The 144,179-nt window shown below is 40.1% G+C and overlaps 1 long non-coding RNA gene and 1 pseudogene across 6 annotated transcripts; one reads left to right on the forward strand and one right to left on the reverse strand.

The window, feature by feature from the left end:
- Positions 1–16,498: 16,498 nt before the first annotated feature.
- Positions 16,499–98,970, reverse strand: LOC149119077 (uncharacterized). 6 transcript variants are annotated; one of them, XR_016228802.1, is made up of 3 exons: positions 98,725–98,970; positions 19,989–20,124; positions 16,499–16,936 (listed from the first exon to the last, which is right to left on the reverse strand). It is a non-coding gene; the product is annotated as an uncharacterized LOC149119077 (long non-coding RNA). The 6 variants fall into 6 exon arrangements; XR_016228803.1 differs by lacking the exon at positions 98,725–98,970 and adding an exon at positions 81,117–81,242; XR_016228799.1 differs by lacking the exon at positions 98,725–98,970 and adding an exon at positions 43,783–44,002.
- LOC149119078 (U6 spliceosomal RNA) lies at positions 17,174–17,241 on the forward strand (annotated as a pseudogene).
- Positions 98,971–144,179: the final 45,209 nt, after the last annotated feature.

The following is a 144,179-nucleotide window of genomic DNA, read 5'->3' on the forward strand; positions in this document are numbered from 1 at the left end:
GGCAATTAATATCTGTCACCTCAGCCAAATTGTTCCATTTTATTTTGCAAAACACAAAAACTCACCTTGGTAGTGTTACCTGTAGATTTCTAAGCTTCAAACGCCTATTTGTTGTGTTTTTTTTATTTCATAATGGCTACTCTGCCGAAACTCTTGTTGTATTGCGTCATAATACAAAATTTGGGAAGGAAGAAGGCAAAGCCAACGCAGACCCAGAAAACATTTAGGAAATTGCCACACAACAAACCACAAATCGGCTGAGGCACCCAAAACAATGACAGCAAGCCAAAATTGGAGCAAGCCAACAGCTTTACCCTGTTTGAAAAAGACCATTCCTTCAGTGCCCTGAACTCCTTATTGCAGCCTCAAAACCAAAGCTCACATCAGAAAATTCATTACAAACCATGATAAATAAGGGAAATGTGAAAAAACCAAAGAAATGCAAGAGTCCTTTGTGATATTTGGCAGGATTTAGACACAAGGAAACTGGCGGTTTCCAGATTCATCCCCCCCTTCCACAGACTGACTTTGGAATTCTGATTGAATTCACCTCAAAATCACTCTCACACTCAATATGGAGGGAATTAGAATCTGTCAACTCAGCAGAAGCGTTCCATGTCGTTTTTAAAAACACAGAAACTCATCTTGGTTGTGTTGCCTATAGATTTCTAATCCTGAAAGGGCAATTTGCTGTGTTTTTTTTTTTTTTTCTTTCATAATGGCTACTCTGTCCAAAATCTTGCTTGTATTGCATCAGAATACAAAATTTGGGAATAAGAAGACAAAACCGACTCAGACCCAGAAAACGTTTTGGAAATTGCTACTCAAGAAACCAAAAGTCAGCTGAGGCACCCAAAACAATGACAGCAAGCCAGAAGTGGAGCACGCCAACAGCTGTGCCCTGATTGAAAAATAACCATCCTCTTGTGCCCTGAACAAAATATGCCAGCCTCAAAACCAAAGCTCACATCAGAAAATTCATTACAAACCATGATAAATAAGAAAAAAGAGAAAAAGCCAAAGAAATGCAAGAATCCATAATGATATTGAGTTTTTTTTAGTTGCAAGGAAACCGGCTGTTCCCAGATTTATCCACCACTAAAGCTGACTGCCTGTGGAATTCTGACTGAATTAACCTGACAATCGCAGTGAAACTCAAGAAACCAAATTTCAGCTGAGGCACCCAAAACAAAGACAATAGCCAGAATTGGAGCACACCAACAGCTGTGCCCTGTTTGAAAAAGACCATTCCTCCGGTGCCCTGAACTCTATATTACAGCCTCAGAACCAAAGCTCACATCAGAAAATTCATTACAAACCATGATAAATAAGGGAAATGTGAAAAAGCCAAAGAAATGCAAGAGTCCTTTGTGATATTTGGCAGGATTTAGACACAAAGAAACTGATGTTTCCAGATTCATCCCCCCCTTCCACAGACTGACTCTGGAATTCTGATTGAATTCACCTCAAAATCGTACTCACACTCATTTTGGAGGGAATAAGAATATGTCCCCTCAGTAAAAGCGTTCCATGTCATTTTCCAAAACACAGAAACTCATCTTGGTCGTGTTGCCTGTAGATTTCTAATCCTGAAAGGGCAATGCGCTGTGGTTTTTTTTTTTTTTTTCTTTCATAATGGCTACTCTCCAAAATCTTGCTTGTATTGCATCAGAATACAAAATTTGGGAATAAGAAGGCAAAACCGACTCAGACCCAGAAAACATTTAGGAAATTGCCACTCAAGAAACCACAAATCGGCTGAGGCACCCAAAACAATGACAGCAAGCCAGAAGTGGAGCAAGCCAACAGCTGTGCCCTGATTGAAAAAGACCATTCCTCCGGTGCCCTGAACTCTATATTGCAGCCTCAAAACCAAAGCTCACATCAGAATATTCATTACAAAGCATGATAAATAAGGGAAATGTGAAAAAGCCAAAGAAATGCAAGAGTCCTTTGTGATATTTGGCAGGATTTAGACACAAAGAAACTGGCGGTTTCCAGATTCATCCCCCCTTCCACAGACTGACTTTGGAATTCTGATTGAATTCACCTCAAAATCGCTCTCACACTCCATTTGGAGGGAATTAGAATCTGTCCCCTCAGCAGAAGCATTCCATGTCATTTTCCAAAACACAGAATCTCACCTTGGTTGTGTTGCCTATGGATTTCTAATCCTGAAAGGTCAATTTGCTGTGTTTTTTTTTTTTCTTTCATAATGGCTACACTGTCCAAAAGCTTGCTTGTATTGCATCAGAATACAAAATTTGGGAAGGAAGAAGGCAAAACCAACTCAGACCCCGAAAACATTTAGGAAATTGCCACACAAGAACCCGCAAATCAGCTGAGGCACCCAAAACAATGACAGCAAGCCAGAAGTGGAGCAAGCCAACAGCTGTGCCCTGATTGAAAAAGAACCTTCCTCTTGTGCCCTGAACTCAATATGCCAGACTCAAAACCAAAGCTCACATCAGAAAATCCATTACAAAGCATGATAAATAAGGGAAATGTGAAAAAGCCAAAGAAATCCAAGAGTCCTTTGTGATATTTGGCAGGATTTAGACACAAAGAAACTGGCTTTTTCCAATTCATCCCCCCCCCTTCCACAGACTGACTTTGGAATTCTGATTGAATTCACCTCAAAATCGCTCTCACACTCCATTTGGAGGGAATTAGAATCTGTCCCCTCAGCAGAAGCGTTCCCTGTCATTTTCCAAAACACAGAATCTCATCTTGGTTGTGTTGCCTATGGATTTCTAATCCTTAAAGGTCAATTTGCTGTTTTTTTTTTTTCTTTCATAATGGCTACTCTGTCCAAAATCTTGCTTGTATTGCATCAGAATACAAAATTTGGGAAGGAAGAAGGCAAAACCAACTCAGACCCCGAAAACATTTAGGAAATTGCCACACAAGAAACCGCAAATCAGCTGAGGCACCCAAAACAATGACAGCAAGCCAGAAGTGGAGCAAGCCAACAGCTGTGCCCTGATTGAAAAAGAACCTTCCTCTTGTGCCCTGAAGTCAATATGCCAGCCTCAAAACCAAAGCTCACATCAGAAAATTCATTACAAACCATGATAAATAAGAAAAAAGAGAAAAAGCCAAAGAAATGCAAGAATCCATAATGATATTGGGTTTTTTTTAGTTGCAAGGAAACCGGCAGTTCCCAGATTCATCCACCACTAAAGCTGACTGCCTGTGGAATTCTGACTGAATTGACCTGACAATCCCAGTGAAACTCAAGAAACCAAATTTCAGCTGAGGCACCCAAAACAAAGACAATAGCCAGAATTGGAGCACACCAACAGCTGTGCCCTGTTTGAAAAAGACCATTCCTCCGGTGCCCTGAACTCTATATTGCAGCCTCAAAACCAAAGCTCACATCAGAATATTCATTACAAAGCATGATAAATAAGGGAAATGTGAAAAAGCCAAAGAAATGCAAGAGTCCTTTGTGATATTTGGCAGGATTTAGACACAAAGAAACTGGCGGTTTCCAGATTCATCACCCCCTTCCACAGACTGACTTTGGAATTCTGATTGAATTCACCTCAAAATCACTCTCACACTCCATTTGGAGGGAATTAGAATCTGTCCCCTCAGCAGAAGCGTTCCATGTCATTTTCCAAAACACAGAATCTCACCTTCGTTGTGTTGCCTATGGATTTCAAATCCTGAAAGGTCAATTTGCTGTGTTTTTTTTTTTTCTTTCATAATGGCTACACTGTCCAAAAGCTTGCGTGTATTGCATCAGAATACAAAATTTGGGAATGAAGAAGGCAAAACCAACTCAGACCCCGAAAACATTTAGGAAATTGCCACACAAGAAACCACAAATCAGCTGAGGCACCCAAAACAATGACAGCAAGCCAGAAGTGGAGCAAGCCAACAGCTGTGCCCTGATTGAAAAAGAACCTTCCTCTTGTGCCCTGAACTCAATATGCCAGCCTCAAAACCAAAGCTCACATCAGAAAATTCATTACAAACCATGATAAATAAGAAAAAAGAGAAAAAAGCCAAAAAAATGCAAGAATCCATAATGATATAGGGCTTGATTTAGTCGCTAGGAAACCAGCTGTTCCCGGATTCATCCACCCCTCCAGCTGTCTGCCTGTGGAATTCTGACTGAATTAACCTGAAAATCACAGTGAAACTCAGTTTGGAGGCAATTAATATCTGTCACCTCAGCCAAAGTGTTCCATTTTATTTTCATAAACACAAAAACTCACCTTGGTCATGTTACCTGTAGATTTCTAAGCTTCAAACGCCTATTTGTTGTGTTTTTTATTTCATAATAGGTATTCTGTACAAACTCTTCTTTGCATTGCATCAGAATACAAAATTTGGGAAGGAAGAAGGCAAAGCCAACTCAGACCCTGAAAACATTTGGGAAATTGCCACACAAGAAACCACAAATCGGCTGAGGCACTCAAAACAATGACAGCAAGCCAGAAGTGGAGCAAGCCAACAGCTGTGCCCTGATTGAAAAAGAACCATCCTCTTGTGCCCTGAACTCCATATTGCAGCCTCAAAACCAAAGCTCACATCAGAAAATTCATTACAAACCATGATAAATAAGAAAAAAGAGAAAAATCCAAAGAAATGCAAGAATCCATAATGATATTGGGTTTGATTTAGTTGCAAGGAAACCGGCTGTTCCCAGATTCATCCACCACTAAAGCTGACTGCCTGTGGAATTCTTACTGAATTAACCTGACAATCCCAGTGAAACTCAAGAAACCAAATTTCAGCTGAGGCACCCAAAACAATGACAGCAAGCCAGAATTGGAGCAAGCCAACAGCTGTGCCCTGAATGAAAAAGAACCATCCTCTTGTGCCCTGAACTCAATATGCCAGCCTGAAAACCAAAGCTCACATCAGAAAATTCATTACAAACCATGATAAATAAGGGAAATATGAAAAAGCCAAAGAAATGCAAGAGTCCTTTGTGATACTTGGCAGGATTTAGACACAAAGAAACTGGCTTTTTCCAGATTCATCCCCCCCTTCCACAGATTGACTTTGTAATTCTGATTGAATTCACCTCAAAATCGCTCTCACACTCCATTTGGAGGGAATTAGAATCTGTCCCCTCAGCAGAAGCGTTCCATGTCATTTTCCAAAACACAGAATCTCATCTTGGTTGTGTTGCCTATGGATTTCTAATCCTGAAAGGTCAATTTGCTGTGTTTTTTTTTTTTCTTTCATAATGGCTACTCTGTCCAAAATCTTGCTTGTATTGCATCAGAATACAAAATTTGGGAAGGAAGAAGGCAAAACCAACTCAGACCCCGAAAACATTTAGGAAATTGGCACTCAAGAAACCACAAATCAGCTGAGGCACCCAAAACAATGATAGCAAGCCAGAAGTGGAGCAAGCCAACAGCTGTGCCCTGATTGAAAAAGAACCTTCCTCTTGTGCCCTGAAGTCAATATGCCAGCCTCAAAACCAAAGCTCACATCAGAAAATTCATTACAAACCATGATAAATAAGAAAAATAGAAAAAAAGCCAAAGAAATGCAAGAATCCATAATGATATAGGGCTTGATTTAGTCGCTAGGCAACTGGCTGTTCCCGGATTCATCCACCCCTCCAGCTGACTGCCTGTGGAATTCTGACTGAATTAACCTGAAAATCACAGTGAAACTCAGTTTGGAGGCAATTAATATCTGTCACCTCAGCCAAAGTGTTCCATTTTATTTTCATAAACACAAAAACTCACCTTGGTCATGTTACCTGTAGATTTCTAAGCTTCAAACGCCTATTTGTTGTGTTTTTTATTTCATAATAGGTATTCTGTACAAACTCTTCTTTGCATTGCATCAGAATACAAAATTTGGGAAGGAAGAAGGCAAAGCCAACTCAGACCCCGAAAACATTTGGGAAATTGCCACACAAGAAACCACAAATCGGCTGAGGCACCCAAAACAATGACAGCAAGCCAGAAGTGGAGCAAGCCAACAGCTGTGCCCTGATTGAAAAAGAACCATCCTCTTGTGCCCTGAACTCCATATTGCAGCCTCAAAACCAAAGCTCACATCAGAAAATTCATTACAAACCATGATAAATAAGAAAAAAGAGAAAAATCCAAAGAAATGCAAGAATCCATAATGATATTGGGTTTGATTTAGTTGCAAGGAAACCGGCTGTTCCCAGATTCATCCACCACTAAAGCTGACTGCCTGTGGAATTCTGACTGAATTAACCTGACAATCCCAGTGAAACTCAAGAAACCAAATTTCAGCTGAGGCACCCAAAACAAAGACAATAGCCAGAATTGGAGCACACCAACAGCTGTGCCCTGTTTGAAAAAGACCATTCCTCCGGTGCCCTGAACTCCATATTCCAGCCTCAAAACCAAAGCTCACATCAGAAAATTCATTACAAACCATGATAAATAAGGGAAATGTGAAAAAGCCAAAGAAATGCAAGAGTCCTTTTTGATATTTGGCTGGATGTAGATACAAAGAAACTGGCGGTTTCCAGATTCATCCCCCCCTTCCACAGACTGACTTTGGAATTCTGATTGAATTCACCTCAAAATCGCACTCACACTCCATTTGGAGGGAATTAGAATCTGTCCCCTCAGCAGAAGCGTTCCATGTCATTTTCCAAAACACAGAAACTCATCTTGGTCGTGTTGCCTGTAGATTTCTAATCCTGAAAGGTCAATGCGCTGTGTTTTTTTTTTTTTTCTTTCATAATGGCTACTCTCCAAAATCTTGCTTGTATTGCATCAGAATACAAAATTTGGGAATAAGAAGGCAAAACCGACTCAGACCCAGAAAACATTTAGGAAATTGCCACTCAAGAAACCACAAATCGGCTGAGGCACCCAAAACAATGACAGCAAGCCAGAATTGGAGCAAGCCAACAGCTGCGCCCTGATTGAAAAAGAACCTTCCTCTTGTGCCCTGAACTCAATATGCCAGCCTCAAAACCAAAGCTCACATCAGAAAATTCATTACAAACCATGATAAATAAGAAAAAAGAGAAAAAAGCCAAAGAAATGCAAGAGTCCTTTGTGATTTTTGACTGGATTTAGACACAAAGAAACTGGCTGTTTCCAGATTCATCCCCCCCTTCCACAGACTGACTTTGGAATTCTCATTGAATTCACCTCAAAATCGCTCTCACACTCCATTTGGAGGGAATTAGAATCTGTCACCTCAGCAGAAGCGTTCCCTGTCATTTTCCAAAACACAGAATCTCACGTTGGTTGTGTTGCCTATGGATTTCTAATCCTGAAAGGTCAATTTGCTGTGTTTTTTTTTTTTTTTCTTTCATAATGGCTACTCTGTCCAAAAGCTTGCTTGTATTGCATCAGAAAACAAAATTTGGGAATAAGAAGGCAAAACCAACTCAGACCACGAAAACATTTAGGAAATTGCCACTCAAGAAACCACAAATCAGCTGAGGCACCCAAAACAATGACAGCAAGCCAGAATTGGAGCACACCAACAGCTGTGCCCTGATTGAAAAAGAACCTTCCTCTTGTGCCCTGAACTCAATATGCCAGCCTCAAAACCAAAGCTCACATCAGAAAATTCATTACAAACCATGATAAATAAGGGAAATGTGAAAAAGTCAAAGAAATGCAAGAGTCCTTTTTGATATTTGGCTGGATTTAGACACAAAGAAACTGGCTGTTTCCAGATTCATCCCCCCCTTCCACAGACTGACTCTGGAATTCTGATTGAATTCACCTCAAAATCACACTCACACTCATTTTGGAGGGAATTAGAATCTGTCCCCTCAGCAGAAGGGTTACATGTCATTTTCCAAAACACAGAAACTCATCTTGGTCGTGTTGCCTGTAGATTTCTAATCCTGAAAGGGCAATTCGCAGTGTTTTTTTTTTTTTTTTCTTTCCTAATGGCTACTCTCCAAAATCTTGCTTGTATTGCATCAGAATACAAAATTTGGGAAAAAGAAGGCAAAATCGACTCAGACCCAGAAAACATTTAGGAAATTGCCACTCAAGAAACCACAAATCGGCTGAGGCACCCAAAACAATGACAGCAAGCCAGAAGTGGAGCAAGCCAACAGCTGTGCCCTGATTGAAAAAGAACCTTCCTCTTGTGCCCTGAACTCAATATGCCAGCCTCAAAACCAAAGCTCACATCAGAAAATTCATTACAAACCATGATAAATAAGAAAAAAGAGAAAAAAGCCAAAGAAATGCAAGAGTCCTTTGTCGTATTTGGCAGGATTTAGACACAAAGAAACTGGCTGTTTCCAGATTCATCCCCCCCTTCCACAGACTGACTTTGGAATTCTGATTGAATTCACCTCAAAATTGCTCTCACACTCCATTTGGAGGGAATTAGAATCTGTCACCTCAGCAGAAGCATTCCATGTCATTTTCCAAAACACAGAATCTCATCTTGGTTGTGTTGCCTATGGATTTCTAATCCTTAAAGGTCAATTTGCTGTTTTTTTTTTTTTTCTTTCATAATGGCTACTCTGTCCAAAATCTTGCTTGTATTGCATCAGAATACAAAATTTGGGAAGGAAGAAGGCAAAACCAACTCAGACCCCGAAAACATTTGGGAAATTGCCACACAAGAAACCGCAAATCAGCTGAGGCACCCAAAACAATGACAGCAAGCCTGAAGTGGAGCAAGCCAACAGCTGTGCCCTGATTGAAAAACAACCTTCCTCTTGTGCCCTGAACTCAATATGCCAGCCTCAAAACCAAAGCTCACATTAGAAAATTCATTACAAACCATGATAAATAAGAAAAATAGAAAAAAAGCCAAAGAAATACAAGAATCCATAATGATATAGGGCTTGATTTAGTCGCTAGGCAACCGGCTGTTCCCGGATTCATCCACCCCTCCAGCTGACTGCCTGTGGAATTCTGACTGAATTAACCTGAAAATCACAGTGAAACTCAGTTTGGAGGCAGTTAATATCTGTCACCTCAGCCAAAGTGTTCCATTTTTTTTTCCAAAACACAAAAACTCACCTTGGTCATGTTACCTGTAGATTTCTAAGCTTCAAATGCCTATTTGTTTTGTTTTTTATTTCATAATGGCTACTCTCTACACACTCTTCTTTGCATTGCATCAGAATACAAAATTTGGGAAGGAAGAAGGCAAAGCCAACTCAGACCCTGAAAACATTTGGGAAATTGCCACACAAGAAACCACAAATCGGCTGAGGCACTCAAAACAATGACAGCAAGCCAGAAGTGGAGCAAGCCAACAGCTGTGCCCTGATTGAAAAAGAACCATCCTCTTGTGCCCTGAACTCCATATTGCAGCCTCAAAACCAAAGCTCACATCAGAAAATTCATTACAAACCATGATAAATAAGAAAAAAGTGAAAAAGCCAAAGAAATGCAAGAATCCATAATGATATTGGGTTTGATTTAGTTGCAAGGAAACCGGCTGTTCCCAGATTCATCCACCACTAAAGCTGACTGCCTGTGGAATTCTGACTGAATGAACCTGACAATCGCAGTGAAACTCAAGAAACCAAATTTCAGCTGAGGCACCCAAAACAAAGACAATAGCCAGAATTGGAGCACACCAACAGCTGTGTCCTGTTTGAAAAAGACCATTCCTCAGGTGCCCTGAACTCTATATTGCAGCCTCAAAACCAAAGCTCACATCAGAAAATTCATTACAAACCATGATAAATAAGGGAAATGTGAAAAAGCCAAAGGAATGCAAGAGTCCTTTGTGATATTTGGCTGGATTTAGACACAAAGAAACTGGCTGTTTCCAGATTCATCCCCCTCTTCCACAGACTGACTCTGGAATTCTGATTGAATTCACCTCAAAATCGCACTCACACTCATTTTGGAGGGAATTAGAATCTGTCCCCTCAGCAGAAGCGTTCTATGTCATTTTCCAAAACACAGAAACTCATCTTGGTTGTGTTGCCTGTAGATTTCTAATCCTGAAAGGTCAATGCGCTGTGGTTTTTTTTTTTTTCTTTCATAATGGCTACTCTCCAAAACATGCTTGTATTGCATCAGAATACAAAATTTGGGAATAAGAAGGCAAAACCGACTCAGACCCAGAAAACATTTAGGAAATTGCCACTCAAGAAACCACAAATCGGCTGAGGCACCCAAAACAATGACAGCAAGCCAGAATTGGAGCAAGCCAACAGCTGCGCCCTGATTGAAAAAGAACCTTCCTCTTGTGCCCTGAACTCAATATGCCAGCCTCAAAACCAAAGCTCACATCAGAAAATTCATTACAAACCATGATAAATAAGAAAAATGAGAAAAAAGCCAAAAAAATGCAAGAATCCATAATGATATTGGACTAGATTTAGTCTCAAGAAAACCGAATGTTCCCGCATTCATCCACCCCTCCAGCTGATGCCTGTGGAATTCTGACTGAATTAACCTGAAAATCGTAGTGAAACTCAGTTTGGAGGGAATTAATATCTGTCACCTCAGCCAAAGTGTTCCATTTTATTTTCCAAAACACAAAAACTCACCTTGGTCGTGTTACCTGTAGATTTATATTCTTCAAATGCCTAATTGTAATGTTTTTTATTTCATAATGGCTACTCTGTCCAAACTCTTGTTTGTGTTGCGTCAGAATTACAAAATTTGGGAAGGAAGAAGGGAAAACCAACTCAGACCCAGAAAACATTTAGGAAATTGCCACACAAGAAACCACAAATCGGCTGAGGCACCCAAAACAATGACAGCAAGGCAGAATTGAAGCAGGCCAACAGCTGTGCCCTTTTTGAAAAAGACCATTCCTCCTGTGCACTGAACTCTATATTGCAGCCTCAAAACCAAAGCTCACATCAGAAAATTCATTACAAACCATGAAAAAAAGAAAAAAGAGAAAAAGCCAAAGAAATGCAAGAGTCCTTTGTGATATTGGGCTTGATTTAGTTGCAAGGAAACCAGCTGTTCCCGGATTCATCCACCCCTCCTAGCTGACTGGCTGTGGAATTCTGATTGAATTCACCTGAAAATCGCACTCACTCTCGATTTGGAGGAAATTAATATCTGCCCCTCAGTGGAAGGGTTCTATGTCATTTTCCAAAACCCAAAAACTCATCTTGGTCATGTTGCCTATGATTTCTAATCATGAAAACCCAATATGTTCTGTTTTTCAATTTCCTGATGGATCCTCGTTCTAAACCCTTGTTTGTATTGCATCAGAATACACAATTTGAAAAGGAAAAAGGCAAAACAAACTCAGACCAACAAAGCATTTAGGAAAAAGTCGCTCAAAATGAAAAATTGCCTGAGGCACCCAAAGCAATTACAGAAAGCCAGAATTGGAGAGAAACAACAGCTGTGCCCTAATTGAAAAAGACCATTCCTCTGGTTCCCTGAACTCCTTAAGCCAGCCTCAAAACCACAACCCACATCAGAAAATTTATTACAAACCATGATAAATAAGAAAATGTGAAAAATGCAAAAAAGAAAAAGAAATGCAAGAGTCCTTCGTGATATGGCGCTTGTTTTAGTACAAGGAAACCAGCTGTTTCCGGATTCATCCACCCCTCCCAGCTGACTGACTGTGGAATTCTGATTGTATTCACCTGAAAAGAGAGAACATTTATAAGTATATTGGGACTGTGGAACCTGTCATTTACCAATCACATGTTAGACTGAATCATAGACCAAATATAGGGAAGAAATCCTATGCATGTAAACCTTGTGGGAATTCATTCAGTATTAAATACCCTCCATCACAGCACTCATATTGTGGAAAACCCTCATGTGTGTAATGATTGTGTGGAAACCACTCACCAGAAGTCAGATCTCATTAGACATCAGAGAATTCACACAGGGTTGAAATCTTACAAATCTAATGACTGTGGGAAGTTCTTTGGCCAGAAGAAACACCTCATAAATCATCAGAGAATTCACACAGGTGAGAAACCTTTTGAATGTAATGACTGTGGAAAATCCTTTGGCCAGAAGGCAAACCTCATAAATCATCAGAGAATTCACACAGGTGAGAAACCTTATGAATGCAATTACTATGGAAAATCCTTTGGCCAGAAGGCAAACCTCATAAATCATCAGAGAATTCACAGAGGGGAGAAACCTTATGAATGCAATCATTGTGGAAAAGCCTTTGCTGAGAAATCAAAGCTCACAAAGCATCAGACAATTTGTACTGGGGGAAACCTTATGATTGCAATGACTGTGGAAAAACCTTTGCTGAGAAGTCAAACCTCAGAAAGTATCAGAGCCTTCACACCATGGAGAAAGCTTATAAATGAAATGACTGTGGAAAAGCCTTTGGTCCCATCCTTGCATACCAAGGATAAATCCCACTTGGTCTGGGTGGATGATCTTTCTGATGCATTGTTGGATTCAATTGGCCAGAATTCTGTTGCAGATCTTTGCATGTATGTTCATCAGGGAAATTGGTCTATAATTACTTTCTTTGTTGCACTTTTTTCAAGTTTAGGAATGAAGGTGATGTTGGCTTCATAGAAAGAATTTGGGAGAATCGCCTCTCTCTCAATTGTTTTGAATAACTTGAGAAGAATTGCAGTTAGTGCTTTAAATGTCTGTTAGAATTCAGCAGTGAAGCCTTCCAGTTTTGGGGTTTTCTTGGTAGTGATGGTCTTTATTACTGGTATCATTTCCATCTGGTTATGTGTGTGTTTAGGTTTTCTATATCTTTGTTGCTCAATTTAGGTAGGTTTTATGGATGGAAGGATGGTGGAAAGCCTCTTTGCTGTACTTCATAACTCATAAGATATCAGAGTATCCACACAGGGAATTTTCTACTTGACCTTTTTGTGCAAGTTATATCTCATGAAATATTAGAGAATTCACCAAGGGGAGAAATGCATGAATATAATACATGTGAATAGCCTTTGTGGTGCAAATCAGACCTCATCAAACATAAAAGAATTCTCATGGGGAGCAATTTTATGAATGTAATGACTCAGAGCCTTTTACCATAATTCAGCCCTCATTGTACATCATCAAATTCATATAGGGAAAAACTCCTTTGAAAGTAAAATCCCTTTAATTAGAAGCCATACCTCATAAGACAACAGGGAATTCACGTGGGAGAGAAACCTTATGGGTGTAATGAGTGTTGGAAAGCTCTGCCCAAATCTCTCCTTATATCAGAATGCACAACATATATATCTAATGAATGAAATAAATGTGAGAAAGTCATTTCACATAGGTAATGCCTCATAATCCATCATGGAATTTGAACAAGGGAGAGACCTTAACAATATAATGAATGTGGAAGAGCTTTTCTCCAAAATTCATGTAAGTATTGTGACAAAACCTTTTGCTGGAAATCACATCCTATCCAACAGAGACTCATGTAAAGGAGAAAGCTTATAAATATTATTAGAGTCAGAAGTCAATGGTACATCAGAGAATTGACACAGGTGGTTTCTTAGGCGTATACTGATTGTGCAAAAACATTTTCTTTGTTTCAGGCTTGTATAGACACAGAATTCACAAAAGGTGATAGTCTTTGCATGCTGTAAATACAATAAAACCTTTAGCCAGAAATTAGACATCAACAGACTTCAGAGAATTCATAAGGAACAAAAGTCTATGCAATGAATTTGGAAAATGTATTTCTGTTATAAATCAGTCTTCAATTCCCATGAATAGACTCACAAATGAGAAAACATGCATGCATAGAAAAGTTTTGTACCATAAATTATCTCTAGATGGTAAACTAATATATCACACAAAAGAAATATCATGAGTGTAATGGAATTGGGAAACCCTTTGCTATAAGGCAGATTTCCAGAAAGCTTAGCAAGATTACAGAAAAGTCTCTGAAAATGTAACATGTCTGAAAGATTTGTTGGCATCACAAACTGGAGGATAGCTCAAGTGCATGTGTTTTTGTGCCTGGCATCCAAATTGATATCTCTTTTTCTTTGATGAATTCCTTGTTTATTTATTTAGCAGATTTAGAGACAAAGGATTCCTGTCCATTGATTTACTACTATATGCCCACAATTGCCATGGTAAAGTATGGCAAAAACTGAGTGCTGGGGGCTGTGAATCTGATTCATCACTGATAACATTGAAGACATTGGTTCCTGGTTCTTATGCTGCTATGCATGGAAATGTTTCTCTAATTTCATTTTCAAATAGTTCATTGTTAATATAAAGAAATGCTTCTAATTTTTAAAATTTCATTGAAATAATTTGTGATTAATGTGTCCTAGTCATGCATTATTACAGGGTGTAGTGCAATATTTGCACACATTTATGCAGTAAAAAGTGATCAAGCTAAGCAACTACAGTTTTATTAAGTTTTTAAAGAGTTATTTATTTGAAAGACAGAGTTACAGAGAGAAGTAGCAGCAGAGAGAGAGAGAGGTCTTCCTCTGCCGGTTCACTCCCCAGATGGCCACAATGGCCGGAGCTCTGCCAATCTGATTCCAGGAACCAGGAGCTTCTTCCAGATCTCCCACTTGGGTGCAGGGACCCAAGGACTTGGGCCATCTTCTACTGCTTTCCCAGGCCATAGCAGAGAGTTGGATCAGAAGAGGAGCAGCCAGGACTAGAACTGGTACCCACATGGGATGCTGGTGCTTCAGGCCAGGGTGTTAGCCCACTGTGCCACAATGCTGGCCCCCAAGCAACTACAGTTTCTAATTCTTCTCCATGATTTGAGACTACCAGCTCCTCTCCTTCAGTTCTTTACACAGAACCTAATATGGTTGAATGTAGTCATCTCATTATATTATGGAACACCAGAAGTTCTTTCTGCCTCTTTGATTTTTGATACCTATTATCCAATCCCCCTCTATCCCTAGCTGCTTCCCTTCTCAGCCTCTAGTAATCACAGTTCTGTGTTCAGATCCATTATTTTCTTTCACTTCCACATGCGACAAGGACCAGGTGACATTTGTGTTCCTGCTTCTGTCTTATTTCAATTAATTTAATAATATTTTGTTCTTTTTTTGTATCTAAAAGAGGTTGCCCTGTCCATTGTTTTTCATTGATGGACAGCTAGATTGGTTTCAAATCCTGGCTGCAGTGAACTGTGTTATAGTGGCTGTGTTATGGGAAAATTGCTGTATCTTTGATATGCTCTCCTCCTTTCCTTCTAATAAAATTTCCTTATTCTATATAGCCAAGAGCAAGATAACTCTCACATGGTAGGTCAATTTTTATCTTAGTTTAATTTTTGTTATTTATTTGAAAGAGTTACAATAGAGGTAGAGACACAGAGAGGTCCTCCATTAGCTGGTTCGCTCTACAGATGACTACAAAGGCCAGAGTTATGCCATTATGAAACCTGGAGACGGGAGCTTCCTCTGGGTCTCCCACATGGGTGCATGGGCCCAAGGACTTGGGCCATCTTCTACTGCTATCCCAGGAGATAGCAGAGAGCAGTATTGGAAGAAGAGCAGCTGGAACTAGAACTGGCACCCAAATGGGATGCTGGCCCTTCAGGCCAGGGCTTTAACTCACTGCACAACAGCGCCAGCCCCAATTTTTATCCTTTTTAAGGAATGACCATACTGTTCTGCATAACATCTGTACTAACTTGTGTTTTCACCCACCATATATGATGGTTTTCTTTTCCCATGTGCTCTCTAGCATTTGTTATTTTTTATCAGTTTGGCATAAAAATGATATAGTATTGTTCATGTTTTTGTGTATTTTGAAATCAGTTAATTTGTTTATTAAATCTTTATTATTTGAAAGGTGGATTTAGAGAGAGAGGGAAAGACATAGATAGCTTTCATCTGCTGGCTCACACCCCAGAGAGTTTCAACAGTTGAGCCTGGGGCATGCTGGAGTCAGGAGCTTCATCCAAGTCTCCCACATGAGTGGCAAGGACCTGAGTCCTTCGTCCATCTTCTGCTGGTTTCCCAGGTGTTTAGCAGTGAGCTAAATTGGAAGTGGAGATTCCTAAACTCAAAGTGGAACTCAGATGTTATGCTGGCCTCACAGATTGCAGCTTTCCCCACTTGGCCACAATGCCAGCCCCTCTATCAATTTAATTCCTCAAAAATAGCTCAGTAATGTTGGCATCTATCTCATTTTGTTTTTTCTCTGTTATTATTCAACTTATTGATGTCTTATTTTTGTTCACATTATTCCTCTCAATTGCTCTACCTGAGGTGAGTAGGGCTGCTGTGTTGCTTAAATGAAGTGTATGCTTTAGATTACTCATTTAATGAGTGCATGTCATTCACATAGCACTTCACTGAAGTTCTACTATGTCCCAAATCCTCTTCTAGGCACAGAATTTAGACCACTTTTCTCTTAGGCCCAGATCTTGCCTTTAACATACTACTTGGAATTTAGTAGCTCATGAAATCTGCAGACTGCATAAATGAATGAATATTTTGAGGGCTGTGCTTTTGTGGAGGAACTTCATAGGAGACCGAAGGAATAAAATAAATCAAAAGTATCCACAGTATATAGAATGTATACTATTTTACAAGTCACAGAGAAGAAGAAGAAGAAGGAAAGTAGTAAGACTAGAAAGTTTGTGGCAAGACTAACAGGCGCTGGTCAAGAACTTAATAAGCACATTAGGAAAGCAGTAAGGTTTCTTTTTTTTTTTTTTTTTGAGGAAAAGTTTTTATTTCTAGTGATGAAATTGGCTACAGAACATTATGAAAGTTTAAAAATACAAAGAGAAATTGTCTATAATTAATAGATTCAAAATTTGACAATCAGTGAATATCATTATTAGTCATTACCAACAACAGTTATTGATTTGAAAGGCAGAGTGACAGGAAGAGGGAACCACTGCTTCACTCCCCAGACACTTGCAATAGCCAAAGCTTGACCAAGCCAAAACCAGGAACTGGGAATTCATTCTGGATGTCCCATTTGGGTGCAGGGACCCAAGCACTTCTGCCATCCTCCGTCTCCTCCCAGGGTGCACACTAGCAGAAACTTGCCTCAAAGCAGAGAAGCTACCACTCAAGCCAGGCATTTGTATATGGGATGTGGGTGTGTGGTGGTGATAGCAAGCCCTCATGGATAAAAAAAAACAAAAAAAAAAAAAAACAAAGTTATTTCTATGCCAAGGAAATTACTCTGTAGTCTTTCTCTTATAAACTACGTATTGCTGAACCTAGATAATTTTTCCTTTATTTAACAATGACATGAAAATGTCAGTTGAGTTGGCTTTCCTGAAGACCTTGTTTCTTGAATATTAGTGGCTAGCTGAGATAAATTCTTTTCATCTCTTTCTCGCTTCGGCAGCACATGTGCTCGCTTCGGCAGCACATATACTAAAATTGGAATGATACAGAGAAGATTAGCATGCCCCTGCGCAGTAAGGTTTCTTTACCTCCCTGTAGGCTCTGCTCTCCAGAGGTGAACAGGGTCCTCTAAACCCACTTGCTGCACACACAAACACCTGAGTGTTGTATTCTCCCACAGGTGTTGGAGACTGATATGGTGTTCTGATTTATATTTACATAATGGCTAGTGACATCGGGCATATTCACATGTTTTGACCATGTACATTTCTTCTGAGAAATGTCTATTCAGATCCTTGCCTGTTTCTTCACTGTATTTTTTGGAGTTTTTCCAATTCATGTAAATGTTCTGGAAATCTGTAAACATTCAGAGTTTTAATTTTTCCTGCCATCTGTTCATTGTATCTACACTCTGATGTTTACTTTGTTGTGAAGAAGTATCTTAGTTGGATATACTCAAATGTCTCTGTTTTTATTTTTGTGACTATTGCTATTGGAATCTTACCCAAAAGCTATTGTGTGTTGACAATATTTAGAGTTTCCCTATGTTTACTTGGGTTTGGGTCTTATGATTACATTTTAATTCACTGTGAGTTCACTTTCACATAGTGTAAGAGATGTTGGAGTCTCTTTTCAGGCTTCTACATATGGATAATCAAGTTCCTCTGCACCACTTGTGAAAGAGATTCTTCTTTCTCCAGTTCATTTGAGTTCCTTTGTTAAATATGAGTTGCTGGTAGAAATTTGGGTTTATTTCTATGCTACCAAGTCTTTTCCATTGAACTATGTGTCTGTTATTATATCAGTGCTAACACTTCTTCTTTTTTTTTTGCAGTATATTTATTTGAAAGGCAGAGTTACAGAGAGGTAGAGGCAGAGAGAGAGAGAGGTCTTCCATCCACTGGTTTACTCCCCAAATGGCCACAATGGCCGGAGCTCTGTTGATCTGAATCCAAGTGTCAGGAGCTTCTTCCAGGTCTCTATGCAGGTGCAGGGGCCCAAAGACTTTGGCCATTTTCTACTTTTTTCTCAGGCTATACCAGAGAGGGGTATAAGAAGTGGAGCAGCTGGGAAACATACTGGCACCCATATGAGATGCCGGCACTGCAGACGGTGACTTTACCTGCTTTGTCATAGTGCTGACCCCTGTAATATGTCTTAAAATATGGTGTGATGTCTCCAGCTTTTTTTTTGCTTTATAATATTGCTTTAGATGTTAAGCATCTCTCATGTTTCTATGTGAATTTTAGCATCATTTTTTCTAGCTCTGAGAACATCGTTGGTATGTTGATTGGGATTACATTGAATTTGCAAATTGCTTTTGGTAGTATGGATATTTTGGTATTATTCTTCCCATTCACAAACATAAGTTTTCTGTGAGACTGTCAAAAAGCCTTGACAAAAATTGGACTTTATTACACAAAAATTCATCACTTTTTGGGATCATTTAAATCCATAATTTTGCACTAATATTTGATAAATAATTAAAGACTTTGAGCATTTTAGTAGGAGAAATTAAAATATTTATCAATTTATTCAAATATTGTTTAGATGTGATATTCAAATATTGTTTAGAGCCATTGTCTGTATTCCCTCTAAATTACGATCTTTTTGCTTTTTGCCTGTTAAACTTGTCCCTTGATTCAAGAACCCTTTTTAATGTAATGTAAACTGAAAATGTCATTTCATAAGCTAAAAAAAATGACAAAGAAGGAAAAAGAAGGGAGGGAGGTTGAGTATATAATTATGTTCTCCGAATTTTTTCTATAAAACATATTGAATCATTTAAAAGCTAATTAAAATTAAACTCAAAATTGGACCATTATGACCAATATTTAAAACAAGTGATTAAAAACTGTAGATGTCTTCAATTTTGATTATCATTCTTCTTTAGAATATCTGAAAGAAATCCGGCTTCTCACTTTAAAATATACCAGTGTGTTAGAATTCAGTATTAAATGACTTTGTTTAAAAGTTTTATTTAATCTATTGCTTTAAGTAGTAATACTATGGCCATTGTAAAACAAAATCCTTATCATTTTTCATAAAACAGAAAGGGCCTTTAAAACATCATCACTAAAAATATTAAGAGACCTAAAATATAACATTCTTAAAACCCAAGTGATACCATTCAAAATTTTCAAATATGCAGGGATAGTTCATGTCAAGTAACTAAATAATTGTTAAGTGTATATATGGAATAGCTTCTATAAATTCTTTTGGCAAGGGCTGGCACTGTGGCATAGTGGGTGAGGCTGCCACCTGCAGTGCTGGTATTCCATAGGGGCATCAGTTCAAGACCTGGCTGCTCCACTTCCTATCCAGCTCTCTGCTATGGCCTGGGAAACACTATAAAATGGTGCAAGTCCTTGGGCCCCTGCACCTGCATAGGAGACCAGGAAGAGGCTCCTGGCTCCTGCCTTCCAGTCAGCACAGCTGCAGCCATGGAGGCCAACTGTGGAGTGAACCAGTGAATGGAAGACCATTCTCTCTGCCTGTCCTTCTCTCTCTGTGTAATTCTGACTTTCAAATAATATAAATAAATCTTTAAAATTTTTTTTGGCAAATAGATGAAGCTACTTGTTATACATTTCAAATAAATAGCAAACATACTAGAAAAATATATTGAATAAAATTTAAGCAACTCATAGCTATACACAGAAATTTCTCACCATAACAACATAGCAACCACTAAATTTCCAAATTCAATTTTCCACAACTTAGAATCTTTAACTCCAGAAGGAGTACAAAATTGACAGAACAGTGGCCTATGTATCAGGATACCTAATGCTAATACAGAATTATCCCTGCCACAACTTACCTATGTGACCTTGAACAATTCACTTTACTTCTCTGGGCTTGGCATTTAGCATCCTCATGTGATAAAGGAGGCTTGGATAAGATCAGTTGTACTCTATCTTGAGACTTCAATGATCTCTCAGTTTCCAAACAGGCACCTTAAGGGAAAGTAAACCTTTAGATCAAAGCTTACATTTTTAAATATAAATATATTTTAAACTGTTTCTACAACTAGTACAAAACAACACATTCAAATGTGTACCATGCCACTTTTCAATATTTGGGAATAATTAATGCATCATTTTAGAGCATTGTCTTGAGGCCAGTGCTGTGGTGTAGCTAGTAAAGCCACTGCATGCAGTGGGGGCATCCCACATGGAGGCCGGTTCAAGTCCAGGCTGCTCCATTTTCCATTCAGCTGTCTGCTATAGCCTGGGAGAGCAGTAGGAAGTTGGCCCAAGTCCTTGGGCCCCTGAATCTGCATGGGAGACCCTGAAGAGGTCCTGGCTCCTGGTTTCAGATTGGCATATCTCTGACCTTTTAGGCCATCTGGGGAGTGAACCAGCAGATGGAGGACCTCTCTCTCTCTCTCTCTTCCTCTTGTTCACTATCTGTGTAACTCTGACTTCCAAATAAATAAATAAATAAATCTTTTAAAAAATCAAAAGAATATTGTCTGGCACACAGTGAACCACTAAGTACAAGATATTATTAGTAATATTAGATTGAAATATTGAAATAAACTAGGCAATAAGCCTTAAGATGCAAATTAATACCAAGAAATATAATCTCAAATTTCTGTGTTCAACAAGGTAGTCTCTTTTCACTACTAACTTTATACTAAATAAGATATTTTGATATTTTGTTAAGAGTAAATTTATCGGGGGCCAGCGCCGTGGCTCACTTGGTTAATTCTCCACCTGTGGTGCTGGTATCCCTTATGGGCAAAGTGTTCTAGTCCTGGTTGCTCCTCTTTCAGTCCAGCTTTCTGCTATGGCCCGGGAAGGCAGTAGAGGATGGCCCAAGTGCTTGGGCCCTGCACCCGGATGGGAGACCAGGAGAAAGCACCTGACTCCTGGCTTTGGATGGGCACAGCTCCAACTGTGGCAGCCATCTGGGGACTGAACCAATGGAAGGAAGACCTTTCTGATTTCTCACTGTATATAACTCTACCTGTCAAATAAAAAAAAATTATTAGTTTTTCATAAAAACTGCAGTATTGAAAAAGTTCTAAAATCCCTCTAATTCTAAATGTCTGTGACTGCTAACTCATTAGCACATATTGCATTCTTTACATCTGGGTAATCATGACAATTCACTTTTAAATGATTAACAGATCTGCTGTTATATATAAATACATGCTTTTCCGAAAATCATACAATAAGCAGGCTACATACTTTACTTCAAGTAGAACTGCCATATCCAGTCCTACAATTGTAAATAAGACAGTTTCAATTGTTCAGCATTATCAATTATAAATTCCAATCGTGTAGCAATACTCATAAGAATTTAGGGGGCCGATGCTGTGGAGTAGCAAGTAGAGCTGTGGCTTGCAGTGCTGACATTCCAATTGGGTGCCAGTTCAAGTCCTGGCTACTCAAATTACTATCCATCTTTTTAGGCAAGTAAGACTTACTATCCAGCAGTAGAGGATGGCCCAGGCCCTTGGGCTCCTGCACCTGCATAGGAGACCCAAAAGAAGCTGCTGGCTCCTGGCTTTGGATTGGCAGAGCTCCAGCCATTGTGGCCAAATGGGGAGTGAACCAGCGGTTGGAAGACTGCTCTCTCTCTCTCTCTCTCCTTCTCTGTGTAACTCTGATTTTCAAGTAAAATAAATGAATCTTTTTTTAAAAAGGATGAAATAAAAAGGAAGATGAAGATTACAAAATTGTTTAATTTTTTTAATAAATATAAATTTCCAAAGTACAGCTTTTGGATTACAGTGGCTTCCCCTCCCCCAAAACATCCCTCCCACCCATAATCCTCCTATTTCCTGCTTCCTCTCCCATCCCAGAAGATTACAAAATTGTATGAAGGACATTTGTACAGTAAACAAATATACTGATTTCCAATGCAATATTTGAATACTTGAAGCAGGAAGGCTAAGTACTTCTTTGCCAAAATAACATGTTTTCTCCAGTGTAAAACCCATTTGCCATCCCAATACACAAAGGGATTTGGGGCAAGAAGGAAAAAAGAAGTCCACACATGCAGAAATTTTAAGCAAAACAAAATAGAGAATGTATTTAGTTTCATGTAAATCACATGAGAATTAATAGTATTCTACCAATTTGCAACAAATATTTTTAACTTTAATGAATGAATGAACTTTCAGTTACATAGCAGGAAACTTCTACCCTCTCCCATAAAACTGAAAGAGAAACTTTTTAAAAGTAAAAACTGATGAAAGAATTCTGCAATACATGTTAATGTTAAGTAGCCCAGCAGAGTTTATTTAGAAATACAAACACACACACAGAAAATAAATACATTAAAATCTTACTGAATAGTCCAGTAATAGTTCAGGATCCAATATGTGTGCAAAAGATTCTGGATTTCCCAGTCACTTTGTATAGGAAATGATGTGCTTTGCTATGTAGCATGTAACTTTAGATTCCTGAACACCTCCACTTTGCTTCTTACCCTGAGTCCCAGCAAATACAGGAACACAGCTGTTGAGTCATTCATTTTCTGGATTTGGGAATATCAAAGAATTAATGAGTATAGAAAGTTGTACAGCAAAGACCAAGAATATCCAAGGGAGGTCAGGAAAATCAATTGAACAAGTCAAAATACTATGAATGTATACTGAATGCTCTGTTTTTAATATGTCTTACTTACCTAAAAAGACATGAGGGCTATTGCTCTCTCTCTTAATACAACTAAGGAGAAGATATCACCAATGCTCAAGAAAAATGAATACACAGCAGAGCTAATACAAAATCCCCAAATTCCAAAATAGAAAAACTGGATATGCACTCCTTACACACACCCTGAAGTGGCAATGAAGTAGAACAAATCTAAAATTAGAAAAAAATCTTTTTTTAAAGATTTATTTATTTATTTGAAAGTCAGAGTTGCACAGAGAGAGGCAGAGAAGAGAGAGGGGTCTTCCATCCACTGGTTCTCTCCCCAGTTGGCTGCAATGGCCAGAGTTGTGCCAATCCAAAGCCAGGAGCAAGGAGCTTCTTCCAGGTCTCCCACATGGGTGCAGGGGCCCAGGACTTGGGCCATCTTCTACTGCTTTCCCAGGCTATAGCAGAGATCTGGATCCATATGAGCTGCCAGCACTGCAAGTGGTGGCTCTACCCACTATGCCACACCGCTGGCCCCGAAAATTCTTGTCAAATTAAGAACATTTAACCTTTGTTTTAGAGTGCATTATTAAAATATCTAAACTGGGGGAATACATAATTTCTTTCTTTAGAAATCAGAAGAGAAAAAGAACACTTCAAGCCTACTGTGACACCACACAGAAGGAATGGAGAATCATGATCCCAATTAGCCTAGGGACAGAATAAAAGGGAGGGAAATAGGAACAACAGAATTAAGATGAATAAGCTTTGACAGCTGAGGGAATCTGAATGTAAAGAAAAGGCATGCAGTTAACTGAAACAATAGAGATAATTCTGAGAGGAAAAAACATTGTTAAGTCATATTAATGGGGCCAGAGCTGTGACTTAGTAAAGTAAAAAAAAAAAATCTAAAATTTGTTTTTAAATTATATAATTAAAAAAGATAAAAAAGATGTTCAATCTTAAGTCTCTACAGCATAAGATATACATCAATTTTCCCAGGTTCTATTTGCATTTATTAACAAAGTTTCATGGGTGTAATCACTAAAGTGGCTCCAATAAGTCTTTTTATAAAAATTATTTTTTATTTTGACAGGCAGAGTGGACAGTGAGAGAGACAGAGAGAAAGGTCTTCCTTTTTCTGTTGGTTTACCCCCTAGTGACCGCTGCCGCCAGTGTGCTGCAGCTGGCACATGGCACTGATCCAAAGCCAGGAGCCAAGTGCTTCCTCCTGGTCTCCCATGCAGGTACGGGGCCCAAGCACTTTGGCCATCCTCCATTGCACTCCTGGGCCATAGCAGAGAGCTGGACTGGAAGTGGAGCAACTGGGACAGAATCTGGCTCTCCCAGCAGGACTAGAACTTGGTGTGCCTGCACCGCAGGTGGAGGATTAGCTTATTGAGCCATGGAGCCTGCCTCCAATAAGTCTTAACCTGGGATGCAACTAAATTTAACAAGGATACTCAATAGGAATTTTAGAAGAATTCCAAAATATGTATCAGAATAAAAATAAATACTTTACTTGGTACATCTCATTTTAACTATACTATTGTCTAAATTTCCAAATGTCAGATGTACTAAAAAAATCCCCAAAGCAGCAGAGTTGGTCCGACATGATGAGGAATAAAATAAAGAAAATGAGAATTCGCAGATCCCAGATTAAAATAACCAAGAAGGCCCAATAAAAGAAAACTCAATGTCTTCATACACTAACATTTATTACCTCAGATTTATTTAACAAAAAGGTGATTATTCCAGCTACATCCTATTAGGTAGCCCAATTTTACCTGCTAAATCCATTTAAAAAAAGCACCTCATGATATATTACTAAAATCATATTGCTATATGCCATCCACCATGTCCACTGTACCTTATACCTAATGTTAACAGATCTGATGAAAATCAGTAGATAAATGATGTGTCTTAACCACGTGTGGGAAATGTCTTTTGTTCAACGTTTTTCCAAAAACCCCTCAGTCTCAGTTTGCCTTCACCTTGAAAAGACACTTCTGAGGTTTACTAATCAGTCCAGCTTCTTCGGGCCTCCCTCCAATGCAAGGGGCTAAAATCCATCAAAATAAACTCTAGGCACTGTCCTTGTGCTCCCAGTGACTTTTTCACTCTAGGGGCTCACAAACCTTCTAAATTCTTTAGATCACCTGTGATGTCCATTAGTTCTCAAAGACTATGATGCAAGTAATTTCCCCTCTTGGAACCTTGTTATTAACTGTGCTGTATGAGAAATGAAGTCTCCTACACACCTTGTGCTTATGATTCTCCAAACCATGTTGCCTGCTAGGACTTTGGCCATGAATATAGGACAGCAATACCTGAACATGATTACTGAGATCTCCTTAATAAAGGATAGACTGGGGCCAGCACTGTGGTGCAGTGGTGTAATCCTTTACCTGCAATGCTGGCACCCCATATGAGCACCAGTTCTAGTCCCCATTTCTCCTTTTCCCATCCAGCTCTCTGCAATAGCCTGGGAAAGCAGTAGAAGCTGTTCCAAGTGCTTTGGTCCCTGCCAAAATATGGGAGACCTGGAAGCTCCTAGCTCAGATTGGCCCAGCTGCAGACTTTGCAGTCATTAGGGGAGTAAATGAGCATATGGAAGACCTTTCTGTGTCTCTTCTTCTCACTCTCTGTAAGTAAACCTGTCAACTACATAAATAAATTCCTTATATATATATTTACATTTATTTATATATTTATGTATATAAATATATTCATATATAAAATATATTATAATTTATCATACAATATATTATATAATATATAATTATAAACAGATAATATTATATAATTTATTATATGTATTTTATATATATATATATATATATTATTGAGATGACTTCAATAGCCAGAGTGTGGCCAGGTTGAAACCAGGAGCTTTTCCTCTGATGTGTGTCCCAGGAACCCAGGTACTTGGAGCATCTTTCACTGCTTTTTCAATCCATTGGTAAGGAGCTGGATCAGAAATAATTATTTATATATAAATAACAAATTCATATATAATATATACAATTATATATTTATAATAATTATATGCAATTCTATATTATGTATAGAAATATATAGTATAATATATAATATATATTATAATATAAATATATATATATGATGGACCAAAATATGGTATTCTCCATTTGGCAGAAGGGACAGGCTCCAATATCTACTGTCTATGTCAGTATGTCAGCATAATGCAGGAGGTAACCCCTCTACCAAATAAGAAAATCTATTTCAGTTCAGCTGGACATCATTCTGCTGACTGTTGACCTTATTACTGTTAGTCTGGATGCTTTCATTGGTTGCAATCCAGAGACCCAATTTTCCCATAGATATAAACATCAGCAAACATGAAAATTTGGTAAGAAAAGCTTAAACTGAGAGTTATGATTAATAACTATTTTTTTTAATTTTTATTTAATGCATATAAATTTCCAAAGTACGACTTATGGATTACAATGGCTTCCCCCCCATACCGTCCCTCCCACCCACAACCCTCCCCTTTCCCACTCCCTCTCCCCTTCCATTCACATCAAGATTCATTTTTGATTATCTTAATATACAGAAGATCAGCTTAGTATACATCAAGTATGGATTTCAACAGTTTGCTCCCACACAGAAACATAAAGTGAAAAATAATAGATGATTTTTTTTTAAATGATGATGAAATCAGAGCAGACCTATTGTCATGTTTAATCCCAGTGAGAGTCAAGTTGGGAATTGATAATTTCTTTTTTTTTTTTTAACAGAGGATCAGTTTAGTATGCATTAAGTAAGGATTTCAACAGTTTGCACCCCCATAGAAACACAAAGTGAAATATATTGTTTGAGTACTCGTTATAGCATTAAATCTCAATGTACAGCACATTAAGGATAGAGACCCTACATGAGGAGTAAGTGCACAGTGACTCCTGTTGTTGACTTTACCAATTGACACTCCTGTCTATGGCATCAGTAATCTCCCTATGCTCCAGTCATGAGTTTCCAAGGCTATGGAAGCCCTCTGAGTTCTCCGACTCTTATCTTGTTTAGACAAGGTCGTAGATAACCCTACGGTTCGACCCAGCCATCCCACTCCTTGGAATTTACCCAAAGGAATTTAAATTGGCAAACAAAAAAGAGGTCTGCACCCTAATGTTTATTGCAGCACAATTCACAATAGCTAAGACCTGGAACCAACCTAAATGCCCATCAACGATAGACTGGATAAAGAAATTATGGGATATGTACTCTTTAGAATACTATACCGCAGTAAGAAACAACGAAATCCAGTCATTTGCAACAAAATGGAGGAATCTGGAACACATCATGCTGAGTGAAATAAGCCAGTCCCAAAGGGACAAATACCATATGTTCTCCCTGATCAGTGACAACTGACTGAACACCAAGAGGGAAACCTGTTGGAGTGAGGTGGACACTATGGGAAATGGTGGCTTGATCAGCATAGCCCTGACTGTTAATGAACAACTTAATACATTATCCCTCTTAGTAGTTTTTTTTATCTGTTCTACTTAATATGACTGGTTTAGATCTGTAATTGATGCACAGTTATTCTTAAGTGTTGAAAATTAACTGAAATGTGATCCCTGTTGAACATGGTGGTGGGAATGGGAGAGGGAAGAGATGTATAATTTGGGACATGCTCAGGCTGACTTGCCCCAAGTGGTGGAGTTGGAAGCATACCAGGGGATTCCAATTCAATCCCATTGAGGTGGCATGTACCAATGCCATCTCACTGTTCCAGGTGATCAGTTTCAGTTCACAGTTGGTCATGGTGGAGGGACTGGGAGTCAAAGGGAGCACATAGACAAGTCTAGTACCTGCTAACGCTAACCGATGGAGTAAATAAAGGGGAGAGTGATCCAACATGGGAAGTGAGATACTCAGCAGACTCATAGAATGGCAGATGTCCTAAATAGCACTCTGGCCTCAGAATCAGCCCTAAAGGCATTTGGAGCTGGCTGAAAAGCTCATGAGAGTATTTCAGGCATGGAAAGCCAAGACACTCTGGCAAAAGATCTCTGCGAGTGAGATCCCAGTGGAAAGAACAGGTCATCAAAGAAGGAGGTACCTTTCTCTGAAGGGAGGAGAGAACCTCCACTTTGACTATGACCTTGTCTAAACAAGATTAATAACTATTTTAACAAAATTTCTCAGAACCCATCTAATCCAAACCTTGGACAATTGGAAGACATTGTACTTGGCCCACCCATAATCAAAATGGATTCTAAATCCTTCAACTGCAAGGAGAGTATCATAGACATTAATGCTCCAAACAGATCCAGTTCTCTGCTAATGTGTCTGGAAAAGCAGCACAGGGTGACTCAAATATTGGGGCTCCAGCACCCTTGTGAGAGACCTGGAAGAAGCCCCTGGCTCCTGATATCAGTCTGGCCTAGCCTCAGTCATTGCAGCCATTTGAGGAGTGAACAAACCAGGAGGAAGATCAATCTCTCCCATTCTCTCCATCTAGTGCTGCCTTTCAAATTCATAAAAGGATCTTTAAGAAAATAGATCACTTCAATAAATTTGCCATTGCTCAGTCATGATGACTTTTACTACCTTCAGTTCTTTTTCAAAAGATTTATTTATTGGAAAGGCAGATAGAGGAGCTGGTGGTTGTGGTGCAGTGGACAAAGCTGCTATCTGTTACATTGGCATCCTGTATGTGCACCAGTTTAAGTACCAGCTATTCCATTTCTGATCCAGCTCCTTACCAATGGACTGAAAAAGCAGGGAAAGATGGCCCAAGTGCCTGGGATGCTGCCACGCACATTGCAGGAAAAGCTCCTTGCTGCCATGCACATCGGAGGGAAAGCTCCTGGCTTCAACCTGGCCACACTCTGGCTATTAAAGTCATCTCAAAAATGAATTAGGTGGTGGAAGATTTCTGTCTCTCCCTCTCTCTGTAACTCTTTCAAGTAAGTAATTAAATATTTTAACATGATAAAAAAGGCAGAGACACACAGAGACAAAGAGAGAAGGAAAGAGAAGCAGAGAGATCTCCCATCTGCTGGTTTACTTTCTATATGGCTACAACTGTGCAAGACCAGGTTCTCAAGTCCCCATTGAGGTTACAGTTCTCCAATTTGACGACAGGAATGAAAGAATTTGAGCTATTATACATTGCTTCCCAGGGATATTAACATGAAGCTGATTAGGAAGTGTAGTACCCAAAACTCAGATTAGCACTGCAATATAGGCTGTGGGCATCTGTTGTGACTGCTAACAAATTGGAAATCCTAGAGTAAAAATCAACATATTCCTGGACATACACAATATACCAAAATTGAGTCATGAAGACACATAGAAAAGCTAAACAAATCAAAAACCAAGACAGAGATTGGATGAGTAATAAAGACCCTCCCAACAAGCAAAAGTCCAGGATCAGACAGCCTCACTATTGAATTCTACAGGACTTTTAAAGAACTAATGCTTCTCAAACTATTCAACACAATTGAAAGAGAGACAATCCTCTCAAACTCCTTCTATTAATCCTGCATCACCTTAATTCTTCAACTAGAAAAAGATACAGTGGAGAGAGAGTACTATAGAAAAATATCCCTGATGGGGGCCAGTGCCATAGCACACTGGGTTGATCCTCCACCCGTGGAGACGGCATCCCATATGGGTGCCAGTTCTGGTCCCGGTTGCTGCTATTCCAGTCCAGCTTTCTGCACTGGACTGGGAGGGCAGTGGAGGATGGCCCAAGTGCCTGGGTCCCTGCACCCGCATGGGTGACCAGGGAGATGCTCCTGACTCTGGCTTCCGATTGGACCAGCACTACCTGTTGGGCCATATGGAGCATAAACAAGCAGATAAAATACTTCTGTCTCTCTGCCTCTGCCTCTCCATCTCTGTAACTCAATCTTTCAAATAAATAATTCTTTTGAAAAGGTCAACAAACAATAAAGGCTGGTGGAGAGGGAGAGAAAAAGGTACCCTAATCCACTGTTGGTGGGAATGAAGCTAGTGCAACCATTATGGAAGGCAGTATCAAAGTTCCTCAGAAATCTGAAAACAAACATACCATGTGATCCTGCCATCTGACTACTGGGAATTTATCTGCATGAAATGAAATAGAATATGCACAGGCATGAGTTATCTGTACCCTCATGTTTATTACAGCTCAATTCACAATAGCTAACATGAAATCAACCCAGATGTCCATCAACTGGTGACTGGAACAAAAATATGAGCTATATATACAGTGTAAAATACTATTCAACCATAATTGAGAATGAAATCCCATCTTCTGTAACTAAATGGATGAACTGGAAACAAGTATGCTTCATGAAAGAAGCCAGTCCCCAAAAGACAAATACCATATGTTTTCTCTGACTGGTGGTAATTAATATATAGACAACAAAAAGCAGCATATGAGTTAAATTGACATTTTGAGATTTGAGTATTGTTCATAGCACTTTTCTGTACTCTTTGATAGAGTACACAACATATACTCATTGATATTTCTGCTACTACTTGCTGAATTCTTTATTTTGTAGAGGGTTAAAGCTTGTGATTCTAAAATAAAATCAAAGCATGCAGCTGTCAAAATTAAAAGAAAATAAAACAAGAAGGAGGGAGTTGGAAATATGAGAACAAGGGAAGATAGGATAGGATGTTATCAGTTTGCTCTTCAATCTGTATATATAAATTACATGAAATTTGTTCACTTAATATGCATTTAAAAATATAAACTTAACACTGGAAGAAAAAGACCTGAGATCAGTGTTTTCTGGATTACCACTAATAAAATTTAGTCTTCATTTATGTCTGACCATATTTAATTTCTTATTTATTTATTTTATAAGAAAATTAACATCACCATTCCTAACAAGTCCATCCTGCTTCATCCATATCTATCAGTTCCCACTATGCTAATAATTTCTCATGAACTTAAATCCATATCATCTTAAAAAGATGCAATGTGGGGCTGGCGCTGTGGCATAGCAGATAAAGTTGTTGCCTGCAGTGTTGGCAAGCCATATGGGTGCCAGTTCAAGTCGCGGCTGCTCCACTTCTGAACCAGCTCTCTGCTATGTCCTGGGAAAGCATTAGAAGGTGGCCCAAGTCCTTGGGGCCTTGCACACATGTGAAAGACCCTGAAGAAGCTCCTGGCTTCAGATTGACACAGACCAGTCATTGCGGCCAACTGGGAGTAAACCAGCTGATGGAAGACCTCTCTGTCTCTGTCTGTCTGTCTCTCTCTCTCTACCTCTTCTCTATTTGTGCAACTCTTTCAAATAAATAAATTAATATTTAAGAAAAAAGCCTGATTCATGTTATTATTTATGTGTTTTAGAGGCTTTGCAGATGTTGATTACATGTGCCATGAAAACCCATTAAAATGCAAATCCTATAAGAGGCAACTCCATGTGCACTAAACTGGTAAAATCCAGTGCATGTGTTGAGAAAAACACACTAGCAATACATTTCAAAAAGCTGTGAAATATTATAAGTGGCTGTCAAAAGCTAAAAATCTGACAATGACTCATTATGTCATTTATTTATATATAATGCTGAGAAAATCAGAAGTATTTGTTAAAACTTCTGCTAAAATGCACTAGATTTATAATTTTTAAATGCATCTTTCCTAGATGTAATGCAGTCCTGTACTACTTTAGAGTATCAGAAATTTAAAATGTTGGACTGGTGCTGTGGTGGAGCAGGTTAACACCCTGGTCTGAAGCGCCAGCATCCCATATGGGGGCCGGTTCAATACTCAGCTGCTCCACTTCTGATCCTGCTCTCTGCTATGGCCTGGCAAAGTAGTAGAAGGTGGCCCAAGTCCTTGGGCCCCTGTACCCATCTGGGAGACCGGGAACTAGCTCCTGGCTCCTGGCTTCAGATCAGCACAGCTCTGGCAGTTGCAATCAATTAGGGAGTGAACACCAGATGGAAGACCTCTCTCTTTCTCTCTGTCTATCCTCTCTGTCTGTAACTCGACTTGTACATAAATAAATAAATCTTTAAAACAATTAAGAAATTTAACATGTGAAAGGTTTTTAAAAATGTATTTCTTTATTGTGAGGCAGAGTTACAGATATAGAGAGGAAGAGATAGAGAGGTCTTCTATCAACTGGTTCACCCCTAAATGGCCAGAATGGCTGGAGCTGGGCCGATCTGAAGCCAGGTGCCAGAAGCCAGGAGTCAGCAGCTTCCTCCAGGTCTCTCACATGGGTGCAGGGGCCCAAGAACTCAGGGCATATTGCACTGCTTTCCTAGGCCATTAGTAAAGAGCTGGATTGGAAGTGCAGGAGCAGGGACTCAAACTGGTGCCCATGTGGGATGCTGGTGCTGCAGGTGGATGCTTAATCTACTATGCCACAGAGTGGGCCCAGTGAATGGTTTTAGGAAGACATCTTTCATGTAGACTAGGCTGCAATATTGCAAGGTAAGGTTTAGCTTTTATTCCCACACATCAGTATTCATCTTTTAGCAACTATAAATACTGAATATCATACATATAGACATAAATATAGGTAACTGCAGATTTTGTTGTCATTCTTTCTAATTCTCTTTTTAATGTCTGCTAATAGGTCATCTTATGGATTATTATATTGATGTTACCCATACACAACCATCAGGCATTTCCACTGTTGAATGTGTTTATGAGTACAGGTAGATTTGTGTGTACATGAATGCACATTTGATGGAGATAGCACTGACAGTAATACTGTGAGAAATCCTAACGCTGATTCCAAACTTTCTGTCCTCCGCAGAGATGGCTGTCATTGAAGTAGACCACAGGGCCCCTTTTGCTGTTATGGACTGAAATGTGCCTCCCTAAAACTCTAACACGGAAGTGCTAACCAGCAACATGACTCTACCTGAAGAAAGTGCTTTTAAGCAGATCAAATGGTAGATGTGTCTGTCACATCGGAGAAAGGCTTCTGGAAAAATCGAGCCTATTTAAGCACCTTGATCTGATATTTTCAAGCTCTACAACTCTGAGAAGTAAAATTCCATGATTTAAATCATATTCTCTGTGGTATTTTCTTAGCAAATTAATATATCCTCATTTCTGCCAGCATTTTCTATTGTCATCCAGAAGGTCCTAGTGATTAGCAGAGAAATATAGAAACTAAAAACTGTGATTTTAGATTATCAAGTATCTACTAACACAAAAAGATCCCAGAAGCCACCTACTACCATCGTCCAGGACCCAGAAAAAAAACAGGAAGGAGTCAAGTTGCAGGGCAGTAGAAAAAAGTGAATAATGAAAGATCACAGCAGAAGTAAATAAGGAAGTGTTTGGTGCTGTGGTGTAGTGGATTAAAGCCTTGACCTGCTGTGCATGCATCCCATATGTTGCTGCTAGGAGACCAGGTGCTCCACTTCCAATCCAGCTCCCTACTAATGCACCTGGGAAATTGGTGGAAGATGGACCGTGTTCTACGGTGCTGGCACCCACATGAGAGACTTGGAAGAAGCATCTGGCCTTTCCAATAAATAAATAAATCTTAAAAATATAGAAACAGTGTTAGCACTGTTGGAAAACAGACTCATAGTTCAGTGTAAAAGTATAGGCAGCTGAAATAAACCGACTTTTCTACAGGCAACTCCTATTTAACAAAGGAAAGAAAACAAACAGGAGAAAGAAGAACCCCTTTAGCATATGGTTTAAAGGAAAGTGATTATCCATATGTAGAAGCCTGAAAATATACCCAAAACCTCATACACTATGTAAAAGCAACTCAAGGTGAATTAAAAGTCTAAATATAAAACCAGAAACTAAGTAAACATATGAGAAACTATAAAACATAAGCATAGATAACAGTTTTGGGTAAGATTCCAAAAGCACAAGTAACAAAAATAAAATATAGAAATTTGAGCATATCATATTAAGATACATCTTCACAACAAAGTAATCAACAGAGTGAACATACAATGGACAGAATGGCAGGAAACATTGAAAACTCTGATTATGACAAAAGATTGATAGCCAGAACATACATATATAGAACTGGGAAAATCTCCAAATAAGAAGCAAAATGTACAGCTAAGAAATGGGCAAGGATCAAAACAGATGTTTCTCAGAAGAAGAAATCTCAATGGTCAAGACATAGATGAACATGCCCAATATCACTAGCCATTAGGGAAATGTAAATCAAAACCAATAGCAGACTCCATCTGTGGGAGAAGACAATGCTTGGGTTTTCATTTGTGCAACAAGTGGGTTTAGAGGACCCTGTTCACCATAAGAGGGCAGAGTCTACATGGAAGTAAGGAAACCTTAATGTTTTCCTAATGGGCTTGTTAAATTCTTGACCAGTGCCTATTACCTTTGCCGCAAACTTTCCAGTCTCACTACTTTCCTGCTTCTTCATCTTCGCTGTGGCTTGCAAAAACAGTGTACCTTCTATATACGGAGGATACTTTTGTTTTGTTTTATTCCTCCTATCTCATGATGTTCCTCTAAGAAATCACAACCCTCCAAGTATTCATTAATTTATGCAGTCTGCAGTTTTCATGGGCTACTACATGGCAAAGTACTAGGTTAAAGGAAAGGTATAGGTCAGGAACTGAGCAAAGTTCACAATGATGAAGCCATTGGGGAAATGAACCTGATGGAAGACCTCTCTCTCTCTCTCTTGCCTCTCCTTCTCTCTCTGTGTAACTCTGATTTTCAAATAAATAAATAAATCTTTAAAAACTAACAAAATATACTAAAAACCTGGTGGCAACACCTTTCTATCAGAACATGTGAAGCACTCAAACACAGTTTGTCCCAGAAAGTCAACCATAAGGGCATATCGTCTACTGCACTTGTGGACATCTCTGAGGGAGGTAAGGGGCACTTATTTCTTCCCCTCTTCTTTCTTACCACTCTCACAGTTATAACTTCTATCGATGCTTCCAAAGACCAGTCTCTATGAAATTGTAGAACTAATATCCTCCCATGTCAAAAGTGTCATGGGTTTAAACACAGAACCCAAAATAAGATAAGTAACTGGCCTTCTTAATTACACAGTGTGGAATGTAAGATTCTCAGTGGAGCACTGGGTAATATAAAGTGCTGGGCAGAGAAAAACTGTTACTTATCTGTATTTATGATGCTGTAATTCTCCTCTTTATGCAAACTCAGATTAAAAGAGCTCCCGTTAGTGGGCAGCACTGTTGCATAGTGGGTAAAGCTACTGCTGCCTTGTCAGCATCCTATATGGGTGCCGGTTGGGATCCTGGCTGCTGCACTTCCCATCCAGCTCTCTGCTGTGGACTGGGAAAACAGTAGAAGTTGGCCCAAACCCCTCATCTCCTGCACCCACCTATGAGACCTGGACAAAGTTCTGCCTTTCAAATAAATAAATAATTATTTAAAAAAACAGCTTCATCTCAGAAGGAGCTCCTGGCTACTGGCTCCAAATTGGCATACCTCCAGCTATTGCTGCCAATTGGGGAATGAACCATCGGATGGAAGACCTCTCTCTCTTTCTCTCTCTCTCTCTCTCCTCTCTGTGTAACTCTTTCAAATGAATAAATAAATCTTTAAAAAAGTAGCTCCAGTTATTGACAACACAGTAGACTTGCATTAATTTTGGTTCCCTTCTCACTTTGCAAAGGGATCAGTGGCAGGTCAAAACAGTTGACAGCCTTGCTAACAGGAGAAGAGATAGCTGAAGACAGAAAATGAAAAGCAGCCAAATACATCATCAAAGAAAGAGAAGTGGACCCCATCCAACACAAACCTTTAAAAGTGGATGCTCACAATTAATGAGTGAAACAGCTGCCCACTGAAATCTTGTCTAGGGAGGGAAGATGTCCTAAGTTCTGCTTTTGTAAACTCCAGTCATAAATCTGTCCTAATAAATCTGTCCCTGGCATCTCTTTTACAAACATACTGGACCCACTGACCATTGGAAATGTGGTTCTAATCATGTAGGCTGCCATTTAAACCCACCAATGCTGTAACAGCTAAGAAACTTGAATTTGATGCTCAATTCTCAGGAAATCATTCCAGCTGAGCCTAGGGCCATTAATAGAAACTCCTTGGATCCTCCACTGTCTCTGTGCCTGTTTGAAAGAAGGGAGATTTCCCACCCCATGTTTCTGGAACAGCTTCAAATTCCACATTGGAAAAATTTGATAATTAATACTTGAGAGGGATCAACACACAAAGCAGCTATTCACGCTTCACACTGCTCCCCACCAGGAAGATGAGGTGCAGGATGAGAGCAGTGGGGCAGATCCTAGACAGATCCTCCTGCCCACCCCTCTGCTGCCCCAGGCTCCCTCCTGAGGGCCATCCAGCCCCACCCTGCAGGAACCAGCCCAGGAAACATCAAGAGACCAGGCCAGACTGCATTCTGAGACCACCCACAGTGGGAACCCGGCTTATTTAACTGTGGAGATCAGGAGTCTTTCTGCCTTCCTTCCCTGTGAGTGCAGGTTCCCAGAACACTGCCCCCTCTCTCCTGTAACCACTAAATAAAGCACATTAGGGACAGTTTAGGTGAGGTACTGCAGGAGAGAGTCCGGGCACTTTGAGCCTGGGAAATAGAGGTGGGAGACAGAGCAGCCCGGGTCCCAGCCCTGACCTCGGGAGAAGCTGCCAGGATCGCTGGCACACTTCTCCCACATGTGTCTCCGCCCCTTCCTGCATGCCAAACCTGCAGCAGAAAGTCCCTGGAGCAGGTACCCTTTCTTCCAGATACACGGGGAGTGAAATTGGGAGTGTGGAGAAGAGAGTCCCTGGCATGTGGGACCCACAGTTGGTGGATGAAGAGGGAAGAAGCAGCAGGAGGCAGGCTCAGGGTGAGCACTCGGAAACTGCCTGGGATCGCACGTGCAGAGCAGGAGTTGCAGTAAATGCCAGAGAAGGAGCAGCATAGCCCCCAGGGTTGACACTGATCAAGGAATGAACTCCCCTGGTCCAACTCTGAGCCCCAGGGACTGGCAGTGGCAGGTGCATGCCCACAGGTATTTGGAAAGCAGAATACCTCGGAGCTACTGGGAACTCTGGGAAATGGAGTCCAGGCTGCAGCATCCCTAGAGACACCAGCTGTTCCTCCAAAAAGCTGCAGTCAGGGGTGGGTGCCCACAACCAGAGGGCATTTGCTTTTGTTAAGTCCCTCCTTCCTTTCCTTCCCACACCAAAATCTCAGGGATCAGTTGCTGTTCCTTTCCTGCATCAAATCTGAAAGAGTGACACTCACTTCTGCTAACTGACCCCAAATCCTGGCTCCCTCATAACCTCTGTCTCTTCCAGAAAAAATCTTATTTACTACTTTGGCCCTAGAAATCATAAATGACTATGATAGAATGTAACTTTTAACAGAGGTGTAGAAGGCATGGTTTAATATCCAGTTTTGAGAATACAATTTTCATTTGTGTTTTATTGATGTTTATACTTCTTTTAAGATTCATTTTTTTATTTAGAAGTCAGAGTAACAGAGAAGGAGAGGCACAGAGAGAGAGAGAGAGAGAGAGAGAGGTGTTTTCCATCTCCTGCTTCACTCCTCAATTGGCAGCAGCAGCACAGCGCTGACCCCTTATAGTTCTTTACAAATCATTTTACACTGTCTTTTTATTCATCTAGTAAAGAGACAGAAGAATGGACACAGAGCTAACTCTATCCAAAATCTTGCTTGTATTGCATCAGAATACAAAATTTGGGAAGGAAGAAGGCAAAACTGACTCAGACCCAGAAAACATGTAGGAAATTGCCACTCAAGAAACCAAAAGTCAGCTGAGGCACCCAAAACAATGACAGCAAGCCAGAATTGGAGCAAGCCAACAGCTGTGCCCTGAGTGAAAAAGACCATTCCTCTTGTGCCCTGAACTCAATATTGCCGGCTCAAAACAAAAGCTCACATCAGAAAATTCATTACAAACCATGATACATAAGAAAAAAGAGAAAAAAGCCAAAGAAATGCAAAAATCCATAATGATATTGGGCTTGATTTAGTCGCAGGGAAACCGGCCGTTCCCGGATTCATTCACCCCTCCAGCTGACTGCTTGTGGAATTCTGACTGAATTAACCTGAAAATCACAGTGAAACTCAGTTTGGAGGCAATTAATATCTGTCACCTCAGCCAAAGTGTTCCATTTGATTTTCCAAAACACAAAAACTCACCTTGGTCATGTTGCCTGTAAATTTCTAAGCTTCAAACGCCTATTTGTTTTGTGTTTTATTTTATAATGGCTACTCTGCCCACAGTCTTGTTTGTATGGCGTCAGAATACAACATTTGGGAAGGAAGAAGGCAAAACAAACTCAGACCCAGAAAACACTTAGGAAATTGCCGCTCAAGAAACCACAAATCGGCTGAGGCACTCAAAACTACGACAGCAAGAGGCACCCAAAACATTTAGGAAATTGCCGCTCAAGAAGCCAAAAGTCACTGAGGCACCCAAAACAATGACAGCAAGCCAGAATTGGAGCAAGCCAACAGCTTTACCCTTTTTGAAAAAGAACCTTCCTCTTGTGCCCTGAACTCCATATTGCAGCCTCAAAACCAAAGCTCACATCAGAAAATTCATTACAAACCATGATAAATTAGAGAAAAGAGAAAAAAGCCAAAGAAATACAAGAAACCATAATGATATTGGGCTTGATTTAGTCGCAAGGAAACAGGCTGTTTCCGGATTCATCCACCCCTCCAGCTGATGGCCTGTGGATTTCTGACTGAATTAACCTGAAAATCGCAGGGAAACTCAGTTTGGAGGCAATTAATATCTGTCACCTCAGCCAAAGTGTTCCATTTGATTTTCCAAAACACAAAACCTCACCTTGGTCGTGTTACCTGTAGATTTCTAAGCTTCAAACGCCTTTTTGTTGTGTTTTTTATTTCCTAATGGCTACTCTGCTGAAACTCTTGTTTGTATTGCGTCAGAATACAAATTTGGGAAGGAAGAAGGCAAAACCAACTCAGACCCAGAAAACATTTAGGAAATTGCTGCTCAAGAAACCACAAATCGGCTGAGGCACCCAAAACAATGACAGCAAGCCAGAATTGCAGCAGGCCAACAGCTGTGCCCTGTTTGAAAAAGACCATTCCTCCGGTGCTCTGAACTGCATATTGCCACCATAAAACCAAAGCTCACATCAGAAAATTCATTACAAACCATGATAAATAAGAAAAATGAGAAAAAAGCCAAAGAAATGCAAGAATCCATAATGACATTTGGCCTTATTAGTCACAAGGAAACCGGCTGTTGCTGGATTCATCCTCTGCTCCAGCTCACTGCCTGTGGAATTCTGACTGAATTAACCTGAAAATCGCAGTGAAACTCAGTTTGGAGGCAATTAATATCTGTCACCTCAGCCAAAGTGTTCCATTTGATTTTCCAAAACACAAAAACTCACCTTGGTCGTGTTACCTGTAGATTTTGAAGGTTTAAACGCCTATTTGTTGTGTTTTTTATTTCATAGTGGCTACTCTGCTGAAACTCTTGTTTGTATGGCATCAGAATACAAAATTTGGGAAGGAAGAAGGCAAAACCAACTCAGACCCAGAAACATTTAGGAAATTGCCGCTCAGAATACACAAATCGGCTGAGGCACCCAAAACAATGACAGCAAGCCAGAATTGGAGCAGGCCAACTTCTGTGCCCTGTTTGAAAAAGAGCCTTCCTCTTGCACCCTGAACTCCATATTGCAGCCTCAAAACCAAAGCTCACATCAGAAAATTCATTACAAACCATGATAAATAAGAAAAAGGAGAAAAAAGCCAAAGAAATGCAAGAATCCATAATGATATTGGGCTTGATTCAGTCACAAGGAAACCGGCTGTTCCTGGATTCATCCACCCGTCCAGCTGACTGCCTGTGGAATTCTGACTGAATTAACTTGAAAATCACAGTGAAACTCAGTTTGGAGGCAATTAATATCTGTCACCTCAGCCAAAGTGTTCCATTTGATTTTCCAAAACACAAAAACTCACCTTGGTCATGTTGCCTGTAAATTTCTAAGCTTCAAACACCTATTAGCTGTCTTTTTTAATTCATAATGGCTACTCTGTCCAAACTCTTGTTTGTATTGCGTCAGAATACAACATTTAGGAAGGAAGAAGGCAAAACAAACTCAGACCCAGAAAACATTTAGGAAATTGCCGCTCAAGAAACCACAAATCGGCTGAGGCACTCAAAACTACGACAGCAAGAGGCACCCAAAACATTTAGGAAATTGCCGCTCAAGAAGCCAAAAGTCACTGAGGCTCCCAAAACAATGACAGCAAGCCAGAATTGGAGCAAGCCAACAGCTTTACCCTTTTTGAAAAAGAACCTTCCTCTTGTGCCCTGAACTCCATATTGCAGCCTCAAAACCAAAGCTCACATCAGAAAATTCATTACAAACCATGATAAATTAGAGAAAAGAGAAAAAAGCCAAAGAAATACAAGAAACCATAATGATATTGGGCTTGATTTAGTCGCAAGGAAACCGGCTGTTTCCGGATTCATCCACCCCTCCAGCTGACGGCCTGTGGATTTCTGACTGAATTAACCTGAAAATCACAGGGAAACTCAGTTTGGAGGCAATTAATATCTGTCACCTCAGCCAAAGTGTTCCATTTGATTTTCCAAAACACAAAACCTCACCTTGGTCGTGTTACCTGTAGATTTCTAAGCTTCAAATGCTTATTTGTTTTGTGTTTTATTTCATAATGGCTACTCTGCCCACAGTCTTGTTTGTATGGCGTCAGAATACAAAATTTGGGAAGGTAGAAGGGAAAAGCAACTCAGACCCAGAAAACATTTAGGAAATTGCTGCTCAAGAAACCACAAATCGGCTGAGGCACCCAAAACAATGACAGCAAGCCAGAATTGAAGCAGGCCAACAGCTGTGCCCTGTTTGAAAAAGACCATTCCTCCGGTGCCCTGAAGTCCATATTGCAGCCTCAAAACCAAAGCTCACATCGGAAAATTCATTACAAACCATGATAAATAAGAAAAAGGAGAAAATAGCCAAAGAAATGGAAGAATCAATAATGAAATCAGAGTTGATATAGTCGCAAGGAAACCGGCTGTTCCCGGATTCATCCACTGCTCCAGCTGACTGCCTGTGGAATTCTGGCTGAATTTACCTGAAAATCGCAGTGAAACTCAGTTTGGAGGCAATTAATATCTGTCACTTCAGCCAAACTGTTCCATTTCATTTTCTAAAACACAAAAACTCACCTTGGTCGTGTTACCTGTAGATTTCTAAGCTTCAAACGCCTATTAGTTGTGTTTTTTATTTCATAATGGCTGCTCTGCCCAAACTCTTGTTTGTTTGGCGTCAGAATACAAAATTTCGGAAGGAATAAGGCAAAACCAACTCAGACCCAGAAAACATTTAGGAAATTGCCGCTCAAGAAGCCAAAATTCAGCTGAGCCACCCAAAGCAATGACAGCAAGCCAGAATTAGAGCAAGCCAACAGCTGTGCCCTGTTTGAAAAAGAACCTTCCTCTTCTGCCCTGAACTCAATATGCCAGCCTCAGAACCAAAGCTCACATCAGAAAATTCATTACAAACCATGATAAATAAGAAAAAGGAGAAAAAACCAAAAGAAAAGCAAGAATCCATAATGATATTGGGCTTGATTCAGTCGCAAGGAAACCGGCTGTTCCCGGAATCATCCACCCCTCCAGCTGACTGCCTGTGTAATTCTGACTGAATTAACCTGAAAATCGCAGTGAAACTCAGTTTGGAGGCAATTAATACATATCACCTCAGCCAAAGTGTTCCATTTGATTTTCCAAAACACAAAAACTCACCTTGGTCGTGTTACCTGTAGATTTCTAAGCTTCAAATGCCTATTTGTTGTGTTTTTTATTTCATAATGGCTACTATGCCCACAGTCTTGTTTGTATGGCGTCAGAATAGAAAATTTGGGAAGGAAGAAGGCAAAACCAACTCAGACCCAGAAAACATTTTGGAAATTGCCGCTCACAAACCACATATCGGCTGAGGCACCCAAAACAATGACAGCAAGCCAGATTTGGAGCAGGCCAACAGCTGTGCCCTGTTTGAAAAAGACCATTCCCCCGGTGCCCTGAACTCCATATTGCCACCATAAAACCAAAGCTCACATCAGAAAATTCGTTACAAACCATGATAAATAAGAAAAATGAGAAAAAAGCCAGAGAAATGCAAGAATCCATAATGACATTTGGCCTTATTAGTCACAAGGAAACCGGCTGTTGCTGGATTCATCCTCTGCTCCAGCTCACTGCCTGTGGAATTCTGACTGAATTAACCTGAAAATCGCAGTGAAACTCAGTTTGGAGGCAATTACTATCTGTCACCTCAGCCAAAGTGTTCCATTTCATTTTCCAAAACACAAAAACTCACCTTGGTCGTGTTACCTGTAGATATCTAAACTTCAAATGCCTATTTGTTGTGTTTTTTATTTCATCATGGCTATTCTACCGAAACTCTTGTTTGTATGGCGTCAGAATACAAAATTTGGGAAGGAAGAAGGGAAAAACAACTCAGACCCAGAAAACATTTCGCAAATTGCCACTCAAGAAACTACAAATCAGCTGAGGATCCCAAACAATGAAAGCAAGCCAGAATTGAGGCAGGCCAATAGCTGTGCCCTGTTTGAAACAGAACATTCCTCTTGCTCCCTGAACTCCATTTTGCAGCCTCAAAACCAAAGCTCATATCAGAAAATTCATTACAAACCATGATAAATAAGAAAAAGGAGAAAAAAGCCAAAGAAATGCAAGAATCCGTAATGTTATTGGGCTTGATTTAGTCACATGGAAGCCGGCTGTTCGTGGATTCATTCACCCCTCCAGTTGACTGCCTGTGGAATTCTGACTGAATTCACCTGAAAATTGCAGTGAAACTCAGTTTGGAGCCAATTACTATCTGTCACCTCAGCCAAAGTGTTCCATTTGATTTTGCAAAACACAAAAACTCACTTTGGTCAAGTTACCTGTAGATTTTGTAGGTTTAAACGCCTATTTCTTGTGTTTTTTTATTTCATAATGGCTAATCTGCCCAAACTCTTGTTTGTGTGCCATCAGAATACATAATTTGGGAAGGAAGAAGGCAAAACCAACTCAGACCCCGAAAACATTTAGGAAATTGCCGCTCAAGAAACCAAAAATCAGCTGAGGCACCCAAAACAATGACAGCAAGCCAGAATTGAAGCAGGCCAACAGCTGTGCCCTGTTTGAAAAAGACCATTCCTCTGGTGCCCTGAACTCCATATTGCAGCCTCAAAACCAAAGCTCACATCATAAAATTCATTACAATCCATGATAAATAGGAAATCAGAGAAAAAAGCCAAAGAAATGCAAGAATCCATAATGACATTTAGCCTGAATAATCACAAGGAAACCGGCTGTTCCCGGATTCATCCACACCTCCAGCTGACAGCCTGTGGAATTCTGACTGAATTAACCTGAAAATTGCAGTGAAACTCAGTTTGGAGGCAATTACTATCTGTCACCTCAGCCAAAGTGTTCCATTTGATTTTCCAAAACACAAAAACCCACTTTGGTCATGTAACTGGTAGATTTTGAAGGTTTAAACGCCTATTTGTTGTGTTTTTTATTTCATAGTGGCTACTCTGCTGAAACTCTTGTTTCTATGGCATTAGAATACATAATTTGGGAAGGAAGAAGGCAAAACCAACTCAGACCCAGAAAACATTTAGGAAATTGCCACTCAAGAAACCAAAAGTTAGCTGAGGCACCCAAAACAATGATAGCAAGCCAGAATTGGAGCAAGCCAACAGCTGTACCCTGATTGAAAAAGAAACTTTCTCTTGTGCCCTGAACTCCATATTGCAGCCTCAAAACCAAAGCTCACATCAGAAAATTCATTACAAACCATAAAAAATAAGACAAATGAGAAAAAAGACAAGGAAATGCAAGAATCCATAATATTGGGTTTGATTCAGTCGCAAGGAAACCGGCTGTTCCCGGATTCATCCGCCCCTCCAGCTGACTGCCTGTGGATTTCTAACTGAATTAACCTGAACATCACAGTGAAACTCCGTTTGGAGGCAATTACTATCTGTCACCTCAGCCAAAGTGTTCCATTTTATTTTCCAAAACACAAAAACTCACCTTGGTCATGTTACCTGTAGATTTCTAAGCTTCAAACGCCTATTTGTTGTGTTTTTTATTTCATAATGGCTATTCTGCCCAAACTCTTGTTTGTATGGCAGCAGAAAAGAAAATTTGGATACGAAGACGGTAAAACCAACTCAGACCCAGAAAACATTTAAAAAATTGCCACTCAAGAAACCAAAATAGGCTGAGGCACCCAAAACAATGAAGGCAAGCCAGAATTGGAGCAAGCCACAGCTGTACCCTGTTTAAAATGACCATACTTCCAGTGCCGTGAACTCCATACTGCAGCCTCAAAACCAAAGCTCACAACAGAAAATTCATTACAAACCATGATAAATAAGAAAACATAGAAAAAAGCCAAAGAAATGCAAGAATTCATAATGATATTGGGCTTGATTCAGTCGCAAGGAAACCGGCTATTCCCAGATTCATCCACCCCTCCAGCTGACTGCCTGTGCAATTCTGACTGAATTAACCTGATATTCGCAGTGAAACTCAGTTTGGAGGCAATTAATATCTGTCACCTCAGCCAAAGTGTTCCATTTGATTTTCCAAAACACAAAAACTCCCCTTGGTCATGTTACCTGTAGATTTATAAGCTTCAAAATCCTATTTGCTGTGTTTTTTATGTCATAATGGCTACTCTCCCCAAACTCTTGTTTGTAGAAATCAGAATACAAAATTTGGGAAGGTAGAAGTCAAAACCAACTCAGACGCAGAACACATGTAGGAAATTGCAGCTCAGGAAACCACAAATCGGCTGAGGCTCAAAACAATGACAGCAAGCCAGAATTGGAGCAGGCCAACAGCTTTGCCCTGTTTAAAAGGTCCATTCCCCCGGTGCCCTGAACTCCATATTGCAGCCTCAAAACCAAAGCTGACATCAGAAAATTCATTACAACCCATGATAAATAAGAAAAAGGAGAAAAAAGCCAAAGAAATGCAAGAATCAATAATGATATTGGGCTTGATTTAGTTGTAAGGAAACTGGCTGTTCCCGGATCCATCCACCCCTCCAGCTGACTGCCTGTGGAATTCTGACTGAATTCACCTGAATATCGCAGTGAAACTCAGTTTGGAGGCAATTAATATCTGTCACCTCAGCCAAAGTGTTCCATTTTTTTTTCCAAAACACAAAAACTCACCTTGGTAATGTTACCTGTAGATTTCTAAGCTTCAAATGCCTATTTGTTGTGGTTTTTATTTCATAATTGCTACTCTGTCCAAACTCTTGTTTGTGTTGCCTCAGAATACAAAATTAGGGAAGGAAGAAGGAAAAACCAACTCAGATGCACAAAACATTTAGGAAATTGCCGCTCAAGAAACCACAAATTAGCTGAGGTATCGAAAACAATGACAGCAAGCCAGAATTGGAGCAAGACAACAGCTGTGCCCTGATTGAAATAGAACCTTCCTCTTGTGCCATGAACTCCATATTGCAGCCTCAAAACCAAAGCTCACATCAGAAAATTCATTACAAACCATAAAAAATAAGAAAAATGATAAAAAAGCCAAAGAAATGGAAGAATCCATAATGATATTGGGCTTGATTTAGTCGCAAGGAAACCGGCTGTTCCCAGATACATCCACCCCTCCAGCTGACAGCCTGTGGAATTCTGAGTGAATTAACCGGAGAAACACAGTGAAACTCAGTTTGGAGGCAATTAATATCTGTCACCTCAGCCAAAGTGTTCCATTTGATTTTCCAAAACACAAAACCTCACCTTGGTCGTGTTACCTGTAGATTTCAAAGCTTCAAATGCCTATTTGTTGTGTTTTTATTTCATAATGGCTACTCTGCTGAAACTCTTGTTTGTATGGCATCAGAATACAACATTTGGGAAGGAAGAAGGCAAACCCAATTCAGACCCAGAAAACATTTAGGAAATTGCCGCTCAAGAAACTAAAAGTCAGCTGAGGCACCCAAAACAATGACAGCAAGCCAGAATTGGAGCAGGCCAACAGCTGTGCCCTGTTTGAAAAAGACCATTCCTCTGTTACCCTGAACTCCATATTGCAGCCTCAAAACCAAAGCTCACATCAGAAAATTCATTACAAACCATGATAAATAATGGAAATGTGAAAAAGCCAAAGAAATGCAAGAGTCCTTTGTGATACTTGGCGGGATTAGACAAAAGGAACCTGGCTGTTTCCAGATTCATCCCCCCATCCACAGACTGACTTTGGACTTCTGATTGAATTCACCTCAAAATCCCACTCACATTCAATTTGGATGAATTAGTATCTCTCCCCTCAGCAGAAGGATTCCATATCATTTTCCAAACCACAGAAACTCATCTTGGTCATGTTGCCTGTAGATTTCTAATCCTGAAAGGCCAATTTGCTGTGTTTTTTGTTTTCTTTCATAATGGCTACTCTGTCCATAATCTTGCTTGTATTGCATGAGAATACACAATTTGGGTATGAAGAAGGGAAAACCAACTCAGACCCAGAAAATATTCAGCAAACTGACCCTCAAGAAACCAAAAGTCAGCTGAGGCACCCAACAATGACAGCAAGCCAGAATTGGAGCAAGCCAACAACTGAGCCCCAATTGAAAAAGAACCATTCTCTTGTGCCATGAACTCCATATTGCAGCCTCAAAACCAAAGCTCACATCAGAAAAGTCATTACAAACCATGATAAATAAGGGAAATGTGAAAAAGCCAAAGAAATGCAAGAGTCCTTTGTGATATTTGGCTGCATTTAGACACAAGGAAACTGGCTGTTTCAGGATTCATCCCACCCTTAAACAGACTGACTTTGGAATTCTGATTGAATTCACCTCAAAATTGCACTCACACTCAATTTGGAGGAAATTAGTATCTGTCCCCTCGGCAGAAGGAGTCCAAGTCATTTTCCAAAACACAGAAACTCATCTTGATTGTGTTGCCTGTACAGTTCTAAACATGAAAGGCCAATTTGCTTTGTTTTTTTTTTTTTCTTTCATAATGGCTACTCTGTCAAAATCTTGCTTGTATTGCATCAGAATACAAAATTTGGGAATAAGAATGCAAAACTAACTCAGACCCAGAAAACATTTAGGATATTGCCACTCAAGAATCCACAAATCAGCTGAGGCACCCAAAACAATGACAGCAAGCCAGAATTGGAGCAGGCCAACAGCTGTGCCCTGATTGAAAAACAACCTTCCTCTGGTGCCCTGAACTGAATATGCCAGCTTAAAACCAAAGCTCACATCAGAAAACTCATTACAAACCATGATACATAAGAAAAATGAGAAAAAAGCCAAAGAAACGCAAGAATCCATAATGATATTGGGCTTGATTTAGTCAAAAGGAAACCGGCTATTCCCAGATTCATCCACCCCTCCAGCTGACTGCCTGTGGAATTCTGACTGAATTATCCGGAAAATCGCAGGGAAACTCAGTTTGGAGGCAATTAATATCTGTCACCTCAGCCAAAGTGTCCCATTTTATTTTCCAAAACACAAAAACTCACCTTGGTCGTATTACCTGTGGATTTCTAAGCTTCAAACGCCTATTTATTGTGTTTTTTTTTTTTTATGGCAAAATGGCAAGCCTGTCCAAACTCTTGTTTGTATTGGGTCAGAATACAAAATTTTGGAAGGAAGAAGGCAAAACCAACTCAGACCCTGAAAACATTTAGGACATTGTGGCTCAAGAAACCACAAATTGGCTGGGGCACCCAAAACAATGACAGCAAGCCAGAATTGGAGCAAGCCAACATCTGTACCCTGTTTGAAAAAGACCATTCCTCCGGTGCCCTGAACGCCATATTGCCGCCTCAAAACCAAAGCTCACATCAGAAAATTTATTACAAACCATGAGAAATAAGAAAAAGGAGAAAAAAGCCAGAGAAATGCAAGAATCCATAATGATATTGGGCTTGATTTAGTCGCAAGGAAACCAGCTGTTCCCGGATTCATCCACCCCTCCAGCTGACTGCCTGTGGAATTCTGACTGAATTAACCTGAAAATCGCAGGGAAACATAGTTTGGAGGCAATTAATATCTGTCACCTCAGCCAAAGTGTTCCATTTGATTTTCCAAAACACAAAACTTCACCTTGGTCGTGTTACCTGTAGATTTCTAAGCTTCAAACGCCTTTTTGTTGTGTTTTTTATTTCCTAATGGCTACTCTGCTGAAACTCTTGTTTGTATTGCGTCAGAATACAAATTTGGGAAGGAAGAAGGCAAAACCAACTCAGACCCAGAAAACATTTAGGAAATTGCTGCTCAAGCAACAAAGGGCCGCTGAGGAACCCAAAACTTTGAAAGCAAGCCAGAATTGGAGCAAGCCAACAGCTGTGCCCTGATTGAAAAAGACCATTCCTCCGGTGCCCTGATCTCCATATTGCAGCCTCAAAACCAAAGCTCACATCAGAAAATTCATTACAAATCATGATAAATAAGAAAAATCAGAAAAAATCCAAGGAAATGCAGGAGTTCTTAGTGATATTGGGCTTGATTTATTCCCTTGTTAATGGCTGTTTCCAGATTCTTCTATACCTCCCAGCTGAGTGTCTGTGGTTTCTGACTGAATTAAAATGAAATTCGCTGTGAAACTCGGTTTGGAGGCAATTAGTATCTGTCACCTCAGCAAAAGTGTTCCATGTCTTTTTCCAAAACACAAAATCTCACCTTGGTCGTGTTACCTGTAGCTTTCAAAAGCATATTTGATGTGTTTTTTATTTCATAATGTCTGTTCTGTCCAAAATCTTGCTTGTATTGCGTCAGAATACAAAATTTGGGAAGTAAGAGGACAAAACCATCTGAGACTCAGAAAACGTTTAGGAAATTGCCACTCAAGAAACCTCAAATCGGCGGAGGCACCCAAAACAATGACAGCAAGCCAGAATTGGAGCAAGCCAGCAGCTGTGCCCTGATTGAAAAAGACCATTCCTCCGGTGCCCTGATCTCCATATTGCAGCCTCAAAACCAAAGCTCACATCAGAAAATTCATTACAAACCTTCATACATAAGAAAAATGAGAAAATACCCAAAAATGCAAGAATCCAGAATGATATTGGGCTGGATTTGTTCACAAGGAAACCGGCTGTTCCCGGATTCATCCAACCCTGCAGCTGACTGCCTGTGGAATTCTGACTGAATTAACCAGAAAATCGCAGTGAAACTCAGTTTGGAAGCAATTAATAACTGTCACCTCAGCTAAAGTGTTCCACTTTATTTTCTAAAACACAAAAACTCACCTCGGTCGTGTTACCTGTAGATTTCTAAGCTTCAAACGCCTTTTTGTTGTGTTTTTTGTTTCATAATGGCTACTCTGCCCAAACTCTTGTTTGTATTTGGGCAGAATACAAATATTGGGAAGGAATAAAGCAAAACCAACTCAGACCCAGAAAACATTTAGGAAATTGCCGCTCAAGCAACAAAGGGCCGCTGAGGAACCCAAATCTTTGAAAGCAAGACAGAATTGGAGCAAGCCAACAGCTGTGCCCTGATTGAAAAAGACCATTCCTCCGGTGTCCTGAACTCGATATTGCAACCTCAAAACCAAACCTCAGATCAGAAAATTCATTACAAACCATGATAAAAAAGAAAAATCAGAAAAAATCCAAAGAAATGCAGGAGTTCTTAGTGATATTGGGCTTGATTTATTCAATTGTTAATGGCTGTTTCCAGATTCTTCTACACCTCCCAGCTGAGTGTCTGTGGTTTCTGACTGAATTAAAATAAAATTCGCTGTGAAACTCGGTTTGGAGGCAATTAATATCTGTCACCTCAGCAAAAGTGTTCCATGTCTTTTTACAAAACACAAAATCTCACCTTGGTCGTGTTACCTGTAGGTTTCAAAAGCCTATTTGATGCGTTTTTTATTTCATAATGTCTACTCTGTCCAAAGTCTTGTTTGTATGCCATCAGAAAAGAAAATTTGGGAAGGAAGACGGCAAAACCAACTCAGACCCAGAAAACATTTAGGAAATTGCCACTCAAGAAACCGAAAGTCAGCTGAGGCACCCAAATAAATGGCAGCAAGCCAGAATTGGAGCAGGCCAACAGCTGTGCCCTTATTGAAAAAGACCATTCCTCCGGTGCCCTGAACTCCATATTGCAGACTCAAAACCAAAGATCACATCAGAAAATTCATTACAAACCATGATAAATAAGAAAAATGAGAAAAAAGCCAAAGAAATGCAAGAATCCCTAATTATATTGGGCTTGATTTAGTCGCAAGGAAACCGGCTGTTCCCGGATTCATCCACCCCGCCAGCTGACAGCTTGTGGAATTCTGACAGAATTAACCTGAAAATCGCAGTGAAACTCAATTTGGAGGCAATTAATATCTGTCACCTCAGCCAAAGTGTTCCATTTGATTTTCCAAAACACAAAAGCTCACCTTGGTTGTGTTACCTGTAGATTTCTAAGCTTCAAACGCCTATTTGTTGTGTTTTTTATTTCATAATGGCTACTCTGCCCAAACTTTTGTTTCTATTGCGTCAGATTACAAAATTTGGGAAGGAAGAAGGCAAAACCAACTCAGACCCAGAAAACATTTAGGAAATTGCCGCTCAAGAAACAAACGGCCGCTGAGGAACCCAAAACAATGACAGCAAGCCAGAATTGGAGGAAGCCAACAGCTGTGCCCTGTTTGAAAAAGACCATTCCCCCGGTGGCCTGAACTCCATATTGCAGCCTCAAAACCAAAGCTCACATCAGAAAATTCATTACAAACCATGATAAATAAGAAAAATGAGAAAAAAGCCAAATAAATGCAAGAATCCAGAATGATATTCGGCTTGATTTAGTTGCAAGGAAACCGGCTGTTCCCAGATTCATCCACCCCTCCAGCTGACTGCTTGTGGAATTCTGACTGAATTAACCTGAAAATCGCAGGGAAACTCAGTTTGGAGGCAATTAATATCTGTCACCTCAGCCAAAGTGTTCCATTTGATTTTCCAAAATACAAAAACTCACCTTGGTTGTGTTACCTGTAGATTTCTAAGCTTCAAACGCATATTTGTCGTGTTTTTTATTTCATAATGGCTACTCTGCCCAAACTCTTGTTTGTATTGCGTCAGATTACAAAATTTGGGAAGGAAGAAGGCAAAACCAACTCAGACCCAGAAAACATTTAGGAAATTGCCGCTCAAGAAACAAAGGGCCGCTGAGGAAGCCAAAACCTTGAAAGCAAGACAGAATTGGAGCAAGCCAACAGCTGTGCCCTGATTGAAAAAGACCATTCCTCCGGTGTCCTGAACTCGATATTGCAGCCTCAAAACCAAAGCTCACATCAGAAAATTCATTACAAACCATGATAAATAAGAAAAATCAGAAAAAATCCAAAGAAATGCAGGAGTTCTTAGTGATATTGGGCTTGATTTATTCCCTTGTTAATGGCTGTTTCCAGATTCTTCTATCCCTCCCAGCTGAGTGTCTGTGGTTTCTGACTGAATTAAAATGAAATTCGCTGTGAAACTCGGTTTGGAGGCAATTAATATCTGTCACCTCAGCAAAAGTGTTCCATATCTTTTTCCAAAACACAAAATCTCACCTTGGTCGTGTTACCTGTAGCTTTCAAAAGCCTATTTGATGTGTTTTTTATTTCATAATGTCTATTCTGTCCAAAATCTTGCTTGTATTACGTCAGAATACAAAATTTGGGAAGGAAGAGGACAAAAACAACTGAGACTCAGAAAACGTTTAGGAAATTGCCACTCAAGAAACCTCAAATCGGCGGAGGCACCCAAAACAATGACAGCAAGCCAGAATTGGAGCAAGCCAGCAGCTGTGCCCTGATTGAAAAAGACCATTCCTCCGGTGCCCTGAACTCCATATTGCAGCCTCAAAACCAAAGCTCACATCAGAAAATTCATTACAAACCATGATAAATAAGAAATATCAGAATAAAGCCAAAGAAATGCAAGAATCCATAATGATATTGGGCTTCATTTAGTTGCAAGGAAACCGGCTATTCCCGGATTCATCCACCCCTCCAGCTGACTGCCTGTGGAATTCTGACTGAATTAACCTGAACGGAGGCAGTTAATATCTGTCACCACAGCCAACTTGTTCCATTTGATTTTCCAAAACACAAAATCTCACCTTGGTCGTGTTACCTGTAGCTTCAAAAGCCTATTTATTGTGTTTTTTATTTCCTAATGGCTACTCTGTCCAAACTCTTGTTTGTATTGTGTCAGAATACAAAATTTGGGAAGGAAGAAGGAAAACCAACTCAGACCAAGAAAACATTTAGGATATTGATGCTCAAGAAACTTCAAATCGGCGGAGGCACCCAAAACAATGACAGCAAGCCAGAATTGGAGCAAGCCAACAGCTGTGACCTGATTGAATAAGAACCTTCCTCTTGTGCCCTGAACTCCATATGCCAGCCTCAAAACCAAAGCTCACATCAGAAAATTCATTACAAACCACTAAAATTAAGAAAAATGAGAAAAAGGCCAAAGAAATTCAAGAATTCATAATGATATTGGGCTTGATTTAGTCGCAAGGAAACCGTATATTCCCAGATTCATCCACCTCTCCAGCTGATGCCTGAGGAATATTGACTGAATTAACCTGAACGGAGGCAGTTAATATCTGTCACCACAGCCAAAGTGTTCCATTTCATATTCCAAAACAAAATCTCACCTTGGTCGTGTTACCTGTAGCTTTCAAAAGCCTATTTGATGTGTTTTTTATTTCATAATGGCTATTCTGTCCAAACTCTTGTTTCTGTTGCGTCAGAATACAAAATTTGGGAAGGAAGAGGACAAAACCAACTGAGACTCAGAAAACGTTTAGGAAATTGCCACTCAAGAAACCTCAAATCGGCGGAGGCACCCAAAACAATGACAGCAAGCCAGAATTGGAGCAGGCCAACAGCTGTACCCTGATTGAAAAAGACCATTCCTCCGGTGCCCTGAACTCCATACTGCAGCCTCAAAACCAAAGCTCACATCAGAAAATTCATTACAAACCATGATAAATAAGAAAAATGAGAAAATAGACAAAGAAATGCAAGAATCAAGAATGATATTGGGCTGGATTTAGTTGCAAGGAAACCGGCTGTTCCCGGATTCATCCACCCATCCAGCTGACTGCCTGTGGAATTCTGACTGAATTAACCTGAACGGAGGCAGTTAATATCTGTCACCACAGCCAAAGTGTGCCATTTTATTTTCTAAAACACAAAATCTCACCTTGGTCGTGTTACCTGTATCTTCAAAAGCCTATTTGTTGTGTTTTTTATTTCCTAATGGCTACTCTGTCCAAACTCTTGTTTGTATTGTGTCAGAATACAAAATTTGGGAAGGAAGAAGGAAAACCAACTCAGACCCAGAAAACATTTAGGAAATTGCCACTCAAGAAACCACAAATCGGCTGAGGCACCCAAAACAATGACAGCAAGCCAGAAGTGGAGCAAGCCAACAGCTGTGCCCTGATTGAAAAAGAACCTTCCTCTTGTGCCCTGAACTCAATATGCCAGCCTCAAAACCAAAGCTCACATCAGAAAATTCATTACAAACCATGATAAATAAGAAAAAAGAGAAAAAAGCCAAAGAAATGCAAGAATCCAGAATGATATTGGCCTTGATACTGTCGCAAGGAAACCGGCTGTTCCCAGATTCATCCACCCATCCAGCTGACAGCCTGTGGAATTCTGACTGAATTAACCTGAACGAAGGCAGTTAATATCTGTCACCACAGCCTAAGTGTTCCATTTTATTTTTTCAAAACACAAAATCTCACCTTGGTCGTGTTACCTGTAGCTTAAAACACCTATTTTATGTTTTTTTTTTATTTCATAATGGCTACTCTGTCCAAACTCTTGTTTGTATTGCGTCAGAATACAAAATTTGGGAAGGAAGAGGACAAAACCAACTCAGACACAGAAAACGTTTAGGAAATTGCCATTCAAAAATCCAAATTCAGCTGAGGCACCCAAAACAATGACAGCAAGCCAGAATTGGAGCAGGCCTACAGCTGTGCCCTGTTTGGAAAAGACCATTCCCCCGGTGGCCTGAACTCCATATTGCAGCCTCAAAACCAAAGCTCACATCAGAAAATTCATTACATATCATGATAAATAACAAAAATGAGAAAAAAGGCAAAGAAATGCAAGAATCCAGAATGATATTGGGCTTGATTCAGTTGCAAGGAAACTGGCTGTTCCCGGATTCATCCACCCCTCCATCTAACTGCCTGTGGAATTCTGACTGAATTAACGTGAAAATCACAGTGAAACTCTGTTTGGAGGCAATTAATATCTATCACCTCAGCCAAAGTGTTCCATTTTATTTTCCAAAACACAAAAGCTCACCTTGGTCGTGTTACCTGTAGATTTCTAAGCTACAAATGCCTATTTGTTGTGTTTTTCATTACAAAATGGCTACTCTGTCCAAACTCTTGTTTCTACTGCGACAGAATACAAAATTTGGGAAGGAAAAAGGCAAAACCAACACAGACCCAGAAAACTTTCAGGAAAATGCCACACAAGAAACCAAATTTGGAGGGAATTAGAATCTGTCCCCTCAGCAAAAGGGTTCCATGTCATTTTCGAAAACACAGAAACACATCTTGTTCATATTGCCTACATTTCTCATTCTGAAAGGGCAATTTGATGTGTTTTTTTTTTCTTTCATAATGGCTACTCTGTCCAAATCTTGCTTGTATTGCATCAGAATACAAAATTTGGGAATAAGAAGGCAAAACCGACTCAGACCCAGAAAACATTTAGGAAATTGGCACTCAAGAAACCACAAATCTCCTGAGGCACCCAAACAATGACAGCAAGCCAGAATTGGAGAAGGCCAACAGCTGTGCCCTGATTGAAAAAGAACCTTCCTCTTGTGCCCTGAACTCAATATGCCAGCCTCAAAACCAAAGCTCACACCAGAAAATTCATTACAAACCATGATAAATAAGAAAGATGAGAAAAAAGCCAAAGAAATGCAAGAATCCATAATGATATTGGGCTTGATTTAGTCGCAAGGAAATCGGCTGTTCCCAGATTCATCCACAGCTCCAGCTGACTGCCTGTGGAATTCCGACTGAATTTATCAGAAAATCGCAGTGAAACTAAGTTTGGAGGCAATTAATATCTGTCACCTCAGCCAAAGTGTTCCATTTTATTTTCCAAAACAAAAAAAATCATATTGGCGTGTTACCAGCAGATTTATAATCTGTAAATGTCTATTTGTTGCATTGTGTCAGAATACAAAATTTGGGAAGGAAGAAGGCAAAACCAACTCAGACCCAGAAAACATTTAGGAAATTGCCGCTCAAGAAACCAAAAGTCAGCTGAAACCCCAAAACCAATGACAGCAACCCAGAATTGGAGCAAGCTAACAGCTGTGCCCTGTTTTAAAAAGACCATTCTTCTCGTGCCCTGAACTCCATATTGCCGTCTCAAAACCAAAGCTCACATCAGAATATTCATTACAAACCTTGATAATAAGGGAAATGTGAAAAAGTCAAATAAATGCAAGAGTCCTTTGTGATATTTGGCTGGATTTAGACACAAGGAAACTGGCTGTTTCCAGATTCATCAACCCCTTCCACAGACTGACTTTGGAATTCTGATGGAATTCACCTCAAAATCGCACTCACACTCAATTGGAAGGTAATTAGAATCTGTCCCCTCAGCAGAAGTGTTCCAAGTCATTATCCAAAACACAGAAACTCATCTTGGTCTTGTTCCCTGTAGCTTTTGAATCCTGAAAGGGCTTTTTGCCGTATTTTCTTTTTTTTCATAATAGCTACTCTGTCCAAAATCTTGCTTGTATTGCATCAGAATACAAAATTTGGGAATAACAAGGCAAAACCAACTCAGACCCAGAAAACATTTAGTAAATTACCACTCAAGTAACCACAAATCGGCTGAAGCACCCAAAACAATGACAGCAAGCCAGAATTGGAGCAAGCCAACAGCTGTGCCCTGATTGAAAAAGAACCATCCTCTTGTGCCCTGAACTCAATATGCCAACCACAAAAACAAAGCGCACATCAGAAAATTCATTACAAACCATCATACATAACAAAAATGAGAAAAAAGCCAAAGAAATGCAAGAATCCATAATGATATTGGGATTGATTTAGTTGTAAGGAATCCGGCCATTCCTGGATTCGTCCACCCCTCGAGGTGACTGCCTAGGCAATTCTCACTGAATTAACCTGAAAATCACAGGGAAACTCAGTTTGGAGGAAATTAATATATGTCACCTGAGCCAAAGTGTTCCATTTTATTTTCCAAAACACAAAAACTCACCTTGGTCGTGTTACCTGTAGATTTCTAAGCTTCAAACGCCTATTTGTTGTGTTTTTATTTCATAATGGCTACTCTGTCCAAACTCTTGTTTGTATTGAGTCAGAATAAAAAATTTGGGAATAAGAAGAAAAAACCGTGTCAGACCCAGAAAACATTTAGGAAATTGCCACTCAAGAAACCTCAAATCGGCGGAGGCACCCAAAACAATGACAGCAAGCCAGAATTAGAGCAAGCCAACAGCTGTGCCCTGATTGAAAAAGAACATTTCTCTTGTGCCCGGAAGTTCTTATTGCAGCCTCAAATCCAAAGCTCACATCAAAAATTCATTACCAACCATGATAAATAAGAAAAAAGAGAAAAAAGCCAAAGAAATGCAAGAATCCATAATGATATTGGGCTTGATTTAGTCGTAAGAAATCTGGCTAGTCCTGGATTCATCCACCCCTCCAGGTGACTGCCTGTGCAATTCTCACTGAATTAACCTGAAAATCACAGTGAAACTCAGTTTGGAGGCAATTAATATCTGTCACCTCAGCCAAAGTGTTCCATTTGATTTTCCAAAACACAAAAACTCACCTTGGTCGTGTTACCTGTAGATTTCTAAGCTTCAAACGCCTATGTGTTGTGTTTTTTATTTCATAATGGCTACTCTGTCCAAACTCTAGTTTATATTGCGTCAGAATACAAAATTTGGGAAGGAAGAAGGCAAAACCAACTCCGACCAAGAAAACATTTAGGAAATTGCCGCTCAAGAAACCAAAAGTCAGCTGAGGCACCCAAAACAAGGACAGCAAGCCAGAATTGGAGCAAGCCAACAGCTGTGCCCTGATTGAAAAAGAACCTTCCTCTTGTGCCCTGAACTCCATATTGCAGCCTCAAAACCAAAGCTCACATCAGAAAATTCATTACAAACCATGATAAATAAGAAAAATGAGAAAAAAGCCAAAGAAATGCAGGAGTTCTTAGTGATATTGGGCTTCATGTATTCCCATGTAAACTGCTGTTTCCAGATTCTTCCACACCTCCCAGCTGAGTGAATGTGTATTCTGACTGAATTAACCTGGAAATCGCAGTGAAACTCACTTTGGAGGGAATTAGAAATTGTCCCCTCAGCAGAAGTGTTCCATGACACTTTCTAAAACACAAAAACTCACCTTGGTCGTGTTACCTATCGATTTCTAAGCTTCAAACGCGTAATGTTGTGTTTTTAATTTCATAATGGCTACTCTGTCCAAACTCTTGTTTGTATTGCGTCAGAATAGAAAATTTGGGAAGGAAGAAGGCAAAACCAACTCAGACCCAGAAAACATTCAGAAAATGTGGATCAAAAAACAACAACGCTGAGGCACCCAAAACCTTTAAAGCAAGACAGAATTGTAGCAAACCAATAGCTGTGCCCTGATTGAAAAAGAACCTTCCTCTTGTGCCCTGAACCCAATATGCCAGCATCAAAACCAAAGCTCACATCAGAAAATTCATTACATACCATGATAAAAAGAAAAATGAGAAAATAGCCAAGGAAATGCAAGAATCCATAATGATATTGGGCTTGATTCAGTCACAACGAAACCGGCTATTCCCAGATTCATCCACCCTTCCAGATGACTGCCTGTGGACTTCTGAATGAATTAACCTGAAAATTGCAGTGAAACTCAGTTTGGAGACTATTAATATCTGTCACCTCAGCCAAAGTGTTCCATTTTATTTTCCAAAACACAAAAACTCACCTTAGTCGTGTTACCTGTAGATTTCTAAGCTTCAAACGCCTATTTGTTGTGCTTTTAATTTCATAATGGCTACTCTGTCTAAACTCTTGTTTATATTTCTTCAGAATACAAAATTTGGGAAGGAAGAAGGCAAAACCAACTCAGAACCAGTAAACATTTAGGAAATTGCCACTGAGGAAACGACAAATTGGCTGAGGCACCCAAACCAATGACAGCAAGCGAGAATTGGAGCAAGGCAACAGCTGTGCCCTGATTGAAAAAGACCATTCCTCAGGTTCCCTGAACTCCATATTGCAGCCTCAAAACCAAAGAACACATCAGCAAATTCATTACAAACCATGATAAATAAGAAAAATGAGAAAATAGACAAAGACATGCAAGAATCCATAATGATATTGGGCTGGATTTAGTCGCAAGGAAACCGGCTGTTCCCGGATTCATCCACCCCTCCAGCTGACTGCCTGTGGAATTCTCACTGAATTCACCTGAAAATCACAGTGACACTTAGTTTGGAGGCAATTAATATCTGTCACCTCAGCCAAAGTCTTCCATTTCATTTTCCAAAACACAAAACCTCACCTTGGTTGAGTTACCTGTAGATTTCTAAGCTTCCAACGCCTATTTGTTGTGTTTTTTATTTCATAATGGCTACTCTGCCCAAACTCTTGTTTGTATGGCGTCAGAATACAAAATTTGGGAAGAGGGCAAAACCAACTCAGACCCAGAAAACATTTAGGAAATTGCCGCTCAAGTAACCAAAAGTCAGCCTAGGCACCCAAAACAAGCACAGCAAGCCAGAATTGGAGCAAGCCAACAGCTGTGCCCTGATTGAAAAAGAACCTTCCTCTTGTGCCCTGAACTCAATATGCCAGCCTCAAAACTAAAGCTCACATCAGAAATTACATTACAAACCATGATAAATAAGGGAAATGTGAAAAAGGCAAAGAAATGCAAGAGTCCTTTGTGATATTTGGGTGGATTTAGACAGAAGGAAACTGGCTGTTTAAAGATTCATCCCCCCCTTCCACAGACTGAGTTTGGAATTCTGACTCAATTCACCTCAAAATCGCACTCACACTCAATTTGGAGGGAATTACTATCTGTCCCCTCAGCAGAAGTGTTCCATGTTATTTTCCAAAACACAGAAACTCATCTTGCTCATGTTGCCTGTAGATTTCTAATCCTGAAAGGGTAATTTGGTGTTTTTTTTTCTTTCATAATGGCTACTCTGTCCAAAATCTTGCTTGTATTGCATCAGAATACAAAATTAGGGAATAAGAAGGCAAAACCAACTCAGACCCAGAAAACATTTAGGAAATTACCACTCAAGAATCCACAAATTGGCTGAGGGACACAAAAAAAACGACAGCAAGCCGAATTGGAGCAAGCCAACAGCTGAGCCCTGTTTGAAAAAGACCATTCCTCTGGTGCCCTGAACTCAATATGCCAGCCTCAAAACCAAAGATCACACAAGAAAATTCATTACAAACCATGATGAATAAGAAAAATGAGAAAAAAGCCGAAGAAATGCAAGAATCCATAATGATATTGGGCTTGATTTAGTCTCAAGGAAACCGGCTATTCCCGGATTCATCCAACCCTAAAGCTGACTGCCTGTAGACTTCTGACTAAATTAACCTGAAATTCGCAGTGAAACTCAGTTTGGAGGCAATATATAACTGTCACCTCAGCCAAAGTGTTCCATTTTATTTTCCAAAACACAAAAACTCACCTTGTTCGTGTTACCTGTAGATTTATAAGCTTCAAATACCTATGTGTTGTGTTTCTTATTTCATAATGGCTACTCTGTCCAAACTCTTGTTTGTATTGCGTCAGAATACAAAATTTGGGGAGGAAGAAGGCAAAACCAACTCAGACCCAGAAAACATTTAGGAAATTGCTGCTCAAGAAACCTCAAATCGGCTGGGGCACCTAAACCAATGACAGCAAGCCAGAATTGGAGCAGGCCAACAGCTGTGCCCTGATTGAAAAAGAACCTTCCTCTTGTGCCCTGAGCTCAATATAGCAGATTCAAAACCAAAGCTCACATCAGAAAATTCATTACAAACCATTATAAATCAGAAAAATGAGAAAAAAGCCAAAGAAATGCAGGAGTTCTTAGTAATATTGGGCTTGATTTATTGCCATGTAAACGGCTGTTTCCAGATTCATCCACACCTCCCAGCTGAGTGTCTGTGGTTTCTGAATGAATTAACCTGAAAATCGCAGTGAAACTCGGTTTGGAGGCAATTAATATCTGTCACCTCAGCCAAAGTGTTCCATTTTATTTTCCAAAACTCAAAAACTCACCTTAGTATTCTTACCTGTAGATTTCTAAGCTTCAAATGCCTATTTGTTGTGTTTTTTATTTCATCATTGCTACTCTGTCCAAACTCTTGTTTGTATTGCGTCAGAATACAAAATTTGGGATTAAGAAGGAAAAACCGTGTCAGACCCAGAAAACATTTAGGAAATTTCCACTCAAGAAACCAAAAGTCAGCTGAGGAACCCACAACAATTACAGCAAGCCAGAATTGGAGAAAGCCAACAGCTGTGCCCTGATTGAAAGAGAACCTTCCTCTTGTGCCCTGAACTCAATATGCCAGCCTCAAAAGCAAAGCTCACATCAGAAAATTCATTACAAACCATGATAAATAAGAAAAATGAGAAAAAAGCCAAAGAAATGCAGGAGTTCTCAGGGATATTGGGCTTGAATTATGGCCATGTAAACGGCTGTTTCCAGATTCATCCAAACCTCCCAACTGAGTGTCTTTGGTTTCTGAATGAATTAACAAAAAAATCGCAGTGAAACTCGGTTTTGGAGGCAATTAATATCTGTCATCTCAGCCAGAGTGTTCAATTTTACTTTCGAAAACACAAAAACTTACCTTGCTTGTGTTACCTGTACATATATAAGCTTCAAACGCATATTTGTTGTGTTTTTTATTTCATAATGGCTACTCTGTCCAAACTCTTGTTTGTATTACGTCAGAATAGAAAATTTGGAAAGGAAGAAGGCAAAACCAACTCAGACCCAGAAAACATGTAGGAAATTGCCGCTAAAGAAACCAAAAACAGCTGAGGCACGCAAAACAATGACAGCAAGCCAGAATTGCAACAAGCCAACAGCTGTGTCCTGTTTGAAAAAGACCATTGATCTGGTGCCCTGAACTCAATATGCCAGCCTCAAAACCAAAGCTCACATCAGAAAATTCATTAGAAACCATGATAAATCAGAAAAATGAGAGAAAAGCCAAAGAAATGCACGAGTTCTTAGTGATATTTGGCTGCATTTAGACACAAGGAAACTGGCTGTTTAAAGATTCATCCCCCCCTTCCACTGACTGACTTTGGAATTCTGATTGATTTCACCTCAAAATTGCACTCACACTCAATTTGGAGGGAATTAGAATCTGTCCCCTCAGCAGAAGGGTTCCATGTCATTTTCCAAAACACAGAAACTCATCTTGGTCGAGTTGCCTGTAGATTTCTAATCCTGAAAGGGCAATTTCTGTGTTTTTTTTTTCTTTCATAATGGCTACTCTGTCCAAATCTTGCTTGTATTGCATCAGAATACAAAATATGGGAATAAGAAGGCAAAACCGACTCAGACCCAGAAAACATTAAGGAAATTGCCCCTCAAGAAACCACAAATTGGCTGAGGTTCCCAAAACAATGACAGCAAGCCAGAATTGGAGCAAGCCAACAGCTGTGCCCTGATTGAAAAAGAACCTTCCTCTTGTGCCCTGAACTCAATATGCCAGCCTCAAAACCAAAGCTCACATCAGAAAATTCATTACAAATCATCATAAATAAGATAAAAGAGAAAAAAGCCAAAGAAATGCAAGAATCCCTAATCATAGTGGCTTGAATTAGTTGCAAGGAAACCGGCTGTTCCCGGATTCATCCACCCCTCCAGCTTCCTGCCTGTGGAATTCTGAGTGAATTAACCTGAAAATTGCAGTAAGACTCAGTTTGGAGGCAATAATATCAGTCACCTCAGCCAAAGTGTTCCATTTGATTTTCCAAATCACAAAAACTCACCTTGGTCGTGTTACCCTTAGATTCATAAGCTTCAAACGCTAATTTATTGTTTTTTTTTTTATTTCATGATGGCTACTCTGTCCAAACTCTTGTTTGTATTGCGTCAGAATACAAAATGTGGGAAGGAAAAGGGAAAACCAACTCAGACCCAGAAAACATTTAGGAAATTGCCGCTCAAGAAACCACAAATCGGCTGAGGCACCCAAAACCTTGAAAGCAAGACAGAATTCGAGCAAGCCAACAGCTGTGCCCTGATTGAAAAAGAACCTTCCTCTTGTGCCCTGAACTCAATATGCCAGCCTCAAAACCAAAGCTCACATCAGAAAATTCATTACAAACAATGATAAATAAGAAAAATCAGAAAAAAAGCCAAAGAAATGCAAGAATCCATAATGTTATTGGGCTTGATTTAGTCGCAAGGAAGCCAGCAGTTCCCGGATTCATCCATGCCTAAAGCTGACTGCCTGTGTAATTCTCACAGAATGAACCCGAAAATCGCAGTGAAACTCCGTTTGGAGGCAATTAATATCTGTCACCTCAGCCAAAGTGTTCCATTTGATTTTCCAAAACAAAAAAACTCACTTTGGTCGTGTTACCTGCAGATTTAAAATCTTGAAACGCGTATTTGTTGTGTTGTTTATTTCATAATGGCTACTCTGTACAAACTCTTCTTTGCATTGTATCAGAATACTAAATTGGGGAAGGAAGAAGGCAAAACCAACTCAGAGCCAGAAAACATGTAGGAAATTGCCGCTCAAGAAACCACAAATCGGCTGAGGCACCCAAAACCTTGAAAGCAAGACAGAATTGGAGAAAGCCAACAGCTGTGCCCTGATTGAACAAGACCATTAATCCAGTGCCCAGAACTCCACATTGCAGCCTCAAAACCAAAGCTCCCATCAGAAAATTCATTACAAACCATGATAAATAAGGGAAATCTGAGAAAGCCAAAGAAATTCAAGAGTCCTTTGTGGTATTTGGCTGGATTTAGACACAAAGAAACTGGTTGTTTAAAGATTCATCCCCCCTTCCACAGACAGACTTTGGAATTCTGATTGAATTCACCTCAAAATCGCACTCACACTCAATTTGGAGGGAATTAGAATCTGTCCCCTTAGCAGAAGTGTTCCTTGTCATTTTCCAAAACACAGAAACTCATCTTGGTCGTGTAGCCTGTAGATTTCTAATCCTGAAAGGGCAATTTGCTGTTTTTTTTTTTTTCTTTCATAATGGCTACTCTCCAAAATCTTGCTTGTATTGCATCAGAATACAAAATATGGGAATAAGAAGGCAAAACCGACTCAGACCCAGAAAACATTAAGGAAATTGCCGCTCAAGAATCCACAAATCAGCTGAGGCACCCAAAACAATGACAGCAAGCCAGAATTGGAGCAAGCCAACAGCTGTGCCCTGATTGAAAAAGAACCTTCCTCTTGTGCCCTGAATTCAATATGCCAGCCTCCAAACCAAAGCTCACATCAGAAAATTCATTACAAACCATGATAAATAAGAAAAAAGAGAAAAAAGCCAAAGAAATGCAAGAATCCTTAATGATATTGGGCTTGATTTAGTCGCAAGGAAACCGGCTGTCCCCAGATTCATCCATACCTCCAGATGTCTGCCTGTGGAATTCTGACTGAATTACCCTGAAAATCGCAGTGAAACTCAGTTTGGAGTCAATTAATATCTTTGACCTCAGCCAAAGTGTAACATTTTTTTTTCCAAAACACAAAAACACACCTTGGTCATGTATCCTGTAGATTTTTAAGCTTCAAATGCCCATTTGTTGTGTTTTGTATTTCATAATCGGTACTCTGCCCAAACTCATGTTTGTATGGCGTCAGAATACAAAATTTGGGAAGGAGGAAGGCGAAACCAAATCAGACCAAGAAAACATTTAGGAAATTGCCGCTCAACAAACCAAAATTGAGCTGAGGCACCCAAAACAATGACAGCAAGCCAGAATTGGAGCAAGCCAACAGCTGTGCCCTGTTTGAAAAAGACCATTCCTCCAGTACCCTGAACTCCATATTCCAGCCTCAAAACCAAAGCTCACATCAGAAAATTCATTACAAACCATGATAAATAAGGGAATTGAGAAAAAGCCAAAGAAACGCAAGCCTGTGGAATCCTAACTGAATTAACTGAATTAATCTGAAAATCGCAGTGAAACTCGGTTTTGGAGGCAATTAATATCTGTCACCTCAGCCAGAGGGTTCAATTTTAATTTCGAAAACAAAAAATCATACCTTGGTCTTGTGACCAGTACATATATAAGCTTCAAACGCATATTTGTTGTGTTTTTTATTTCATAATGGCTACTCTGTCCAAACTCTTGTTTGTATTACGCCAGAATACAAAATTTGGGAAGGAAGAAGGCAAAACCTACTCAGAGCCAGAAAACATGTAGGAAATTGCCGCTCAAGAAACCACAAATGGACTGAGGCACCCAAAACCTTGAAAGCAAGCCAGAATTGGAGCAAGCCAACAGCTGTGCCCTGATTGAACTAGACCATTAATCCAGTGCCCTGAACTCCATATTGCAGCCTCAAAACCAAAGCTCACAAAAAAAAATCATTACAAACAATGATAAATAAGGGAAATCTGAGAAAGCCAAAGTAATTCAAGAGTCCTTTGTGGTATTTGGCTGGATTTAGACAGAAGGAAACAGGCTGTTTACGGATTCAACCCCCCTTCCACAGACTGACTTTGGAATTCTGACTCAATTCACCTCAAAATCGCACTCACACTCAATTTGGAGGGAATTAGTATCTGTCCCCTCAGCAGAAGTGTTCCATGTCATTTTCCAAAACACAAAAACTCATCTTTGTCGTGTTGCCTGTAGACTTCTAATCCTGAAAGGGCAATTTACTGTGTTTTTTTTTTTCTTTCATAATGGCTACTCTGTCCAAAATCTTGCTTGTATTGCGTCAGAATACAAAATTTGGGAATAAGAAGGCAAATCCGACTCAGACCCAGAAAACATTTAGGAAACTGCAGAAAAAGAATCCACAAATCAGCTAAGGAATCCAAAACAATGACAGCAAGCAGAACTGGAGCACGCCAACAGCTGTGCCCTGATTGAAAAAGAACCTTCCTCTTGTGCCCTAAACTCAATATGCCAGCCACAAAACCAAAGCTCACATCAGAAAATTCATTTCAAACCATGATAAATAGGAAAAATCAGAAAAAAGCCAAAGAAATGCAAGTTTTCTTAGTGATATTGGGCTTGATTTATTCCTAAGTAAACAGCTGTTTCCAGATTCATCCACAACTCCCAGCTGAGTGAATAGGGATTCTGACTGAATTAACCTCAAAATGGCAGTGAAATTCGGTTTGGAGACAATTAATATCTGTCACCTCAGCCAAAGTGTTCCATTTTATTTTCCAAAACAAAAAAACTCACTTTAGTCATGTTTCCTATAGATTTCAAAGCGTCAAACGCCTATTTGTTGTGTTTTTTATTTCATAATGGCTACTCTGTCCAAAATCTTGCTTGTATTGCATCAACATACAAAATTTGGGAAGGTAGAAGGCAAAGCCAACTCGGACCCAGAAAACATTTAGGAAATTGCCACTCAAGAAACCAAAAGTCAACTGAGGCTCCCAAAACCATGACAGCAAGCCAGAATTGGAGCAGGCAATCAGCTGAGTCCTGATTGAAAAAGGCCATTCTTCCGGTACCCTGAACTCCATATTCCAGCCTCAAAACCAAAGCTCACATCAGGAAATTCATTACAAACCACGATACATAAGAAAAATGAGAAAAAAGCCAAGAAATGCAAGAAACCATAATGATATTGAACTGGATTTAGTTGCAAGGAAACCGGCTGTTCCCGGATTCATCCAACACTCCAGCTGACTGCGTGTGGAATTCTGACTGAATTCAGCTGAAAATCGCAGTGAAACTCAGATTGGAGGCAATTAATATCTGTCACCTCAGCCAAAGTGTTCCATTTGATTTTACAAAACACAAAAAATCACCTTGGTCTTGTTACCTGTAGATTTCCAAGCTTCAAATGCCTATTTGTTGTGTTGTTTATTTCATAATGGCTACTCTGTCCAAACTCTTCTTTGCATTGCATCAGAATACAAAATTTGGGAATAAGAAGGCAAATCCAACTCAGACACAGAAAACATTTATGAAATTGCCACTCAAGAAACCACGAATCTTCTGAGGCATCCAAAACAATGACAGCAAGCCGGAATTGGAGCAAATCAAAAACTGTGCCCTGATTGAAACAGAACCATCCTCTTGTGCCCTGAACTCAATATGCCAGCCTCAAAACCAAAGCTCACATCAGAAAATGCATTACAAACCATTACAAATAAGAAAAATGAGAAAAAAGCCAAAGAAATGCAAGAATCCATAATGATATTGGACTTGATTTAGTCGCAAGGAAACCGGATGTTCCTGCATTCATCCACCCCTACACAGCTGACTGCCTGTGGAATTCTGACTGAATTAACCTGAAAAATGCAGTGAAACTCAGTTTGAAGGCAATTAATATCTGTCACCTCAGCCAAAGTGTTCCATTTGATTTTTCAAAACTCAAAAACTCACCTTGGTCATGATACCTGTAGAATCATAACCTTCAACGCCTATTTGTTGTGTTTTTTATTTCATAATCGGTACTCTGTCTGAACACATGTTTGTATTGTGTCACAATACAAAATTTGGGAAGGAAGAAGGCAAAAACCTCTCAGACACAGAAAACATTTAGCAAATTGCCGCTCAAGAAACCAAAAGTCAGCTAAGGCACCCAAAACAATGACAGCAAGGCAGAATTGGAGCAAGTCAACAGCTGTGCCCTTTTTGAAAAATAACCTTCCTCTTGTGCCCTGAACTCCATATTGCAGCCTCAAAACCAAAGCTCACATCAGAAAATGCATTACAAACCATGATAAATAAGAAAAATGAGAAAAAAGCCAAAGAAATGCTAGAATCCATAATGATATTGGGCTTGATTTAGTCGCAAAGAAATTGGCTGTTCCCAGATTCATCCACCCCTCGAGCTGACGGCCTGTGGAATTCTGACTGAATTAACCTGAATATCGCAGTGAAACTCAGTTTGGAGGCCATTAATATCTGTCACCTCAGCCAAAGTGTTCCATTTTATTTGCCAAAACACAAAACCTCATCTTGTCCTGTTACCTGTAGATTTCTGAGCTTCAAACGCCTATTTGTAGTGTTTTTTATTTCATAATGGCTACTCTGCCCTAACTCTTGTTTGTATTGCGTCAGAATACAAAATTTGGGAAGGAAGAAGGCAAAACCAACTCAGACCCAGAAAACATTTAGGAAATTGCCGCTCAAGAAACCACAAATCGGCTGAGGCACTCAAAACAATGACAGCAAGCCAGAATTGGAGCAGGCCAACAGCTGTGCCCTGTTTGAAAAAGACTATTCCTCCGGTGCCCTGAACTCCATATTGCAGCCTCAAAACCAAAGCTCACATCAGAAAATTCATTACAAACCATGATAAATAAGAAAAATGAGAAAAAAGCCAAAGAAATGCAAGAATCCATAATGATATTGGGCTTGATTGAGTTGCAAGGAAACCGGCTGTTCCCGGATTCATCCACCCCTCCAGCTGACTGCCTGTGGAATTGTGACTGAATTAACCTGAATATCGCAGTGAAACTCCGTTTGGAGGCAGTAAATAACTGTCACCTCAGCCAAAGTGTTCCATTTGATTTTCCAAAACACAAAAACTCACCTTGGTCGTGTTACCTGTAGATTTCTAAGCTTCAAAAGCCTATTTGTTGTGTTTTTTATTTCATAATAGCTACTCTGCCCAAACACTTGTTTGTATTGTGTCAGAATACAACATTTGGGAAGGAAGAAGGCAAAACCAACTCAGACCCAGAAAACATTTTGGAAATTGCCGCTCAAGAACCACTAATCGGCTGAGGCACTCAAAACAATGACAGCAAGCCAGAATTGTAGCAGGCCAATAGCTGTGCCGTGTTTGAAAAAGACCATTGCCCCGGTGCCCTGAACTCTATATTGCAGCCTCAAAACCAAAGCTGACATCAGAAAATGCATTGCAAACCATGATAAATAAGAAAAATGAGAAAAAAGCCAAACAAATGCAAGAATCCATAATGATATTGTCTTTGAGTTAGTCGCAAGGAAACCGGCTGTTCCTGGATTCATCCACCCCTCCAGCGGACTGCCTGTGGAATTCTGACAGAATTACCCTGAAAATCGCAGTGAAACTCAGTTTGGAGGCAATTAATATCTGTCACCTCAGACCATTTTATAATCTAAAACACAAACACTCACCTTGCTCATGTTACCTGTAGATTTCTAAGCTTCAAACGCCTATTTGTTGTATTTTTTATTTCATAATGGCTACTCTGTCCAGAAAACATTTAAAATTTCCGCTCAAGAAACCACAAATCGGCTGAGGTACTTAAAACAATGACAGCAAGGCAGAATTGGAGCATGCCAACAGCTGTGCCCTGTTTGAAAAAGACCATTCCTCCGGTGCCCTGAACTCAATATGCCAGCCTCAAAACCAAAGCTCACATCAGAAAATTCATTACAAACCATGATAAAAATAAGAAAACGGAGAAAAAAGCCAAAAAATGCAAGAATCCATAATGATATTGGGCTTGAGTTAGTCGCAAGGAAACCGGCTGTTCCCGGATTCATCCACCCCTTCAGCGGACTGCCTGTGGAATTCTGACTGAATTAACCTGAATATCGCAGTGAAACTCAGTTTGGAGGCAATTAATATCTCTCAAATCAGCCAAAGTGTTCCATTGTATTTTCCAAAACACAAAAACTCCCCTTGGTCGTGTTACCTGTAGATTTCTAAGCTTAGAACGCCTATTTGTAGTGTTTTTTATTTCATAATGGCCACTCTGCCCAAACTCTTGTTTGTATTGCGTCAGAATACAAAATTTGGGAAGGAAGAAGGCAAAACCAACTCAGACCCAGAAAACATTTAAGAAATTGCCGCTCAAAAAACCACAAATCGGCTGAGGCACTCAAAACAATGACAGCAAGGCAGAATTGGAGCAGGCCAACAGCTGTGCCCTGTTTGAAAAAGACCATTCCTCCGGTGCCCTGAACTCCATATTGCAGACTCAAAACCAAAGCTCACATCAGAAAATTCATTTAAACCATGATAAATAAGAAAGATGAGAAAAAAGCCAAAGAAATGCAAGAATCCATAATGATATTGGGCTTGATTGAGTTGCAAGGAAACCGGCTGTTCCCGGATTCATCAACCCCTCCAGCTGACTGCCTGTGGAATTATGACTGAATTTACCTGAAAAATGCAGTGAAACTCAGTTTGAAGGCAATTAATATCTGTCACCTCAGCCAAAGTGTTCCATTTGATTTTTCAAAACTCAAAAACTCACCTTGGTCATGATACCTGTAGAATCATAACCTTCAACGCCTATTTGTTGTGTTTTTTATTTCATAATCGGTACTCTGTCTGAACACATGTTTGTATTGTGTCACAATACAAAATTTGGGAAGGAAGAAGGCAAAAACCTCTCAGACACAGAAAACATTTAGCAAATTGCCGCTCAAGAAACCAAAAGTCAGCTAAGGCACCCAAAACAATGACAGCAAGGCAGAATTGGAGCAAGTCAACAGCTGTGCCCTTTTTGAAAAATAACCTTCCTCTTGTGCCCTGAACTCCATATTGCAGCCTCAAAACCAAAGCTCACATCAGAAAATGCATTACAAACCATGATAAATAAGAAAAATGAGAAAAAAGCCAAAGAAATGCTAGAATCCATAATGATATTGGGCTTGATTTAGTCGCAAAGAAATTGGCTGTTCCCAGATTCATCCACCCCTCGAGCTGACGGCCTGTGGAATTCTGACTGAATTAACCTGAATATCGCAGTGAAACTCAGTTTGGAGGCCATTAATATCTGTCACCTCAGCCAAAGTGTTCCATTTTATTTGCCAAAACACAAAACCTCATCTTGTCCTGTTACCTGTAGATTTCTGAGCTTCAAACGCCTATTTGTAGTGTTTTTTATTTCATAATGGCTACTCTGCCCTAACTCTTGTTTGTATTGCGTCAGAATACAAAATTTGGGAAGGAAGAAGGCAAAACCAACTCAGACCCAGAAAACATTTAGGAAATTGCCGCTCAAGAAACCACAAATCGGCTGAGGCACTCAAAACAATGACAGCAAGCCAGAATTGGAGCAGGCCAACAGCTGTGCCCTGTTTGAAAAAGACTATTCCTCCGGTGCCCTGAACTCCATATTGCAGCCTCAAAACCAAAGCTCACATCAGAAAATTCATTACAAACCATGATAAATAAGAAAAATGAGAAAAAAGCCAAAGAAATGCAAGAATCCATAATGATATTGGGCTTGGTTCAGTCGCAAGGAAACCGGCTGTTCCCGGATTCATCCACCCCTCCAGCTGACTGCCTGTGGAATTGTGACTGAATTAACCTGAATATCGCAGTGAAACTCCGTTTGGAGGCAGTAAATAACTGTCACCTCAGCCAAAGTGTTCCATTTGATTTTCCAAAACACAAAAACTCACCTTGGTCGTGTTACCTGTAGATTTCTAAGCTTCAAAAGCCTATTTGTTGTGTTTTTTATTTCATAATAGCTACTCTGCCCAAACACTTGTTTGTATTGTGTCAGAATACAACATTTGGGAAGGAAGAAGGCAAAACCAACTCAGACCCAGAAAACATTTTGGAAATTGCCGCTCAAGAACCACTAATCGGCTGAGGCACTCAAAACAATGACAGCAAGCCAGAATTGTAGCAGGCCAATAGCTGTGCCGTGTTTGAAAAAGACCATTGCCCCGGTGCCCTGAACTCTATATTGCAGCCTCAAAACCAAAGCTGACATCAGAAAATGCATTGCAAACCATGATAAATAAGAAAAATGAGAAAAAAGCCAAACAAATGCAAGAATCCATAATGATATTGTCTTTGAGTTAGTCGCAAGGAAACCGGCTGTTCCTGGATTCATCCACCCCTCCAGCGGACTGCCTGTGGAATTCTGACAGAATTACCCTGAAAATCGCAGTGAAACTCAGTTTGGAGGCAATTAATATCTGTCACCTCAGACCATTTTATAATCTAAAACACAAACACTCACCTTGCTCATGTTACCTGTAGATTTCTAAGCTTCAAACGCCTATTTGTTGTATTTTTTATTTCATAATGGCTACTCTGTCCAGAAAACATTTAAAATTTCCGCTCAAGAAACCACAAATCGGCTGAGGTACTTAAAACAATGACAGCAAGGCAGAATTGGAGCATGCCAACAGCTGTGCCCTGTTTGAAAAAGACCATTCCTCCGGTGCCCTGAACTCAATATGCCAGCCTCAAAACCAAAGCTCACATCAGAAAATTCATTACAAACCATGATAAATAAGAAAACGGAGAAAAAAGCCAAAAAATGCAAGAATCCATAATGATATTGGGCTTGAGTTAGTCGCAAGGAAACCGGCTGTTCCCGGATTCATCCACCCCTTCAGCGGACTGCCTGTGGAATTCTGACTGAATTAACCTGAATATCGCAGTGAAACTCAGTTTGGAGGCAATTAATATCTCTCAAATCAGCCAAAGTGTTCCATTGTATTTTCCAAAACACAAAAACTCCCCTTGGTCGTGTTACCTGTAGATTTCTAAGCTTAGAACGCCTATTTGTAGTGTTTTTTATTTCATAATGGCCACTCTGCCCAAACTCTTGTTTGTATTGCGTCAGAATACAAAATTTGGGAAGGAAGAAGGCAAAACCAACTCAGACCCAGAAAACATTTAAGAAATTGCCGCTCAAAAAACCACAAATCGGCTGAGGCACTCAAAACAATGACAGCAAGGCAGAATTGGAGCAGGCCAACAGCTGTGCCCTGTTTGAAAAAGACCATTCCTCCGGTGCCCTGAACTCCATATTGCAGCCTCAAAACCAAAGCTCACATCAGAAAATTCATTTAAACCATGATAAATAAGAAAGATGAGAAAAAAGCCAAAGAAATGCAAGAATCCATAATGATATTGGGCTTGATTGAGTTGCAAGGAAACCGGCTGTTCCCGGATTCATCAACCCCTCCAGCTGACTGCCTGTGGAATTATGACTGAATTTACCTGAAAATCGCAGTGAAACTCACTTTGGAGGCAATTAATATCTGTCACCTCAGCCAAAGTGTTCCATTTGATTTTCCAAAACACAAAAACTCACCTTGGTCGTGTTACCTGTAGATTTCTAAGCTTCAAAAGACTATTTGTTGTGTTTTGTATTTCACACTGGCTACTCGACCCAAACTCTTGTTTGTATGGCGTCAGAATACAAAATTTGGGAAGGAAAATGGCAAAACCAACTCAGACTCAGAAAACATGTAGGAAATTGCAGCTCAAGAAACCAAAAGTCAGCTGAGGCACTCAAAACAATAACAGCAAGCCAGAATTGGAGCAGGCCAAAAGCTGTGCCCTGTTTGAAAAAGACCATTCCTCCAGTGCCCTGAACTCCATATTGCAGCCTCAAAACCAAAGCTCACATCAGGAAATTCATTACAAACCATGAAAAATAAGGAAAATGAGAAAAAAGCGAAAGAATTCCAAGAATGCATAATGATATTGGGCTTGATTTAGTCTCAATTAAACCGGCTGTTCCAGGATTCATCGACCACTGCAGCTGACTGCCTGTGGAATTCTGACTGAATTCAGCTGAAAATCGCAGTGAAACTCAGATTGGAGGCAATTAATATCTGTCACCTCAGCCAAAGTGTTCCATTGTATTTTCCAAAACACAAAAACTCCCCTTGGTCGTGTTACCTGTAGATTTCTAAGCTTAGAACGCCTATTTGTAGTGTTTTTTATTTCATAATGGCCACTCTGCCCAAACTCTTGTTTGTATTGCGTCAGAATACAAAATTTGGGAAGGAAGAAGGCAAAACCAACTCAGACCCAGAAAACATTTAAGAAATTGCCGCTCAAAAAACCACAAATCGGCTGAGGCACTCAAAACAATGACAGCAAGGCAGAATTGGAGCAGGCCAACAGCTGTGCCCTGTTTGAAAAAGACCATTCCTCCGGTGCCCTGAACTCCATATTGCAGACTCAAAACCAAAGCTCACATCAGAAAATTCATTTAAACCATGATAAATAAGAAAGATGAGAAAAAAGCCAAAGAAATGCAAGAATCCATAATGATATTGGGCTTGATTGAGTTGCAAGGAAACCGGCTGTTCCCGGATTCATCAACCCCTCCAGCTGACTGCCTGTGGAATTATGACTGAATTTACCTGAAAAATGCAGTGAAACTCAGTTTGAAGGCAATTAATATCTGTCACCTCAGCCAAAGTGTTCCATTTGATTTTTCAAAACTCAAAAACTCACCTTGGTCATGATACCTGTAGAATCATAACCTTCAACGCCTATTTGTTGTGTTTTTTATTTCATAATCGGTACTCTGTCTGAACACATGTTTGTATTGTGTCACAATACAAAATTTGGGAAGGAAGAAGGCAAAAACCTCTCAGACACAGAAAACATTTAGCAAATTGCCGCTCAAGAAACCAAAAGTCAGCTAAGGCACCCAAAACAATGACAGCAAGGCAGAATTGGAGCAAGTCAACAGCTGTGCCCTTTTTGAAAAATAACCTTCCTCTTGTGCCCTGAACTCCATATTGCAGCCTCAAAACCAAAGCTCACATCAGAAAATGCATTACAAACCATGATAAATAAGAAAAATGAGAAAAAAGCCAAAGAAATGCTAGAATCCATAATGATATTGGGCTTGATTTAGTCACAAAGAAATTGGCTGTTCCCAGATTCATCCACCCCTCGAGCTGACGGCCTGTGGAATTCTGACTGAATTAACCTGAATATCGCAGTGAAACTCAGTTTGGAGGCCATTAATATCTGTCACCTCAGCCAAAGTGTTCCATTTTATTTGCCAAAACACAAAACCTCATCTTGTCCTGTTACCTGTAGATTTCTGAGCTTCAAACGCCTATTTGTAGTGTTTTTTATTTCATAATGGCTACTCTGCCCTAACTCTTGTTTGTATTGCGTCAGAATACAAAATTTGGGAAGGAAGAAGGCAAAACCAACTCAGACCCAGAAAACATTTAGGAAATTGCCGCTCAAGAAACCACAAATCGGCTGAGGCACTCAAAACAATGACAGCAAGCCAGAATTGGAGCAGGCCAACAGCTGTGCCCTGTTTGAAAAAGACTATTCCTCCGGTGCCCTGAACTCCATATTGCAGCCTCAAAACCAAAGCTCACATCAGAAAATTCATTAAAAACCATGATAAATAAGAAAAATGAGAAAAAAGCCAAAGAAATGCAAGAATCCATAATGATATTGGGCTTGGTTCAGTCGCAAGGAAACCGGCTGTTCCCGGATTCATCCACCCCTCCAGCTGACTGCCTGTGGAATTGTGACTGAATTAACCTGAATATCGCAGTGAAACTCCGTTTGGAGGCAGTAAATAACTGTCACCTCAGCCAAAGTGTTCCATTTGATTTTCCAAAACACAAAAACTCACCTTGGTCGTGTTACCTGTAGATTTCTAAGCTTCAAAAGCCTATTTGTTGTGTTTTTTATTTCATAATAGCTACTCTGCCCAAACACTTGTTTGTATTGTGTCAGAATACAACATTTGGGAAGGAAGAAGGCAAAACCAACTCAGACCCAGAAAACATTTTGGAAATTGCCGCTCAAGAACCACTAATCGGCTGAGGCACTCAAAACAATGACAGCAAGCCAGAATTGTAGCAGGCCAATAGCTGTGCCGTGTTTGAAAAAGACCATTGCCCCGGTGCCCTGAACTCTATATTGCAGCCTCAAAACCAAAGCTGACATCAGAAAATGCATTGCAAACCATGATAAATAAGAAAAATGAGAAAAAAGCCAAACAAATGCAAGAATCCATAATGATATTGTCTTTGAGTTAGTCGCAAGGAAACCGGCTGTTCCTGGATTCATCCACCCCTCCAGCGGACTGCCTGTGGAATTCTGACAGAATTACCCTGAAAATCGCAGTGAAACTCAGTTTGGAGGCAATTAATATCTGTCACCTCAGACCATTTTATAATCTAAAACACAAACACTCACCTTGCTCATGTTACCTGTAGATTTCTAAGCTTCAAACGCCTATTTGTTGTATTTTTTATTTCATAATGGCTACTCTGTCCAGAAAACATTTAAAATTTCCGCTCAAGAAACCACAAATCGGCTGAGGTACTTAAAACAATGACAGCAAGGCAGAATTGGAGCATGCCAACAGCTGTGCCCTGTTTGAAAAAGACCATTCCTCCGGTGCCCTGAACTCAATATGCCAGCCTCAAAACCAAAGCTCACATCAGAAAATTCATTACAAACCATGATAAATAAGAAAACGGAGAAAAAAGCCAAAAAATGCAAGAATCCATAATGATATTGGGCTTGAGTTAGTCGCAAGGAAACCGGCTGTTCCCGGATTCATCCACCCCTTCAGCGGACTGCCTGTGGAATTCTGACTGAATTAACCTGAATATCGCAGTGAAACTCAGTTTGGAGGCAATTAATATCTCTCAAATCAGCCAAAGTGTTCCATTGTATTTTCCAAAACACAAAAACTCCCCTTGGTCGTGTTACCTGTAGATTTCTAAGCTTAGAACGCCTATTTGTAGTGTTTTTTATTTCATAATGGCCACTCTGCCCAAACTCTTGTTTGTATTGCGTCAGAATACAAAATTTGGGAAGGAAGAAGGCAAAACCAACTCAGACCCAGAAAACATTTAAGAAATTGCCGCTCAAAAAACCACAAATCGGCTGAGGCACTCAAAACAATGACAGCAAGGCAGAATTGGAGCAGGCCAACAGCTGTGCCCTGTTTGAAAAAGACCATTCCTCCGGTGCCCTGAACTCCATATTGCAGACTCAAAACCAAAGCTCACATCAGAAAATTCATTTAAACCATGATAAATAAGAAAGATGAGAAAAAAGCCAAAGAAATGCAAGAATCCATAATGATATTGGGCTTGATTGAGTTGCAAGGAAACCGGCTGTTCCCGGATTCATCAACCCCTCCAGCTGACTGCCTGTGGAATTATGACTGAATTTACCTGAAAATCGCAGTGAAACTCACTTTGGAGGCAATTAATATCTGTCACCTCAGCCAAAGTGTTCCATTTGATTTTCCAAAACACAAAAACTCACCTTGGTCGTGTTACCTGTAGATTTCTAAGCTTCAAAAGACTATTTGTTGTGTTTTGTATTTCACACTGGCTACTCGCCCCAAACTCTTGTTTGTATGGCGTCAGAATACAAAATTTGGGAAGGAAAATGGCAAAACCAACTCAGACTCAGAAAACATGTAGGAAATTGCAGCTCAAGAAACCAAAAGTCAGCTGAGGCACTCAAAACAATAACAGCAAGCCAGAATTGGAGCAGGCCAAAAGCTGTGCCCTGTTTGAAAAAGACCATTCCTCCAGTGCCCTGAACTCCATATTGCAGCCTCAAAACCAAAGCTCACATCAGGAAATTCATTACAAACCATGAAAAATAAGGAAAATGAGAAAAAAGCGAAAGAATTCCAAGAATGCATAATGATATTGGGCTTGATTTAGTCTCAAGGAAACCGGCTGTTCCAGGATTCATCGACCACTGCAGCTGACTGCCTGTGGAATTCTGACTGAATTCAGCTGAAAATCGCAGTGAAACTCAGATTGGAGGCAATTAATATCTGTCACCTCAGCCAAAGTGTTCCATTTTCTTTTCCAAAACACAAAAACTCCCCTTGGTCGTGTTACCTGTAGATTTCTAAGCTTCAAACGACTATTTGTTGTGTTTTTTATTTCATAATGGCTACTTTAACCAAACTCTTGTTTGTATTGCATCAGAATACAACATTTGGGAAGGAAGAAGGCAAAACCAACTCACAGCCAGAAATCATTTAGGACATTGCCGCTCAAGAAACCAAAAGTCAGCAGAGGTACCCAAAGCAATGACATTAAACCAGATTGGAGCAAGCAAAGAGGTGTGCCCTGATTGAAAAAGAACCATTCTCTTCTGCACTGAAGTCTATATTGCAGCCTCAAAATAAAGCTCACATCAGAAAATTTATTACAAACCATGATAAATAAGAAAAATAAGAAAAAAGCCAAAGAAATGCAAGAATCTATAATGATATTGGGCTTGATTCAATCGCAAGGAAACCGGCTGTTCCCAGATTCATCCACCCCTCCAGCTGACTGCCTGTGGAATTCTGACTGAATTCACCTGAAAATCGCAGTGAAACTCAGTTTGGAGGCAATTAATATCTGTCACCTCAGCCAAAGTGTTCCATTTTATTTTCGAAAACACAAAAACTCACCTTGCTCGTGTTACCTGTCGATTTCTAAGCTTCAAATGACTATTTGTTGTGTTTTTTATTTCATAATGGCTACTCTGCCGAAACTCTTGTTTGTATTGCGTCAGAATACAAAATTTGGGAAGGAAGAAGGTAAAACCAATTCAGGCCCAGAAAACATGTAGTAAATTGCCGCTCAAAAGACCAATAATCGGCTGAGGCACACAAAACAATGACAGCAAGCCAGAATTGGAGCAGGCCAACAGCTGTGCCCTGTTTGAAAAAGACCATTCCTCTGTTACCCTGAACTCCATATTGCAGCCTCAAAACCAAAGCTCACATCAGAAAATTCATTACAAACCATGATAAATAAGGAAAATGAGAAAAAAGCCAAAGAATTCCAAGAATGCATAATGATATAGGGCTTGATTTAGTCTCAAGGAAACCGGCTGTTCCTGGATTCATCGACCACTGCAGCTGACTGCCTGTGGAATTCTGACTGAATTCACCTGAAAATCGCAGTGAAACTCAGTTTGGAAGCAATTAATATCTGTCACCTCAGATATTTTATTATCCAAAACACATAACCTCACCTTGGTCGTGTTACCTGTAGATTTCTAAGCTTCAAACGCCTATTTGTTGTGTTTTTTATTTCATAATGGCTACTCTGCTGAAACTCTTTTTTGTATTGCGTCAGAATACAAAATTTGACAAGGAAGAAGGCAAAAGCAACTCAGACCCAGAAAACATTCAGAAAATTGCCACTCAAGAAACCACAAATAAGCTGAGGCACCCAAAATAAAATGACAGCAAGCCAGAATTGGAGCAGGCCAACAGCTGTGCCATGTTTGAAAAGGACCATTCCTCCGGTGCCCTGAACTCAAAATGCCAGCCTCAAAACCAAAGCTCACATCCGAAAATTTATTACAAACCATGATAAATAAGAAAGATGAGAAAAAAGCCAAAGAAATGCAAGAATCCACAATGATATTGGGCTTGATTTAGTCGCAAGGAAACCATCTTTCCCGGATTCATCCACCCCTCCAGCTGACAGCCTGTGGAATTCTGACAGAATTAACCTGAAAATCGCAGTGAAACTCAGTTTGGAGGCAATTAATATGTGTCACCTCAGCCAAAGTGTTCCATTTGATTTTCCAAAACACAAAATCTCACCTTGGTCGTGTTACCTGTAGATTTCTAAGCTTCAAACTCCTATTTCTTGTGTTTTTTTTTATTTCATAATGGCTCCTCTGTCCAACCTCTTGTTTGTATGGCGTCAGAATACAAAATTTGGGAAGGAAGAAGGCAAAACCAACTCAGACCCAGAAAACATTTAGGAAATTGCCACTCAACACACCAAAAATCAGCTGAGGCACCCAAAACAATGACAGTAAGCCAGAACTGGAGCAAGCAAATGGCTGTGCCCTGTTTGAAAAAGAACCTTCCTCTTGTGCCCTGAACTCCATATTGCAGACTCAAAACCAAAGCTCACATCAGAAAATTTATTACAAACCATGATACATAAGAGAAATGAGAAAAAGCCAAAGAAATGCAAGAATCCATAATGATATTGGGCTTGATTTAGTCTCAAGGAAATCAGCTCTTCCCAGATTCATCCCCCCCTCCAGCTGACTACCTGTGGAATTGTGACTGAATTAACCTGAAAATCACAGTGAAACTCAGTTTGGAAGCAATTAATATCTGTCACCTCAGCCAAAGTGTTCCATTTGATTTTCCAAAACACAAAAACTCACCATGGTCGTGTTACCTGTAGATTTCTAAGCTTCAAAAGCCTATTTGTTGTGGTTTTTATTTCATAATGGCTACTTTAACCAAACTCTTTTTTGTATTGCGTCAGAATACAAAATTTGACAAGGAAGAAGGCAAAACCAACTCAGACCCAGAAAACATGTAGGAAATTGCCGCTCAAGAAACCAAAAGTCAGCTGAGGTACCCAAACCAATTACATTAAACCAGAATTGGAGCAAGCAAAGAGCTGTGCCCTGATTGAAAAAGAACCATCCTCTTCTGCCCTGAACTCCATCTTCCAGACTCAAAACCAAAGCTCACATCAGAAAATTCATTACACACCATGATAAATAAGAAAAATGAGAATAAATCCAAAGAAATGCAAGATTCCATAATGATATTAGGTTTGATTTAGTCGCAAGGAAACCGGTTGTTCCCAGATTCATCCACCCCTCCAGCTGACTGCCTGTGGAATTCTGACTGAATTAACCTGAAAATCACAGTGAAATTCAGTTTGGAGGCAATTAATATCTGTCACCACAGCCAAAGTGTTCCATTTTATATTCCAAAACACAAAAACTCACCTTGGTCATGTTACCAGTAGATGTCTAAGCTTCAAACGCCTATTTGTTGTGTTTTTTATTTCATAATGGCTACTCTGTCTAAACTCTTGTTTGTATTGCGTCAGAAGCAACATTTGAAGGAAGAAGGCAAAACCAACTCAGACCCAGAAAACATTTAGGAACTTGCCGCTCAAGAAAGCAAACTCAGCTGAGGCACCCAAACCAATGACAGTAAGCCAGAATTGGAGCAAGCAAAGGTCTGTGCCCTGATTGAATATGGCCATTCCTCCGGTGCCCTGAACTCCATCTTGCAGACTCAAAACCAAAGCTCACATCAGAAAATTCATTACAAACCATCATAAATAAGAAAAATGAGAAAAAAGCCAAAGAAATGCAAGAATCCATAATGATATTGGGCTTGATTCAGTCGCAAGGAAACCGGCTGTTCCCAGATTCATCCACCCCTCCATCTGGCTACCTGTGGAATTCGACTGAATTAACCTGAACATCGCAGTGAAACTCAGTTTGGAGGCAATTAATATCTGTCACCTCAGTCAAAGTGTTCCATTTGATTTTCCAAAACACAAAAACTCACCTTGGTCGTGTTTTCTGTACATGTATAACCTTGAAATGTTTGTTTGTTGTGTTTTTTATTTCATAATGGCTACTTTGACCAAACTCTTGTTTATATTGCATCAGAATACAAAATTTGGGAAGGAAGAAGGAAAAACCAACTCAGACCCAGAAAACATTTAGGAAAATGCCGCTCAAGAAACCACAAATCGGCTGAGGCACCCAAAACAATGACAGCAAGCCAGAATTGGAGCAAGCCAACACTTATGCCCTGATTGAAAATGCCATTCCTCTTGTGCCCTGAACTCCATATGCCAGCCTAAAAACCAAAGCGCACATCAGAAAATTCATTACAAACCATGATAAATAAGAAAAATAAGAGCCAAAGAAATGCAAGAATCCATAATGATATTGGGCTTGATTTAGTCGCAAGGAAACCGGCTGTTCCCGGATTCATCTACCCCTCCAGGTGACTCCCTGTGGAATTCTGACTGAATTAACCTGAATATCGCAGTGAAACTCAGTTTGGAGGCAATTAATATCTGTCACCTAGCCAAAGTGTTCCATTTGACTTTCCAAAACACAAAAACTCACCTTGGTCGTGTTACCTGTAGATTTCTAAGCTTCAAACGCCTATTGGTTGTGTTTTTCATTCCATAATGGCTACTCTGTCCAAACTCTTGTTTGTATGCCGTCAGAATACAAAATTTGGGAAGGAAGAAGGCAAAACCAACTCAGACCCAGAAAACATTTAGGAAATTTCCACTCAAGAAACCAAAAGTCAGCTGAGGCTCCCAAAATAATGACAGCAAGCCAGAATTGGAGCAAGCCAACAGCTGTGCCCTGATGGAAAAAGGCCATTCCTCCGGTGCCCTGAACTCCATATTGCAGCTTCAAAACCAAAGCTGACATCAGAAAATTCATTACAAACCATGATAAATAAGACAAATGAGAAAAAAGACAAAGAAATGCAAGAATCCATAATGATATTGGGCTGGATTTATTCGCAAGGTTACCGGCTGTTCCCAGTTCATCCACCCCTCCAGCTGACTGCCTGTGGAATTGTGACTGAATTCACCTGAAAATCGCAGTGAAACTCAGTTTGGAGGCAATTTATATCTGTCACCTCAGCCAACGTGTTCCATTTGATTTTCCACAACACAAAACCTCACCTTGGTCATGTTACCTGTAGATTTCTAAGCTTCAAATGCCTATTTGCTGTGTTTTTCATTACAAAATGGCTGCTCTGCCCAAACTCTTGTTTGTATGGCGTCAGAATACAAAATTTGGGAAGGAAGAAGGCAAAACCAACTCAGACCCTGAAAACATGCAGGAAATTGCTGCTCAAGAAACCAAAAGTCAGCTGAGGCACTTAAAACAATGACAGCAAGCCAGAATTCGAGCAGGCCAACAGCTGTGCCCTGTTTGAAAAAGGCCATTCCTCCGGTGCCCTGAACTGCATATTGCAGCCTCAAAACCAAATCTCACATCAGAAAATTCATTACAAACCTTGATAAATAAAAAATGAGAAAAAAGCCAAAGAAATGCAAGAATCCATAATGATATTAGGCTTGTTTTATTCGCATGGAAACCGGCTGTTCCCAGATTCATCCACCCCTCCAGCTGACTGCCTGTGGAATTCTGACTGAATTAACCTGAAAATCGCAGTGAAACTCAGTTTGGTAGCAATTAATATCTGTCACCTCAGCCAAAGCGTTCCATTTTATGTTCCAAAACAAAAAAACTCACCATGGTTGTGCTACCTGTAGATTTCTAAGCTTCAAAATCCTATTTCTTGTGGTTTTTATTTCATAATGGCTACTCTGCCCAAACTCTTGTTTGTATGGCATCAGAAAAGATAATTTGGGAAGGCAGACAGCAAAACCAACTCAGACCCAGAAAACCCATAATGATATTGGGCTGGATTTATTCGCAAGGATACCGGCTGTGCCCAGATTCATCCACCCCTACAGCTGACTGCCTGTGGAATTGTGACTGAATTCACCTGAAGTCAGCCGCGGCACCCAAAACAATGACGGGAAACAAGAATTGGAGCAGGCCAACAGCTGTGCCCTGTTTGAAAAAGACCATTCCTCTTGTGCCCTGAACTCCATATGCCAGCCTCAAAACCAAAGCTCACATCAGAAAATTCATCACAAACCATGATAAATAAGAAAAAGGAGAAAAAAGCCAAAGAAATGCAAGAATCCATAATGATATTCAGCTTGATTTCGTCACAAGGAAACCGGCTGTTCCCGGATTCATCCACCCCTCCAGCGGACTGCCTGTGGAATTCTGACGGAATTCACCTGAAAATCGCAGTGAAACTCAGTTTGGAGGCAATTACTATCTGTAACCTCAGCCAAAGTGTTCCATTTGATTTTCTAAAACACAAAAACTCACCTTGGTCGTATTACCTGTAGATTTCTAAGCTTTAAACGCATATTTGTAGTGTTTTTTATTTCATAATGGCTACTCTGCCGAAACTCTTGTTTGCATGCCATCAGAAAAGAAAATTTGGGAAGGAAGAAGGCAAAACCAACTCAGACCCAGCAAACATTTAGGAAATTGCCGCTCAAGAAACCAAAATTCAGCTGAGGCACCCAAAGAAATGACAGCAAGCCAGATTTGGAGCAGGCCAACAGCTATGCCCTGTTTGAAAAAGAGTATTCCTCCGGTACCCTGAACTCCATATGCCAGCCTCAAAACCAAAGCTCACATCAGAAAATGCATTACAAACCATGATAAATAAGAAAAATGAGAAAAAAGCCAAAGAAATGCAAGAATCCATAATGATATTGGGCTTGATTTAGTCGCAAGGAAACCGGCTGTTCCCAGATTCATCCACCACTCCTGCTGACTGCCTGTGGAATTCTGACTGAATTAACCAGAAAATCGCAGTGAAACTCACTTTGGAGGCAATATATATCTGTGACCTCAGCCAAAGTATTCCATTTGATTTTGCAAAACATAAAAACTCACCTTGGTTATGTTACCTGTAGATTTCTAAGCTTCAAAGGCCTATTTGTAATGTTTTTTAATTCATAATGGCAACTCTGTCCAAACTATTGGTTGTATCGTGTCAGAATACAATATTTGGGAAGGAAGAAGGCAAAACCAACTAAGATCCAGAAAACATTTAGTAAATTGCCACTCAAGAAACCAAAAGACAGCTGAGGCACCCAAAACAATGACAGCAAGCCAGAATTGGAGCATGCCAACAGCTGTGCCCTGATTGAAAAAGAACCTTCCTCTGGTGACCTGAACTCAATATGCCAGCCTCAAAACCAAAGCTCACATGAAAAAATTCATTACAAACCATGATAAATAAGAAAAATGAGAAAAAAGCGAAAGAAATGCAAGAATCCATAATGATATTGGGCTGGATTTAGTCGCCAGGAAACCGGCTATTCCCGGATTCATCCACTGCTCCTGCTGATTGCCTGTGGAATTCTGACTGAATTCACCTGAAAATCGCAGTGAAACTCAGTTTGGAGGCAATTAATATCTGTCTCCTCAGGCAAAGTGTTCCATTTGATTTTCCAAAACACAAAAACTCACCTTGGTCGTGTTACCTGTAGATTTCTAAGCTTCAAACGCCTATTTGCTGTGTTTTTCATTACAAAATGGCTACTCTGCCCAAACTCTTGTTTGTATTGTGGCAGAATACAAAATTTGGGAAGGAAGAAGGCAAAACCAACTCAGACGCAGAAAACATTTAGGATATTGCCGCTCAAGAAACCACAAATCGTCTGAGGCTCCCAAAACAATGACAGCAAGCCAGAATTGGAGCAGGCCAAGAGCTGTGCCCTGTTTGAAAAAGAGCATTCCCAGCCGGCTCCGCGGCTCATTAAGCTAATCCTCCACCTAGCGGCCCCAGCACACCAGGTTCTAGTCCTGGACTGGGTGCGGATTCTGTCCCGGTTGCCCCTCTTCCAGGCCAGCCCTCTGCTGTGGCCAGGGAGTGCAGTGGAGCATGGCCCAAGTGCTGGGGCACTGCACCCCATGGGAGACCAGGAAAAGCACCTGGCTCCTGGTTCCTGCAATCGGATCAGCGCGGTGCGCCCGCCGCAGCACACTGGCCGCGGCGGCCATTGGAGGGTGAACCAACAGCAAAGGAAGAAATTTCTCCCTGTCTCTCTCTCTCACTGTCCACTCTGCCTGTAAAGAAAAAAAAAAAGGAAAAAGACCATTCCCCCGGATCCTGAACTCCATATTGCAGCTTCAAAACCAAAGCTCACCTCAGAAAATTCATTACAAACCATGATAAATAAGAAAAATAAGAAAAAAGCCAAAGAAATGCAAGAATCCATTATGATATTGGGCTTGATTCACTCGAAGGAAACAGGCTGTTCCAGGATTCATCCACCCCTCCAGGTGACTGCCTGTGGTATTCTGACTGAATTAACCTGAAAATCACAGTGAAACTCAGTTTGGAGGCAATTAATATCTGTCACCTCAGCCAAAGTGTTCCATTTTCTTTTCCAAAACACAAAAACTCACCTTGGTCGTGTTACCTGTAGATTTCTAAGCTTCAAATGCCTATTTGTTGTGTTTTTTATTTCATAATACCTACTCTGTCCAAACTCTTGTTTGTATTGCATCAGAATACAAAATTTGGGAAGGAAGAAGGCAAAACCAACACAGACCCAAAAAACATCTAGTAAATTGACACACTAGAATCCACAAATTTGCTGAAGCACTCAAAACATTGACAGCAAGCCAGAATTGGAGGAGGCCAACAGCTGTGCCCTGATTGAAAAGAACCATCCTCTTGTTCCCTGAACCCAATATGCCAGCCTTAAAACCAGAGCTCACATCAGAAAATTTATTACAAACCATGATATATAAGAGAAATGAGAAAAAGCCAAAGAAATGCAAGAATCCATAATGATATTGGGCTTGATTTAGTCTCAAGGAAATCAGCTCTTCCCAGATTCATCCCCCCCTCCAGCTGACTACCTGTGGAATTCTGACTGAATTAACCTGAAAATCACAGTGAAACTCAGTTTGGAAGCAATTAATATCTGTCACCTCAGCCAAAGTGTTCCATTTGATTTTCCAAAACACAAAAACTCACCATGGTCGTGTTACCTGTAGATTTCTAAGCTTCAAAAGCCTATTTGTTGTGGTTTTTATTTCATAATGGCTACTTTAACCAAACTCTTTTTTGTATTGCGTCAGAATACAAAATTTGACAAGGAAGAAGGCAAAACCAACTCAGACCCAGAAAACATTTAGGAAATTGCCGCTCAAGAAACCAAAAGTCAGCTGAGGTACCCAAACCAATTACATTAAACCAGAATTGGAGCAAGCAAAGAGCTGTGCCCTGATTGAAAAAGAACCATCCTCTTCTGCCCTGAACTCCATCTTCCAGACTCAAAACCAAAGCTCACATCAGAAAATTCATTACACACCATGATAAATAAGAAAAATGAGAATAAATCCAAAGAAATGCAAGATTCCATAATGATATTAGGTTTGATTAGGCGCAAGGAAACCGGTTGTTCCCAGATTCATCCACCCCTCCAGCTGACTGCCTGTGGAATTCTGACTGAATTAACCTGAAAATCACAGTGAAACTCAGTTTGGAGGCAATTAATATCTGTCACCTCAGCCAAAGTGTTCCATTTTATATTCCAAAACACAAAAACTCACCTTGGTCATGATACCAGTAGATGTCTAAGCTTCAAACGCCTATTTGTTGTGTTTTTTATTTCATAATGGCTACTCTGTCTAAACTCTTGTTTGTATTGCGTCAGAAGCAACATTTGAAGGAAGAAGGCAAAACCAACTCAGACCCAGAAAACATTTAGGAACTTGCCGCTCAAGAAAGCAAACTCAGCTGAGGCACCCAAACCAATGACAGTAAGCCAGAATTGGAGCAAGCAAAGGTCTGTGCCCTGATTGAATATGGCCATTCCTTCGGTGCCCAGAACTCCATCTTGCAGACTCAAAACCAAAGCTCACATCAGAAAATTCATTACAAACCATCATAAATAAGAAAAATGAGAAAAAAGCCAAAGAATTGCAAGAATCCATAATGATATTGGGCTTGATTCAGTCGCAAGGAAACCGGCTGTTCCCGGATTCATCTACCCCTCCAGGTGACTGCCTGTGGAATTCTGACTGAATTAACCTGAATATCGCAGTGAAACTCAGTTTGGAGGCAATTAATATCTGTCACCTAGCCAAAGTGTTCCATTTGACTTTCCAAAACACAAAAACTCACCTTGGTCGTGTTACCTGTAGATTTCTAAGCTTCAAACGCCTATTGGTTATGTTTTTCATTCCATAATGGCTACTCTGTCCAAACTCTTGTTTGTATGCCGTCAGAATACAAAATTTGGGAAGGAAGAAGGCAAAACCAACTCAGACCCAGAAAACATTTAGGAAATTTCCACTCAAGAAACCAAAAGTCAGCTGAGGCTCCCAAAATAATGACAGCAAGCCAGAATTGGAGCAAGCCAACAGCTGTGCCCTGATGGAAAAAGGCCATTCCTCCGGTGCCCTGAACTCCATATTGCAGCTTCAAAACCAAAGCTGACATCAGAAAATTCATTACAAACCATGATAAATAAGACAAATGAGAAAAAAGACAAAGAAATGCAAGAATCCATAATGATATTGGGCTGGATTTATTCGCAAGGATACCGGCTGTTCCCAGTTCATCCACCCCTCCAGCTGACTGCCTGTGGAATTGTGACTGAATTCACCTGAAAATCGCAGTGAAACTCAGTTTGGAGGCAATTTATATCTGTCACCTCAGCCAACGTGTTCCATTTGATTTTCCACAACACAAAACCTCACCTTGGTCATGTTACCTGTAGATTTCTAAGCTTCAAATGCCTATTTGCTGTGTTTTTCATTACAAAATGGCTGCTCTGCCCAAACTCTTGTTTGTATGGCGTCAGAATACAAAATTTGGGAAGGAAGAAGGCAAAACCAACTCAGACCCTGAAAACATGCAGGAAATTGCTGCTCAAGAAACCAAAAGTCAGCTGAGGCACTTAAAACAATGACAGCAAGCCAGAATTCGAGCAGGCCAACAGCTGTGCCCTGTTTGAAAATGGCCATTCCTCCGGTGCCCTGAACTGCATATTGCAGCCTCAAAACCAAATCTCACATCAGAAAATTCATTACAAACCTTGATAAATAAAAAATGAGAAAAAAGCCAAAGAAATGCAAGAATCCATAATGATATTAGGCTTGTTTTATTCGCATGGAAACCGGCTGTTCCCAGATTCATCCACCCCTCCAGCTGACTGCCTGTGGAATTCTGACTGAATTAACCTGAAAATCACAGTGAAACTCAGTTTGGTAGCAATTAATATCTGTCACCTCAGCCAAAGCGTTCCATTTTATGTTCCAAAACACAAAAACTCACCATGGTCGTGCTACCTGTAGATTTCTAAGCTTCAAACGCCCATGTGTTGTGTTTTTTATTTCATAATGGCTACTCTGCCCAAACTCTTGTTTGTATGGCATCAGAAAAGATAATTTGGGAAGGCAGACAGCAAAACCAACTCAGACCCAGAAAACCCATAATGATATTGGGCTGGATTTATTCGCAAGGATACCGGCTGTGCCCAGATTCATCCACCCCTACAGCTGACTGCCTGTGGAATTGTGACTGAATTCACCTGAAGTCAGCCGCGGCACCCAAAACAATGACGGGAAGCAAGAATTGGAGCAGGCCAACAGCTGTGCCCTGTTTGAAAAAGACCATTCCTCTTGTGCCCTGAACTCCATATGCCAGCCTCAAAACCAAAGCTCACATCAGAAAATTCATCACAAACCATGATAAATAAGAAAAAGGAGAAAAAAGCCAAAGAAATGCAAGAATCCATAATGATATTCAGCTTGATTTCGTCACAAGGAAACCGGCTGTTCCCGGATTCATCCACCCCTCCAGCGGACTGCCTGTGGAATTCTGACGGAATTCACCTGAAAATCGCAGTGAAACTCAGTTTGGAGGCAATTACTATCTGTAACCTCAGCCAAAGTGTTCCATTTGATTTTCTAAAACACAAAAACTCACCTTGGTTGTATTACCTGTAGATTTCTAAGCTTTAAACGCATATTTGTAGTGTTTTTTATTTCATGATGGCTACTCTGCCGAAACTCTTGTTTGCATGCCATCAGAAAAGAAAATTTGGGAAGGAAGAAGGCAAAACCAACTCAGACCCAGCAAACATTTAGGAAATTGCCGCTCAAGAAACCAAAATTCAGCTGAGGCACCCAAAGAAATGACAGCAAGCCAGATTTGGAGCAGGCCAACAGCTATGCCCTGTTTGAAAAAGAGTATTCCTCCGGTACCCTGAACTCCATATGCCAGCCTCAAAACCAAAGCTCACATCAGAAAATTCATTACAAACCATGATAAATAAGTAAAATGAGAAAAAAGCCAAAGAAATGCAAGAATCCATAATGATATTGGGCTTGATTTAGTCGCAAGGAAACCGGCTGTTCCCAGATTCATCCACCACTCCTGCTGACTGCCTGTGGAATTCTGACTGAATTAACCAGAAAATCGCAGTGAAACTCACTTTGGAGGCAATATATATCTGTGACCTCAGCCAAAGTATTCCATTTGATTTTGCAAAACATAAAAACTCACCTTGGTTATGTTACCTGTAGATTTCTAAGCTTCAAAGGCCTATTTGTAATGTTTTTTAATTCATAATGGCAACTCTGTCCAAACTATTGGTTGTATCGTGTCAGAATACAATATTTGGGAAGGAAGAAGGCAAAACCAACTAAGATCCAGAAAACATTTAGTAAATTGCCACTCAAGAAACCAAAAGACAGCTGAGGCACCCAAAACAATGACAGCAAGCCAGAATTGGAGCATGCCAACAGCTGTGCCCTGATTGAAAAAGAACCTTCCTCTGGTGACCTGAACTCAATATGCCAGCCTCAAAACCAAAGCTCACATGAAAAAATTCATTACAAACCATGATAAATAAGAAAAATGAGAAAAAAGCGAAAGAAATGGAAGATTCCATAATGATATTGGGCTGGATTTAGTCGCAAGGAAACCGGCTATTCCCGGATTCATCCACCGCTCCTGCTGATTGCCTGTGGAATTCTAACTGAATTCACCTGAAAATCGCAGTGAAACTCACTTTGGAGGCAATTAATATCTGTCTCCTCAGGCAAAGTGTTCCATTTGATTTTCCAAAACACAAAAACTCACCTTGGTCGTGTTACCTGTAGATTTCTAAGCTTCAAACGCCTATTTGCTGTGTTTTTCATTACAAAATGGCTACTCTGCCCAAACTCTTGTTTGTATTGTGGCAGAATACAAAATTTGGGAAGGAAGAAGGCAAAACCAACTCAGACGCAGAAAACATTTAGGATATTGCCGCTCAAGAAACCACAAATCGTCTGAGGCTCCCAAAACAATGACAGCAAGCCAGAATTGGAGCAGGCCAAGAGCTGTGCCCTGTTTGAAAAAGAGCATTCCCAGCCGGCTCCGCGGCTCATTAAGCTAATCCTCCACCTAGCGGCCCCAGCACACCAGGTTCTAGTCCCGGTCTGGGTGCGGATTCTGTCCCGGTTGCCCCTCTTCCAGGCCAGCCCTCTGCTGTGGCCAGGGAGTGCAGTGGAGCATGGCCCAAGTGCTGGGGCACTGCACCCCATGGGAGACCAGGAAAAGCACCTGGCTCCTGGTTCCTGCAATCGGATCAGCGCGGTGCGCCCGCCGCAGCACACTGGCCGCGGCGGCCATTGGAGGGTGAACCAACGGCAAAGGAAGAAATTTCTCCCTGTCTCTCTCTCTCACTGTCCACTCTGCCTGTCAAGAAAAAAAAAAAAAAGGAAAAAGACCATTCCCCCGGATCCTGAACTCCATATTGCAGCTTCAAAACCAAAGCTCACCTCAGAAAATTCATTACAAACCATGATAAATAAGAAAAATAAGAAAAAGGCCAAAGAAATGCAAGAATCCATTATGATATTGGGCTTGATTCACTCGAAGGAAACAGGCTGTTCCAGGATTCATCCACCCCTGCAGCTGACTGCCTGTGGTATTCTGACTGAATTAACCTGAAAATCACAGTGAAACTCAGTTTGGAGGCAATTAATATCTGTCACCTCAGCCAAAGTGTTCCATTTGATTTTCCAAAACACAAAAACTCACCTTGGTCATGTTACCTGTAGATTTCTAAGCCTCAAACGCCTATTTGTTGTGTTTTTTATTTCATAATACCTACTCTGTCCAAACTCTTGTTTGTATTGCATCAGAATACAAAATTTGGGAAGGAAGAAGGCAAAACCAACACAGACCCAAAAAACATCTAGTAAATTGACACACTAGAATCCACAAATGTGCTGAAGCACTCAAAACATTGACAGCAAGCCAGAATTGGAGGAGGACAACAGCTGTGCCCTGATTGAAAAGAACCATCCTCTTGTTCCCTGAACCCAATATGCCAGCCTTAAAACCAGAGCTCACATCAGAAAATTTATTGCAAACCATGATACATAAGAGAAATGAGAAAAAGCCAAAGAAATGCAAGAATCCATAATGATATTGGGCTTGATTTAGTCGCAAGGAAACCGGCTGTTCCTGGATTCATCCACCGCTGCAGCTGAATGCCTGTGGAATTCTGATGGAATTAACCTGAAAATCGCAGGGAAACTCAGTTTGGAGGCAATTAATATCTGTCACCTCAGCCAAAGTGTTCCATTTTCTTTTCCAAAACACAAAAACTCACCTTGGTCGTGTTACCTGTAGATTTCTGAGCTTCAAACGCCTATTTGTTGCACTTTTTATTTCATAATAGCTACTCTGTCCAAACTCTTGTTTGTATTGCATCAGAATACAAAATTTGGGAAGGAAGAAGGCAAAACCAACTCAGACCCAGAAAATATTTAGGAAATTACTGCTCAAGGAACCAAAAGTAAGCTGAGGCATGCAGAACAATGACAGCAAGACAGAATTGGAGCAAGCCAACAGCTGTGCCCTGATTGAAAAAGAACCATTCTCTTGTACCCTGAAATCCATTTTGCAGCCTCAAAACCAAAGCTCACATCAGAAAATTCATAACAAACCATGATAAATAAGGGAAATGTGAAAAAGCCAAAGAAATGCAAGAGTCCTTTGTGATATTTGGCTGGATTTAGACACAAGGAAACTGGCTGTTTCAGGATTCATCCCACCCTTAAACAGACTGACTTTGGAATTCTGATTGAATTCACCTCAAAATTGCACTCACACTCAATTTGGAGGAAATTAGTATCTGTCCCCTCAGCAGAAGGGGTCCATGTCATTATCCAAAACAAAGAAACTCATCTTGATTGTGTTGCCTGTACAGTTCTAATCCTGAAAGGCCAATTTGCTTTGTTTTTTTTTTTTTCTTTCATAATGGCTACTCCGTAAAAATCTTGCTTGTATTGCATCAGAATACAAAATTTGGGAATAAGAAGGCAAAAGTAACTCAGACCCAGAAAACATTTAGGATATTGCCACTCAAGAATCCACAAATCAGCTGAGGCACCCAAAACAAGACAGCAAGCCAGAATTGGAGCAACCCAACAACTGTGCCCTGATTAAAAACAACCCTCCTCTTGTGCCCTGAACTCAATATGCCAGCTTAAAACCAAAGCTCACATCAGAAAATTCATTACAAACCATGATAAATAAGAAAAATGAGAAAAAGCCAAAGAAATGCAAGAATCCATAATGATATTGGGCTTGATTTAGTCGCAAGGAAATCGGCTCGTCCAAGATTCATCCCCCCCTCCAGCTGACTGCCTGTGGAATTCTGACTGAATTAACCTGAAAATCGCAGTGACAATCAGTTTGGAGGCAATTACTATCTGTCACCTCAGCCAAAGTGTTCCACTTTATTTTCCAAAACACAAAAACTCACTTGGTCTTGTTACCTGTAGATGTATAAGCTTCAAACGCCTATTTGTTGTGTTTTTTATTTCATAATGGCTACTCTGTCAAAACTCTTGTTTGTATTGCCTCAGAATACAAAATTTGGGAAGGAAGAAGGCAAAACCAACTCAGACCCATAAAACATTTAGGAAATTGCCGCTCAAGAAACCAAAATCAGCTGAGGCACCCAAAACAATGACAGCAAGCTAGAATTGGAGCAAGCCAACAGCTGTGCCCTGTTTGAAATAGAACCCTCCTCTTGTGCCCTGAACTCAATATGCCAGCCTCAAAACCAAAGCTCACATCAGAAAATTCATTACAAACCATGATACAAAAGAAAAATGAGAAAAAAGCCAAAGAAATGCAAGAATCCCTAATTATATTGGGCTTGATTTAGTCGCAAGGAAACCGGCTGTTCCCGGATTCATCCACCCCTCCAGCTGACAGCTTGTGGAATTCTGACTGAATTAACCTGAAAATCGCAGTGAAACTCAATTTGGAGGCAATTAATATCTGTCACCTCAGCCAAAGTGTTCCATTTGATTTTCCAAAACACAAAATCTCACCTTGGTCGTGTTACCTGTAGCTTCAAATGCCTATTTGTTGTGTTTTTAATTTCATAATGGCTACTCTGTCCAAACTCTTGTTTGTATTGCGTCAGAATAGAAAATTTGGGAAGGAAGAAGGCAAAACCAACTGATACCCAGAAAACATTTAGGAAATTGCCACTCAAGAAACCACAACTCGGCTGAGGCACCCAAACCAATGACAGCAAGCCAGAATTGGAGCAACCCAACAGCTGTGCCCTGATTGAAAAAGTTCCTTCCTTTTGTGACCTCAACTCAATATGCCAGCCTAAAAACCAAAGCTCACATCAGAAAATTCATTACAAACCATGATAAATAAGAAAAATGAGAAAAAAGCCAAAGAAATGCAAGAATCCATAATGATATTGGACTTCATTTAGTCACAAGGAAACCGGCTATTACCGGATTCATCCACCCATCCAGCTGACTGACTGTGGAATTCTGACTGAATTAAGCTGAATGGAGGCAGTTAATATCTGTCACCACAGCCAAAGTGTTCCATTTTATTTTCCAAAACACAAAATCTCACCTTGGTCATGTTGCCTGTAGATTTCTAAGCTTCAAACGCCTATTTGTTGTGTTTTTTATTTCATAATGGCTACTCTGTCCAAACTCTTGTTTATATTGTGTCAGAATACAAAATTTGGGAAGAAAGCAGGCAAAACCAACTGAGACTCAGAAAACATTTACCGAATTTCCGCTCAAGAAACCAAAAGTCAGCTGAGGCACCGAAAACAATGAAAGCAAGCCAGAACTTGAGCAAGCCAACAGCTGTGCCCTGATTGAAAAAGACCATTAATCCAGTGCCCTGAACTCCATACTGCAGCCTCAAAACCAAAGCTCGCATCAGAAAATTCATTACAAACCATGATAAATAAGAAAAATGAGAAAAAAGCCAAAGAATTGCAAGAATCCATAATGATATTGGGCTTGATTTAGTCATAAGGAAACCGGCTGTTCCCGGATTCATCCACCCCTCCAGCTGACTGCCTGTGGATTTCTGACTGAATTAACCTGAAAATCACAGTGAAACTCTGTTTGGAGGCAATTAATATCTGTCACCTCAGCCAAAGTGTTCCATTGTATTTTCCAAAACACAAAAACTCACCTTGGTCGTGTTACCTGTAGATGTATAAGCTTCAAACGCCTATTTGTTTTGTTGCTTGTTTCATAATGGCTACTGTAAACAAACTCTTGTTTGTATTGCCTCAGAATACAAAATTTGGGAAGGAAGAAGGCAAAACCAACTCAGACCCATAAAACATTTAGGAAATTGCCGCTCAAGAAACCAAAATCAGCTGAGGCACCCAAAACAATGACAGCAAGCCAGAAGTGGAGCAAGCCAACAGCTCTGCCCTGTTTGAAAAAGACCATTCCTCCGGTGCCCTGAACTCCATATTGCAGCCTCAAAAGCAAAGCTCACATCAGAAAATTCATTACAAACCAGGATAAATAAGGGAAATGTGAAAAAAACAAAGAAATGCAAGAGTCCTTTGTGATATTTGGCTGGATTTAGACACAAGGAAACCGGCTGTTCCCGGATTCATCCACCACTCCAGCTGACTGCCTGTGGAATTCTGACTGAATTAACCTGAAAATCGCAGTGAAACTCAGTTTGGAGGCAATTAATATCTGTCACCTCAGCCAAAGTGTTTCATTTGATTTTCCAAAACACAAAACCTCACCTTGGTCATGTTACCTGTAGATTTCTAAGCTTCAAATGCCTATTTGCTGTGTTGTTTATTTCAAAATGGCTACTCTGTCCAAATTCTTGTTTGTTTGGCGTCAGAATACAAAATTTGGGAAGGAAGAAGGCAAAACCAACTGAGATTCAGAAAACATTTAGGAAATTGCCGCTCAAGAAACTGAAGGACACTGAGGCACCCAAAACCTTGAAAGGAAGTCAGAATTGGAGTAAGCCAACAGCTGTTTCCTGATTGAAAAAGGCCATTCCTCCGGTGCCCTGAACTCCATCTTGCAGGTTCAAAACCAAAGCTCACATCAGAAAATTTATTACAAACCATGAAAAATAAGAAAAATCCTAAAAAATCCAAAGAAATTCAGGAGTTCTTAGTGATATTGGGCTTGAATCATTCCCTTGTTAATGGCTGTTTCCAGATTCATCCATACCTCCCAGCTGAGTGTCTGTGGTTTCTGACTGAATTAACATGAAAATCGCAGTGAAACTCGGTTTGGAGGCAATTACTATCTGTCACCTCAGCCAAAGTGTTCCATTTGATTTTCCAAAACACAAAAACTCACCTTGGTCGTGTTACCTGTAGATTTCTAAGCTTCAAATGCATATTTGTTGTGTTGTTTATTTCATAATGGCTACTCTGTCCAAACTCTTGTTTATATTGCGTCAGAATACAAAATTTGGGAAGGAAGAAGGCAAATCCAACTGAGACTCAGAAAACATTTAGGAAATTGCCGCTCAAGAAACCTAAAGTCAGCTGAGGCACCAAAAAAATGACAGCAATCCAGAACTTGAGCAAGCCAACAGCTGTGCCCTGATTGAAAAAGACCATTAATCCAGTGCCTGAACTCCATATTCAAGCCTCAAAACAAAAGCTCACATCAGAAAATTCATTACAGACCATGATAAATAAGAAAAATGAGAAAAAAGCCAAAGAAATGCAAGAATCCATAATGATATTGGGCTTGATTTAGTTGCAAGGAAACCGGCTGTTCCCGGATTCATCCACCCCTCCAGCTGACTGCCTGTGGAATTCTGACTGAATTCACCTGAAAATTGCAGTGAAACTCAGTTTGGAGGCAATTAATATCTGTCACCTCAGCCAAAGTTTCCATTTTATTTTCCAAAACACAAAAACTCACCTTGGTCGTGTTACCTGTAGATTTCTAAGCTTCAAACACCTATTTGTTGTGTTTTTTATTTCATAATGGCTACCGTGCCCAAACTCTTGTTTGTATTGTGGCAGAATACAAAATTTGGGAAGGAAGAAGCCAAAACCAACTCAGACCCATAAAACATTTAGGAAATTGCCGCTCAAGAAACCAAAAGTCAGCTGAGGCACCCAAAACAATGACAGCAAGGCAAAATGGGAGCAAGGCGACAACTGTGCCCTGTTTGAAAAAGACCATTCCTCCTGTGCCCTGAACTCCATATTCCAGCCTCAAAACCAAAGCTCACAGCAGAAAATTCATTACAAACCATGGTAAATAAGGGAAATGTGAAAAAGCCAAAGAAATGCAAGAGTCCTTTGTGAAATTTGGTTGGATTCAGACACAAGGAAACTGGCTGTTCCCAGATTCATACCCCCTTCCACAGACAGACTTTGGAATTCTGATTGAATTCACCTCAAAATCGCACTCAGACTCAATTTGGAGGGAATTAGGATCTGTCCCCTCAGCAGAAGGGTATCATGTCATTTTCCAAAACACAGAAACTCATCTTGGTCGTGTTGCCTGTAGATTTCTAATCCTGAAAGGGCAATTTACTGTGTTTTTTTTTTCTTTCATAATGGCTACTCTGTCCAAAATCTTGCTTGTATTGCGTCAGAATACAAAATTTGGGAATAAGAAGGCAAATCCGATCAGAACCAGAAAACATTTAGGAAACTGCAGAAAAAGAATCCACAAATAAGCTGAGGCACCCAAAACAATGACAGCAAGCAGAATTGGAGCACGCCAACAGCTGTGCCCTGATTGAAAAAGAACCTTCCTCTTGTGCCCTAAACTCAATATGCCAGCCACAAAACCAAAGCTCACATCAAAAAATTCTTTTCAAACCATGATAAATAGGAAAAATCAGAAAAAAGCCAAAGAAATGCAAGTTTTCTTAGTGATATTGGGCTTGATTTATTCCTAAGTAAACAGCTGTTTCCAGATTCATCCACAACTCCCAGCTGAGTGAATAGGGATTCTGACTGAATTCACCTCAAAATGGCAGTGAAATTCGGTTTGGAGACAATTAATATCTGTCACCTCAGCCAAAGTGTTCCATTTTATTTTCCAAAACAAAAAAACTCACTTTGGTCATGTTACCTATAGATTTCCAAGCTTCAAACGCCTATTTGTTGTGTTTTTTATTTCATAATGGCTACTCTGTCCAAAATCTTCCTTGTATTGCATCACATACAAAATTTGGGAAGGTAGAAGGCAAAGCCAACTCAGACTCAGAAAACATTTAGGAAATTGCCACTCAAGAAACCAAAAGTCAGCTGAGGCACCCAAAACCATGACAGCAAGCCAGAATTGGAGGAGGCAATCAGCTGAGTCCTGATTGAAAAAGGCCATTCTTCCGGGACCCTGAACTCCATATTCCAGCCTCAAAACCAAAGCTGACATCAGGAAATTCATTACAAACCATGATACATAAGAAAAATGAGAAAAAAGCCAAGAAATGCAAGAATCCATAATGATATTGAGCTGGATTTAGTCGCAAGGAAACGGCCCGTTCCCGGATTCATCCACCCCTCCAGCTGACTGCCTGTGGAATTCTGACTGAATTAACCTGAAAATCGCAGTGAAACTCAGTTTGGAGGCAATTAATATCTGTCACCTCAGCCAAAGTGTTCCATTTTATTTTCCATAACACAAAAACTCACCTTGGTCGTGTTATCTGTAGATTTCTAAGCTTCAAACACCTATGTGTAGTGTTTTTTATTTCATAATGGCTGCTCTGGCCAAACTCTTGTTTGTATGGCGTCAGAATACAAAATTTGGGAAGGAAGAAGGCAAAACCAACTCAGACCCAGAAAACATTTAGGAAATTGCCGCTCAAGAAATCACAAATCAGCTGAGGCACCCAAAAAAATGTCAGGATGCCAGAATTGGAACACGCCAACAGCTGTGCCCTGATTGAAAAAGAACCTTCCTCTTGTGCCCTGAACTCAATATACCAGCCTCAAAACCAAAGCTCACATCAGAAAATTCATTACAAACCATGATAAATAAGAAAAATCAGAAAAAAGCCAAAGAAATGCAGGAGTTCTTAGTGATATTGGGCTTGATTTATTCTCTTATTCCTGGCTGGTTGCAGATTCATCAACAACTCCCAGCTGAGTGTCTGTGGTTTCTGACTGAATTAACATGAAAATCGCAGTGAAACTCGGTTTGGAGGCAATTAATATCTGTCACCTCAGTCAAAGTGTTCCACTTTATTTTCCAATACACAAAAACTCACCTTGGTCATGCTACCTGCAGATTGCTAAGCTTCAAACGCAATTTGTTGTGTTGTTTATTTCATAATGGCTGCTGTGCCCAAACTCTTGTTTGTATTGTGTCAGAATGCAAAATTTCAAAAGGGAGAAGGCAAAACCAACTCAGACCCAGAAAACTTTTAGGAAATTTTCACTCAAGAAACCAAAAGTCAGCTGAGGCACCCAAAACAATGACAGCAAGCCAGAATTGGAGCACGCCAACAGCTGTGCCCTGATTGAAAAAGAACCTTCCTCTTGTGCCCTGAACTCCATATTGCAGCCTCAAAACCAAAGCTCACATCAGAAAATTCATTACAAACCATGATACATAAGAAAAATGAGAAAAAAGCCAAAGAAATGCAAGAATCCCTAATTATATTGGGCTTGATTTAGTCGCAAGGAAACCGGCTGTTCCCGGATTCAATCGCCCCTCAAGCTGACGGCCTGTGGAATTCTGACGGAATTAACCTGAAAATCGCAGTGAAACTCAGTTTGGAGGCAATTAATATCTGTCACCTCAGCCAAAGTGTTCCATTTGATTTTCCAAAACACAAAAACTCACTTTGGTTGTTTTACCTGTAGATGTCTAAGTTTCAACATCCTATTTGTTGTGTGTTTTATTTCATAATGGCTACTCTGTCCAAACTCTTGTTTGTATTGCATCAGAATACAAAATTTGGGAAGGAAGAACGCAAAACCAACACAGACGCAGAAAACGTTTAGGAAATTGCCGCTCAAGAAGCCAAAAGTCACTGAGGCACCCAAAACAATGACAGCAAGCCAGAAGAGGAGCAAGCCAACAGCTGTGCGCTGATTGAAAAAGAACCTTCCTCTTGTGCCCTGAACTCAATATGCCAGCCTCAAAACCAAAGCTCACATCAGAAAATTCATTACAAACCATGATAAATAAGAAAAAAGAGAAAAAAGCCAAAGAAATGCAAGAATCCATAATGATATAGGGCTTGATTTAGTCGCTAGGAAACGGCTCTTCCCGGATTCATCCACCCCTCCAGCTGACAGCCTGTGGAATTCTGATGAATTAACCTGAAAATCACAGTGAAACTCAGTTTGGAGGCAATTAATATCTGTCACCTCAGCCAAAGTGTTCCATTTTATTTTCATAAACACAAAAACTCACCTTGGTCATGTTACCTGTAGATTTCTAAGCTTCAAACGCCTATTTGTTGTGTTTTTTCTTTCATAATGGCTATTCTGTACAAACTCTTCTTTAAATTGCATCAGAATACAAAATTTGGGAAGGAAGAAGGCAAAGCCAACTCAGACCCTGAAAACATTTGGGAAATTGCCACACAAGAAACCACAAATCGGCTGAGGCACTCAAAACAATGACAGCAAGCCAGAAGTGGAGCAAGCCAACAGCTGTGCCCTGATTGAAAAACAACCTTCCTCTTGTGCCCTGAACTCAATATGCCAGCCTCAAAACCAAAGCTCACATCAGAAAATTCATTACAAACCATGATAAATAAGAAAAAAGAGAAAAAAGCCAAAGAAATGCAAGAATCCATAATGATATTGGGTTTGATTAAGTTGCAAGGAAACCGGCTGTTCCCAGATTCATCCACCACTAAAGCTGACTGCCTGTGGAATTCTGACTGAATTAACCTGACAATCCCAGTGAAACTCAAGAAACCAAATTTCAGCTGAGGCACCCAAAACAAAGACAATAGCCAGAATTGGAGCAAGCCAACAGCTGTGCCCTGTTTGAAAAAGACCATTCCTCAGGTGCCCTGAACTCTATATTGCAGCCTCAAAACCAAAGCTCACATCAGAAAATTCATTACAAACCATGATAAATTAGGGAAATTTGAAAAAGCCAAAGAAATGCAAGAGTCCTTTGTGATATTTGGCTGGATTTAGACACAAAGAAACTGGCTGTTTCCAGATTCATCCCCCCCTTCCACAGACTGACTTTGGAATTCTGATTGAATTCACCTCAAAATCTCACTCACACTCATTTGGGAGGGAATTAGAATCTGTCCCCTCAGCAGAAGCGTTCTATGTCATTTTCCAAAACACAGAAACTCATCTTGGTCGCGTTGCCTGTAGATTTCTAATCCTGAAAGGGCAATGCGCTGTGTTTTTTTTTTTTTCTTTCTTTCATAATGGCTACTCTCCAAAATCTTGCTTGTATTGCATCAGAATACAAAATTTGGGAATAAGAAGGCAAAACCGACTCAGACCCAGAAAACATTTAGGAAATTGGCACTCAAGAAACCACAAATCGGCTGAGGCACCCAAAACAATGACAGCAAGCCAGAAGTGGAGCAAGGCAACAGCTGTGCCCTGATTGAAAAAGAACCTTCCTCTTGTGCCCTGAACTCAATATGCCAGCCTCAAAACCAAAGCTCACATCAGAAAATTCATTACAAACCATGATAAATAAGGGAAATGTGAAAAAGCCAAAGAAATGCAAGAGTCCTTTGTGATATTTGGCAGGATTTAGACACAAAGAAACTGGCTGTTTCCAGATTCATCCCCCCCTTCCACAGACTGACTTTGGAATTCTGATTGAATTCACCTCAAAATCGCTCTCACACTCCATTTGGAGGGAATTACAATCTGTCCCCTCAGCAGAAGCGTTCCATGTCATTTTCCAAAACACAGAATCTCATCTTGGTTGTGTTGCCTATGGATTTCTAATCCTGAAAGGTCAATTTGCTGTGTTTTTTTTTTTTCTTTCATAATGGCTACTCTGTCCAAAATCTTGCTTGTATTGCATCAGAATACAAAATTTGGGAAGGAAGAAGACAAAACCAACTCAGACCCCGAAAACACTTAGGAAATTGCCACACAAGAAACCACAAATCAGCTGAGGCACCCAAAACAATGACAGCAAGCCAGAAGTGGAGCAAGCCAACAGCTGTGCCCTGATTCAAAAAGAACCTTCCTCTTGTGCCCTGAACTCAATATGCCAGCCTCAAAACCAAAGCTCACATCAGAAAATTCATTACAAACCATGATAAATAAGGGAAATGTGAAAAAGCCAAAGAAATGCAAGAGTCCTTTGTGATATTTGGCAGGATTTAGACACAAAGAAACTGGCTGTTTCCAGATTCATCCCCCCCTTCCACAGACTGACTTTGGAATTCTGATTGAATTCACCTCAAAATCGCTCTCACACTCCATTTGGAGGGAATTAGAATCTGTCACCTCAGCAGAAGCGTTCCATGTCATTTTCCAAAACACAGAATCTCATCTTGGTTGTGTTGCCTATGGATTTCTAATCCTGAAAGGTCAATTTGCTGTGTTTTTTTTTTCTTTCATAATGGCTACTCTGTCCAAAATCTTGCTTGTATTGCATCATACAAACTCTTGTTTGTATGGCGTCAGAATACAAAATTTCAGAAGGAAGAAAGCAAAACCAACTCAGACCCAGAAAATATTCAGGAAATTGCCGCTCAAGAAACCAAAAGTTAGCTGAGGCACCCAAAGCAATGACAGCAAGCCAGAATTAGAGCAAGCCAACAGCTGTGCCCTGTTTGAAAAAGAACCTTCCTCTTGTGCCCTGAACTCAATATGCCAGCCTCAGAACCAAAGCTCACATCAGAAAATTCATTACAAACCATGATAAATAAGAAAAAGGAGAAAAAAGAAAAGAAAAGCAAGAATCCATAATGATATTGGGCTTGATTCAGTCGCAAGGAAACCGGCTGTTCCTGGAATCATCCGCCCCTCCAGCTGACTGCCTGTGGAATTCTGACTGAATTAACCTGAAAATCGCAGTGAAACTCACTTTGGAGGCAATTACTATCTGTCACCTCAGCCAAAGTGTTCCATTTGATTTTGCAAAACACAAATCTCACCTTGGTCGTGTTACCTGTAGATTTCTAAGCTTCAAACGCCTATTTGTTGTGTTTTTCTATTTCATAATGGCTACTCTGCCGAAACTCTTGTTTGTATGGCGTCAGAATACAAAATTTGGGTAGGAAGAAGGCAAAACCAACTCAGACCCAGAAAACATTTAGGAAATTGCCGCTCACAAACCACATATCGGCTGAGGCACCCAAAACAATGACAGCAAGCCAGAATTGGAGCAGGCCAACTGCTGTGCCCTGTTTGAAAAAGACCATTCCCCCGGTGCTCTGAACTCCATATTGCAGCCATAAAACCAAAGCTCACATCAGAAAATTCATTACAAACCATGATAAATAGGAAATCAGAGAAAAAAGCCAAAGAAATGCAAGAATCCATAATGACATTTGGCCTTATTAGTCACAAGGAAACCGGCTGTAGCTGGATTCATCCTCTGCTCCAGCTCACTGCCTGTGGAATTCTGACTGAATTAACCTGAAAATCGCAGTGAAACTCAGTTTGGAGGCAATTAATATCTGTCACCTCAGCCAAAGTGTTCCATTTTATTTTCCAAAACACAAAAACTCACCTTGGTCGTGTTACCTGTAGATTTCTAAGCTTCAAATGCCTATTTGTTATGTTTTTTATTTCATAATAGCTACTCTGCCCAAACTCTTGTTTGTATGGCATCAGAATACAAAATTTGGGAAGGAAGAAGGCAAAACCAACTCAGACCCCGAAAACATTTAGGAAATTGCCACACAAGAAACCAGAAATCAGCTGAGGCATCCAAAACAATGACAACAAGCCATAATTGGAGCAAGCCAACAGCGGTACCCTGTTTGAAAAAGAACCTTCCTCTTTTACCCTGAACTCAATATGCCAGCCTCAGAACCAAAGCTCACATCCGAAAATTCATTACAAACCATGATAAATAAGAAAAATGAGAAAAAAGCCAAAGAAATGCAAGAATCTGTAATGTTATCGGGTTTGATATAGTCGCAAGGAAACCGGCTGTTCCCGGATTCATCCACCCATCCAGCTGACTGCCTATGGAATTCTGACTGAATTAACCTCAAAATAGCAGTGAAACTCATATAGGAGACAATTAATATCTGTCACCTCAGCTAAAGTGTTCCATTTTATTTTGCAAAACACAAAAACTCACCTTGGTCGTGTTACCTGTAGATTTCTAAGCTTCAAACGCCTATTTCTTGTGTTTTTTATTTCATACTGGCTATTCTACCCAAACTCTTGTTTGTATGGCGTCAGAATACAAAATTTGGGAAGGAAGAAGGCAAAACCAACTCAGACCCAGAAAACATTTCGCAAATTGCCACTCAAGAAACCACAAATCAGCTGAGGATCCCAAAACAATGAAAGCAAGCCAGAATTGGGGCAGGCCAATAGCTGTGCCCTGTTTGAAACAGAACCTTCCTCTTGCTCCCTGAACTCCATATTGCAGCCTCAAAACCAAAGCTCACATCAGAAAATTCATTACAAACCATGATAAATAAGAAAAAGGAGAAAAAAGCCAAAGAAATGCAAGAATCCATAATGATATAGGGCTTGATTTAGTCGCTAGGAAACCGGCTGTTCCCAGATAAATCCACCCCTCCAGCTGACATCCTGTGGAATTCTGACTGAATTAACCTGAAAATCACAGTGAAACTCAGTTTGGAGGCAATTAATATCTGTCACCTCAGCCAAAGTGTTCCATTTTATTTTCCAAAACACAAAAAATCACCTTGGTCGTGTTACCTGTAGATTTCTAAGCTTCAAATGCCTATTTGTTGTGTTTTTCATTTCATAATGACTACTCTGCCCAAACTCTTGTTTGTTTGGCGTCAGAATACAAAATTTGGGAAGGAAGAAGGCAAAACCAACTCAGACCCAGAAAACATTTAGGAAATTGCCACTCAAGAAACCAAGTCAGCTGAGGCATGCAAAACAATGACAGCAAGCCAGAATTGGAGCAAGCCAACAGCTGTGCCCTGTTTGAAAAAGAACCTTCCTCTTCTGCCCAGAACTCAATATGCCAGCCTCAGAACCAAAGCTCACATCAGAACATTCATTACAAACCATGATAAATAAGAAAAAGGAGAAAAAAGCCAAAGAAAAGCAAGAATCCATAATGATATAGGGCTTGATTTAGTCGCTAGGAAACCGGCTGTTCCAGGAATCATCCACACCTCCAGCTGACTGCCTGTGGAATTCTGACAGAATTATCCTGAAAATCGCAGGGAAACTCAGTTTGGAGGCAATTAATATCTGTCACCTCAGCCAAAGTGTTCCATTTGATTTTGCAAAACACAAATCTCACCTTGGTCGTGTTACCTGTAGATTTCTAAGCTTCAAACCCCTTTTGTTGAGTTTTTCTATTTCATAATGCCTACTCTGCCGAAACTCTTATTTGTATGGCGTCAGCATACAAAATTTGGGAAGGAAGAAGGCAAAACCAACTCAGACCCAGAAAACATTTAGGAAATTGCCACTCACAAACCACATATCGGCTGAGGCACCCAAAACAATGACAGCAAGCCAGAATTGGGGCAGGCCAATAGCTGTGCCCTGTTTGAAACAGAACCTTCCCCTTGCTCCCTGAACTCCATATTGCAGCCTCAAAACCAAAGCTCACATCAGAAAATTCATTACAAACCATGATAAATAGGAAATCAGAGAAAAAAGCCAAAGAAATGCAAGAATCCTTAATGACATTTGGCCTTATTAGTCACAAGGAAACCAGCTGTTCCCGGATTCATCCTCTGCTCCAGCTGACTGCCTGTGGAATTCTGACTGAATTAACCTGAAAATCGCAGGGAAACTCAGTTTGGAGGCAATTACTATCTGTCACCTCAGCCAAAGTGTTCCATTTTATTTTCCAAAACACAAAAACTCACCTTGGTCATGTTACCTGTAGATTTCTAAGCTTCAAACGCCTATTTGTTGTGTTTTTTATTTCATAATGGCTACTCTGCCCAAACTGTTGTTTGTATGGCGTCAGAATACAAAATTTGAGAAGGAAGAGGGCAAAACCAACTCAGACCCCGAAAACATTTAGGAAATTGCTGCTCAGAATCCACAAATCGGCTGAGGCACCCAAAACAATGACAGCAACCCAGAATTGAAGCAGGCCAACAGCTGTGCCCTGTTTGAAAAAGACCATTCCTCTGGTGCCCTGAACTCCATATTGCAGCCTCAAAACCAAAGCTCACATCAGAAAATTCATTACAATCCATGATAAATAAGAAAACATAGAAAAAATCCAAAGAAATGCAAGAATCCATAATGACATTTGGCCTTATTAGTCACAAGGAAACCGGCTGTTCCCGGATTCATCCACCCCTCCAGCTGACAGCCTGTGGAATTCTGACTGAATTAACCTGAAAATCGCAGTGAAACTCAGTTTGGAGGCAATTAATATCTGTCACCTCAGCCAAAGTGTTCCATTTTATTTTCCAAAACACAAAAACTCACCTTGGTCATGTTACCTGTAGATTTCTAAGCTTCAAACGCCTATTTGTTGTGTTTTTTATTTCATAATGGCTACTCTGCCCAAACTCTTGTTTGTTTGGCGTCAGAATACAAAATTTCAGAAGGAAGAAGGCAAAACCAACTCAGACCCAGAAAATATTCAGGAAATTGCCGCTCAAGAAACCAAAAGTTAGCTGAGGCACCCAAAGCAATGACAGCAAGCCAGAATTAGAGCAAGCCAACAGCTGTGCCCTGTTTGAAAAAGAACCTTCCTCTTCTGCCCTGAACTCAATATGCCAGCCTCAGAACCAAAGCTCACATCAGAAAATTCATTACAAACCATGATAAATAAGAAAAAGGAGAAAAAAGAAAAGAAAAGCAAGAATCCATAATGATATAGGGCTTGATTCAGTCGCAAGGAAACCGGCTGTTCCCGGAATCATCCGCCCCTCCAGCTGACTGCCTGTGTAATTCTGACTGAATTAACCTGAAAATCGCACTGAAACTCACTTTGGAGGCAATTACTATCTGTCACCTCAGCCAAAGTGTTCCATTTTATTTTCCAAAACACAAAAACTCACCTTGGTCATGTTACCTGTAGATTTCTAAGCTTCAATGCCTATTTGTTGTGTTTTTTATTTCATAATGGCTATTCTGCCCAAACTCTTGTTTGTATGGCAGCAGAAAAGAAAATTTGGATACGAAGACGGTAAAACCAACTCAGACCCAGAAAACATTTAAAAAATTGCCGCTCAAGAAACCAAAATCAGCTGAGGCAGCCAAAACAATGAAGGCAAGCCAGAATTGGAGCAAGCCACAGCTGTACCCTGTATAAAATGACCATACTTCCAGTGCCGTGAACTCCATACTACAGCCTCAAAACCAAAGCTCACATCAGAAAATTCATTACAAACCATGATAAATAAGAAAACATAGAAAAAAGCCAAAGAAATGCAAGAATTCATAATGATATTGGGCTTGATTCAGTCGCAAGGAAACCGTCTGTTCCCGGATTCATCCACCCCTCCAGCTGACAGCCTGTGCAATTCTGACTGAATTAACCTGAAAATCGCAGTGAAACTCAGTTTGGAGGCAATTAATATCTGTCACCTCAGCCAAAGTGTTCCATTTGATTTTCCAAAACACAAAAACTCCCCTTGGTCATGTTACCTGTAGATTTATAAGCTTCAAAATCCTATTTGCTGTGTTTTTTATGTATAATGGCTACTCTCCCCAAACTCTTGTTTGTAGAAATCAGAATACAAAATTTGGGAAGGTAGAAGGCAAAACCAACTCAGACGCAGAAAACATGTAGGAAATTGCAGCTCAGGAAACCACAAATCGGCTGAGGCTCAAAACAATGACAGCCAGCCAGAATTGGAGCAGGCCAACAGCTTTGCCCTGTTTAAAAGGTCCATTCCCCCGGTGCCCTGAACTCCATACTGCAGCCTCAAAACCAAAGCTGACATCAGAAAATTCATTACAACCCATGATAAATAAGAAAAAGGAGAAAAAAGCCAAAGAAATGCAAGAATCAATAATGATATTGGGCTTGATTTAGTTGCAAGGAAACTGGCTGTTCCCGGATCCATCCACCCCTCCAGCTGACTGCCTGTGGAATTCTGACTGAATTCACCTGAATATCGCAGTGAAACTCAGTTTGGAGGCAATTAATATATGTCACCTCAGCCAAAGTGTTCCATTTTTTTTTCCAAAACACAAAAACTCACCTTGGTAATGTTACCTGTAGATTTCTAAGCTTCAAATGCCTATTTGTTGTGGTTTTTATTTCATAATTGCTACTCTGTCCAAACTCTTGTTTGTGTTGCCTCAGAATACAAAATTAGGGAAGGAAGAAGGAAAAACCAACTCAGATGCACAAAACATTTAGGAAATTGCCGCTCAAGAAACCACAAATTAGCTGAGGTATCGAAAACAATGACAGCAAGCCAGAATTGGAGCAAGACAACAGCTGTGCCCTGATTGAAATAGAACCTTCCTCTTGTGCCATGAACTCCATATTGCAGCCTCAAAACCAAAGCTCACATCAGAAAATTCATTACAAACCATAAAAAATAAGAAAAATGATAAGAAAGCCAAAGAAATGGAAGAATCCATAATGATATTGGGCTTGATTTAGTCGCAAGGAAACTGGCTGTTCCCAGATACATCCACCCCTCCAGCTGACAGCCTGTGGAATTCTGAGTGAATTAACCGGAGAAACACAGTGAAACTCAGTTTGAAGGCAATTAATATCTGTCACCTCAGCCAAAGTGTTCCATTTGATTTTCCAAAACAAAAAACCTCACCTTGGTCGTGTTACCTGTAGATTTCAAAGCTTCAAATGCCTATTTGTTGTGTTTTTATTTCATAATGGCTACTCTCCCCAAACTCTTGTTTCTATGGCATCAGAATACAACATTTGGGAAGGAAGAAGGCAAACCCAATTCAGACCCAGAAAACATTTAGGAAATTTCCGCTCAAGAAACTAAAAGTCAGCTGAGGCACCCAAAACAATGACAGCAAGCCAGAATTGGAGCAGGCCAACAGCTGTGCCCTGTTTGAAAAAGACCATTCCTCCGTTACCCTGAACTCCATATTGCAGCCTCAAAACCAAAGCTCACATCAGAAAATTCATTACAAACCATGATGAATAATGGAAATGTGAAAAAGCCAAAGAAATGCAAGAGTCCTTTGTGATACTTGGCGGGATTAGACAAAAGGAACCTGGCTTTTTCCAGATTCATCCCCCCATCCACAGACTGACTTTGGACTTGTGATTGAATTCACCTCAAAATCCCACTCACATTCAATTTGGATGAATTAGTATCTCTCCCCTCAGCAGAAGGGTTCCATATCATTTTCCAAACCACAGAAACTCATCTTGGTCATGTTGCCTGTAGATTTCTAATCCTGAAAGGCCAATTTGCTGTGTTTTTTGTTTTCTTTCATAATGGCTACTCTGTCGACAATCTTGCTTGTATTGCATGAGAATACACAATTTGGGTATGAAGAAGGGAAAACCAACTCAGACCCAGAAAATATTCAGCAAACTGACCCTCAAGAAACCAAAAGTCAGCTGAGGCACCCAAAAATGACAGCAAGCCAGAATTGGAGCAAGCCAACAACTGTGCCCCAATTGAAAAAGAACCATTCTCTTGTGCCATGAACTCCATATTGCAGCCTCAAAACCAAAGCTCACATCAGAAAATTCATTACAAACCATGATAAATAAGGGAAATGTGAAAAAGCCAAAGAAATGCAAGAGTCCTTTGTGATATTTGGCTGGATTTAGACACAAGGAAACTGGCTGTTTCAGGATTCATCCCACCCTTAAACAGACTGACTTTGGAATTCTGATTGAATTCACCTCAAAATTGCACTCACACTCAATTTGGAGGAAATTAGTATCTGTCCCCTCGGCAGAAGGAGTCCAAGTCATTTTCCAAAACACAGAAACTCATCTTGATTGTATTGTCTGTACAGTTCTAAACATGAAAGGCCAATTTGCTTTGTTTTTTTTTTTTTTTCTTTCATAATGGCTACTCTGTCAAAATCTTGCTTGTATTGCATCAGAATACAAAATTTGGGAATAAGAAGGCAAAACTAACTCAGACCCAGAAAACATTTAGGATATTGCCACTCAAGAATCCACAAATCAGCTGAGGCACCCAAAACGATGACAGCAAGCCAGAATTGGAGCAGGCCAACAGCTGTGCCCTGATTGAAAATCAACCTTCCTCTGGTGCCCTGAACTGAATATGCAAGCTTAAAACCAAAGCTCACATCAGAAAACTCATTACAAACCATGATACATAAGAAAAATGAGAAAAAAGCCAAAGAAACGCAAGAATCCATAATGATATTGGGCTTGATTTAGTCAAAAGGAAACCGGCTATTCCCAGATTCATCCACCCCTCCAGCTGACTGCCTGTGGAATTCTGACGGAATTATCCGGAAAATCGCAGGGAAACTCAGTTTGGAGGCAATTAATATCTGTCACCTCAGCCAAAGTGTCCCATTTTATTTTCCAAAACACAAAAACTCACCTTGGTCGTATTACCTGTGGATTTCTAAGCTTCAAACGCCTATTTATTGTGTTTTTTTTTTTTTTATGGCAAAATGGCAAGTCTGTCCAAACTCTTTTTTGTATTGGGTCAGAATACAAAATTTTGGAAGGAAGAAGGAAAACCAACTCAGATGAACAAAACATTTAGGAAATTGATGCTCAAGAAACCTCAAATCGGCGGAGGCAACCAAAACAATGACAGTAAGCCAGAATTGGAGTAACCCAGCAGCTGTGCCCTGATTGAATAAGAACCTTCCTCTTGTGCCCTGAACTCCATATGCCAGCCTCAAAACCGAAGCTCACATCAGAAAATTCATTACAAACCATGATAAATCAGAAAAATGAGACAAAAGCCAAAGAAATGCAAGAATCCATAATGATGTTGGAATGGATTTAGTTTCAAGGAAACCGGCTGTTCCCAGATTCATCCACCCCTCCAGCTGACTGCCTGTGGAATTCTGACTGAATTAACCGGAAAATTGCAGTGAAACTCAGTTTGGAGGCAATTAATATATGTCACCTCAGCCAAACTGTTCCATTTGATTTTCCAAAACACAAAAACTCACCTTGGTCATGTTACCTCTGGATTTCTAAGCTTCAAAACCTATTTGTTGTGTTTTTTATTTCATAATGGCCACTCTGCCCAAACTCTTGTTTGTATTGCGTCAGAATACAAAATTTGGGAAGGAAGAAGGCAAAACCAACTCAGACCCAGAAAACATTTAGGAAATTGCCGCTCAAGAAACAAAGGGCCGCTGAGGAACCCAAATCTTTGAAAGCAAGACAGAATTGGAGCAAGCCAACAGCTGTGCCCTGATTGAAAAAGACCATTCCTCCGGTGTCCTGAACTCGATATTGCAACCTCAAAACCAAACCTCAGATCAGAAAATTCATTACAAATCATGATAAATAAGAAAAATCAGAAAAAATCCAAGGAAATGCAGGAGTTCTTAGTGATATTGGGCTTGATTTATTCCCTTGTTAATGGCGGTTTCCAGATTCTTCTATACCTCCCAGCTGAGTGTCTGTGGTTTCTGCTGAATTAATATGAAATTCGCTGTGAAACTCGGTTTGGAGGCAATTAGTATCTGTCACCTCAGCAAAAGTGTTCCATGTCTTTTTACAAAACACAAAATCTCACCTTGGTCGTGTTACCTGTAGCTTTCAAAAGCCTATTTGATGTGTTTTTTATTTCATAATGTCTATTCTGTCCAAAATCTTGCTTGTATTGCGTCAGAATACAAAATTTGGGAAGTAAGAGGACAAAACCATCTGAGACTCAGAAAACGTTTAGGAAATTGCCACTCAAGAAACCTCAAATCGGCGGAGGCACCCAAAACAATGACAGCAAGCCAGAATTGGAGCAAGCCAGCAGCTGTGCCCTGATTGAAAAAGACCATTCCTCCGGTGCCCTGATCTCCATATTGCAGCCTCAAAACCAAAGCTCACATCAGAAAATTCATTACAAACCTTCATACATAAGAAAAATGAGAAAATACCCAAAAATGCAAGAATCCAGAATGATATTGGGCTGGATTTGTTCGCAAGGAAACCGGCTGTTCCCGGATTCATCCAACCCTGCAGCTGACTGCCTGTGGAATTCTGACTGAATTAACCGGAAAATCGCAGTGAAACTCAGTTTGGAAGCAATTAATAACTGTCACCTCAGCTAAAGTGTTCCACTTTATTTTCTAAAACACAAAAACTCACCTCGGTCGTGTTACCTGTAGATTTCTAAGCTTCAAACGCCTATTTGTTGTGTTTTTTATTTCATAATGGCTACTCTGTCCAAACTCTTGTTTGTATTTGGGCAGAATACAAATATTGGGAAGGAATAAAGCAAAACCAACTCAGACCCAGAAAACATTTAGGAAATTGCCGCTCAAGAAACAAAGGGCCGCTGAGGAACCCAAATCTTTGAAAGCAAGACAGAATTGGAGCAAGCCAACAGCTGTGCCCTGATTGAAAAAGACCATTCCTCCGGTGTCCTGAACTCGATATTGCAACCTCAAAACCAAACCTCAGATCAGAAAATTCATTACAAACCATGATAAAAAAGAAAAATCAGAAAAAATCCAAAGAAATGCAGGAGTTCTTAGTGATATTGGGCTTGATTTATTCCCTTGTTAATGGCTGTTTCCAGATTCTTCTACACCTCCCAGCTGAGTGTCTGTGGTTTCTGACTGAATTAAAATGAAATTCGCTGTGAAACTCGGTTTGGAGGCAATTAATATCTGTCACCTCAGCAAAAGTGTTCCATATCTTTTTACAAAACACAAAATCTCACCTTGGTCGTGTTACCTGTAGCTTTCAAAAGCCTATTTGATGTGTTTTTTATTTCATAATGTCTACTCTGTCCAAAGTCTTGTTTGTATGCCATCAGAAAAGAAAATTTGGGAAGGAAGACGGCAAAACCAACTCAGACCCAGAAAACATTTAGGAAATTGCCAATCAAGAAACCGAAAGTCAGCTGAGGCACCCAAATAAATGGCAGCAAGCCAGAATTGGAGCAAGCTAACAGCTGTGCCCTGTTTTAAAAAGACCATTCTTCCCGTGTCCTGAACTCCATATTGCCGTCTCAAATCCAAAGCTCACATCAGAATATTCATTACAAACCTTGATAATAAGGGAAATGTGAAAAAGTCAAATAAATGCAAGAGTCCTTTGTGATATTTGGCTGGATTTAGACACAAGGAAACTGGCTGTTTCCAGATTCATCAACCCCTTCCACAGACTGACTTTGGAATTCTGATGGAATTCACCTCAAAATCGCACTCACACTCAATTGGAAGGTAATTAGAATCTGTCCCCTCAGCAGAAGTGTTCCAAGTCATTATCCAAAACACAGAAACTCATCTTGGTCTTGTTCCCTGTAGCTTTTGAATCCTGAAAGGGCTTTTTGCCGTATTTTCTTTTTTTTCATAATAGCTACTCTGTCCAAAATCTTGCTTGTATTGCATCAGAATACAAAATTTGGGAAGGAAGACGGCAAAACCAACTCAGACCCAGAAAACATTTAGTAAATTACCACTCAAGTAACCACAAATCGGCTGAAGCACCCAAAACAATGACAGCAAGCCAGAATTGGAGCAAGCCAACAGCTGTGCCCTGATTGAAAAAGAACCATCCTCTTGTGCCCTGAACTCAATATGCCAACCACAAAAACAAAGCGCACATCAGAAAATTCATTACAAACCATCATACATATCAAAAATGAGAAAAAAGCCAAAGAAATGCAAGAATCCATAATGATATTGGGATTGATTTAGTTGTAAGGAATCCGGCTATTCCTGGATTCGTCCACCCCTCGAGGTGACTGCCTAGGCAATTCTCACTGAATTAACCTGAAAATCACAGGGAAACTCAGTTTGGAGGAAATTAATATATGTCTCCTGAGCCAAAGTATTCCATTTTATTTTCCAAAACACAAAAACTCACCTTGGTCGTGTTACCTGTAGATTTCTAAGCTTCAAACGCCTATTTGTTGTGTTTTTATTTCATAATGGCTACTCTGTCCAAACTCTTGTTTGTATTGAGTCAGAATAAAAAATTTGGGAATAAGAAGAAAAAACCGTGTCAGACCCAGAAAACATTTAGGAAATTGCCACTCAAGAAACCTCAAATCGGCGGAGGCACCCAAAACAATGACAGCAAGCCAGAATTAGAGCAAGCCAACAGCTGTGCCCTGATTGAAAAAGAACATTTCTCTTGTGCCCGGAAGTTCTTATTGCAGCCTCAAATCCAAAGCTCACATCAAAAATTCATTACCAACCATGATAAATAAGAAAAAAGAGAAAAAAGCCAAAGAAATGCAAGAATCCATAATGATATTGGGCTTGATTTAGTCGTAAGAAATCTGGCTAGTCCTGGATTCATCCACCCCTCCAGGTGACTGCCTGTGCAATTCTCACTGAATTAACCTGAAAATCACAGTGAAACTCAGTTTGGAGGCAATTAATATCTGTCACCTCAGCCAAAGTGTTCCATTTGATTTTCCAAAACACAAAAACTCACCTTGGTCGTGTTACCTGTAGATTTCTAAGCTTCAAACGCCTATGTGTTGTGTTTTTTATTTCATAATGGCTACTCTGTCCAAACTCTAGTTTATATTGCGTCAGAATACAAAATTTGGGAAGGAAGAAGGCAAAACCAACTCCGACCAAGAAAACATTTAGGAAATTGCCGCTCAAGAAACCAAAAGTCAGCTGAGGCACCCAAAACAAGGACAGCAAGCCAGAATTGGAGCAAGCCAACAGCTGTGCCCTGATTGAAAAAGAACCTTCCTCTTGTGCCCTGAACTCCATATTGCAGCCTCAAAACCAAAGCTCACATCAGAAAATTCATTACAAACCATGATAAATAAGAAAAATGAGAAAAAAGCCAAAGAAATGCAGGAGTTCTTAGTGATATTGGGCTTCATGTATTCCAATGTAAACTGCTGTTTCCAGATTCTTCCACACCTCCCAGCTGAGTGAATGTGTATTCTGACTGAATTAACCTGGAAATCGCAGTGAAACTCACTTTGGAGGGAATTAGAAATTGTCCCCTCAGCAGAAGTGTTCCATGACACTTTCTAAAACACAAAAACTCACCTTGGTCGTGTTACCTATCGATTTCTAAGCTTCAAACGCGTAATGTTGTGTTTTTAATTTCATAATGGCTACTCTGTCCAAACTCTTGTTTGTATTGCGTCAGAATAGAAAATTTGGGAAGGAAGAAGGCAAAACCAACTCAGACCCAGAAAACATTCAGAAAATGTGGATCAAAAAACAACAACGCTGAGGCACCCAAAACCTTTAAAGCAAGACAGAATTGTAGCAAACCAATAGCTGTGCCCTGATTGAAAAAGAACCTTCCTCTTGTGCCCTGAACCCAATATGCCAGCATCAAAACCAAAGCTCACATCAGAAAATTCATTACATACCATGATAAAAAGAAAAATGAGAAAATAGCCAAGGAAATGCAAGAATCCATAATGATATTGGGCTTGATTCAGTCACAACGAAACCGGCTATTCCCAGATTCATCCACCCTTCCAGATGACTGCCTGTGGACTTCTGAATGAATTAACCTGAAAATTGCAGTGAAACTCAGTTTGGAGACTATTAATATCTGTCACCTCAGCCAAAGTGTTCCATTTTATTTTCCAAAACACAAAAACTCACCTTAGTCGTGTTACCTGTAGATTTCTAAGCTTCAAACGCCTATTAGTTGTGCTTTTAATTTCATAATGGCTACTCTGTCTAAACTCTTGTTTATATTTCTTCAGAATACAAAATTTGGGAAGGAAGAAGGCAAAACCAACTCAGAACCAGTAAACATTTAGGAAATTGCCACTGAGGAAACGACAAATTGGCTGAGGCACCCAAACCAATGACAGCAAGCGAGAATTGGAGCAAGGCAACAGCTGTGCCCTGATTGAAAAAGACCATTCCTCAGGTTCCCTGAACTCCATATTGCAGCCTCAAAACCAAAGAACACATCAGCAAATTCATTACAAACCATGATAAATAAGAAAAATGAGAAAATAGACAAAGACATGCAAGAATCCATAATGATATTGGGCTGGATTTAGTCGCAAGGAAACCGGCTGTTCCCGGATTCATCCACCCCTCCAGCTGACTGCCTGTGGAATTCTCACTGAATTCACCTGAAAATCACAGTGAAACTTAGTTTGGAGGCAATTAATATCTGTCACCTCAGCCAAAGTCTTCCATTTCATTTTCCAAAACACAAAACCTCACCTTGGTTGAGTTACCTGTAGATTTCTAAGCTTCCAATGCCTATTTGTTGTGTTTTTTATTTCATAATGGCTACTCTGTCCAAACTCTTGTTTGTATGGCGTCAGAATACAAAATTTGGGAAGAGGGCAAAACCAACTCAGACCCAGAAAACATTTAGGAAATTGCCGCTCAAGTAACCAAAAGTCAGCTGAGGCACCCAAAACAAGCACAGCAAGCCAGAATTGGAGCAAGCCAACAGCTGTGCCCTGATTGAAAAAGAACCTTCCTCTTGTGCCCTGAACTCAATATGCCAGCCTCAAAACTAAAGCTCACATCAGAAATTTCATTACAAACCATGATAAATAAGGGAAATGTGAAAAAGCCAAAGAAATGCAAGAGTCCTTTGTGATATTTGGGTGGATTTAGACAGAAGGAAACTGGCTGTTTAAAGATTCATCCCCCCCTTCCACAGACTGAGTTTGGAATTCTGACTCAATTCACCTCAAAATCGCGCTCACACTCAATTTGGAGGGAATTACTATCTGTCCCCTCAGCAGAAGTGTTCCATGTTATTTTCCAAAACACAGAAACTCATCTTGCTCATGTTGCCTGTAGATTTCTAATCCTGAAAGGGTAATTTGGTGTTTTTTTTTTTTTCTTTCATAATGGCTACTCTGTCCAAAATCTTGCTTGTATTGCATCAGAATACAAAATTAGGGAATAAGAAGGCAAAACCAACTCAGACCCAGAAAACATTTAGGAAATTACCACTCAAGAATCCACAAATTGGCTGAGGGACACAAAAAAACGACAGCAAGCCAGAATTGGAGCAAGCCAACAGCTGAGCCCTGTTTGAAAAAGACCATTCCTCTGGTGCCCTGAACTCAATATGCCAGCCTCAAAACCAAAGATCACACAAGAAAATTCATTACAAACCATGATGAATAAGAAAAATGAGAAAAAAGCCGAAGAAATGCAAGAATCCATAATGATATTGGGCTTGATTTAGTCTCAAGGAAACCGGTTATTCCCGGATTCATCCAACCCTAAAGCTGACTGCCTGTAGACTTCTGACTAAATTAACCTGAAATTCGCAGTGAAACTCAGTTTGGAGGCAATATATAACTGTCACCTCAGCCAAAGTGTTCCATTTTATTTTCCAAAACACAAAAACTCACCTTGTTCGTGTTACCTGTAGATTTATAAGCTTCAAATGCCTATGTGTTGTGTTTCTTATTTCATAATGGCTACTCTGTCCAAACTCTTGTTTGTATTGCGTCAGAATACAAAATTTGGGGAGGAAGAAGGCAAAACCAACTCAGACCCAGAAAACATTTAGGAAATTGCTGCTCAAGAAACCTCAAATCGGCTGGGGCACCTAAACCAATGACAGCAAGCCAGAATTGGAGCAAGCCAACAGCTGTGCCCTGATTGAAAAAGAACCATTCTCTTGTGCACTGAACTCCATATTGCAGCCTCAAAACCAAAGCTCACATCAGAAAATTAATTATTCTGTCCAAACTCTTGTTTGTATTGAGTCAGAATACAAAATTTGGGAAGGAAGAAGGCAAAACCAACTCAGACCCAGAAAACATTTCGAAAATTGCCTCTCAAGAAACCAAACACCGCTGAGGCACCCAAAAACTTAAAACAAGACAGAATTGGAACAAGCCAACAGCTGTGCCCTGATTGAAAAAGAACCTTCCTCTTGTGCCCTGAACTCAATATGCCAGACTCAAAACCAAAGCTCACATCAGAAAATTCATTACAAAGCATGATAAATAAGAAAAAAGAGAAAAAAGGCAAAGAAATGCAGGAGTTCTTAGTAATATTGGGCTTGATTTATTGCCATGTAAACGGCTGTTTCCAGATTCATCCACACCTCCCAGCTGAATGTCTGTGGTTTCTGACTGAATTCACCTGAAAATCGCAGTGTAACTCGGTTTGGAGGCAATTAATATCTGTCACCTCAGCCAAAGTGTTCCATTTTATCTTCCAAAACTCAAAAACTCACCTTAGTCTTCTTACCTGTAGATTTCAAAACTTCAAATGCCTATTTGTTTTGTTTTTTATTTCATAATGGCTACTCTGCCCAAGCTCTTGTTTGTATTGCGTCAGAATACAAAATTTGGCAAGGAAGTAGGCAAAACCGACTCAGACCCAGAAAACATTTAGGAAATTGCCACTCAAGAATCCAAAAGTCAGCGGAGGAACCTACAACAATGACAGCAAGCCAGAATTGGAGCAAGCCAACAGCTGTGCCCTGATTGAAAAAGAACCTTCCTCTTGTGCCCTGAGCTCAATATAGCAGATTCAAAACCAAAGCTCACATCAGAAAATTCATTACAAACCATTATAAATCAGAAAAATGAGAAAAAAGCCAAAGAAATGCAGGAGTTCTTAGTAATATTGGGCTTGATTTATAGCCATGTAAACGGCTGTTTCCAGATTCATCCACACCTCCCAGCTGAGTGTCTGTGGTTTCTGAATGAATTAACCTGAAAATCGCAGTGAAACTCGGTTTGGAGGCAATTAATATCTGTCACCTCAGCCAAAGTGTTCCATTTTATTTTCCAAAACTCAAAAACTCACCTTAGTATTCTTACCTGTAGATTTCTAAGCTTCAAATGCCTATTTGTTGTGTTTTTTATTTCATCATTGCTACTCTGTCCAAACTCTTGTTTGTATTGCGTCAGAATACAAAATTTGGGATTAAGAAGGAAAAACCGTGTCAGACCCAGAAAACATTTAGGAAATTGCCACTCAAGAAACCAAAAGTCAGCTGAGGAACCCACAACAATTACAGCAAGCCAGAATTGGAGAAAGCCAACAGCTGTGCCCTGATTGAAAGAGAACCTTCCTCTTGTGCCCTGAACTCAATATGCCAGCCTCAAAAGCAAAGCTCACATCAGAAAATTCATTACAAACCATGATAAATAAGAAAAATGAGAAAAAAGCCAAAGAAATGCAGGAGTTCTTAGTAATATTGGGCTTGAATTATGGCCATGTAAACGGCTGTTTCCAGATTCATCCACACCTCCCAACTGAGTGTCTTTGGTTTCTGAATGAATTAACAAAAAAATCGCAGTGAAACTCGGTTTTGGAGGCAATTAATATCTGTCACCTCAGCCAGAGTGTTCAATTTTACTTTCGAAAACACAAAAACTTACCTTGCTCGTGTTACCTGTACATATATAAGCTTCAAACGCATATTTGTTGTGTTTTTTATTTCATAATGGCTACTCTGTCCAAACTCTTGTTTGTATTACGTCAGAATAGAAAATTTGGAAAGGAAGAAGGCAAAACCAACTCAGACCCAGAAAACATGTAGGAAATTGCCGCTAAAGAAACCAAAAACAGCTGAGGCACGCAAAACAATGACAGCAAGCCAGAATTGCAACAAGCCAACAGCTGTGTCCTGTTTGAAAAAGACCATTGATCCGGTGCCCTGAACTCAATATGCCAGCCTCAAAACCAAAGCTCACATCAGAAAATTCATTACAAACCATGATAAATCAGAAAAATGAGACAAAAGCCAAAGAAATGCACGAGTTCTTAGTGATATTTGGCTGGATTTAGACACAAGGAAACTGGCTGTTTAAAGATTCATCCCCCCCTTCCACTAACTGACTTTGGAATTCTGATTGATTTCACCTCAAAATCGCACTCACACTCAATTTGGAGGGAATTAGAATCTGTCCCCTCAGCAGAAGGGTTCCATGTCATTTTCCAAAACACAGAAACTCACCTTGGTCGAGTTGCCTGTAGACTTCTAATCCTGAAAGGGCAATTTACTGTGTTTTTTTCTTCCATAATGGCTACTCTGTCCAAATCTTGCTTATGTTGCATCAGAATACAAAATATGGGAATAAGAAGGCAAAACCGACTCAGACCCAGAAAACATTAAGGAAATTGCCGCTCAAGAATCCACAAATCAGCTGAGGCACCCAAAACAATGACAGCAAGCCAGAATTGGAGCAAGCCAACAGCTGTGCCCTGATTGAAAAAGAACCTTCCTCTTGTGCCCTGAATTCAATATGCCAGCCTCCAAACCAAAGCTCACATCAGAAAATTCATTACAAACCATGATAAATAAGAAAAAAGAGAAAAAAGCCAAAGAAATGCAAGAATCCTTCATGATATTGGGCTTGATTTAGTCGCAAGGAAACCGGCTGTCCCCAGATTCATCCATACCTCCAGCTGTCTGCCTGTGGAATTCTGACTGAATTACCCTGAAAATCGCAGTGAAACTCAGTTTGGAGTCAATTAATATCTGTGACCTCAGCCAAAGTGTAACATTTTTTTTTCCAAAACACAAAAACTCACCTTGGTCATGTATCCTGTAGATTTTTAAGCTTCAAATGCCCATTTGTTGTGTTTTGTATTTCATAATCGGTACTCTGCCCAAACTCATGTTTGCATGGCGTCAGAATACAAAATTTGGGAAGGAGGAAGGCAAAACCAAATCAGACCAAGAAAACATTTATGAAATTGCCGCTCAACAAACCAAAATTGAGCTGAGGCACCCAAAACAATGACAGCAAGCCAGAATTGGAGCAAGCCAACAGCTGTGCCCTGTTTGAAAAAGACCATTCCTCCAGTACCCTGAACTCCATATTCCAGCCTCAAAACCAAAGCTCACATCAGAAAATTCATTACAAACCATGATAAATAAGGGAAATGAGAAAAAACCAAAGAAATGCAAGCCTGTGGAATCCAAACTGAATTAACTGAATTAATCTGAAAATCGCAGTGAAACTCGGTTTTGGAGGCAATTAATATCTGTCACCTCAGCCAGAGTGTTCAATTTTAATTTCGAAAACAAAAAATCATACCTTGGTCTTGTGACCAGTACATATATAAGCTTCAAACGCATATTTGTTGTGTTTTTTATTTCATAATGGCTACTCTGTCCAAACTCTTGTTTGTATTACGCCAGAATACAAAGTTTGGGAAGGAAGAAGGCAAAACCTACTCAGAGCCAGAAAACATGTAGGAAATTGCCGCTCAAGAAACCACAAATGGACTGAGGCACCCAAAACCTTGAAAGCAAGCCAGAATTGGAGCAAGCCAACAGCTGTGCCCTGATTGAACTAGACCATTAATCCAGTGCCCTGAACTCCATATTGCAGCCTCAAAACCAAAGCTCACAAAAAAAAATCATTACAAACAATGATAAATAAGGGAAATCTGAGAAAGCCAAAGTAATTCAAGAGTCCTTTGTGGTATTTGGCTGGATTTAGACAGAAGGAAACAGGCTGTTTCCGGATTCATCCCCCCCTTCCACAGACTGACTTTGGAATTCTGACTCAATTCACCTCAAAATCGCACTCACACTCAATTTGGAGGGAATTAGTATCTGTCCCCTCAGCAGAAGTGTTCCATGTCATTTTCCAAAACACAAAAACTCATCTTTGTCATGTTGCCTGTAGACTTCTAATCCTGAAAGGGCAATTTACTGTGTTTTTTTTTTTTTCTTTCATAATGGCTACTCTGTCCAAAATCTTGCTTGTATTGCGTCAGAATACAAAATTTGGGAATAAGAAGGCAAATCCGACTCAGACCCAGAAAACATTTAGGAAACTGCAGAAAAAGAATCCACAAATCAGCTAAGGAATCCAAAACAATGACAGCAAGCAGAACTGGAGCACGCCAACAGCTGTGCCCTGATTGAAAAAGAACCTTCCTCTTGTGCCCTAAACTCAATATGCCAGCCTCAAAACCAAAGCTCACATCAAAAAATTCATTTCAAACCATGATAAATAGGAAAAATCAGAAAAAAGCCAAAGAAATGCAAGTTTTCTTAGTGATATTGGGCTTGATTTATTCCTAAGTAAACAGCTGTTTCCAGATTCATCCACAACTCCCAGCTGAGTGAATAGGGATTCTGACTGAATTAACCTCAAAATGGCAGTGAAATTCGGTTTGGAGACAATTAATATCTGTCACCTCAGCCAAAGTGTTCCATTTTATTTTCCAAAACAAAAAAACTCACTTTAGTCATGTTTCCTATAGATTTCAAAGCGTCAAACGCCTATTTGTTGTGTTTTTTATTTCATAATGGCTACTCTGTCCAAAATCTTGCTTGTATTGCATCAACATACAAAATTTGGGAAGGTAGAAGGCAAAGCCAACTCGGACCCAGAAAACATTTAGGAAATTGCCACTCAAGAAACCAAAAGTCAACTGAGGCTCCCAAAACCATGACAGCAAGCCAGAATTGGAGCAGGCAATCAGCTGAGTCCTGATTGAAAAAGGCCATTCTTCCGGTACCCTGAACTCCATATTCCAGCCTCAAAACCAAAGCTCACATCAGGAAATTCATTACAAACCACGATACATAAGAAAAATGAGAAAAAAGCCAAGAAATGCAAGAAACCATAATGATATTGAACTGGATTTAGTTGCAAGGAAACCGGCTGTTCCCGGATTCATCCACCCCTCCAGCTGACTGCGTGTGGAATTCTGACTGAATTAACCTGAAAATTGCAGTGAAACTCAGTTTGGAGGCAATTAATATCTGTCACCTCAGCCAAAGTGTTCCATTTTATTTTCCAAAACACAAAAAATCACCTTGGTCTTGTTACCTGTAGATTTCCAAGCTTCAAATGCCTATTTGTTGTGTTGTTTATTTCATAATGGCTACTCTGTCCAAACTCTTCTTTGCATTGCATCAGAATACAAAATTTGGGAATAAGAAGGCAAATCCAACTCAGACACAGAAAACATTTATGAAATTGCCACTCAAGAAACCACGAATCTTCTGAGGCATCCAAAACAATGACAGCAAGCCGGAATTGCAGCAAATCAACAACTGTGCCCTGATTGAAACAGAACCATCCTCTTGTGCCCTGAACTCAATATGCCAGCCTCAAAACCAAAGCTCACATCAGAAAATGCATTACAAACCATTACAAATAAGAAAAATGAGAAAAAAGCCAAAGAAATGCAAGAATCCATAATGATATTGGACTTGATTTAGTCGCAAGGAAACCGGATGTTCCTGCATTCATCCACCCCTACAGCTGACTGCCTGTGGAATTCTGACTGAATTAACCTGAAAAATGCAGTGAAACTCAGTTTGAAGGCAATTAATATCTGTCACCTCAGCCAAAGTGTTCCATTTGATTTTTCAAAACTCAAAAACTCACCTTGGTCATGATACCTGTAGAATCATAACCTTCAAACGCCTATTTGTTGTGTTTTTTATTTCATAATCGGTACTCTGTCTGAACACATGTTTGTATTGCGTCACAATACAAAATTTGGGAAGGAAGAAGGCAAAAACCTCTCAGACACAGAAAACATTTAGGAAATTGCCGCTCAAGAAACCAAAAGTCAGCTAAGGCACCCAAAACAATGACAGCAAGGCAGAATTGGAGCAAGTCAACAGCTGTGCCCTTTTTGAAAAATAACCTTCCTCTTGTGCCCTGAACTCCATATTGCAGCCTCAAAACCAAAGCTCACATCAGAAAATTCATTACAAACCATGATAAATAAGAAAAATGAGAAAAAAGCCAAAGAAATGCTAGAATCCATAATGATATTGGGCTTGATTTAGTCGCAAGGAAACCGGCTGTTCCCAGATTCATCCACCCCTCGAGCTGACTGCCTGTGGAATTCTGACTGAATTAACCTGAATATCGCAGTGAAACTCAGTTTGGAGGCCATTAATATCTGTCACCTCAGCCAAAGTGTTCCATTTTATTTGCCAAAACACAAAACCTCATCTTGTCCTGTTACCTGTAGATTTCTGAGCTTCAAACGCCTATTTGTTGTGTTTTTTATTTCATAATAGCTACTCTGCCCAAACTCTTGTTTGTATTGTGTCAGAATACAACATTTGGGAAGGAAGAAGGCAAAACCAACTCAGACCCAGAAAACATTTTGGAAATGGCCGCTCAAGAACCACTAATCGGCTGAGGCACTCAAAACAATGACAGCAAGCCAGAATTGTAGCAGGCCAATAGCTGTGCCGTGTTTGAAAAAGACCATTGCCCCGGTGCCCTGAACTCTATATTGCAGCCTCAAAACCAAAGCTGACATCAGAAAATGCATTACAAACCATGATAAATAAGAAAAATGAGAAAAAAGCCAAAGAAATGCAAGAATCCATAATGATATTGTCTTTGAGTTAGTCGCAAGGAAACCGGCTGTTCCTGGATTCATCCACCCCTCCAGCGGACTGCCTGTGGAATTCTGACAGAATTAACCTGAAAATCGCAGTGAAACTCAGTTTGGAGGCAATTAATATCTGTCACCTCAGACCATTTTATAATCTAAAACACAAACACTCACCTTGCTCATGTTACCTGTAGATTTCTAAGCTTCAAACGCCTATTTGTTGTATTTTTTATTTCATAATGGCTACTCTGTCCAGAAAACATTTAAAATTTCCGCTCAAGAAACCACAAATCGGCTGAGGTACTTAAAACAATGACAGCAAGACAGAATTGGAGCAGGCCAACAGCTGTGCCCTGTTTGAAAAAGACCATTCCTCCGGTGCCCTGAACTCAATATGCCAGCCTCAAAACCAAAGCTCACATCAGAAAATTCATTACAAACCATGATAAATAAGAAAACGGAGAAAAAAGCCAAAAAATGCAAGAATCCATAATGATATTGGGCTTGATTCACTCGAAGGAAACAGGCTGTTCCAGGATTCATCCACCCCTGCAGCTGACTGCCTGTGGTATTCCGACTGAATTAACCTGAAAATCACAGTGAAACTCAGATTGGAGGCAATTAATATCTGTCACCTCAGCCAAAGTGTTCCATTTTTTTTTCCAAAACACAAAAACTCACCTTGGTCGTGTTACCTGTAGAGTTCTAAGGTTCAAACGACTATTTGTTGTGTTTTTTATTTCATAATGGCTACTTTAACCAAACTCTTGTTTGTATTGCATCAGAATACAACATTTGGGAAGGAAGAAGGCAAAACCAACTCACACCCAGAAATCATTTAGGAAATTGGCGCTCAAGAAACCAAAAGTCAGCAGAGGTACCCAAAGCAATGACATTAAATCAGATTGGAGCAAGCAAAGAGGTGTGCCCTGATTGAAAAAGAACCATTCTCTTCTGCACTGAAGTCTATATTGCAGCCTCAAAATAAAGCTCACATCAGAAAATTCATTACAAACCATGATAAATAAGAAAAATAAGAAAAAAGCCAAAGAAATGCAAGAATCTATAATGATATTGGGCTTGATTCAATCGCAAGGAAACCGGCTATTCCCAGATTCATCCACCCCTCCAGCTGACTGCCTGTGGAATTCTGACTGAATTCACCTGAAAATTGCAGTGAAACTCAATTTGGAGGCAATTAATATCTGTCACCTCAGCCAAAGTGTTCCATTTTATTTTCGAAAACACAAAAACTCACCTTGCTCGTGTTACCTGTCGATTTCTAAGCTTCAAATGACTATTTGTTGTGTTTTTTATTTCATAATGGCTACTCTGCCGAAACTCTTTTTTGTATTGGGTCAGAATACAAAATTTGGGAAGGAAGAAGGTAAAACCAATTCAGGCCCAGAAAACATGTAGTAAATTGTCGCTCAAAAGACCAATAATCGGCTGAGGCACCCAAAAAAATGACAGCAAGCCAGAATTGGAGCAGGCCAGCAGCTGTGCCCTGTTTGAAAAAGACCATTCCTCTGTTACCCTGAACTCAAAATGCCAGCCTCAAAACCAAAGCTCACATCAGAAAATTCATTACAAACCATGATAAATAAGAAAAAACAGAAAAAAGCCAAAGAAATGCAAGAATCCACAATGATATTGGGCTTGATTTAGTCGCAAGGAAACCATCTTTCCCGTATTCATCCACCCCTCCAGCTGACTGCCTGTGGAATTCTGACAGAATTAACCTGAAAATCGCAGTGAAACTCAGTTTGGAGGCAATTAGTATGTGTCACCTCAGCCAAAGTGTTCCATTTGATTTTCCAAAACACAAAATCTCACCTTGGTCGTGTTACCTGTAGATTTCTAAGCTTCAAACTCCTATTTCTTGTGTTTTTTTTTTATTTCATAATGGCTACTCTGTCCAACCTCTTGTTTGTATGGCGTCAGAATACAAAATTTGGGAAGGAAGAAGGCAAAACCAACTCAGACCCAGAAAACATTTAGGAAATTGCCGCTCAAGAAACCAAAGTCAGCTGAGGTACCCAAACCAATTACATTAAACCAGAATTGGAGCAAGCAAAGAGCTGTGCCCTGATTGAAAAAGAACCATCCTCTTCTGCCCTGAACTCCATCTTCCAGACCCAAAACCAAAGCTCACATCAGAAAATTCATTACACACCATGATAAATAAGAAAAATGAGAATAAATCCAAAGAAATGCAAGATTCCATAATGATATTAGGTTTGATTAGGCGCAAGGAAACCGGTTGTTCCCAGATTCATCCACCCCTCCAGCTGACTGCCTGTGGAATTCTGACTGAATTAACCTGAAAATCACAGTGAAACTCAGTTTGGAGGCAATTAATATCTGTCACCACAGCCAAAGTGTTCCATTTTATATTCCAAAACACAAAAACTCACCTTGGTCATGTTACCAGTAGATGTCTAAGCTTCAAATGACTATTTGTTGTGTTTTTTATTTCATAATGGCTACTCTGTCTAAACTCTTGTTTGTATTGCGTCAGAAGCAACATTTGAAGGAAGAAGGCAAAACCAACTCAGACCCAGAAAACATTTAGGAACTTGCCGCTCAAGAAAGCAAACTCAGCTGAGGCACCCAAACCAATGACAGTAAGCCAGAATTGGAGCAAGCAAAGGTCTGTGCCCTGATTGAATATGGCCATTCCTCCGGTGCCCTGAACTCCATCTTGCAGACTCAAAACCAAAGCTCACATCAGAAAATTCATTACAAACCATGATAAATAAGAAAAATGAGAAAAAAGCCAAAGAAATGCAAGAATCCATAATGATATTGGGCTTGATTCAGTCGCAAGGAAACCGGCTGTTCCCAGATTCATCCACCCCTCCATCTGGCTACCTGTGGAATTCGACTGAATTAACCTGAACATCGCAGTGAAACTCAGTTTGGAGGCAATTAATATCTGTCACCTCAGTCAAAGTGTTCCATTTGATTTTCCAAAACACAAAAACTCACCTTGGTCGTGTTTTCTGTACATGTATAACCTTGAAATGCTTGTTTGTTGTGTTTTTTATTTCATAATGGCTACTTTGACCAAACTCTTGTTTATATTGCATCAGAATACAACATTTGGGAAGGAAGAAGGAAAAACCAACTCAGACCCAGAAAACATTTAGGAAAATGCCGCTCAAGAAACCACAAATCGGCTGAGGCACCCAAAACAATGACAGCAAGCCAGAATTGGAGCAAGCCAACACTTATGCCCTGATTGAAAATGCCATTCCTCTTGTGCCCTGAACTCCATACGCCAGCCTAAAAACCAAAGCGCACATCAGAAAATTCATTACAAACCATGATAAATAAGAAAAATAAGAGCCAAAGAAATGCAAGAATCCATAATGATATTGGGCTTGATTTAGTCGCAAGGAAACCGGCTGTTCCCGGATTCATCTACCCCTCCAGGTGACTCCCTGTGGAATTCTGACTGAATTAACCTGAATATCGCAGTGAAACTCAGTTTGGAGGCAATTAATATCTGTCACCTAGCCAAAGTGTTCCATTTGACTTTCCAAAACACAAAAACTCACCTTGGTCGTGTTACCTGTAGATTTCTAAGCTTCAAACGCCTATTGGTTGTGTTTTTCATTCCATAATGGCTACTCTGTCCAAACTCTTGTTTGTATGGCGTCAGAATACAACATTTGGGAAGGAAGAAGGCAAAACCAACTCAGACCCAGAAAACATTTAGGAAATTTCCACTCAAGAAACCAAAAGTCAGCTGAGGCTCCCAAAATAATGACAGCAAGCCAGAATTGGAGCAAGCCAACAGCTGTGCCCTGATGGAAAAAGGCCATTCCTCCGGTGCCCTGAACTCCATATTGCAGCTTCAAAACCAATGCTGACATCAGAAAATTCATTACAAACCATGATAAATAAGACAAATGAGAAAAAAGACAAAGAAATGCAAGAATCCATAATGATATTGGGCTGGATTTATTCGCAAGGATACCGGCTGTTCCCAGTTCATCCACCCCTCCAGCTGACTGCCTGTGGAATTGTGACTGAATTCACCTGAAAATCGCAGTGAAACTCAGTTTGGAGGCAATTTATATCTGTCACCTCAGCCAACGTGTTCCATTTGATTTTCCAAAACACAAAACCTCACCTTGGTCATGTTACCTGTAGATTTCTAAGCTTCAAATGCCTATTTGCTGTGTTTTTCATTACAAAATGGCTGCTCTGCCCAAACTCTTGTTTGTATGGCGTCAGAATACAAAATTTGGGAAGGAAGAAGGCAAAACCAACTCAGACCCTGAAAACATGCAGGAAATTGCTGCTCAAGAAACCAAAAGTCAGCTGAGGCACTTAAAACAATGACAGCAAGCCAGAATTCGAGCAGGCCAACAGCTGTGCCCTGTTTGAAAAAGGATATTCCTCCGGTGCCCTGAACTGCATATTGCAGCCTCAAAACCAAATCTCACATCAGAAAATTCATTACAAACCTTGATAAATAAAAAATGAGAAAAAAGCCAAAGAAATGCAAGAATCCATAATGATATTAGGCTTGTTTTATTCGCATGGAAACCGGCTGTTCCCAGATTCATCCACCCCTCCAGCTGACTGCCTGTGGAATTCTGACTGAATTAACCTGAAAATCGCAGTGAAACTCAGTTTGGTAGCAATTAATATCTGTCACCTCAGCCAAAGCGTTCCATTTTATGTTCCAAAACACAAAAACTCATCATGGTCGTGCTACCTGTAGATTTCTAAGCTTCAAAATCCTATTTCTTGTGGTTTTTATTTCATAATGGCTACTCTGCCCAAACTCTTGTTTGTATGGCATCAGAAAAGATAATTTGGGAAGGCAGACAGCAAAACCAACTCAGACCCAGAAAACCCATAATGATATTGGGCTGGATTTATTCGCAAGGATACCGGCTGTGCCCAGATTCATCCACCCCTACAGCTGACTGCCTGTGGAATTGTGACTGAATTCACCTGAAGTCAGCCGCGGCACCCAAAACAATGACGGGAAGCAAGAATTGGAGCAGGCCAACAGCTGTGCCCTGTTTGAAAAAGACCATTCCTCTTGTGCCCTGAACTCCATATGCCAGCCTCAAAACCAAAGCTCACATCAGAAAATTCATCACAAACCATGATAAATAAGAAAAAGGAGAAAAAAGCCAAAGAAATGCAAGAATCCATAATGATATTCAGCTTGATTTCGTCACAAGGAAACCGGCTGTTCCCGGATTCATCCACCCCTCCAGCGGACTGCCTGTGGAATTCTGACGGAATTCACCTGAAAATCGCAGTGAAACTCAGTTTGGAGGCAATTACTATCTGTAACCTCAGCCAAAGTGTTCCATTTGATTTTCTAAAACACAAAAACTCACCTTGGTCGTGTTATCTGTAGATTTCTAAGCTTTAAACGCATATTTGTAGTGTTTTTTATTTCATAATGGCTACTCTGCCGAAACTCTTGTTTGCATGCCATCAGAAAAGAAAATTTGGGAAGGAAGAAGGCAAAACCAACTCAGACCCAGCAAACATTTAGGAAATTGCCGCTCAAGAAACCAAAATTCAGCTGAGGCACCCAAAGTAATGACAGCAAGCCAGATTTGGAGCAGACCAACAGCTATGCCCTGTTTGAAAAAGAGTATTCCTCCGGTACCCTGAACTCCATATGCCAGCCTCAAAACCAAAGCTCACATCAGAAAATTCATTACAAACCATGATAAATAAGTAAAATGAGAAAAAAGCCAAAGAAATGCAAGAATCCATAATGATATTGGGCTTGATTTAGTCGCAAGGAAACCGGCTGTTCCCAGATTCATCCACCACTCCTGCTGACTGCCTGTGGAATTCTGACTGAATTAACCAGAAAATCACAGTGAAACTCACTTTGGAGGCAATATATATCTGTGACCTCAGCCAAAGTATTCCATTTGATTTTCCAAAACATAAAAACTCACCTTGGTTATGTTACCTGTAGATTTCTAAGCTTCAAAGGCCTATTTGTAATGTTTTTTAATTCATAATGGCAACTCTGTCCAAACTATTGGTTGTATCGTGTCAGAATACAATATTTGGGAAGGAAGAAGGCAAAACCAACTAAGATCCAGAAAACATTTAGTAAATTGCCACTCAAGAAACGAAAAGAGAGCTGAGGCACCCAAAACAATGACAGCAAGCCAGAATTGGAGCATGCCAACAGCTGTGCCCTGATTGAAAAAGAACCTTCCTCTGGTGACCTGAACTCAATATGCCAGCCTCAAAACCAAAGCTCACATGAAAAAATTCATTACAAACCATGATAAATAAGAAAAATGAGAAAAAAGCGAAAGAAATGCAAGAATCCATAATGATATTGGGCTGGATTTAGTCGCCAGGAAACCGGCTATTCCCGGATTCATCCACCGCTCCTGCTGATTGCCTGTGGAATTCTGACTGAATTCACCTGAAAATCGCAGTGAAACTCAGTTTGGAGGCAATTAATATCTGTCTCCTCATGCAAAGTGTTCCATTTGATTTTCCAAAACACAAAAACTCACCTTGGTCGTGTTACCTGTAGATTTCTAAGCTTCAAACGCCTATTTGCTGTGTTTTTCATTACAAAATGGCTACTCTGCCCAAACTCTTGTTTGTATTGTGGCAGAATACAAAATTTGGGAAGGAAGAAGGCAAAACCAACTCAGACGCAGAAAACATTTAGGATATTGCCACTCAAGAAACCACAAATCGTCTGAGGCTCCCAAAACAATGACAGCAAGCCAGAATTGGAGCAGGCCAAGAGCTGTGCCCTGTTTGAAAAAGAGCATTCCCAGCCGGCTCCGCGGCTCATTAAGCTAATCCTCCACCTAGCGGCCCCAGCACACCAGGTTCTAGTCCCGGTCTGGGTGCGGATTCTGTCCCGGTTGCCCCTCTTCCAGGCCAGCCCTCTGCTGTGGCCAGGGAGTGCAGTGGAGGATGGCCCAAGTGCTGGGGCACTGCACCCCATGGGAGACCAGGAAAAGCACCTGGCTCCTGGTTCCTGCAATCGGATCAGCGCGGTGCGCCCGCCGCAGCACACTGGCCGCGGCGGCCATTGGAGGGTGAACCAACGGCAAAGGAAGAAATTTCTCCCTGTCTCTCTCTCTCACTGTCCACTCTGCCTGTCAAGAAAAAAAAAAAAAAAGGAAAAAGACCATTCCCCCGGATCCTGAACTCCATATTGCAGCTTCAAAACCAAAGCTCACCTCAGAAAATTCATTACAAACCATGATAAATAAGAAAAATAAGAAAAAGGCCAAAGAAATGCAAGAATCCATTATGATATTGGGCTTGATTCACTCGAAGGAAACAGGCTGTTCCAGGATTCATCCACCCCTGCAGCTGACTGCCTGTGGTATTCTGACTGAATTAACCTGAAAATCACAGTGAAACTCAGTTTGGAGGAAATTAATATCTGTCACCTCAGCCAAAGTGTTCCATTTGATTTTCCAAAACACAAAAACTCACCTTGGTCGTGTTACCTGTAGATTTCTAAGCTTCAAACGCCTATTTGTTGTGTTTTTTATTTCATAATACCTACTCTGTCCAAACTCTTGTTTGTATTGCATCAGAATACAAAATTTGGGAAGGAAGAAGGCAAAACCAACACAGACCCAAAAAACATCTAGTAAATTGACACACTAGAATCCACAAATTTGCTGAAGCACTCAAAACATTGACAGCAAGCCAGAATTGGAGGAGGACAACAGCTGTGCCCTGATTGAAAAGAAGCATCCTCTTGTTCCCTGAACCCAATATGCCAGCCTTAAAACCAGAGCTCACATCAGAAAATTTATTGCAAACCATGATACATAAGAGAAATGAGAAAAATCCAAAGAAATGCAAGAATCCATAATGATATTGGGCTTGATTTAGTCGCAAGGAAACCGGCTGTTCCTGGATTCATCCACCGCTGCAGCTGAATGCCTGTGGAATTCTGATGGAATTAACCTGAAAATCGCAGGGAAACTCAGTTTGGAGGCAATTAATATCTGTCACCTCAGCCAAAGTGTTCCATTTTCTTTTCCAAAACACAAAAACTCACCTTGGTCGTGTTACCTGTAGATTTCTGAGCTTCAAACGCCTATTTGTTGCACTTTTTATTTCATAATAGCTACTCTGTCCAAACTCTTGTTTGTATTGCATCAGAATACAAAATTTGGGAAGGAAGAAGGCAAAACCAACTCAGACCCAGAAAATATTTAGGAAATTACTGCTCAAGGAACCAAAAGTAAGCTGAGGCATGCAGAACAATGACAGCAAGACAGAATTGGAGCAAGCCAACAGCTGTGCCCTGATTGAAAAAGAACCATTCTCTTGTACCCTGAAATCCATTTTGCAGCCTCAAAACCAAAGCTCACATCAGAAAATTCATAACAAACCATGATAAATAAGGGAAATGTGAAAAAGCCAAAGAAATGCAAGAGTCCTTTGTGATATTTGGCTGGATTTAGACACAAGGAAACTGGCTGTTTCAGGATTCATCCCACCCTTAAAGAGACTGACTTTGGAATTCTGATTGAATTCACCTCAAAATTGCACTCACACTCAATTTGGAGGAAATTAGTATCTGTCCCCTCAGCAGAAGGGGTCCATGTCACTATCCAAAACAAAGAAACTCATCTTGATTGTGTTGCCTGTACAGTTCTAATCCTGAAAGGCCAATTTCCTTTGTTTTTTTTTTCTTTCATAATGGCTACTCTGTCAAAATCTTGCTTGTATTGCATCAGAATACAAAATTTAGGAATAAGAAGGCAAAAGTAACTCAGACCCAGAAAACATTTAGGAAATTGCCACTCAAGAATCCACAAATCAGCTGAGGCACCCAAAACAATGACAGCAAGCCAGAATTGGAGCAACCCAACAGCTGTGCCCTGATTGAAAAACAACCCTCCTCTTGTGCCCTGAACTCAATATGCCAGCTTAAAACCAAAGCTCACATCAGAAAATTCATTACAAACCATGATAAATAAGAAAAATGAGAAAAAGCCAAAGAAATGCAAGAATCCATAATGATATTGGGCTTGATTTAGTCGCAAGGAAATCGGCTCGTCCAAGATTCATCCCCCCCTCCAGCTGACTGCCTGTGGAATTCTGACTGAATTAACCTGAAAATCGCAGTGACAATCAGTTTGGAGGCAATTACTATCTGTCACCTCAGCCAAAGTGCTCCACTTTATTTTCCAAAACACAAAAACTCACTTGGTCTTGTTACCTGTAGATGTATAAGCTTCAAACGCCTATTTGTTGTGTTTTTTATTTCATAATGGCTACTCTGTCAAAACTCTTGTTTGTATTGCCTCAGAATACAAAATTTGGGAAGGAAGAAGGCAAAACCAACTCAGACCCCGAAAACATTTAGGAAATTGCCGCTCAAGAAACCAAAATCAGCTGAGGCACCCAAAACAATGACAGCAAGCTAGAATTGGAGCAAGCCAACAGCTGTGCCCTGTTTGAAATAGAACCATCCTCTTGTGCCCTGAACTCAATATGCCAGCCTCAAAACCAAAGCTCACATCAGAAAATTCATTACAAACCATGATACAAAAGAAAAATGAGAAAAATCCAAAGCAATGCAAGAATCCATAATGATATTGGCCTTGATTTAGTCACAAGGAAACCAGATGTTCCCGGATGCATCCACCCCTCCAGCTGACTGCCTGTGGAATTCCGACTGAATTTACCTGAAAATTGCAGTGAAACTCAGTTTGGAGGCAATTACTATCTGTCACCTCAGCCAAAGTGTTCCATTTGATTTTCCAAAACACAAAATCTCACCTTGGTCGTGTTACCTGTAGCTTCAAATGCCTATTTGTTGTGTTTTTAATTTCATAATGGCTACTCTGTCCAAACTCTTGTTTGTATTGCGTCAGAATAGAAAATTTGGGAAGGAAGAAGGCAAAACCAACTGAGACCCAGAAAACATTTAGGAAATTGCCACTCAAGAAACCACAACTCGGCTGAGGCACCCAAACCAATGACAGCAAGCCAGAATTGGAGCAACCCAACAGCTGTGCCCTGATTGAAAAAGTTCCTTCCTTTTGTGACCTCAACTCAATATGCCAGCCTAAAAACCAAAGCTCACATCAGAAAATTCATTACAAACCATGATAAATAAGAAAAATGAGAAAAAAGCCAAAGAAATGCAAGAATCCATAATGATATTGGACTTTATTTAGTCACAAGGAAACCGGCTATTACCGGATTCATCCACCCATCCAGCTGACTGACTGTGGAATTCTGACTGAATTAAGCTGAATGGAGGCAGTTAATATCTGTCACCACAGCCAAAGTGTTCCATTTTATTTTCCAAAACACAAAATCTCACCTTGGTCATGTTGCCTGTAGATTTCTAAGCTTCAAACGCCTATTTGTTGTGTTTTTTATTTCATAATGGCTACTCTGTCCAAACTCTTGTTTGTATTGTGTCAGAATACAAAATTTGGGAAGAAAGCAGGCAAAACCAACTGAGACTCAGAAAACATTTACCGAATTTCCGCTCAAGAAACCAAAAGTCAGCTGAGGCACCAAAAACAATGAAAGCAAGCCAGAACTTGAGCAAGCCAACAGCTGTGCCCTGATTGAAAAAGACCATTAATCCAGTGCCCTGAACTCCATATTGCAGTCTCAAAACCAAAGATCACATCAGAAAATTCATTACAAACCATGATAAATAAGAAAAATGAGAAAAAAGCCAAAGAATTGCAAGAGTCCATAATGATATTGGGCTTGATTTAGTCATAAGGAAACCGGCTGTTCCCGGATTCATCCACCCCTCCAGCTGACTGCCTGTGGATTTCTGACTGAATTAACCTGAAAATCACAGTGAAACTCAGTTTGGAGGCAATTAATATCTGTCACCTCAGCCAAAGTGTTCCATTGTATTTTCCAAAACACAAAAACTCACCTTGGTCGTGTTACCTGTAGATGTATAAGCTTCAAACGCCTATTTGTTTTGTTGCTTATTTCATAATGGCTACTGTAAACAAACTCTTGTTTGTATTGCATCAGAATACAAAATTTGGGAAGAAAGAAGGCAAAATCAACTCAGACCCAATAATCATTTAGGAAAATGCCGTTCAAGAAACCAAAATCAGCTGAGACACCCAAAACAATGACAGCAAGCCAGAAGTGGAGCAAGCCAACAGCTCTGCCCTGTTTGAAAAAGACCATTCTTCCGGTGCCCTGAACTCCATATTGCCGCCTCAAAAGCAAAGCTCACATCAGAAAATTCATTACAAACCAGGATAAATAAGGGAAATGTGAAAAAAACAAAGAAATGCAAGAGTCCTTTGTGATATTTGGCTGGATTTAGACACAAGGAAACCGGCTGTTCCCGGATTCATCCACCACTCCAGCTGACTGCCTGTGGAATTCTGACTGAATTAACCTGAAAATCGCAGTGAAGCTCAGTTTGGAGGCAATTAGTATCTGTCACCTCAGCGAAAGTGTTTCATTTGATTTTCCAAAACACAAAACCTCACCTTGGTCATGTTACCTGTAGATTTCTAAGCTTCAAATGCCTATTTGCTGTGTTGTTTATTTCAAAATGGCTACTCTGTCCAAATTCTTGTTTGTATTGCGTCAGAATACAAAATTTGGGAAGGAAGAAGGCAAAACCAACTGAGATTCAGAAAACATTTAGGAAATTGCCGCTCAAGAAACTGAAGGACACTGAGGCACCCAAAACCTTGAAAGGAAGACAGAATTGGAGTAAGCCAACAGCTGTTACCTGATTGAAAAAGACCATTCCTCCGGTGCCCTGAACTCCATCTTGCAGGTTCAAAACCAAAGCTCACATCAGAAAATTTATTACAAACCATGAAAAATAAGAAAAATCCTAAAAAATCCAAAGAAATTCAGGAGTTCTTAGTGATATTGGGCTTGAATCATTCCCTTCTTAATGGCTGTTTCCAGATTCATCCATACCTCCCAGCTGAGTGTCTGTGGTTTCTGACTGAATTAACATGAAAATCGCAGTGAAACTCGGTTTGGAGGCAATTACTATCTGTCACCTCAGCCAAAGTGTTCCATTTGATTTTCCAAAACACAAAAACTCACCTTGGTCGTGTTACCTGTAGATTTCTAAGCTTCAAATGCATATTTGTTGTGTTGTTTATTTCATAATGGCTACTCTGTCCAAACTCTTGTTTATATTGCGTCAGAATACAAAATTTGGGAAGGAAGAAGGCAAATCCAACTGAGACTCAGAAAACATTTAGGAAATTGCCGCTCAAGAAACCTAAAGTCAGCTGAGGCACCAAAAAAATGACAGCAATCCAGAACTTGAGCAAGCCAACAGCTGTGCCCTGATTGAAAAAGACCATTAATCCAGTGCCTGAACTCCATATTCAAGCCTCAAAACCAAAGCTCACATCAGAAAATTCATTACAGACCATGATAAATAAGAAAAATGAGAAAAAAGCCAAAGAAATGCAAGAATCCATAATGATATTGGGCTTGATTTAGTTGCAAGGAAACCGGCTGTTCCCGGATTCATCCACCCCTCCAGCTGACTGCCTGTGGAATTCTGACTGAATTCACCTGAAAATTGCAGTGAAACTCAGTTTGGAGGCAATTAATATCTGTCACCTCAGCCAAAGTTTCCATTTTATTTTCCAAAACACAAAAACTCACCTTGGTCGTGTTACCTGTAGATTTCTAAGCTTCAAACACCTATTTGTTGTGTTTTTTATTTCATAATGGCTACCGTGCCCAAACTCTTGTTTGTATTGTGGCAGAATACAAAATTTGGGAAGGAAGAAGCCAAAACCAACTCAGACCCATAAAACATTTAGGAAATTGCCGCTCAAGAAACCAAAAGTCAGCTGAGGCACCCAAAACAATGACAGCAAGGCAAAATGGGAGCAAGGCGACAACTGTGCCCTGTTTGAAAAAGACCATTCCTCCTGTGCCCTGAACTCCATATTCCAGCCTCAAAACCAAAGCTCACAGCAGAAAATTCATTACAAACCATGATAAATAAGGGAAATGTGAAAAAGCCAAAGAAATGCAGGAGTCCTTTGTGAAATTTGGTTGGATTCAGACACAAGGAAACTGGCTGTTCCCAGATTCATACCCCCTTCCACAGACAGACTTTGGAATTCTGATTGAATTCACCTCAAAATCGCACTCACACTCAATTTGGAGGGAATTAGGATCTGTCCCCTCAGCAGAAGGGTATCATGTCATTTTCCAAAACACAGAAACTCATCTTGGTCGAGTTGCCTGTAGATTTCTAATCCTGAAAGGGCAATTTGCTGTGTTATTTTTTCTTTCATAATGGCTACTCTGTCAAAATCTTGCTTGTATTGCATCAGAATACAAAATTTGGGAAGGAAGAAGGTAAAACCGACTCAGACCCAGAAAATATTTAGCAAATTACCGCTCAAGAAACCACAAATCGGCTGAGGCACCCAAAACAATGACAGCAAGCCAGAATTGGAGCAAGCCAACAGCTGTGCCCTGATTGAACAAAACCATTAATCCAGTGCCCTGAACTCCATATTCCAGCCTCAAAACCAAAGCTCACAAAAAATAATCATTACAAAAAATGATAAATAAGGGAAATCTGAGAAAGCCAAAGTAATTCAAGAGTCCTTTGTGGTATTTGGCTGGATTTAGACAGAAGGAAAGAGGCTGTTTCTGGATTCATCCCCCCCTTCCACAGACTGACTTTGGAATTCTGACTCAATTCACCTCAAAATCGCACTCACACTCAATTTGGAGGGAATTAGTATCTGTCCCCTCAGCAGAAGTGTTCCATGTGAATTTCCAAAACACAGAAACTCATCTTGGTCGTGTTGCCTGTAGATTTCTAATCCTGAAAGGGCAATTTACTGTGTTTTTTTTTTCTTTCATAATCGCTACTCTGTCCAAAATCTTGCTTGTATTGCGTCAGAATACAAAATTTGGGAATAAGAAGGCAAATCCGATCAGAACCAGAAAACATTTAGGAAACTGCAGAAAAAGAATCCACAAATCAGCTGAGGCACCCAAAACAATGACAGCAAGCAGAATTGGAGCACGGCAACAGCTGTGCCCTGATTGAAAAAGAACCTTCCTCTTGTGCCCTAAACTCAATATGCCAGCCACAAAACCAAAGCTCACATCAAAAAATTCTTTTCAAACCATGATAAATAGGAAAAATCAGAAAAAAGCCAAAGAAATGCAAGTTTTCTTAGTGATATTGGGCTTGATTTATTCCTAAGTAAACAGCTGTTTCCAGATTCATCCACAACTCCCAGCTGAGTGAATAGGGATTCTGACTGAATTCACCTCAAAATGGCAGTGAAATTCGGTTTGGAGACAATTAATATCTGTCACCTCAGCCAAAGTGTTCCATTTTATTTTCCAAAACAAAAAAACTCACTTTGGTCATGTTACCTATAGATTTCCAAGCTTCAAACGCCTATTTGTTGTGTTTTTTATTTCATAATGGCTACTCTGTCCAAAATCTTCCTTGTATTGCATCACATACAAAATTTGGGAAGGTAGAAGGCAAAGCCAACTCAGACACAGAAAACATTTAGGAAATTGCCACTCAAGAAACCAAAAGTCAGCTGAGGCACCCAAAACCATGACAGCAAGCCAGAATTGGAGGAGGCAATCAGCTGAGTCCTGATTGAAAAAGGCCATTCTTCCGGGACCCTGAACTCCATATTCCAGCCTCAAAACCAAAGCTGACATCAGGAAATTCATTACAAACCACGATACATAAGAAAAATGAGAAAAAAGCCAATAAATGCAAGAATCCATAATGATATTGAGCTGGATTTAGGCGCAAGGAAACCGGCTGTTCCCGGATTCATCCACCCCTCCAGCTGACTACCTGTGGAATTCTGACTGAATTCACCTGAAAATCGCAGTGAAACTCAGATTGGAGGCAATTAATATCTGTCACCTCAGCCAAAGTGTTCCATTTTATTTTCCATAACACAAAAACTCACCTTGGTCGTGTTATCTGTAGATTTCTAAGCTTCAAACACCTATGTGTAGTGTTTTTCATTTCATAATGGCTGCTCTGGCCAAACTCTTGTTTGTATTGTGTCAGAATACAAAATTTGGGAAGGAAGAAGGCAAAACCAACTCAGACCCAGAAAACATTTAGGAAATTGCCGCTCAAGAAATCACAAATCAGCTGAGGCACCCAAAAAAATGTCAGGATGCCAGAATTGGAACATGCCAACAGCTGTGCCCTGATTGAAAAAGAACCTTCCTCTTGTGCCCTGAACTCAATATGCCAGCCTCAAAACCAAAGCTCACATCAGAAAATTCATTACAGACCATGATAAATAAGAAAAATCAGAAAAAATCCAAAGAAATGCAGGAGTTCTTAGTGATATTGGGCTTGATTTATTCTCTTATTGCTGGCTGGTTGCAGATTCATCAACAACTCCCAGCTGAGTGTCTGTGGTTTCTGACTGAATTAACATGAAAATCGCAGTGAAACTCGGTTTGGAGGCAATTACTATCTGTCACCTCAGCCAAAGTGTTCCATTTTATTTTCCAATACACAAAAACTCACCTTGGTCATGCTACCTGCAGATTGCTAAGCTTCAAACGCAATTTGTTGTGTTGTTTATTTCATAATGGCTACTGTGCCCAAACTCTTGTTTGTATTGTGTCAGAATGCAAAATTTCAAAAGGGAGAAGGCAAAACCAACTCAGACCCAGAAAACATTTAGGAAATTTCCACTCAAGAAACCAAAAGTCAGCTGAGGCACCCAAAACAATGACAGCAAGCCAGAATTGGAGCACGCCAACAGCTGTGCCCTGATTGAAAAAGAACCTTCCTCTTGTGCCCTGAACTCAATATGCCAGCCTCAAAACCAAAGCTCACATCAGAAAATTCATTACAAACCATGATACATAAGAAAAATGAGAAAAAAGCCAAAGAAATGCAAGAATCCCTAATTATATTGGGCTTGATTTAGTTGCAAGGAAACCGGCTGTTCCCGGATTCATTCGCCCCTCAAGCTGACGGCCTGTGGAATTCTGACTGAATTAACCTGAAAATCGCAGTGAAACTCAGTTTGGAGGCAATTAATATCTGTCACCTCAGCCAAAGTGTTCCATTTGATTTTCCAAAACAGAAAAACTCACCTTGGTTGTTTTACCTGTAGATGTCTAAGTTTCAACATCCTATTTGTTGTGTTTTTTATTTCATAATGGCTACTCTGTCCAAACTCTTGTTTGTATTGCATCAGAATACAAAATTTCAGAAGGAAGAAGGCAACACCAAATCAGACCCAGAAAACATTTAGGAAATTGCCGCTCAAGAAGCCAAAAGTCACTGAGGCACCCAAAACAATGACAGCAAGCCAGAAGAGGAGCAAGCCAACAGCTGTGCCCTGATTGAAAAAGAACCTTCCTCTTGTGCCCTGAACTCAATATGCCAGCCTCAAAACCAAAGCTCACATCAGAAAATTCATTAAAACCATGATAAATAAGAAAAAAGAGAAAAAAGCCAAAGAAATGCAAGAATCCATAATGATATAGGGCTTGATTTAGTCGCTAGGAAACTGGCTGTTCCTGGATTCATCTACCCCTCTAGCTGACTGCCTGTGGAATTCTGACTGAATTAACCTGAAAATCATAGTGAAACTCAGTTTGGAGGCAATTAATATCTGTCACCTCAGCCAAAGTGTTCCATTTGATTTTCCAAAACACAAAAACTCACCTTGGTAGTGTTACTTGTAGATTTCTAAGCTTCAAACGCCTATTAGTTGTGTTTTTTCTTTCGTAATGGCTACTCTGTCCAAACTCTTCTTTGCATTGCATCAGAATACAAAATTTGGGAAGGAAGAAGGCAAAGCCAACTCAGACCCTGAAAACATTTGGGAAATTGCCACACAAGAAACCACAAATCGGCTGAGGCACTCAAAACAATGACAGCAAGCCAGAAGTGGAGCAAGCCAACAGCTGTGCCCTGATTGAAAAAGAACCATCCTCTTGTGCCCTGAACTCCATATTGCAGCCTCAAAACCAAAGCTCACATCAGAAAATTCATTACAAACCATGATAAATAAGAAAAAAGAGAAAAAAGCCAAAGAAATGCAAGAATCCATAATGATATTGGGTTTGATTTAGTTGCAAGGAAACCTGCTGTTCCCAGATTCATCCACCACTCCTGCTGACTGCCTGTGGAATTCTGACTGAATTAACCTGACAATCGCAGTGAAACTCAAGAAACCAAATTTCAGCTGAGGCACCCAAAACAAAGACAATAGCCAGAATTGGAGCAGGCCAACAGCTGTGCCCTGTTTGAAAAAGACCATTCCTCCTGTGCCCTGAACTCAAAATGCCAGCCTCAAAACCAAAGCTCACATCAGAAAATTCATTACAAACCATGATAAATAAGGGAAATGTGAAAAAGCAAAAGAAATGCAAGAGTCCTTTGTGATATTTGGCAGGATTTAGACACAAAGAAACTGGCTGTTTCCAGATTCATCCCCCCCTTCCACAGACTGACTTTGGAATTCTGATTGAATTCACCTCAAAATCGCTCTCACACTCCATTTGGAGGGAATTAGAATCTGTCCCCTCAGCAGAAGCGTTCCATGTCATTTTCCAAAACACAGAATCTCATCTTGGTTGTGTTGCCTATGGATTTCTAATCCTGAAAGGTCAATTTGCTGTGTTTTTTTTTTCTTTCATACTGGCTACTCTGTCCAAAATCTTGCTTGTATTGCATCAGAATACAAAAATTGGGAAGGAAGAAGGCAAAACCAACTCAGACCCAGAAAACATTTAGGAAATTGCCACACAAGAAACCACAAATCAGCTGAGGCACCCAAAACAATGACAGCAAGCCAGAAGTGGAGCAAGCCAACAGCTGTGCCCTGATTGAAAAAGAACCTTCCTCTTGTGCCCTAAACTCAATATGCCAGCCTCAAAACCAAAGCTCACATCAGAAAATTCATACAAACCATGATAAATAAGGGAAATGTGAAAAAGCTGAAGAAATGCAAGCCTGTGGAATCCTAACTGAATTAACTGAATTAACCTGAAAATCGCAGTGAAACTGAGTTTGGAGGCAATTAATATCTGTCACCTCAGCCAAAATGTTCCATTTCATTTTCCAAAACACAAAAACAGCTTGGTCATGTTACCTGTAGATTTGTATGCTTCAAACACCTATTTGTTGTGTTTTTTATTTCATAATGGCTACTCTGTCGAAAATCTCGCTTGTATTGCATCAGAATACAAAATTTGGGAAGGAAGAAGGCAAAGCCAACTCAGACCCAGAGAACATTTAGGAAATTGCCACACAGGAAACCACAAATCAGCTGAGGAACCCAAAACAATGACAGCAAGCCAGAATTGCAGCAAGCCAACAACTGTACCCTCTTTGAAAAAGACAGGTCCTCCAGTACCCTGAACTCCATATTGCAGCCTCAAAACCAAGCTCACATCAGAAAATTCATTACAAACCATGATAAATCAGGGAAATGTGAAAAAGCCATAGAAATGCAAGAGTCCTTTTTGATATTTGGCTGGATTCAGATACAAGGAAACTGGCTGTTTCCAGATTCATCCCCCCCTTCCACAGACTGACTTTGGAATTCTGATTGAATTCACCTCAAAATCGCACTCACACTCAATTTGGAGGGAATTAGAATCTGTGCCCTCAGCAGAAGGGTTACATGTCATTTTCCAAAACACAGAAACTCATCTTGGTCGTGTAGCCTGTAGATTTCTAATCCTGAAAGGGCAATGCGCTGTGTTTTTTTTTTTTTTCTTTCATAATGGCTATTCTCCAAAATCTTGCTTGTATTGCATCAGAATACAAAATTTGGGAATAAGTAGGCAAAACCAACTCAGACCCCGAAAACATTTAGGAAATTGGCACTCAAGAAACCACAAATCAGCTGAGACACCCAAAACAATGACAGCAAGGCAGAATTGGAGCAAGCCAACAGCTGTGCCCTGATTGAAAAAGAACCTTCCTCTTGTGCCTGAACTCAATATGCCAGCCTCAAAACCAAAGCTCACATCAGAAAATTCATTACAAACCATGATAAATAAGAAAAAAGAGAAAAAAGCCAAAAAAATGCAAGAATCCATAATGATATAAGGCTTGATTTAGTCGCAAGGAAACCGGCTCTTCCCGGATTCATCCACCCCTCCAGCTGACTGCCTGTGGAATTCTGACTGAATTAACCTGAAAATCACAGTGAAACTCAGTTTGGAGGCAATTAATATCTGTCACCTCAGCCAAAGTGTTCCATTTGATTTTCCAAAACACAAAAACTCACCTTGGTCATGTTACCTGTAGATTTCTAAGCTTCAAACGCCTATTTGTTGTGTTTTTTATTTCATAATGGCTTTTCTGTACAAACTCTTCTTTGCATTGCATCAGAATACAAAATTTGGGAAGGAAGAAGGCAAAGCCAACTCAGACCCAGAAAACATTTGGGAAATTGCCACACAAGAAACCACAAATCGGCTGAGGTACTCAAAATAAGGACAGCAAGCCAGAACTGCAGCCAGCCAACAGCTGTGCCCTGATTGAAAAAGAACCATCCTCTTCTGCCCTGAACTCAATATGCCAGCCTCAAAAACAAAGCTCACATCAGAAAATTCATTACAAACCATGATAAATAAGAAAAAAGAGAAAAAAGCCAAAGAAATGCAAGAGTACTTTGTGATATTTGGCTGGATTTAGACACAAGGAAACTGGATGTTTCCAGATTCATCCCCCCCTTCCACAGACTGACTTTGGAATTCTGATTGAATTCACCTCAAAATCGCACTCACAATCATTTGGGAGGGAATTAGAATCTGTCCCCTAAGCAGAAGCGTTCTATGTCATTTTCCAAAACACAGAAACTCATCTTGGTCGAGTTGCCTGTAGATTTCTAATCCTGAAAGGGCAATGCGCTGTGTTTTTTTTTTTTTTTCTTTCTTTCATAATGGCTACTCTCCAAAATCTTGCTTGTATTGCATCAGAATACAAAATTTGGGAATAAGAAGGCAAAACCGACTCAGACCCAGAAAACATTTAGGAAATTGGCACTCAAGAAACCACAAATCGGCTGAGGCACCCAAAACAATGACAGCAAGCCAGAAGTGGAGCAAGCCAACAGCTGTGCCCTGATTGAAAAAGAACCTTCCTCTTGTGCCCTGAACTCAATATGCCAGCCTCAAAACCAAAGCTCACATCAGAAAATTCATTACAAACCATGATAAATAAGGGAAATGTGAAAAAGCCAAAGAAATGCAAGAGTCCTTTGTGATATTTGGCAGGATTTAGACACAAAGAAACTGGCTGTTTCCAGATTCATCCCCCCCTTCCACAGACTGACTTTGGAATTCTGATTGAATTCACCTCAAAATCGCTCTCACACTCCATTTGGAGGGAATTAGAATCTGTCCCCTCAGCAGAAGCGTTCCATGTCATTTTCCAAAACACAGAATCTCATCTTGGTTGTGTTGCCTATGGATTTCTAATCCTGAAAGGTCAATTTGCTGTGTTTTTTTTTTTTTTTCTTTCATAATGGCTACTCTGTCCAAAATCTTGCTTGTATTGCATCATACAAACTCTTGTTTATATGGCGTCAGAATACAAAATTTGGGAAGGAAGAAGGCAAAACCAACTCAGACCCTGAAAACATTTAGGAAATTGCCACTCAAGAAACCAAGTCAGCTGAGGCACCCACAACAATGACAGCAAGCCAGAATTGGAGCAAGCCAACAGCTGTACCCTGTTTGAAAAAGAACCTTCCTCTTTTACCCTGAACTCAATATGCCAGCCTCAGAACCAAAGCTCACATCAGAAAATTCATTACAAACCATGATAAATAAGAAAAAGGAGAAAAAAGCCAAAGAAATGCAAGAATCCGTAATGATATCGGGCTTGATATAGTCGCAAGGAAACCGGCTGCTCCCGGATTCATCCACCCCTCCAGCTGACTGCCTATGGAATTTTGACTGAATTAACCTCAAAATAGCAGTGAAACTCATTTTGGAGACAATTAATATTTGTCACCTCAGCTAAAGTGTTCCATTTTATTTTGCAAAACACAAAAACTCACCTTGGTCGTGTTACCTGTAGATTTCTAAACTTCAAATGCCTATTTGTTGTGTTTTTTATTTCATAATGGCTATTCTACCCAAACTCTTGTTTGTATGGCGTCAGAATACAAAATTTGGGAAGGAAGAAGGGAAAAACAACTCAGACCCAGAAAACATTTAGCAAATTGCCACTCAAGAAACCACAAATCAGCTGAGGATCCCAAACAATGAAAGCAAGCCAGAATTGAGGCAGGCCAATAGCTGCGCCCTGTTTGAAACAGAACATTCCTCTTGCTCTCTGAACTCCATTTTGCAGCCTCAAAACCAAAGCTCATATCAGAAAATTCATTACAAACCATGATA

The sequence above is a fragment of the Oryctolagus cuniculus genome, unplaced genomic scaffold (assembly GCF_051225735.1).
Source record: "Oryctolagus cuniculus isolate XC-2025 breed Fujian yellow rabbit unplaced genomic scaffold, ASM5122573v1 ptg000038l, whole genome shotgun sequence".
NCBI classification, from domain to species: Eukaryota; Metazoa; Chordata; class Mammalia; order Lagomorpha; family Leporidae; genus Oryctolagus; species Oryctolagus cuniculus.